Here is a 143158-nt window from a genome sequence, read left to right as displayed (position 1 = left end):
AAACTGTCTCCAGTACTTAGGAAGCAGCATCAAAACAGCCTTTCCTGTAACATTCTACCATCTTGAAGTGGCGGTGCTACCTTTGTGACCTGATATAAGTCTTAGCAACAATACTGAAATATTTGTTTTGTGTTCTGTAGGTGTTTCACAACGCTTTATTTGAGTAATCCTCAAGGTCATTCAGATCCTGTCCCCTTTTCAACTAAGGCTATGTGGGACAATACACAGAGCCCTGGTCTGGAGGTTCAGCCCTCTTCTATGTAGTCGCTAGCAATTTCTGGGATTCTTTGTAACCTTTGTCCTGCACACTGACCTGGGCAGGCTTAGTCCTCTCAACAAGAAGGGGACTGTGAATCCAGCCACCACTGAAATTTGGAAGTCCCTCCACATTCCCAAGTACATACAACATCCACGCCAGTCAGTTGCTAGGGTGCTCTCCAAACAGTCACAGGAGCAACTATCCTCAGCTGACCACTGCTGATCATGTGGCCACCACCCTCTTAACATTCAGGACTGTGCAAGCCACATCTATGGGTCGAGACACATGGTTCTTTTGTTTTCTGAAGATGTGTTTCAGCAGGGTGCAAATGTGACAGACATGTCTGTTCAGAAATAGCTGTAAAAAGTACCTCAATATGTTTGAGAAGCAAAAGTCAAAAGACCCCAGAGCTCACTTAGAAAGCCTCCCTTGGGTCCCAGTGGTGGTGCACTGGGTTAAATGTACACATCACCATGTACAAGGATCCTGGTTCGAGCCCCACTCACCACCTGAAGGAAAAACACTTCATGAGTGTGCAAGTCAGTCTTCAGGTGTCTATCTTTCTCTCTCCCTCTCTATTTCCCCTTCCCTGTAAATTTTTCTCTGTCCTATCAGGAAAGAAAAAAAAAGTTGCCAGGTGCTATGGATTCACAGGGCCTTCACAGAGCCCCAGTGATAACTCTGGTGACATAAAAAGAAAGAGAGAGGGGGGGGGAAGGAAGGAAAAGAGGAAGAAAGGAATAAAAAAATTATTCTGGGGCTGGGTGGTATGCCTGGTTAAGTATACATGTTACCATGCACAAGGAACAGGATTCTAAGCCATGGTTCCCATCTGAAGGGGGAAAGCTTTGTGAGTGGTGAAGCAGTATCATTCTCTCTTCCTCACTCATTTTTTTTTTTCCCTTCAGGGTTATCACTAGGGTTTGGTGCCTGCACTACAATTCCAATGAGCTCCTGGAGGCTATTTTTTTCCCTTTTGTTGCCTTTGTTGTTTATTGTTGCTGTTATTACTGTCAATGTTGTTGTATAGGATAGGAAGAAATTAAGACAGGAGGGGAAGACAGAGAGGGAGAGAGAAAGATAGATACCTGCAGACCTGCTTCACTGAGAAGCGACCCTGCTGTAGGTGGGGAGCTGGGGGCTCGAACCAGAATCCTCATTATGGTCCATGAGCTTCTCTCCATGTGCATTTAACCTGCTGTATTACCACCCAGCCCCCCTCTCTTCCCTTCTTACACTCCCTTTCCTCTACATTTCTAGATGTCTCTATCCAATAAATAAATAAACATAATAATAATTAAAAAGTATAATTAATGAATATTAAAAAGGGGGTGGGGGAGATAGCATAATGATTATGCAAAGAGACTTTCATGCCTGAGGATCTGAAGTCTACATGACCAGAAGAGGCTGTGATTAGAGGTCAGAGAGTATTACTCAAACCAACTTCCTGGCCCTTCAGAGTGTCAGCTTTTATACAGGTAGGTGTGGAGAGTGTTAGAAAGTCAGGGCCTAAATGTGAGACAGCCATAAACCAGAGATGAGCAGTGCTCTGGTAAAAAAAAATAAAAAATTATGTGTATATATATATATATATGTGTGTGTGTTTGTGTGTGTGTGTGTGTGTGTGTGTGTGTGTGTGTGTGTGTATGTGTGTGTGTGTGTGTGTGATCTTTTTCTTTGTTATGAATTATTGTCTTTTAGTGATTGTTTGCTTATAATCCCTGAAATAGCTTCTGGTCCCATGTTTCTTTATGCTCATATTTTTATTAACTATTAAAGTAAAACTTAAAAAGAAAGAAAGCCTCCCTCCATGGGGTAACAGAACTTGGGTGGTGAAAATGATATAGAATTGTTCCCTTGTTAACTTGTAATTTTGTAAAGCAATATTAAATCACTAGTAAAAAAAATAAAAGAAGAGAAAAGAAAAGAAAGCCCCTTCCACATGCGCCCTCATTGTTCATGTAAGAGAACACTACAGCAGGGAAATCTGAATGAGCCTAATGCTGCAGAAAGCAAGGCTGTTGTAAAAGTCCTTTTATTATTATTATTATTATTTGTTTTTCCTTTTCTTTTTTTCAGGTTTTTATTTATAAAAAGGAAACATTTACAAAACCATAGGATAAGAGGGGTACAGCTTTGCACAGTTCCCACCACCACAGTTCCGCCACCTCTGTATACCAACCCCTCCCCTGATAGCTTTCCTAGCCTTTATCCCTCTGGGAGTATGGACCCAAGGTCATTGTGGGATGCAGAAGGTGGAAGGTCTGGCTTCTGTAATTGCTTCCCTGCTGAACATGGGCGTTGACAGGTCGAACCATACTTCCGTCCTGTCTCTCTCTTTCCCTAGTGGGAAGGGCTCTGGGGAAGTGAAGCTCCAAGTCACATTGGTGGCACATTGTCTGTCCCGGGAAGTCTGGTCGCATCCTGTTAGCAGCAATTCGACATGGCCAGGAAAGGCTGTGATTCAGGGTCAGAGAGTATTACTCAGACAGTGTCAGCTTTTACACAGGTAGGTGTGGAGAGAGCTGGAAAGCCAGGACCTAAATGTGAGACATTCAGGGAGAGATTGAAGGCCTTCCAACCTTCCAGCCTCCTAGACCATGGATCTTCACATTTCTTTCTAGAGAAAAACCTATAACCAGTCTTAACTATTCTTTACTGTTGCAAAGGGGAAAGGACAGCAGGAAAGAATGAATATGTGAGTCCCTGATGCTACCGTTTTATTTCCAAGTTTAGTCTTTGCATACTAACTGCTAGCAGAGTAGTGACAGTTGATTTATCAATCTTGGGATCAAAACATCAAGAAAAATCAATTCTCACTAACATATATAAAACAAGGAAGGAGCACCAAAATATATAAAGCAGTTTTAACTAACCAAAAGAGAGATGCTGACAATAACACAATGATAGTGAGAAGACTTTAACATCCCACTCTCACTAATAGTTCAACCAGAAAGAAAATCAACAAGATCACCACCGTTTTAAATGAATAATCAGCCCAGCTGAGCTCATGGGCATTGACAGGGCATTCAACCCCACAAAAATGCAAAACTGTATCTCTCAATGTACGTGTGGTGTGTGTGTGTGTGTGTGTGTATACTAATTATATATAATTTTATATAATTTAAATGAGCTAAAAAATAAAAATAAATAAAATATTTAGAAAAATCTTATTTGGGAATTGGTGATGTGTTGCATAGAGGTCCCCGGTTTGATCTCCAGCATCACATGTGACAAAGCAGTGCTCTAGTCTCACTCTTTCAATAAATAAATTATTTTAAGAGATAAAAAAAAGGAAGGCACCCTGCATATTTCCATGACAACCCTGAAAAAGCCTATTGTGCTACTCAGCACGCACTAGCATTGCTATAAAACAAGAGTCAAGCTTCTTGCCAAAAGAATATTCAGGAAATAAATAAACCCAATGAATTCACAACAAATAAATTCTAGGGGGGGGGGGAGAAGTAAAGGGACAGGGAGACAGTTCAGCAGTACAGCACAGGACTTCACAGGCCTGAGTCCCAGAGATGCCAGGTGCAATGGCCATCTCACCACACATATACTACAGCTGAATGGAACTCTCTGATCTTTTTCTTTCTTTCACATTCTCTTTCATAAAAAATAAGTTTTAAACAATCAGAAATTCCACGTTGGCATTAGGTTAGGAAGTCTTCTAGGGGCTGAGCGATTCCTAAACATGTGAAGGAAGATTATCCGAGCTGAAAAGGAAGTCAAAGAGAGGGTGTTTCCATATAACCATAGTGCCAGCCTGCCCCATTCAGAGAAGCACAGCAGTGGAAAGAAGACATAGCCTCAGGCTCCCACTCCCTGTGAACTCATTACAGGACTGGTCTACAGAAAAATAAGTGGGGGGGGGGGGTGTTTGTCATCTCAGCATTAGAGCAGAAGACTTAGATTTGTGAAACCCCAGAGATCCCAGGTTTAATTCCTGGCCTGAGCTGAGCATAGATCTTGTGCATGTCCCTTCTCCCTCTCCCCCTACATCTCTTTAATAAAATTAGATCAAAAACCTCTGGATTATAAAGTAGAAAAGAGTGAGTACCTCTGTCCTGATCCTAGTGAGACACACTTAGGGATCCTCCCTTGGCTAAAGATTCTACTCATGACCCCTCTTCTGCAATAAACTCTCTCATCATACAACCTGGCTATCTTGCAAATGGAAGCTTTTGATCAGCCCAAAGAATTTTACCCAGGCCATAGAAGAGCTCTCCCTGGACCCTCAGGTCTTAGGCATTTCCTAGACTTTGTTTTTCCTTCCACCAAACAGCCTGAGCCTATTTGGTGGACAGGCATTCATCTGTTCAGATGTCTCAATCTCTCCCTCTCCCTCTGTGTGTGTCTCTCTGTCTCTGTCTCTGTCTTTCTCTTACACCAGAACAGAGCACTGTTCTTATGCTCATAAGCTCTTATGTTCATAAGCTCTGGCTTATGGTAGTGTCAGGAATTGAACCTGGTACCACCAAGCCTCAGACCTGAAAATCTAATGCGTAAATCTTCAGATCTTGCCATCAACTCTGGGTTGTTGAGGAATCCAATCCATATTGTACTCCAAACTATTTATGTGTCCTAACTGACTAAGATCATTGGCTCTATTATTAAGTTTACTTTGACAATTCTTTTTTTTTTAACATTTTAAAATTTTATTTCACTTTTTAATTATTTTATTTTTCCCCTTGTTAATTAGTGATTTAATAATGACCAACAAGATTGTGGGATAAGTTGGACACAATTCCATATAATTCCTACCACCTGAATTCCATATACCCTCCCTTCCACTGGAAGGATCCCTTGGAGTATGGACCAAAGATTTTATTGGATGCCGAAGGTGGGAGGTCTGGCTTCTAAAATTGCTTCTCCACTATGAAATGTCTCACAACTTAACACTGAATCAAGATAATTTACAATGATCTGAAGACGTGGTTCACATAGACTGAATCCAGGAGGTAGCATACTTGGTAAGTAGAGTGTGCACATTACAGTGCTCAAAGACCTGGGTTCAAGTCCTCATCCCCCACCTGTAGGGGAGAAGCTTCACGAGCCGTGAAATAGTACTACAGATGTCTATCTTCCCTGCCCCTGTCAATTTCTCTCTGTCTCTATCCTAAATAAATATATAAATAAAAGTATATTTTAAATTATCATTTAAGGAAGGGGGTTGGAAGTGGAACTCAGTACATCAAAGCATGTGTTCTACGACTGAGTTGCAGCCCAGTGCTCTGCCTTCTTTTCTTTTCTTTTTTTTTCTTTATCTTTCTTTACCCAGAGCACTTCACAACTCTAGCTTATGGTGATTCTATGTACTGAACCTGAGACCTTTGAGCCTCAGACAAGACTGTCCTTCTGCATAACCGTCATGCTATCTTCCTGGCACTCTAAACCTTACTAAAGATAAGCTATGCAGCTGGGAGGCAGGTCAGTGGTGCACCTGACTTGCATGCATGGGAGCTTGAGCCCTGGCATCACATGTAGTGGACTGCTCTGCTTCTCTCTCTTAATGAATATGGAAATAAATCTCTTTATGAAGAAAAGAAACATATATATTATATATAAATTATATATATATATATAATTTTTAAAGATTTATTTATTTATTTATGAGAAAGATAGGAGGAGAGAGAGAAGGAACCAGACATGACTCTGCTACATGTGCTGCAGGGGACTGAACTCAGGACCTCATGCTTGAGAATCCAGTGCCTTATCCACTGCACCACCTCCCGGACCACAGTAAACATATATTTTTAAAGATGAACAGTCATCAACCTGAGGCCAAAAGCAGAAAGAGGGGAGGAAGAAGAGGAATACGAGCTAACTGATACGTTTATGGAGGGGGACTTCACTGAGCAGCCACATGAGAGAGCTGAGAAGCACTCCACACTTTTTTCCATTTTTACTGATGGTGACTAGTGAGAGCCAATCTGCTGCCCTCAAGTGGCTTGACTGTCCCTGAAAGCATGCCAAACACAGAAGAATCAGAATGAACAGACAGATACATTCTAGGTTCTTATTAAGACAGTGACTAAGCAGAGAGGCTTTGTGTCTAGGCTGTGACAGGAGGACATTATAAAGTTGTTCAAACTCGACAGCATCTCCATCCCATGCACACAGTCTCTTAAAAGAAATACTGTAAATCCAGAATACTCAAAGCTGAACGTGAGAAGAAACACACCGCAATTATGTGTGGCACTGTTGCCATTTCTAACACTTTTTTCCCCTACTGTTGCCCTTTTTAAAAAATGTTTATTGTTATTATTATTGTTGTCATTGTTTTTGGATAGAACAGAGAGATTTTGAGAGAGGAGAGTCCAGACAGAAGGGGAGAGAAAGATAGACACCTGCAGACCTGCTTCACTGTTTATGAAGTGACACTCCTGCAGATGGAGAGCCCTGGCTCCAACCAGGATCGTCACACCAGTCCTTGCGCTTCGTGCCATGTGCACTTAACCCGCTGCACTACCTCCCGGTTCCCACACTTACTTTTATTTAATGCTACACACAGAATACCAAGAATCAGGAATACTGAAAATGTTTCTGACACTTTTTCAATAATGTTCCTCTAAAACAGACAAAATAAATAGTTTTGCTCAAGTTGATCTGCTGAATATACAGCCACAAGAAAACCTGAGTGGAATCCCAAGCAAGCTTAGAACTTCTGAATAGGGACCTCACTAAAAGGACAAGTTAGTGAATTGGCAGGATCAGATTCAAGTTTTCAGTATCAAGCCCTTGAAGATCAGTGTGATTGTGATCTGAGTTTTCAATTATTTTATTTTATTTTTTATAAGAGTACTGCTCAGCTCTGATTTATGGTGGTAGATGGGATTGAATCTGGGACTTGTGAACCTCAGGCATGAGAGTCTCTTTGAATAACCATTGTGCTATCTCCCCCTCCTTCAGCTGCTTAAAGGAAACTGAAATCACATTTTATTTCCAACAAAAAACCACCTAAAAGAGAGTTAGATTGGTTTTTGTTGTTTTGTTTCCTTTTTTCTTTTCTTTTTAATTTTTTTTTATTATCTTTATTTGTTTATTGGATAGAGACAGTCAGAAATCGAGAGGGAAGGGAGGGATAGACAGGGTGAGAGACAGAGAGACACCTGCAGCATTGTTTCACCACTTGTGAAGCTTTCCCCCTGCAGGTGGGGACAGGGGCTTGAACCCAGGTCCTTGCACTTTGTAACATGTGCGCTCAACCTGGTGTGCCACCACCCAGCCCCCCTTTCTTTCTTTCTTTCTTTCTTTCTTTCTTTCTTTCTTTCTTTCTTTCTTTCTTTCTTCCTTTCTTTCTTTCTACCGGAGTACTGCTCAACTCTGGCTTATTGTGGTGCAAGGATTGAACCTGGGACTATGGAACCTCAGGCATGCATAATCTTTGTGTCTTTGCATAATCATTATGCTATCTACCCCGCCCACTCTTTTTTATTGTTGTTGCCTTATGGAAGCATCATTTCACTATAGTATCTAATGGCTTATAGGTGTGCCTTGCTGCAAACAAATAGGTCCCATTGTCCTGATTTACAAAACATACCTTTCTAATGGAAGCATACTTTCTACTATATGTATTTTAATTTTCAATGTTTTTATTATTATTGATTTAACATTGGTTTACAAAACTGTAAGATTTCTGAGGTATAGGTTCACGTCTATATTGCACCCAACATCAGTTTTCCTCCCCACCCCACCCCTCATTTTTTCAGTCTAAGAGATAGTTTGGTTACTTTAATTTTTTAAGTTAATTTGTTCTATTTATTTATTTACGTCCCAGAGCACTGCTCAGTTCTAGCTTATGGTGGTGCTGGGAGTTGAACCTGAGACATCTAGTACCTCAGGCAATGGGAGCTTTTTGCATAACTAGTATGCTAGCTCCTCAGCCCATATCTCACATATGCGTGAAAACAATCAGTGGTTGTTGTTCTCTTCTTCCAAAGAGCTTTCATATTTCCAGCAGAGAGTACTATTTCAATTAAAGGGAGGGAAAACACCCCCACTAGACAGAACCTAGCCTTCTGGGTGGAGTCTGGACTCCCTAGTGTGTGGATTGGAGGCAGGTCTTCTGCCTATCCCTGAGGTTATGTTTCTTCACACTTGAGTGCAAACCTGATGTCCAGGTTGCTCCACCTGTCTTGCCTTGGGCATTCTCTTCTGTTCTGGCCTCAGTTGATGCTTCTGGCTTGCTCCATCAGTCTCTCCACTTTGAGTCTCCCTTGCACTGGCTTTTGGGATTCAAAAATTCTTCAGTCACCTATCCAACAGTCTCCCTTTGGGAGTTGGGAGATGGGGAAGGGAAAGAAGGAGAGAAAGAAAGAACTCAGAAAGAGAGAGAATCCAAATGCTATCTAAAAGGAAACAGAGACACGGCATTCTTTGTGTCTTGTTTTTTAAACAGAGCTGCCCGTGCCCCTCCCCCACCCTTTTTATCCTATAATTAGAATGTGTGTTGTTTCGAGGGTGTTATGATCACTCTCACAAAATCTTGTTTTTGTAAGACTGGATTTACCATATGATATTAATTTGGAGAAAGAAAAACACAGGAAAGCAGCTACAGCACAAAGTGTCCTGCTGTGTAGCACTATGAAGTTTCAGAGGCAAGAGGAATTGCTAAAGATTTTAAATAATAGGAGTATAATAACGTTTATTCATGTTTTCAGGCATGAAAACGATGCAATTATCCAGTACGAGTCCACACTGACTCTTACCTAGATTATCACAATGATCCTAACTCTGAGTTTTGCTCTCTTCAAATTTCAGTACTCAGAAATCATTGTCCCGAATCCCAAGTCTGGCTCTTAGGGAAAACAATTGAGTAAAATCTCATCACCAGCAGAGCAAAATCATGCCTCCAAATCTGATGTTTAAGACCCCCTCCTGCATTTTCTGCTGAGATGATACTGCCTCTTCAAGGGGAGTTTGAAAATGACAGGCATCAGGAGTGGTGGAAGAACTCCCTCCAGTAGTTAAAATGCAGGGGGAACACTGCTTATTTGGAAAAGCTGGGACCAGGGAGACATACTCCGTGAAATAACAAAGTAACCCCAGCATACCATGGAGAAACTCTGAGCCTAGCTTTTCCTACTACTATTTGTCTTACTTGTCACTCTATTTAAAAAATAAATTTAATGATTTTATCATTAGTATTTTAATTGAGAGGGCAAGTGAAGATAGAGAGAGTAAGAGACAGAGAGATAACTACAGCACTGCTTCACCACTTGTGAAGCTTCTTGCCTGCATGTGGGGACTGTGGCCTTGAACCAGGATCCTTGCACATGGTATTGTGTGCACTCAACTGAGTGTTCTGTCACATGGCCTCTGTTTACTACTACCCTTTCCCTCTAACATCTTCAATACTCCAACCACCTTGATGAATCATCTCCTTAAGTTCAGTCTCTACTCTGAAATTCTTTTCCAACTCACTGATCTTTGTCAAATTTTTCTTTTTTCTTTATTTCTATTCCTTTTTTCTTTCTTTCCTTTTTTTTTTTTGTTGTTTGTTTATTTTACTGAGCACTACTCCACTCTGGCTTATGTGGTGTGGGGGGTTGAACCTGGGACTTCAGAGCCTCAGGCATGAGAATCCATTTGCATATCCATTATGCTATCTCCTCCACCCAATTTTTGTCATTCTCAAGCCTTCAATACCCAGAAAGAGCTGTCCTTCAGTCAACATTCACCTTGCCAACCTGCTGGGCCCTCATCACTTAGTTTATACTCTGCTTTAGCACCTAATTTCTTCTTCATTATATTGTTGTTATATCAACTTCTTTTATTCGCATTACTCAATAACACATCCTTTGAAGATAAGAACCACATTATTCAGCTTTAACACCCAAGATACTAAGATCTCTCTCTCCCTGGTACTCAATAGATTTATCCAATTTAATTGCATTAAACTTCTTACTGTTAAATATTTTTTCCATCAAATATGTGTTTGGATACTCAAAAAAATTTAAGTGGATTTAAAGTAGACAGTCTGATTTTATTAGGTCTTTGTGGCAGAAATCTGCTTGTATAAATTGAAATTAAAAAAAAAAAGGTTGGTTTCCTGCTCCTGTAACTCAGAGTTAAATTCTTTCAAAAGAAACAGCCCAAAAGACTTCATCTTCCAAAAGTTACAAGCAAAAGGAAAATACAATTTTTGTTGTTGTTCAGTGAGATCTTTGTGTACACAGAACTAACAAAGTGACTAATGTTTACAAATTTTATTTGACTTCATTTCAACCTTCCTCCCCCACCCCACTTTTTTTTTTCTTTTTTATTCACCTTTGGACGGGGATGAAACATGGAAAATTTCAAAAGTAAGATTTTTTTTTCTAGGAAACTATGAGCAAACAAGGTTTGGCAGAAATTTTTGACCAACTCTGCCATAGGATGAGCCCAGCCAGAGTCATCCTTGTGGATGGGATATTTGGCAAAAGTCTGCTGCAGAAACACAGGCTATGCCTTTAGTTTGCTGGAGATTTCATCTGTAATGATTTTCTTTTCCACTTGCAAAGTTCTCCCAAGAAAGATGTAGCTTCTTTTTGGAAACCAGGGAAGTGCTGGCAAGTCTTATTGTGTTTACTATGGAAACTTGTACTTGGATCAAATCACAGAGTATGACCTGGTACAAGCCAAGATGGGTGGTTGATAGCTGCTATTTTCTTTCTGTGTTGCTTTGAAAATTATAAAATTTGGGATCAGATTGTAGTGAACATGTAACCCTAGTAACTATAGTAACCATAGTGCTTCTGCATAGTGTGATAAAGACAGAAACATATGTATACATAGGATAAGACTCAACCTGAACCTGATTGGCCAATGGAAATATAACTTTGAAACCAGAGGCAAGCTAAGTATAAGTAAAGGTTCAGAAACCAGCTGGATGAAGCACTTTCACCATTACTTTTCACCAGGATGCTGCCTGTGCTGCTAAAAACTTAAAGCACAGGCAGCTAGGCTAAATAACTGCTTCCCCAGCCTCCAAAGGCCCTCACTCATCTGGTCATGCCAGCAGACAAAGGACCTCCTCCCTGGCAACACAGCGGGTGGTGACTATGTAGTGATCCTTACCTGCAAACAGCTATTAAGTAAGGAGAGGTGTTGACTGTGTGTTGTGTGAATTGTGTGAGACCTTTCTCTGGCATCTAAGATAAGTAAAGAAATATTGCTTAACCCAGACATGCTCTCCCAGTAAATCCTGGCTCTAATTTCCTTGCTCAGGACACCAGGCATAGTCTGCAGGATTTCCTGTGAATGCAGGGGATCCCATTTGCATTTCTTAGAACTGCTAGTGCAATCACTGCTAGTATAAGATTTCTGATAAAACCTCTAGAAGCTGGAATTCAATTAAAAAAAAAATACATTTATTTATTTATTTTTATTCCCTTTTGTTGTTTTATTGTTGTAGTTGTTGTTGTTATTGATGTTATCATTGTTGGATAGACAGAAAGAAATGGAGAGAGGAGGGGAAGACAGAGAGGGGGAAAGAAAGATAAACACCTGCAGACCTGCTTCACAGCCTGTGTAGTGACTTCCATGCAGGTGGGGAGCCCAGGAACTCGAACCAATATCCTTATGCTGGTCCTTGCACTTTACAGGTAGGGATACCTAACTGGTCCCCATTTAGCTTCCTTAATTGAAGTCTTTGCAGTTGTTTTATATGTATATTTTGTTTATTCCACATATTTATGAATACTGTTTCATATTTTTCAGAAATACTAGATTATTGTTTACATGTTTGTACTATTGTGTTTTGTGGGATGGGACATTTCACCACCCTAGGCCACTTTATGCTCAGATAGAGCAACAGAAAAAGGGAGAAAAAACACAGCACTAGCACTTCCTCTGCCTTCATAGCACCTCCTTTGTGGTGCTGGGGTTCAAACTGATGCCTATCACATGGAAAGGCAGCCACCCTGCCAGGTAAACTATCGCTCCAAACCTAACAGAAGGTATTATGGTGATATCTTAATTTGTGTTATGCATTTCTTCTTTAGTATGGGTGCCTAGACCTATAGTGTTTGGATCAAAAATTGTATAAAATTATATCAGACTTCTGAAAGAATTGCTTTCTAGAAAGTGTACAACACTCATTTATGATACAAGCTCATGCAATGAGATTTATAAAAAAATAATAAAATAAAGTGGTTCTTGGAGGGGGTAGTAAGTAAAAAAGTTTTAGAGTTTACATGACTCATCCTCCAAGGAGCTCTAGTGCCACTGTTATTACAATTTTAGGTGGGGGGTGGGGGGGAGCTTGAGAAACTCTGTTTAAACTGTGAACAACCATGTAACTGCACTCTTAGAGGCTTTTAAAGTTTCGCTTTTGATATTTTTGAAGGACTTTTATTTATTTATTTTTAATTTCTTGTTTATAAAAAGGAAACATTGACAAAACCATAGGATAAGAGGGTTACAGCTTCACACAATTCCCACCACCAGAACTCTGCATCCCATCTGGTCTCCTGATGGCTTTCCTATTCCTTAACACTCTGGGAATATGCACCCAAGGGCACTGTGGGATGCAGAAGGTAGAAGGTCTGGCTTCTGTAATTGCTTCCCTGCTAAACATAGGCATTGATAGGTTGATCTGTACTCCCAGCCTGTCTCTCTCTTTCCCTAGTGAGGAAGGCTCTGGGGAAGCTGAGCTCTAGGACACATTGGTGGGGTTGTCTATCCAGGGAAGTCTGATTGGCATCATGCTAGCATCTGGAACCTTCTGGTTGAAAAAAGAGTTAACATACAAAGCCAAACAAATTGTTGACCAATCATGGACCTAAGGGCTGGAATAGTGCAGATGATGTGTTGGGGGCTCCTCCATTTTGTAGATAGCTAATAGGCACATTTTAGTTAAATTCCAAAGGGCCTGTGGCTGTACTAGTTGGGTTTTTTTGTTTGTTTCTTTCTTTCCTTTTGCCCCAGAGCCTAAAATCTGACATGCAGGTGGGTCCAAGTTATTGTCTGGGTAAATGATGTCATGGCTAGAAAAAGGACCAGAAAGCTGGATCAGGGAAGAGAGTAGCTCCTTAATATGGGAAAGGTGTATAAATATTGTTGACTTTAAGCCCCAACGATTTGATGTGATCTGGGCCCCATAATTAGCTTAGGAGCCTGTGTGACCTCTGCATCCCTCTAGATCTGAGCTCACATTTTGTGGTCATGAGTAGGAACATTTCATGCTGCCCCAGTATTGACCCATCTTCCTCAGTGGTAGCATAGAGTATGTTGTCCATCCTCCCTTCTGGGAATGGAACATTTTCTACCATTGTTGATTCAAGTTGAGGGCAAGATCCTGTGGGGTCCCACAAAGGGTTCTATTGTGTTGTTCCTGATAGAAATTACCAGTAACAATAGAGAGGTATTTATTCGAGGTCTAGGCCCATCAAGTCTGTTTGGGAATCTCAGGATTCCCTGATTGCTGGGAAATTGTGCAGATGCAGTCACATCTGCCATGTTGTCCCTTCAGGCTACTGCTAGTTCCGGGAGAGTTGGGGCATTCTCAGAGTGCCTGTTCCACCATGTTGTGCCCTCAGGGCATTGTCTATATCCCCGTGATATTTGGAGTGCTTTGGTTACTCCTCCCCCTTCCCATTCTCACGAAAGCTACTCCTAGAAAAGCCCTTATCCTTCTGCACTTCTCTCTCTTGCCGGAGCTTCACTTCAGTGTTTAGACGCAGGAAAGGTTGCTGTGTGAGGTGACCATTTTGGCTACCTCCACGTGGCCCAACCTGCTTCTCTCGCACCCAACTCTGAGGTGCCAGCGCAAATAAAGATTTGTGTTCCCTCTTCACTCTGGACCTCCTCTCTCTCTTCTCCACGGTGCAGAACGACACCTGATTAGTGCTCCAGCTGATGGGGTGGCCTGACAGTGACTAAAAAGTCATCTTTAAATTATACAGTCTCTTGCCCTTATTCAACTGCAGTCCTTGCTTTGATAAGGTTAGTTTTGGAGTGAGTGAGAAAACTATAATAGGAAGTAGGTGAGGAGGGTATCTAAGTCTAAGTAGACATTATTTCATTATGAACTTTATACTCACTCTCTACAGACTATTGTGTATTTTTGCTTTCAGGTATATATTTTGCCCTAATTTATGGATATATATGAACATATGTATCCATATGCTCTAACTTATGGGACCTGGTATATATCTAGGTTTTGGGACTTTGTTAGGAAGTGAACATGCTGGAATGAAATTAGAGAATACCATGAAAGGAAAGGTCTCACTCGAGTAATGGAAGTGAAGGGTTGGCATTCCATGCCTGACTTCTCTGGACACAGTCTGAAGTGAAGCATGCTGAGATGGTACTCACTGCATTGATTAGGTTGGGATCGGAGAATGCAATATCCTTTGGTATGACTTGAGAGAAGCAAGCAGGAAAGTGAGCCCCACCCCAGAGGCCCAGGACTGGGGGAAATACAGGCTTTATCGTGGAAGCAGAGATTCCTGCTGTCTTAGGGTTTAAGAAGACAATAGATAGTTATTGCTACAATCACATTGTTTGGCAATTGGGTTAACTGTGAAAAATCCCTTTGTCAGGATTTGCTGTATTGTATACACCATCACCAAATTTTATGTCCTTTGATATTATTTTTGTATAGCTATGCCATGGGTTGCTTCTTTTCTCCCTGGACTAAGCTTTTAAGAGAGTCAACATATCAAAGACTCAGACTATGTATTAAAATGAATCAGTCTGTTCTTTAAAAAGTGTGAGACAGTCAGTCAGTTTTTCCCCTCTCATATTACTTGAATAGTGATTTATATGACTACAAATTAATAGGAGTGTACATAAATACCATTCCCACCACCAAAAGACTGTGTCCCATCCCATCCCCCCACCTACCCCATAAAGCTGAACATCCACCCTCACCCTCAACCCAGGGTTTTTACTTTGGTGCCCTACTACAATATAGTCAGATCCTGCTTTGAGTTTACCTTTCAGATCTTCTTTCTCAGCTTCTGTTGATGAGTGGGATCACCCCATACTAGTATTTATCTTTCTGACTTAGCTCACTTAACATAATTCCTTCTAGGTCCATTCAAGAGGGGTCAGAGAAGGTTCATTGTTCTTAATAGCTGTGTAGTATTCCACTGTGTATATATACCACAGCTTTCTCAGCCACTCATCTGTTGTTGGGCACATGGGTTGCTTCCAGGTTTTAGCTATTATGAATTGTGCTGCTATGAACATAGGTGTACACATATCTTTATGGTTGGGTGTTATGGAGTCCTTGGGGTATATCCCTAGGAGAGGAATTACTGGGTCATATGGAAGGTCCATGTCTAGCCTTGTGAGAGTTCTCCAGACTGCTCTCCACAGAGATTGGACCAATTTACATTCCCACCAGCAGTGCAAAAGGGTTCCTCTGTCCCCACAGCCTCTCCAGTATTTGTTGCTGCTGTCCTTTTTGATGTATGCCATTCTCTCAGTGGTGAGATGATACCTTAATGTTGTCTATATTTACATTTCTCTGACAATCAGTGACCTGGATCAATTTTTCTTATGTTTGTTAGTTTTTTGGATCTCCTCTGAAGTGAAAGTCTTATTCATATCCTCTGCCCAATTTTGGATGGGGTCATTTGCTTTTTTGTTACTAAGTTTGCTGAGTTCTTTGTATATTCTGGTTATTAGTCTCTTGTCTGATGTATGGCATGTGAAGATCTTCTCCCATTCTGTGAGGGGTCTCTTTGTTTGTGTTATAGTTTCTTTGGCTGTGCAGAAGCTTTTCAGTTTGATTTAGTCCCATTGGTTTGTCTCTGTTTTAGTCTTCCTTGCAACTGGATTTGTTTCATCAAAGATGTTCTTGAGGTTTAGGTGAGAAAGTGGTCCACCAATGTTTTCCTCTAAGTTTTTGATAGTTTCTAGTTTAAGACTGGGCACTCAGCATGGGAACCTAGGACTAGATAAAAAAAAATAGGCTGATTACCCACCACTTGGGACAAAATAAACAAATCAAATAAAGTCCAACGTGAGGGGAAAGGCTGATGATGATGAGAGAATTGTTTGGCTAGAAACACTTGAGTCACCACACCTTTGCCACTAAGACTCTAAAATCTGGATCAACCACCTGTCTGAAGGTTTGAGCAGAGGGGAAACCCTTTGTTCCAAGATTGGGTGAAATAGGTTGGAAGTCACAGATGGCTCAGCCACCACTAAGAATAATGTGGTACACTGGAAAGCTGCAGCCTTCTGTCCGGAGGATGCTAGGGTCCTAATAGACCAAGGCACTGCCAAATCAGCACAAAATGCTGAGATTATTGCAGCACTACTCACAGCTAAACAAACACTGGCTGACAAAAAACCCTGCATTTATTTACAGACTCATCGTATGTTGCCAATGGAATCACAGTGTGGTCAGATAAATGGAAATTAGCTGACTGGAAAATTAATGGCAAAACCTATGGTCCAGAGAGGCTTGGAAGGAACTTGATTTCATATGTAAAACTATCAAAATCTATGTTTATCATATAGATGCTCACAACAAGGATGGGAAATTGGTATCTGAATACAACAGTAAGGTAGACAGACTAGATGCATTAGCCATAAATCTGAAAACTAAGTGGCATGTAGACAATTTAGGCCCAACCAAATTTAAAATAATAATAATAAAAAAAGTAGGCAATTGAGGACCCCGATACACAGCAACATGATATCACCACCGAAGAAATATTATACATACATAAATTTTTAGGACACAAAGGTACACATGGAACATATGGCTGGTTTCAAAGAAGGAACATTAAAGTGACAGGGTAAAGAATAAAATCTGCTATTAACCACTGTAAAGAATGCCCCAGAGATACTAAAATATTCAACCACAATTATTATGGCAGCATTTCCCATAGGTTATGGTTCAATAAAATACTACAAATGGATTTAATTGGACCACTGAATGCATATAAAGGCAGTTATGCATGCACTATTGTGGATATGTGCCGGACTAGCTTTGCGGGTGGGAGAAAGATGACCAGGGACTCATGACTGAGCTGGGAATGCAGTTCAATCTTTATTGATGATTGGGGATGCAGTTCAACAATCTAATCTCTCATCACAATCCTGTTCTATATATATCTCCTGAGGCGGAAGTGTCAGGAAGAGGAAGTACATAGGATAGGGGGTGGGGAGAAGCAAAAAGCACACTAACCAATGGGGATTAAACCAATGATTATGTAAATAGACCACAATGTCTAGGGGTCTTAGAAGCAGAATTTAGAAGCAGACCAACAGATATGTGCACTGGTCTAGGACTAGCTAGAGCAGGCCCAACACTTAATCAGAAATTTGCTATCTTAACTATCTGGAACTGGATTCCAAATTTTGGTACAGCAGACATTATTCAAACAGGTTAGGGAACTCACTTTACAGGCAAACACATTCAGGACTTTAGCAAACTAGTGCAAATGCAATGGGATTTTCATATAGCCTATAGCCCTACAGCTGCAGGCTTCATTGAATGATGGAATGGTTTGATAAATGCTAAATTACATAGTAATCCCAACAAAAACCTGAACAAAGACTTACTTACTGCCTGCTATGAGCTAAATAACAGACCCAGACTAAATAGGGATAGCTCCATCCAAGAAGTTCTTAGATACGATATCAACATAGATTACCCAAATTTACCAGAAAGACAGATACTTAGACCATATTCCTGTATCCACAGTAACAAGAAAGATCAGTCCCTATCAAGAGCTGAGATCATCACCTTGAGACAAAGAAACATGGTGTGGATTACTCAGGGAAAAACTGACTTAAAATTATCCAAGTTGGAAGATCTTACATGAACTATGTTCCACTAAGGATGTGTAGGACCATATTCTGCACTGCGTTCTTCATTCTTGTAGCCATTTACATCATCTCACCATTCATTCACTGGGCAACTAATTTTTGTGACTCTGTCCGTAAAACCAATGCTGGCACAACTCTGAGAGTTGCTGGGAGTAACTATTTCAAGTTGGACTGTTTGTTGGGCTAAACACTTTATCAACATCATATAAGAATGGTGAGCTCTCCAGCTTCCCCAGAGACACACCTTACTAGGGAAAGAGAGAGGCAGACTGGGAGTATGGACCGACCAGTCAACGCCCATGTTCAGCGGGGAAGCAATTACAGAAGCCAGACCCTCTACCTTCTGCAACCCTCAACGACCCTGGGTCCATGCTCCCAGAGGGCTAGAGAATGGGAAGGTTATCATGGGAGAGGGTGGGTTATGGGGATTGGGTGGTGGGAATTGTGTGGAGTTGTACCCCTCCTACCTTATGCTTTTGTTCACTAATCCTTTCTTAAATAAAAAATTAAAAAAAAAAAAAAAAAAAAAAAAGAATGGTGAGCTCTCACCCACATCATTGGTTTTGATTATCTTGCTAATAACATGTGCTCTCTCTTCAGCGGATGGCACAACTTCCCCTACAACTCTCGGTACCATTAAGCTGCCAGAGCTTAAATTCCCAACTCTAAAACTGCCAGGAAAGTTACCCCTATATTGGGCTTATTAAAATAAGTATACTTCCTACATCACTAAACTAAGATCTTTTTGGCAAAAATATGCCTATTGCCTAACTTACCACTGGTTTAAAGGTTGTGAGCAATTTAGACATGCAATAGCCCCCTACCATCCCAACAAAATATACATGTTCCTTACAAATGATTCAGTTAACACCAATAGATATGACCAAAATGTATTAAAATGCCACCATTTAGAGGTTTGGACCAATGCAACTGACATCTCTGCTATTTATAACACACATTGGAAAACACCATACTTAATATAATATAACAACCTCAAAATAGGAGGTAAATACTATACAACCTTGCCCCATGTAAGATCTGACGCTGGCTCTACCTTTGACTCTGACATGTCTATAAATACTACCTTATTAAGATCAATGTTTGCAGTGCTCACAAAAGATGCATGGGATTTTGAAATGAACTATGCATATAATGAGTCATCACAAACCATGGAGGAAATAGATATCCCCTTTTCTGATTTTTCTAACTTTTCTGACTACAAGGAAAGCACTTCACCTTCAGCCACCACTGCAGAGGCCACTACTGTGGACCCATGCAACCCAGTGAATTGGACAGCATGTGACTTAAACGATTTTTATAAACCCAAACCCATTTTGAGTGGCATGCCTAGTTTACCACAACCTTGGGGTGCTGTCTAGCTTTGTGGGTGGGAGACAGATGACCAGGGACTCGTGGCTGAGCTGGGAATGCAGTTCAATTTTTATTGATGAGTGGGGATGCAGTTCAACAATCTAATCTCTTCTAATCTCTCTTCATTAGAAAGCCCTGTCTTTTATATCTCCTGAGGAGGAAGTGTCAGGAAGAGGAAGTGCTTAGGATAAGGGGTGGGGAGAAGGAAAATAGCCTGTGAACCAGTGGGGATTAAATCAATGAAAACAATGATTATGTAAATAGACTACAAAGTCAAGCAATGCAACAAAAGGGGTCTTAGAAGCATACAACATTGGGGTAATAAATGTCCTAGTTCATTATGTTCATACTTTGATGAACACCTAAATAGTTATTTCTGAACTTCTTTTTTTAAATTTTTTTATCTGTAAAAAGGAAACATTGACAAAACCATAGACTAAGAGGGGTAATGCTTCACACAATTCTCATCACCAGACCTCTGTATACCAACCCCTCCTCTGATAGCTTTCCTACTTTTTAACCCTCTGGGAGGGTTAAAAGATCATTGTGGGAGAGACAAGACCAGCTTAACATGCTCATTCCTAGATAGACACTCCTTTATAGAAAATAAAACTCTATATGAACTTGATACTTGTTGTTATGTTGTATCTAACTGCTCCATTATTTCAGTGTGTAACACCTCAAAGATAACCACCATCAGACCTGAACAAAAACATTACTTTGGTGAGGAGCCAAGATGGTGACTAGAAGGTAGCTGCACCAGTATGAGCTCTGACAACAACTGCTAGAAAGCCTTAGATATCCTGGCCTTCAGCGGGAGAAATGAGGCATCCTAAACGTGAGTCCAAGGAGGTGATTGTAATTCAATTGGGGTTAAAAATTAGAGCAAAAAGAAAGGAAATTTCTTGATTATTTCTCTCAGTCCCCCATTCCCCATAACCAGACCTGGGATTTGGGAGCTGCTGCTAGCAGGCTCCCTGCTGAGCTCCTTTCTTTACAAAGATTCCTGACCCACCAGGGTGCCATTCCAACCACTCTTCCAAATTTCTAGGCTATTTTTGTTTTTCCTCTGAGTAAGGGACTTAGACCCATTTGGAGTGACAATTAGCTAATCAAGCAAGCCTTACCCAGCCTGGAAAGACTACTTGAAAGTTTTGTTTTTTTTCTTTTGTTTGGTTTTGTGTTTTCTTTCTCAATCAGTTGTCTAGACTCAATGTGCATATGCTAACTGGGAGCTGTCCAAGCTGTAAACCCACTGCTTGGGCTTTTTACTCTGTTGTATTTTACTAATACTATTATATATACACGCATATCCCTTTGCCCCCCCCCCCCCTCAGGATGATCAAAATTAACTCTTAGTAGTATACCTTCCATTGCTAGGCTACAAGAACTATCACTCACTGTGAGAGAAACTTGTGTCACTTTTCTTTTTTAAAAAATTTATTTATTTATTGGGGAATTAAATGTTTTACATTCAACAGTATTGTCTCACTTTTCATACCTCCTCTATCCACTCTCGCCCTTCCCCCACCTCCAAGCCAATTTAAAAAAAAAAAAAACTCTCCTTTCACTGCTTTGTTTTTTTAACTGTTTTCTTCTTTTCTTTTTTCTCTTCTCTCTTTTTTCCTCCTGTCTTCCTTTCTCTCTTCTCCTCCCTCTGCCTTTGGAATTCACTGATACTCATTTGTGAACTATTTCAGGGAAGAAATCGGACTCAGAGCAGACTCTATTTGTGTTTGTGCCCGCTCTAATTCCCTTTCTCCTCTTGCTACCCCTAGAATTTACAGTGGACAGTAGATTTGCATATTTGTCTATTCCTGCTATCCCCTTTTTCCCTTTCTCTTTCTTTCTCATTTGGATTTGGTTGCTATTTTTTCATGAACTGGAGACATTGTGGGACTAACTGGTATTGGTTAAACTGCTTTAGTCATTGCTTTAGTTACTATTGTAATTTCCAAGTGTGGTGATTGCATTTGTCATAAAGGCATTTAGTATAGTGTAGCTTGTATACAAAACACAATAACTGAGGAACAACAGAATATAAAAATAAAAAAACACATTAAAAATGGTTAGATCAAGAGCAAGTAAAACTGCTACTACAATGAATGAAGACAAGAGCCCTGAAGAAACTATAAATCTGCCAGATGTAACCATAGATAAGAAAAGCATGCAAGCAATAATAAATTTATTAATCACAGAAATGAAAACAACTTTGGAGGAAAGGAATAGCAGTATTAGGGAAATAGCAGATGAGACCCACAAGGAAAATACCAACTACCTTGAGGCAATTAGAGAATCGAAAGCTGAAATAGCTGAAATGAAGAAAGCAGCTGAGGGAAGGGAAAGCAGACTAGCAGACCACAATGGAGTAAAGCTAACATTTAACAACAAACAGAAAACTATTAAAAGTCACAGAATTTAGAAACTAAACAACATATTGCTTAAGAACCACTGGGTCAGAGAGACTCTCAAGCAGGAAATTCAAATGTTCCTGGAAACAAATGAAAATGAAGACACAACCTATCAAAATATTTGGGACACAGCTAAAGCAGTACTGAGAGGGAAACTCATAGCCATACAATCACATATTAAACAACAAGAAAAAACCCAAATAAACAACCTTACTGCACACCTCAAAGACTTAGAGGAAGAGGAACAAAGGAACCCTAAAGCAACCAGAAGGACAGAAATCACTAAAATTAGAGCAGAAATAAACAACATCGAAAATAAGAGAACCATACAGAATATCAATGAAGCCAAGTATTGGTTTTTTAAAAAATTAAACAAGATTAAAAAACCCCTAGCCAGACTCACTAAACAAAAAAAGGAGAAGACTCAAATTCATAAAATTGTAAATGATAGAGGAGATATTACAACTGACACCACAGAAATCCAGAAAATCATGCGAAACTTCTATGAAGAACTATATGCCACCAAGCTAGAGAATCTGGAAGAAATGGAAGAATTCCTAGAAGCATATGCCCTTCCAAAACTGAACCAAGAAGAACTACAAAACCTAAATGCACCAATCACAGACAAAGAAATAGAAACTGCTATTAAGAATCTCCCCAACAACAAAAGTCCTGGACGAGATGGCTTCACAAATAAATTCTACAAAACCTTCAGGAAACAGTTAGTACCCATACTCCTAAAAGTTTTCCATAAGATCAAAGAAACAGGAACACTCCCTTCCAACTTTTATGAAGCCAGTATCATCTTGATACCAAAAGCTGATAGGGACACATCAAAAAAGGAAAACTACAGACCAATATCTCTGATGAACATAGATGCCAAAATATTAAACAGGATCTTGGCCAACCGGATACAACAGCATATCAAAAAGATTGTTCATCACGACCAAGTGGGATTCATCCCAGGAATGCAAGGCTGGTTCAACATACATAAGCCTATCAATATCATTCAATAAAAAGCAAATCAATAAAAGCAAATCCAAAAACCACGTGATTATCTCAATAGATACAGAGAAAGCCTTTGACAAAATCCAACACGCATTCATGCTCAAAACTCTACAAAAAACGGGAATAGATTGCAAGTTCCTCAAGATAGTGGAATCCATATACAGCAAACCTACAGCCAACATCATACTCAATGGACAGAAACTGAAAGTGTTTCCCCTCAGATCAGAGACTAGACAGGGCTGTCTACTATCACCATTACTCTTCAACATAGTATTGGAAGTTCTTGCCATAGCAATCAGGCAAGAGAAAGAAATCAAAGGAATACAGATTTGAAGGGAAGAAGTCAAGCTCTCACTATTTGCAGATGAGATGATAGTGTACATAGAAAAACATAAAGAATCCAGTAGAAAACTACTGGAAGTTATTAGGCAATATACCAAGGTGACAGACTACAAAATCAATGTACAAAAATCAGTAGCATTTCTCTATGCAAACACTAAATCTGAAGAAAAAGACATCCAGAAATCACTCCTATTCACTGTTGCAACAAAATCAATAAAATACCTAGGAGTAAAGTTGACCAAAGAAGTGAAAGACTTGTATACTGAAAACTATGAGTCACTCTTCAGAGAAATAGAAACTGATACCAAGAAATGGAAAGACATCCCATGCTCATGGATTGGAAGAATAAATATCATCAAAATGAATATTCTCCCCAGAGCCATATACAAATTTAATGCAATACCCATCAAAGTTCCACCAAGCTTTTTAAGAAAATAGAACAAGGGAGTCGGGCGTAGCTCAGCGGGTTAAGCGCAGGTGGCCCAAAGCACAACAATCAGCATAAGGATCCGGATTCGAGCCCCCAGCTCCCCACCTGCAGGGGAGTCGCTTCACAGGTGGTGAAGCATGTCCACAGGTGTCTATCTTTCTCTCCCCCTCTGTCTTCCCCTCCTCTCTCCATTTCTCTCTGTCCTATCCAAGAACGATGACAGCAATAACAACAATGATAAACAACAAGGACAACAAAAGGGAAAATAAATAAATAAATGTAAAAAACAATTAAAAAAAAAGAAAATAGAACAAAAACTACAATCATTTATATGGAACCAGAAATCACCTATAATTGCCAAAACCATCTGGAGAAAAAGAAACAGAAACGGAGGCATCACACTCCCAGATCTCAAACTATACTATAAGGCCATCATCATCAAAACAGCATGGTACTGGAACAAAAATAGGCACACAGACCAGTGGAATAAAACTGAAAGCCCAAATCTAAACCCCCACACCTATGGACATGTAATCTTTGATAAGGGGGCCCAAAGTATTAAATGGAAGAAGGAGGCTCTCTTCAATAAATGGTGCTGGGAAAACTGGGTTGTAACATGCAGAAGAATGAAATTGAACCACCTTATCTCACCAGAGACAAAAATCAACTCCAAATGAATCAAAGACATGAATGTCAGACCGGAAACTATCAAATACTTAGAGGAAAATATTGGTGAAATACTTTCCCACATAAACCTCAAGGACATCTTTGATGAAACAAACCCAACTGCAAGAAAGAGTAAAGCAGAAACAAACCAATGGGACTATATAAAATTGAAAAGCTTCTGCACAGCCGAAGAAACTATCACACAGAATGGGAGAAGATCTTCACATGGGAAACATCAGACAAGAGACAAAATATACAAAATATACAAAGAACTCAGCAAACTTAGCACCAAAAAAGCAAATGACCCCATCCAAAAATGTGCAGAGTATATGAACAAGACATTCACTTCAGAGGAGATCCAAAAGGTTAACAAACACATGAAAAACTGCTCCAGGTCGCTGATTGTCAGAGAAATGCAAATAAAGACAACATTGAGATGCCACCTCACTCCTGTGAGAATGGCATACATCAAAAAGGACAGCAGCAGCAAATGTTGGAGAGGCTGTGGGGACAGAGGAACCCTTTTGTACTGCTGGTGGGAATGAAAATTGGTCCAGTCTCTGTGGACAGCAGTCTGGAGAACTCTCACAAGGCTAGACTTAGACCTTCCATATGACCCAGTAATTCTTCTCCTGGAGAAGGATTCCATTAACGCCCCACCAAAAAGATATGTGTACATCTATGTTCATAGCAGCACAATTCATAATAGCTAAAACCTGGAAGGAACCCAAATGCCCAACAGCAAATGAGTTGCTGAGAAAGCTGTGGTACATATACACAATGGAATACTATGCAGCTATTAAGAACAATGAGCCCACCTTATCTGACCCATCTTGGACAGAGCTAGAAGGAATTATGTTAAGTCAGCTAAGTCAGAAAGATAAAGATGAGTATGGGATGTCCCCATTCATCAACAGAAGTTGAGAAAGAAGAACAGAAAGGGAAACTAATAGCAGGATCTGATCAAATTGACAGCAGGGCACCAATGTAAAAACCCTGTGGTGAAGGGGAGGATGGCCATTGGGCTTCCTGGTGCGACGGGGGGGTGGGGGTGGGGGTGGGGGAGTGGGGGGCGGGGGTGGGGGAGTGGGGGGCAGGGGTGGGTGGAGATGGGACACAGCCTTTTGGTGGTAGGAATGGTGTTTATGTTCATTCCTATTAAAGTGTAAACCTATAAACCACTGTTTAATTAATATGAGGGGGAAATTGATCATATGTCTAGAACTTCTTAAAACACAGGCTTGTTGGTATGCTTCTGGATTCTGCTTGTGGGCTTGTGTTGCTTGCTATGTGTTCTGTTTGCACGTCTGCAGTCCCTGTTCAGGGCGCCATTATGTTGTTTTTGCCGGGCTGGCTTCACGGGCGGGAGACAGAGACAACCAGGGACTCATGGCTGAGCGGAGAAGCAATATTTCTTTATTGAGGAGCGGGGACTGGTACAACAAAATAATCTCTTCTTATTACAACACAGTTTTCTCCTCCATCTCTCCTCCGCCAGAAGAGTCAGGAACAAAGGAAATATGTATGATAGGGGGCCGGGATAAGGAAGAAGCGCTAACCAGCGATGACTAAACCAAATGTCCCAGAGGCAGGGGTAGGGGAAAACCAAACCAATATCCCAGAGGCGGGGGGAGGGGGGGGAGGTGCCCAGCCAACAGTGGACGTGCAAACAGAACACATAGCTAGCAACACAAGCGCACAAGCAGAATCCAGAAGCATACCAACACAGAGTCTTTTTAATACATAGGCTGCGTCTTTGATATGTGGACTTTCTCAAAAGCCTAGACCAGGGAGAACAGAAGCAACCGGTAGCACAGCTATATACAAGATGCTGGGTATTATACCCCAAACCCTAACAAAGGGACTTTCCAAAGTTAACCCAATCACCAAATAATGTGATAACAATAACTATCCATTGTCTTCTTGAACCCTAAGACGACAGGAACCTCACATTTCCACTATAGAGCCTATATTTCCCCCAGTCCTGGAACCTTAGGGTGGGGCCCACTTTCCTACATGCTGCTCTCAATTCAAATCAAATAATACTGCATCCACGGATCACAACCTAATCAATGCAATGAGTGCCACCACAACATGCTTCACTTCAGACTGTGTCCAGAGACTTCAGGTGTGGAATGACAACCCTTCAGCTTCATCACTTGGGTGAGACTTTCCTTTCATAGTATTCTCTAATTCCATTCCAAGTGGTCCACTGCCCAATAAAGTCCCCAAACCTAGATATAGTCCAGGTCCCCTGAGATAGAGCATAGGTTCACACGTGCCCATAAACCAGGGGAAAATATATATACCTGAAAGCAAAAGTACACAAGAGCATGCAGAGAATAACCCCCAACACCTCATCTGCACTATTCCAGTCTTTAGGTCCATGATTGTTCAACAGTTTGTTTGGCTTTGTATGTTAACTCTCTTTTCAGCCACCAGGTTCCGGATGCCAACAAGATGCTGACCAGACTTCCCTGGACAGACAAGCCCATCAATGTGTACTGGAGCTCTGCTTCCCCAGAGCCCCACCCTACTAAGGAAAGAGGCAGACTGGGAGTATGAATCAACCAGTCAACGCCCATGTTCAGTGGGGAAGCAATTACAGAAGCCAGACCGTTCACCCTCTGCAACCCACAACAACCCTGGATCCATACTCCCTGAGAGACAGAGAATGGGAAGGCTATCAGGGGAGGGGATGGGATAATTGTGGAACTGTACCCCTCTTATTCTATGGTTTTGTTAATGTCTCCTTTCTTAAAACAAAACAAAACAAAACAAACATTGCTTTGACTCTACTGGTATGTTTGACTTTAACCTTGAAAGGGATAACTACCAAAATTATTTAAAGATAGCTCAAGACATAATGAACATTGCTACACACACACAATGAAAAAAAGCTTGACGGTATACTCAAAAAGATAGTACAGCATGAATCCATCCTCAGTGCACACCTACAGGATGTAGGCAAATTTATAGGAATACTACAGACCAATACATTCATACACAAAGATTGGGCCAAAGGTATACAGAAATGCTCCCTTTGGGATACCCTTGTGAGAGCTGTACAACTTGATTTTGTTTGAATTCCCATATTTAATTGGTGGCATTAGATAAAGAAAATATTTTGGTTTATGTGCTTGCTTATTGTACTTATAATGCTGGCAAAGGTTTTTGTTATCTTCTTTAGACTGTGCTTCCACCATGCCTCCAAAACACCACAGAAGAAACAGGATCTCATATCACTGGAACTCTGGCCATGAATGTGACCTAGGCTATCCCAGGAAGAGACCTTGGTTCTTCTATAGCTGCTACAAGATACACTGCAAAAGCATTGAAGATGTCTTCCACATCATCCATATCAGCAACAGCAGAAACCCAATGGAGTGCCCATACTGTGAAAATAAATTTGCAATCATTCGTCTCCTGGGCAACCCACCACATCTGTGAACATCCTACCAATGTCCATTGTTACCCCCTTACTGTGTCATTCAATGGACACTGAACCCTCCACTTAGGAGACTTCAGTGTCCAGGGGATGGAATGTAGTGAACATGTAACCCTAGTAACTATAGTAACCATAGTGCTCCTGCATAGTGTGATAAAGACAGAAACATATGTATACATAGGATAAGACTCATCCCGAACCTGATTGGCCAATGAAGATATAACTTTGAAACCAGAGGCAAGCTAAGTATAAGTAAAGGTTCAGAAACCAGCTGGATGAAGCACTTTCACCATTACTTTTCACCAGGATGCTGCCTGTGCTGCTAAAAACTTAAAGCACAGGCAGCTAGGCTAAGTAACTGCTTCCCCAGCCTCCAAGGGCCCTCACTCATCTGGTCATGCCAGCAGACAAAGGACCTCCTCCCTGGCAACACAGCGGGTGGTGACTATGTAGTGATCCTTACCTGCAAACAGCTATTAAGTAAGGAGAGGTGTTGACTGTGTGTTGTGTGAATTGTGTGAGACCTTTCTCTGGCATCTAAGATAAGTAAAGAAATATTGCTTAACCCCAACATGCTCTCTGAGTTAAGTCCTTGCTCTAAGTCCCTTGCTCACAACAAGATCAAATCCCTTTCATCTTTCCCATTTATTTGTTCATTGGTGCATTCATACCTGTAATGGCTTAAAAACACATTGGCAATGTCAGAGCATACATTGTAATTAAAGTTAGCAGTTTTGGTTCTGAAGAGTTTATACAGAGTTGCTTAAAAAAGAGAGTAGAGACTACTTGTAAGCCTGGACAACTTGAAGTTTGCATACCTGTTGTTATTTCTTAGGGACTTGTAAAATATCACATGGCTTTGGAACTACATTTACAGATTATTTGTTTCAATGAGAATGAATTTAACTAGCCCTGCCTGAAAGCATGTACTATCAACTTTCCTCTCAATAGCTGTTTAAAGCATCTGGTCCAGGATTGTGTAAGAGATTTCTTCTTAATGTCTTTGGGAAATAATCTATTTCCAGTCTTGTTTCATCTTGTCTGAATTATTATAATGTTTCTAACTTGATCCCAAAGCACAGATTCTCAAACTTAACCTTCATTCTAGTTGCCATATTTCTGTTGGTACAGTGATTCAAACATCAAATCTGATCACTCCAGCCCAATGGTAAAAACCCATCAAAGGTTCTAAGGGAGCTTTTAAGAAAGTACCAAGGTGATGTGGCAGGTGGAATTGATCCTAGTCAAGTCCACTTAAAAACAGACAACCAGGACTGCTCTGGTTCAGATAGACTATATTATATACCCTGTAAGTATGGTCGGTCATGACTTCTAGATCTGTTATGGACACTTTTTGGTTGATTCACAAAATTATAAGATATTAAAGGTATGATTCAGCACCATTCCCACCACAAGAGTTCTGTATCCCCATTCCCTCCATTAGAAGTTATAGCAGTTCTCTCAAGGTCACTTATATGGGATGGCTATTGTTTCTATAACTATCTGTCTATATTTGTATATATTTGCCCATTTTTTCTTTTTTAAAAATTTATTGTTTTACAATGGAATACTACTCAGCTGTAAAAAATGGTGACTTCACTGTTTTCAGCCGATCTTGGATGGACCTTGAAAAAATCATGTTGCGTGAAATAAGTCAGAAACTGAAGGATGAATATGGGATGATCTCACTCTCAGGCTGAAGTTGAAAAACAAGATTAGAAAAGAAAACACAAGTCGAACCTGAAATGGAATTGGAGTATTACACCAAAGTAAAAGACTCTGGGGTGGGTGGGTGGGTGGGGAGAATACAGGTCCATGAAAGATGATGAATGACATAGTGGGGGTTGTATTGTTAAATGGGAATCTGGGGAATGTTATGCATGTACAAACTATTGTATTTACTGTTGAATGTAAAACATTAATTCCCCAATAAAGAAATAAATTATTTTAAATAAATAAATAAATAAATAAAAATTTATTGTTTTTATTTTATTTATTGGACAGAGACAATCAGAAATTGAGAGGGAAGGGGGTGATAGAGAGGGAGAGACAGACACCTGCAACAGTGCTTCACCACTCATAAAGCTTTCCCTTTGCAGGGAGGGAACCAGAGGCTCGAACCTGGGTTCTTGAGCATTGTAACATGTGTGCTCAACAAAGTGTGCCACCACTCGGTCCCTTTTCCCATTTTTTTCTTTTCCCATGGTCCTGTCTTCTTTCTGTCTAAGTCACACCTATACCTATTACTACTTTTAAATGTTCTTCTTTTCCCCCCTCTCTCTTTGGTTCCTGATGGAGTTCAGAGCCCTCTGTTCATCTTCCCCCTATCATTTCTCCCCTGCTGGGAGTATGAACCAAAATTCTTTTTGGAGTACAAAAGGTGGGAGTTCTGGCTTCTGTAATTTCTTCCCCACTTGACATGGATATGGGCATGTCAGTCCATACTCCCAGTCTGTTTCCATCTTTTCCTAGTTGGTTAGGGCTCTAGGGATGAGATCCCCGTATACATAGGTGAGAATATATGCCCAGGAAAGTCAAGATGGAATCATGATAGCATCTGCAACTTGGTGGTGGAAAGGCAGGAAGATATAAAGCAGGAGGGAGTTAGGCAGTAGCACATTGGGTAAAAGTGCTGGAGACTCAAAACCCAAGGACCGGCGTAAGGATCCTGGTTTGAGCCCCCGGCTCCCCACCTGCAGGGGAGTTGATTCACAAGCAGTGAAGCAAGTCTGCAGGTGTCAATTTTTCTCTCCCCTTCTCTGTCTTCACCTCCTCTCTCCATTTCTCTCTGTCCTATCTAACAACAAGGGCATCAATAACAATAATAACTACAACAATAAAACAACAAGAACAATAAAAAGAGAAACTAAATAAATATTTAATAAAAAAAGATATAAAGCAGGACAAAATTATTAATGAACAGGAGCCAAGAAGTAGGATTAGAATAGATGAGAAGGGGCTGGGTGGTGGCACACCTGGTTGAGTGCACATGTTACAATGTGCAAGGACCCAGGTTTGAGCCCCCAGTCCCCACCTGTAGAAGGAACACTTTGCGAGTGATGAGACAGTGCTGTTACAGGTGTCTCTCTGTTTCCCTATCTCTCCACCCCTCTTGATTTCTGTCTCTTTCTATCCAATAAATAAAGATAACAAAACAATCAGAATAGATGACTATAGGGATCTAAGGATACATTTCTTAGAACTGGTCCCCAATCTTAAGTGACCAGAGACTTTTTTTACCACTGCATGAAGTTTCATTCTCATATATATGTGTGTGTGTGTTATATATATACATGTGTATATATATATATATAAGTATATATATATATTTATTTATTTATTTGCTTAATAGAGACAGATCAACCAGGGGTGGAGGAGGGCAACTAGATACGGAGAGAGAGAGAAACCTGCAGCACTGTTTCATGGCTTGCGAAGCTTCCCCGCTGCAAGGACTATAGGTTTGAACCAGAGTCCCTGTGCATGTGTGATCAATCAGGGGTATCACCCCCAGCCCCTTTTCAAGTTTCATTCTCTAGGTTCTCATTACCTTGTGCGTTTTTGCTTTTGAGCCAGTTATTCCTAGGCATATGATGTCACCTCCAGAACCCCTGTACCTTGCATGACAGAAAGTCACCAGCTCAGGTGCCACTTGTCCAGAAGTCAACCCAAACCACCTCATCCAGAAAAGGTGACTTCCACCAGTGTCCCAATAACATGTGTACACATCTCTAGGGTGGTAGCTGTCAAACAGTATTGCATTTTAATTACATGGGCATTCTAAGAAACTGAATTTTATCCAAAACCTAACAAACATGCTACTATGTAGAAGTCAAGAAAAATAAGCAAAAGGAGGAATGAAGGATTTGAGTGTATTTACACGATACTTACCTTTTCTAGTTATTAGTCAAGGATATTCAAGAATCTGTCATTTGAAAAGATCTCAATGATCAGGAATTAGCTGTTTCCCTTTCTTCCATATTAAGAAAACAAAGTAGATTTAAGAACCATGTTGATTTCATGTGTGTTTTTTGTTTTCCTTATGTTGACATGGCATATCACATTAATTGATCCAGTTATGTTGAGTCACCCGTGAATCTGAGATAAATCCTACTTGGTCATACTCTGGTCCCTTCAATTAGTTGTTGAATTTGTTTTACTAAGTTTTTGTTGAGTATTTTTACATCTATGTCTGTCTTTACTGGTCTGCAATGCTCTTTTTCACGATATCCTTGTTTGCTTTTGATATCTGATAATGTTGGCCTTGTAAAATATGTCTGGAAACATCTCCTTTTGAATTTTTGGAAGGACTTGAGAGAAATGGATATTAGGATTATTGGATTCTTACTGAAAACTTGGATTTCTTCAAGGGGTTGGATGGGAGCAAAGGCAAAAGAGGACCACTGGACTACAGTGAAGGGTTATTGGTATTTTGGTGATTAGTATGTTCGAGTTTTCATATTTAAGCTTCCTTCCAAGAGTGGAAGATAATTAAGGGGTTAGCCTTTTGATGGTTTCTTTTCATACTGACATGCACATCACCATACCATAAATATTTATGACTTTAGTGAATGAAACTAATACACAATTTTTTTTTTTTTTTTTTTTTTTAGCAGAGCACTGCTCAACTATGGCTTATGGTGGTGTGGGGGATTGAAAATCAGATTTTGGGGAGTCGGGAGGTAGCGCAGCAGGTTAAGTACAGGTGGCCCAAAGCACAAGAACCAGTGTAAGGATACTGGTTCAAGCCCTGGCTCCTCACCTGCAGGAAAGTCACTTCACAGGTGATGAAGCAGGTCTGCAGGTGTCTATCTTTCTCTCCCCCCCTGTCTTCCCCTCCTGTCTCCATTTCTCTCTGTTCTATCCAACAATGACAACATCAATAACAACAATAATAACTACAGAAGTAAAACAAGTGCAACAAAAGGGAATGAGTAAAAATTTTTAAAAAATTGAGTCTCAGGCACTAGATCCTCTTTGTATAACCATTATGCTATCTACCCCCACCCCAAAATTCAGTTCTCTAATATGATTCCACTTTAGCTAAACATTTAGCAAGAAAAGGAGACCATCATTTGGTCTGCAATGTGGAATGGCAGGCAAAATATATTAATTACATGTGTGCAATCCACACAGAACCAGAGTTGCAAAATTCTTGTGTATATTCATATAAGCTAATAAACCTAATGATTTATTAGCTGACTTGAATTTGTCACATTAAACTTAGCTGTCCCCTGCTGACTCCTAAAGCATATCCAGGACTCTGTACAACATTCCAAAGGCAGTTTAGAAAAAAGAGAAGCAAACAGAAAGACCAGTATGGTGTCAACCCTACATAAATCTGCAGGGACTGCCTGTCCGTGGGCTCATGTCATGCTGACCTCTACTCTGGTTAAAGAATCAGACTTGAATGGGTCAGATGGGATTTATGGAGACAAGAGAATGGTCTGCAAATATTGCTTATGCCAAGCAATTCTCTTGCAGTTTGTTTGTCTTTAGACCCCTGAATCAAGTTGCCTGTCATGCATATAAAATACAAAGTGAGGCCAGGGAGTTGCCAAGAGGTGACATAGCAGGTAACACGTTGGTATTGTATGTGTGAGGTCCAGAGTTCAAACTCTGGCACTGCATATACCAGAGGAATTTTCTAATGTTCATAAATAAGATCTCTAAAAAATATTGGGGATATGATAGAATGATAGAACACAAGAGGGCTAACCCCTCAGCACCATCATATGTTAGATCTGAGGTGCAGTGATCTCTTAATCTCTCACCCATAAAAGGTAACTCTTGAGAGTTGGGCGGTGGGTAAAAGCACAGTGGGTAAAAGCACTGGTGGCACAAAGCCCAAGGACCAGCATAAGGAGCCCGGTTCAAGCCCCCAGCTCCCCACCTGCAGGGGAGTCACTTCACAGGCGGTGAAGCAGGTCTGCAGGTGTCTTTCTCTCCCCAGTCTTCCCCTCCTCTTTCCATTTCTCTCTGTTCTATCCAACAACAACAATAATAACTACAGCAATAAAAACAACACAGGCAACAAAAAGGACTACAAAATAATAAAAGCCCAGGGGAAAAAAATCTCAGCTGGTAGAGTACAGGACTTGCATACTCAATGTTCCTGGTTCGACCCCTAGTGCCCTACATACTGGATGGTGCTTTAACCTCTTTTTCCCATATGAAACTATCTCACATGAAATAAGTTGCAGCCTAGGAAGTGAATAGAAGGTTGGCTTCTCAAGCATAATGTTATGACTCAATCCCCACCACTGCATGTGAGTGATGCTTTTTTATTGTCTCACCCTCTCCCACTCCAACTTTCTTGTTCATAGCAAAATTGTGAAAGTAAAGCCACTTTAAAAAGTCATTTATAAAAGAAGACTGCACCATATTCTTTTTCTTTTTCTTTATAGAGATTCATTGTACTTATTATACATGAGAGATTGACATGGTGGAGAGAAGAGAGACAAGTCAGAGCCACTCCCATGAATAATACCACTCCCATGAATGCAGTGCTAGGGAATCTAACTGGGAACTTAAGGTAGAAAAGTCTGATGCTGTACCAGCTGAACCATTTCCCCCAGATGCTATTGCACAACATTGCACACAGTCCCCTCTCTTGAGGATATTGGCATTCCTCACACCTGTATGCAGGCCTGTGTCTGATCACGAGGTCCTAAAGCAGATGAAAGGTCTCAAAGGAGTGGAGAATGTGCAGGAGAGTAAACTGCAAATGAGAGAGCTTTTGGCCATGTTAACAAAGCTTACTGATCCGCGTGCACAATCCAGAAACACACCCACAGTACCCAGAGAGCTTTCCACATACTGTGGCTGGAGTGGGAAGGAGGTGAAGAGCCTACACTCGCCACCCTGCTTGACACAGAGAAGCAGATATATCCCCTCTGAGCCCAGCTTCATGTCATTCTTTCCTGTCCAAGAATTGCTGCAAAAGCCCATGGCCCAGCTACTGTAGTCTCCCATGTTCATCTGCCAGCAGTGTTGCCCGGAAGTGAAGCACTCAGAGTCCCATGCAAGAAAGTATTTCCTGCTGGTCGAGGAATTGACATCTGGATCATCAGAGCCAAGGATTAGTTGTCTCAGTTCTTCCAACAAGGGGCTTTCATAATTGTTGAGTGATGCATAGAACGTGAAAGAATGCACTGCAGGAATACAGAAACTAAAAGTTAGCAGATAGTGATACAAGATACTCATGAACTGGGCTCTAAATAGGGCCTCAGGGTCCCAGTTGATCACTGGAGACAGGAAAGCCACAGAAATCTGCTAGAGCCCAAGGTCCGTCTTCATGAAAAACTATTTAAGCAAAATCAAGTTTTCTCAAACTGTAGAGCTAAGATGCTGCTAAACTCTGCCTAGTATCATTCTGTAACATCTGAAATTGGTAAAAAAAAAAAAAATCATATTCAGTAGCCTGTCTCATGGTCTGGGAGATGGTACAGTGCATAAAGCATTGGTCTCTCAAGCATGAGGTCCTGAGTTCAATCCCAGGCAACACATGTACCAGAGTGATGTCTGGTTCTTTCTCCCTCTCCTTCTATCTTTCTCATTAATAAATTAGAAAAGAGAAAAAAGTAGCCTGTCTCCTTAGAAAATGCAAAATATTAATCATTATGATCATAAATAAAATACCAACACTTGAAGAATGGACTGATTAATAGGTATTCACTGTTATTCCTTTCATAGGCAGAGCACCATGCCTTCCATTCAAGATCTATCCATTAACACATACTAAGATAAAATGGAGAGAAATTCATAGATGTGTTTTGGAAGTGATTTCTTTGTGAGAATTATTTTTGGTTGTCATGTTTTTGTTTATTTTCAGCCAGCCTATCTATTGAGAAGAAAATGGCTAACTCCAGCAAAGTAAGTTACCACCTAAATTTGTGAATGTTGCATGTAAACACTCTTTTTATGTTTTCAATGAAATTCATTATATCAAAACCCACTGGATTACAACCAACAAGAACCACAGCACTGCCCAAAGCTTGGATGATGCTGCATGGTCACATGGGTAGATGTGCACCCTATATGAACAGCTGACATTTTCTTTACCCTGTTTCAGTCCAGTGAGTCCCTTTGCTACTGCCTAGCCATTTTTATTACAATCAATTATCCTTGCCTTTTCTCCAGATTAGTTTGTTTTTTCCCCCTAAGACAAATTTGGTTATAAAAGCTTCCCAAGAAATGAATCTATACATTGAGCAAAGGAAACAGCACAGGGCAGAGAGAATTTACAGCTATAATGCACAGGCTAGTGTTACCATGGCAACTGGAGAACCTGTTCATGAGACCAGTGATGGAGCAGGAGCTGAGACAGGTATCCACAGGCTGGGGCACGAGCTGCTGCACTGACTCGCTCCTGCAGAGAACATGGAGTTAGTTTTGCTGAGCTCAGACTCTGATCACAGCCATTCTCTGTCCTCATAAAGATGCTGTATGAAAACCTTTGTCCTTACATGCAGGGTTATCCTTATAATTTGACAAACTAGGGTCCACCAACTGTAACAAAGTAAACGAAACCCCATTCCAATGCTAACACTTTCATCCTGTCATACAACCTGAGTCCTGGTTGTCAGCCAATTACAGGGCTGTGCCGAATGGACAGAAATTGGAGCTCCAGTGGCACTTTGGTTTTAATACACACTAGTTACCCACAGAAACACTCAGAGAGTCTCTATGACCAGTTAGTTAGGTGAGGGGCTTAGCAGGTGGGGACCTGGCCACAGAATCGCAGCCTGCACATCTCTTTTTACTCTGATCCCACTCAGTACTGCTCTGAAATTCCTCCCATATAAGCCTGTCCTCCATGTATTTTTTACGTTTCTTCTTAATTAAAAAGTTACAGTAGTTGTCTTCATGCAACTTTTGTAAACAACACTTCAAATCAGCAAAAATAAACAACCTCCCTTTAAAAATCCTGGCAGATTTGCAAAACAAAAAAATGAATAAATGAGAAGAGAAATAGAAAGATACTTTTTACCAGAGCATTGCTCAGCTCTAGTTTACGGTGGTGCAAGGGACTGAATCTGGAACTTGGGAGCCTCAGACACTCAGAGTCTCTTTGCATAACCATTACGTTATCTACTCCTGCCCAAGATAACCTCTTTCTGTCTGCCTTGAGAAAACAAACAATGAATGCTATGAAATCCTAGTAAATTTCCCACCTCAGCATCAACAACCTGATAGTAAAATATAAGGGACAACATTACCTTGTCGACAGGCTTCCAAATTGCTGTAAAAACAAAAAGAAAGTCTTGGTTTATTTATGCATTACAAGATTCATAATGAACTTTCTTAGCCCTAAGACTTGATGAACTCAAAATCTCAGCAATTTAGGTCATCTCCATGGAAACAGAAAGAAAAAAAGGCACTGTTTGGACTGTGCACTTTTTCATCATTACTAGGACCATGTATGGATTAATATGCACTTGTCACAAGCTTTGTTGTTGCAGTCATGCATACTGAATTATTCTAACAGTACATCACAAATTCAGGTAGTGGCCAGGTGGCGGCAAATCTGATTAAGCGCACACACTATAGTGTTCAATTACCCAAGTTCAAGACCTTGGTCCCCACCTGAGGGGGGGGAGCTTTATGAGTGGTGAAGCAGGGCTGCAGGTGTCTTTCTGTGTTTTTCCCTCTTATACCCCCCTCAACTTCACTCTGTCTCTATCCAGTAACAAATTAAAATTTTTTTTTCAAGTGTAACAGAATGTATATTAGGAGACTGCTGACCCTGAGTTATCACATCCTCTAGCCTGGCAACACTGTTCAGACATCAGAAAGCATCATCCTTGTTATGCTGGAAGAAGGCAAAGAGAAAAGGACATTGGATGGATGGCTGGGTGACTGCTTTTCTGTTCTCACCTGGATCAGCTCCAAGTCTGGTATTCTGCACATCTTCTCCAGTTCCCCATACATTCCTCGGAGAACTCTCCCTGCTGGGCCCTTGGAATATTCACTTTCACTCAGTTGTTGGTAAATTGTGTTGCTTTCCCTTTCTATTGTCTCTAAATAGCGTTTCTCTTCATTGTAAAGAAAATTATGTATATTCCGGTATTCTTCTTGGATCATCTTCTTCCGCAAGTCAACGTAACTCTAAAGTGACAAGACAGATTACACCATATATTTAGGCATATTTTACCAATCTCCTTACTGGTTCTGTCTTATGAAATTTTGTAATATGCATTCATTTCTGGCAATACCATAAACCAGAGCTGAGGAGTGCTCTGGAGATTATATAATCTGCTCAGCTCTGGCACGTGCAGAGCTGAGGATTGAACTCAGGACTTCTTCACCTGTTTACACTTGCCTTTGGTGCTATTTGTTAACCTCCAACAAAAACAAATTTCTTAATTACAGGTATACATATAACCATGTTTATTGTTTATTTTAACCACAGCACTGCACACACTCTAGTATATAGTGGTTCTGTTGTGTATGTGCGTGTGTGGGGGGTTTGAAGCTGGAACTCCAGAACCTTAGGTATCAAAGTATTTTGCATAAGCATTGTGCAGTCTCCCCATCCACACCAATGCTTTAATGAAACCACTTTGTCTCACCAAGAAGCTCCTATGATAAACCCACATATTTCATATACATACAATTACAAAGTATTTCATCAATTCTTTTAATAGTCCACCTCAGACATGCCTGATTTTATGACACTTCTCTACTGATAAGGAAATAAATAATGTAATCAGGTTTTTTGTTCTCAGCCTGTAGCCCCCTATAGAAAGCTATGCCTTCTTTTAGTCCTGTGCCTAGAACATTAGAAAACTAGCTATCTATGGCCTGTTAGTGTTAATAAAGGGTATTCTCACATTCCCTCTAGTGTTGCTTATCTCTATGCTGAGGCTAACTGCCTCTGTCACGAAACAACCAAAAAACAAGAAACCACTTCCTGTGATAGAAGAATCAGAAGAGGTCTTCCTGAGCATTCAAAGCATTCTTTACTTGTGAGGACTCTTCTGTTTCTCTCATTAACACTTGTATTCCTTGATGACAGAATTGTCTAGACCTACTGGCAGAACTCTTTTCTGCATAAATTTTAAAGACACCTTCAATGAAACGAATTCAATTACAAAGAAGACTAAGGCAACTATAAGCCTATGGGACTACATCAAATTAAAAAGCTTCTTCACAGCAAAAGAAACCACTACCCAAACCAAGAGACCCCTCGTAGAATGGGAGAAGATTTTTACATGCCATACATCAGACAAGAGTTTAATAACCAACATATATAAAGAGCTTGCCAAACTCAACAAGACAATAACCCCATCCAAAAATGGGGGGAGGGCATGGACAGAATATTCACCACAGAAGAGATCCAAAAGGTCGAGAAACACATGAAAAAATGCTCCAAGTCTCTGATTGTCAGAGAAATGCAAATAAAGACAACAACGAGATACCACTTCACTCTTGTGAGAATGGCATACATCAGAAAAGGTAGCAGCAGCAAATGCTGGAGAGGGTGTGGGGTCAAAGGAACCCTCTTACACTGCTGGTGGGAATGTCAATTGGTCCAACCTCTGTGGAGAACAGTCTGGAGAACTCTCAGAAGGCTAGAAATGGACCTACCCTATGATCCTGCAATTCCTCTCCTGGGGATATATCCTAAGGAACCCAACATATCCATCCAAAAAGATCCATGTACACATATGTTCTTGGCAGCACAATTTGTAATAGCCAAAACCTGGAAGCAACCCAGGTGTCCAACAACAGATGAGTGGCTGAGCAAGTTGTGGTATATATACACAATGGAATACTACTCAGCTGTAAAAAAATGGTGACTTCAGCATTTTCAGCCGATCTTGGATGGACCTTGAAAAAATCATATTGAGTGAAATAAGTCAGAAACAGAAGGATGGGGAGTTGGGTGGTAGCGCGGGTTAAGCACACGTGGCGCAAAGTGCAAGGACCGGGGTAAGGATCCTGGTTTGAGCCCCCGGCTCCCCACCTGCAGGGGAGTCGCTTCACAAATGGTGAAACAGGTCTGCAGGTGTCTCTCTTTCTCTCCCCCTGTCTGTCTTCCCCACCTCTCTCCATTTCTCTCTGTCCTATCTAACAACAATGACATCAACAACAACAATAATAACTACAACAATAAAAAAAAAAAGGGCAACAGAAACAGAAGGATGAATCTGAGATGATCTCACTCTCAGGCAGAAGTTGAAAAAACAAGAGCAGAAAAGAAAACAGAAGTAGGACCTGAAATGGAACTGATGTATCGCACCAAAGTAAAAGACCCTGTGGTGGGTGAGTGGGGAGAATTCAGGTCCAAGAAGGATTCGGAGGACCTAGTGGGGGCTGTATTGTTATGTGGGAAACTAGGGAATGTTATGCATGTACAAACTATAGTACTTACTGTTGAATGTAAAACATTAATTCCCCAATAAAAATTAAATAAATAAATAAATATATAAAAGAATTGTCTAGACCTATTGCTATGCTCTGGAGGAACCATTGAGGGACAGGAGGTACCTCCCAGAAAATGGGAGTGGTTACAGGTGTGCCTTGGAAAGGTGGAAGCGGGGTTTTGGTGTCATGTGAGTGAGCTCTACTCTACTCTTTTCCTCTCTCCCTTTCTCTCTCTCTCCCTCTGTGCCTTACTCTCTCCCCTGGCCTAACATGTGAATGTTCTCAATTTTCCCAAATAAAATTTAAAATTCCTGAAAATCATGATCTCACCTAAATTCTTTGAGAGAGCTAGAAAAAAGCCCAAAGATCTAGCTTGTAGCACCCAACCCCCCAACCCCTGCCTTTACCTTTCCAAGCCACACCTGTCACCACTCCCATTTTCTGTCAACAGAAGTAAAAATACTTTCACTAGATTTTTGTTTTAGTAAGGAATCCTGACCAAAAAACAAACTAACAAAAAAACTAATTCTCTGCATATAGTCTGTTAAAGCCTTTAGTATTAGATAGCCACTTAGGAGACCATGAACATTCAGATTTTAGCTTGAAATCTTGTATGGTTGCTATGGATGAAACAGAACCCCATGATTACCTCCCATGTCTGTCTTATTCTGGCTTCTCTATCTATATTTCTCTGATTCTCTTGTGTCTTTTCCCACAGTGAGGTCATCTGGCTCAGGAGTTCTTGCTGCAAAACAAACAAATAAACAAAACACAAATGTGAAAGCATTAGAGAAACTGGTATTGAAATTCTATTTTTTTTTAAATTTATTTATTGGGGGATTAATGTTTTACATTCAACAGTAAACACAATAGTTTGTACATGCATAACATTTCTCAGTTTTTCACATAACAATACAACCCCTACTAGGTCCTCTGTCATCTTTTTTTGGACTTGTACTCCCCCCCCCCCACACACACACACCTACCTTCAGTTCTTGTTTATGGCAGTTCTGAAAGTTAAAGCTGAGAATTTTGGTGCCTCAGGCTCAATGAAAGTCTGCTTAGTGGTCCGGGAGGTGGCGCAGTGGATAAAGCATTGGACTCTCAAGCATGAGGTCCTGAGTTCGATCCCCGGCAGCACATGTACCAGAGTAATATCTGGTTCTTTCTCTCTCCTCCTTTCTCATGAATAAATAAAATATTAAAAAAAAAAAAAAAAAAAAGAAAGTCTGCTTAACTGTCCTATCTCTCCAGCCCCTAACCCATTGTTTTAGTTAAACAATGTTTCTTTTCATTTTTTAATTTTCTATCAGATTAGATAATGATTCTAAAAACACTGTCAGACTAGTTTGTTTTGCCATCAAGGTTATGCTGACTAATCACCATCACTAAAATGACTAGATTCACACACCTTGGTTTTACAACTCTCTACTCCTATTGTAAGATTAGTTTTTTTCAAAGCTGTATTTATTTATTTATCAATAAGAGAAAATCAGCATAGCACTCAACAACATAGGACATATCCCAACACTTTATCCACTGTATTACCTCCTGGGGACCTGTGTAATTATATTAATTGAGTGAGGCAGCAGGGAATGAAATGAGGATCTTGTATATGCAAGGCACTGCCGAGTGCTAAACTTGGATCAACTTCTAGAAAATTATTGTACTATGTATTTTATTTTTAAAAAATAGTTCTACTTATTTATTTTGATGAGAGACATACAGAGAAGCCAGAGTACTACTCAGCTCTCGATTACCATGGTACTGGGGATTGAACCCAGAACCTTTGGTACCTCAAGTTTAAAAATCTTTTTACATAGTCATTATGCAATCTCTCCAGCCCATTTATTTATTTTAATGAGAAGGGTAGACACACACCTCAAAAGCACTAATCAGCTCTGGTTTATGGCGGGACTAGAGATTGAACCTGGGACTGCAGAGCCTCAGGCATGAAAGTCTTTTGCATAACCATCATGCTATTTCTCTAGCCCATCAACTTTGCATTCCATATACTCAGAGGCAGATAGAGGAAAATGAGAGACAAGAAAATGTTATCCAGGACTCCCTCGGTGTTGTCCATGGTGCTCTCATGTGATGCTGAGGATTAAACCCAGGCCCCCGCACGTTAAATCACACACGTGTTAAATCACACAGTAAGCTGTCTCCTGGCCCCTTGAGTTGTAAGATTTGAAATTGTACCCACATAATGTTTTTAAATATATATATATATATATATATATGTATAATATGTATTTATTTTCCCTTTTTGTTGCCCTTGTTGTTTTTCATTGTTGTAGTTATTGTTGTTGTTGTTGATGTAATTGTTAATTGTCCATGGCTCTGGGCTGGGGATGGAAAAGACAGAGAGAAATGGAGAGAGGAGGGGAAGACAGAGAGGGGGAGAGAAAGATAGACACCTGCTTCACTGCCTGTGAATCGACTCCACTACAGGTGGGGAGCCAGGGGCTCGAACAGGGATCCTTACGCCTGTCCTTGCACTTTGCGCCATGAGCTTAACCCACTGTGCTACCGCCCAACTCCCAAAATAAAGTTTTAATTTTTTATTATTATCTTTTATTTATTCATTGGAGACAGCCAGAAATCGAGAGGGGAGGGGCTGCTAGAGAGACACCTGCAATACTGTTTCACCACTTGTAAAGCTTTTCCCCTGCAGGTGGGGAACTGGGGCTTGAACCTGGTTGCCTGAGCATTGTAATATGTACACTCAACCAGATGATCCACCACCACGCCCACCCATGTAAGTATTTTAGGACAGGTTTTCTTTAGTAATTTATCCAAATGAGTGGCATCCAGCACTAATAAATACCTGTTTTGCACATGATATGAATGGTTATGATGTTCAGGTTATTTCTCATACTGTCTAAAGCACCTCCCCCCTCCCCCATGCCATGCTTACCCGGTACCTCTCGGCCATCCAGTCCACGGAGCAGTGCTGGTGGTCCTCGTGACCCTCACACTTGCAGCACAGCACACACAATTGGTCCTTCACAACTTCACAGAAAAAGCTCTTGCTTTTCTGGTGCTTCTCACATATCGGCTCTACAAAGTTCAGTACATCTTCTGACCGTGCCCGTCGGGCTATGAAGCTCCGTGTATTCAAAACAAGGTTGGATTTCCAGGTCTTAGGTGGGCAGGGTTCCCCACAGGCAGGACAGCCAGAGGTAGCCTGGGTGCTCTCCCAACGGAAGCAGAGGCATGGCTTACAGAAGCTGTGCTTGCAGGGCAGGGTGACCGGGTCTAAGAAGTCTTTCTTACAGATAGAGCACACATATTCACTATGGGAACCCAAATGCATGGCTCTGGGCTGGGGATGGAAAAGACAATGTCATTCATTCTCACAATACTTGCAAGAAGTGAATTTTAAGACTTCCAAAAACAGGAACAGAGAAGAGAGGTGAGAGAGAAAACTCTAGATTGCTTTGTGGCAGAGCATAGGAAATACATGCAGAGAGGTCCCAGGTTAAACTCTCAGCTGTGTGGTGCTCTTTGGTCTCTTTATCTTTCTCTCAATTACTACTGAGTATATTAGTAGTGGTAGAAGTACTAGATATACATTGCTGTAGCAGAGACTTCACTGCTCTACAGTGTTTATATAGAGAGACATACTGTGAAAGAGACCAAGCTTCCTTCAAAGCACTGGGGGCCAGGCTCATGTCTGGGCCCTGCACATGCCAAAGTAACATACAATTTTGCTGAATCAAAGCTGTCCTTTTCAGGTAGGGATATAACAGCACTGTGCTTCTATCTTCCCCTCCTCTCTCAATTTTTCTCTGTTCTAGCCAATAAAATGGAGGGAAAAAGAAACAAAGGCCGCCAGGAGTGGTAGATTCCTAGTGCTGGTACTGAGTCCCAACAATAACCCAGGAGGCAAAGAACAAACAAAAAAAAATCTCCATTGGCTCTTTAACCTTTTGTCTGTTCATTGGCCTCACATTGTGCTCTACCAGGGGAGCTACCTACAACAGCCCCCAGAAATTACTCACATGCATATGGAGCACTCACCTGTGAGAACTGGTCTTGGATGTCTAACTGATGAATAATAAGTCTGTTAAATTCAGTTCAGAGTCTGTCACTCTCCAAACAGGATAGTCCCAGTGAAGTTCAAACTTGGCTTTTAGCAACTCCTACTTAAATTATCTGAAGACCACACCCTATACTAACTACCTGCACTCACCAATCTATGGAAAGGGCCTAGAGTGTACAATTGTTGATTGGAAAACACAGCCTGTGGACAACAAAGAAGTCCTGACTGTCATCCTATGTCATCCATGGATTTTTTTTTTCCAGCACGTGAAACCCCCAAAAGATGTTTATACTTAACTTATAAGGAACTATAGATTGGGGATCTATGTCTATATGTTAGATCAGATGATGGTTTGGTGGAGGGTGAAATGTACTGACTCCTATATTGTGAAAATGCACCCTCAGGTCCTGTAAATCAACATTACATCCAGGGGCTGGGTGGTGAAACACCCAGTTAAGTGCACATAGTACTAAGCACAAGGATTCAAATCCCCACTCCTCATCTGCAGGGAGGATATTTCACAAGTGGTAGAACAGGTGTCTATCCTTTCTCCCTCTCTATCTCCCCCTTCTCTCTCAATTTCTCTCTATTATATCAAGAAAAAAAATAACCACCAAGAACAGTGGATTTGTAGTGCCAGCGCCAAGCACCATGGACAACCCTGAAATAATAATAATAATAATAATAATAATAATATTCTAGACTGGTGAGACAGTTTACTTGGATTGTGGGCTGTTTTACCATGTATGCAGCCCAGATTTAAGCCCAAACCCTACACACATCATTAAAGGGAGTTTCAGTGCTATGGTCTCCTCTTTTCCTGCCTCCCTGTCTCTATTAAAATATAAGAATAATACATTTAAAAATCTATATTGAGATCCTAATTGCCTCAACACATTACTATCCACTCTATGTGCATATTTTTCCTGATATTCAGAAAAAAAAAAAAAGGCATTCATAGACCAGCCTCAGAGCCTCTTATTTCTTTATTTTTATAGAGCACTGTTTGGACTCTCAGGCCAGAGTCTTTTTACATAATCATTATGCTATCTCCCCCACCCCTGGGCCTCTTTATGTTATTAATTTTGTCAACCTCAGGCAAGCTAAAATTCTCAGAATTATATATTTTATTCTTTTTTACATAAAAAAATAGTATATTTTATTTGTTCTATTTTTAAATGAGAGAGAAAAATAAGGTAGAACAAAATCCCAGAGCACTGCTCAGCTCTAGTTTATGGTGGTGCAGGGGATTAACCCTGGGACTTTGGAGCCTCAGGCATGAAAGTCTTTTTGCATAACCATTATGCTATCTCCACCCCCCTGTGGTATTTTATTTTAAATTTTAATACAAATTTACTTAGAACTACATTTTCATTGAACATGCTATCAAATTCTTCTTGGTTTTTCATTTTCACAACAGACTAGTGCTTTTATTTTCTCTCTCTCTCTCTTTCTTTCAATCTATATCTGTACACATAAGCTTTTGCCAATCTTCTCACACTTGGTCCCTTTTCTTATTACCCCATGTTAAATGGCCCATGAGTTGTCAGAGAAATCAGGTTAAAACCACCATCTTTCTTGAGCATTTGTATGAGCCAAAAGCCAGAAGTTAGCAGTTCTGGCTCTGTGAAGAGGTCACACTCCCCAAGTTCTAAACTCTGAAAGAGCAGAGCAGAGCAGAGTGACCTAAGTTATGATCTTCATCAACTATCAAGATCAAACAAGGATCAGCTGGTCCCTAATACTTGCCCCCTCAGTCTCAGAAGAATAGGTTAAGAGGGCAGAGCGCTGGGGCTTGAAGGTGGAAAAGGACCTAGTTTGGGGGACAGAGTGTCTTACATCTACATGATTGGGGAGATAAGAGTTGTATTTACGTGTCAACAACTATACTGTAAACCATTAACTCATCCTCCACTCCAATAAAGTAAGAAAAAAGTACTTTGTAACTTGCTGATTGTTAAAAAAAAAAAATAGAGATAACACCAAGATAGAAGATATGCTGTTATCTGACTTTACTTTGTAGAATTCCTTAAAAAAAATGTACTATGACTTCCTTTCATCAAGGTACAATATATAAAATTTCTACACTAGGGCCCAATGTAAGGGCCCTTTCTCTCAAACCAATCAGAGGGCTACTCCTGGGCCCAAGTCCTGCTAGACTTGGGTCCCTGGTCTGATTCATTAATAAGGTCACTGAAATCTGTACCCACATATTCTCTTACAATCTTACATTGTGTTATTGAATACATGTTCATAATTGACAGTTTTTTTCCTTTATTGGAGGATTAATGGATTACAATCAACAGTAAAATACAGTTGTTGGTACACATGTAAAATTTATCAGTTTTCCATATAACTCTAACCTCCCCAACCTAGGTCCTCCTCCACCATTACGTTCCAGGATCTGAACAGTCCCTTCTCCCAATAGTTGACAGTTTTATGATATTTTATAGCTAGGATCTTTCATTATAGGTATATAGACACAATGGGCTTCTATAAGGATTTGCTGATGTTTTTGTGAGAAGTTTATTTTTGCTACTGGAGAGGTGGCTTAGTAGTGGCTAGAATTCTGGATCTGCATGCATTAGGACATGGTTTTTGATCACTGACACCACTTAGATCCAAGAAAAGCTGTATTCTGATATATCTCTCTCTTTCTCTCTGCCACAAGAAATGTCAAAGGGGAAGGAAGAGGGAGGAAGAGAGATGGAGAAAAACATTTTTACTAAGTTCAGGTAATCATTTCCTTTTTTCTTTTTGTTTTTTTTTCAAATATGGAACGCTCCTGACTTTATGTGTCATCCTTGTGTGGGGTCTTGTCAATCTTCTCTGTGTTGTTCCCATTTTAGTATATGTGCTGCTGAGGTGAACAAGGTAACTGGCCCTTAAAATGTTTTCACCTGGGTGGGCATACACAGTATAATGGCTATGCAAAGAGACTCTCACACCTGAGGCTCCAAAGTCCCAGGTTTGATTCCCCCACACCACCATAAACCCATAAACCAGAACTGAGCAGTGCTCTGGTTAAAAAAATAAATAAATAAAAGTTTTCATCTTATTCAAACCCAGAACCAGCCCTCACACTGCTAAGTAAACTGACCCAAAGATTGGATCCTGGGTGGAGGTTGCATTCAGTAGGGGAGATAAAGATGAATAGTCAAGGAATTCTATAGCATAGGAACAAACAATATTGTTTGTGGATCAGTGCTATCTCTGTACTGAGATGGCCAAATAAGTCTATTTCATTTTACTGACAATTTATTTGTCTTATTTATTTATTTGAGTGTAAATCAGAGCACCACTCTGGCATGTGCATTGCTGTGAATCAAATTTGGGGCCTCATGTGTAAGGACCCAATACTTCATCTCTCTGACCACTTAGTATTCTTTTTTAATTTTTTTTTTTTTTTTTTTTAACCAGAGCACTGCTCAACACTGGTGGTGTGGAGTATTGAACTTGGGACTTTGGAGCCTCAGGCTTGAGAGTTCCTTTGCGTAAACATTATGCCATCTACCCCTGCCAAATTTACTTACTTTTCTATCTACCCTGCTAATTCCTACTGAGGGCTGATGGTTGGGCATCATGGACTGGCTCCTCTTGTGTCCTTGATAGCTGATGAAAACTGAGTCTCAGATCGTGGTGCCCCTGCTGCTTCCCAGGGCTAGCAGGCTTGGGGTACAACCTTTTCATAGAGCAAGAACCCTTGACTTGTTCCTTTTGAATCACACAGATGTTCAGGAATGATGGTGCTTTCAAGGCTGACTTCTTTAACAATTTATGTTTCCTGGTTTAAAAAGAAAAACCCACAAGAGGAGAACAGGAAATCTACCCACTTGGGACTTTGTCAGTGAGGAACTGGCACAGAAATGACCTGTAGAAACTGCTGAGTCTGAATATCTGTCAGTCTTCCCTTGTGGGGCTTGTGGGACAGACTCTTCCTCTTCCCCTTCTCCTCAGGCTAATGACAGTGGGAACCAGACTCTAAGCAAGCAAGCTAGGAGAAATCATGGTTGGTCACTAAAGGCATTGAGGGAGAAAGGTGTTCTTTTTTATTTTTTTTTTGGGGGGGGGGTTGGGCAGGGGAAATGAGGATGTTGTTCCAAAGCTCTTGGTTTAAAGCGGCTTCACAATCTCTTTGTATCTTCTACATGCTGAAAGGAGGTGAATTAAAACTTGGTGATTGCCAATGAACTGTGTGCAATTTTCAGAGAAAGTGCATTGAACTGCCTCCAAGACCTAGAGAGGCACTTGGGGATCAGGGTAGGGTGGGTTATCTCCCTGGGGGAACTGCCTAGAAAACCAGTTCTCATACCCTCCCCTCCCTTAGGCACAGGGTGGGGCAGGACCCAGTTAGATGGATCAGCATACTAAGCAGAGTGACAGGAAGTGTGGCAAGGCCTTAGGGGAAAGGATGGAAAGATAATCTTTTTTTTCTTATTGGAGAGAGAGAAATTTGAGAGGGGAGAAGGGGGAGATTGAAAGGGGGAAAGGTAGAAAGATACCTGCAGCTCTACTTCACCACTCCAGAAGCTTTCTTCTAGCAGGTGGGGACCAGGAGCTTGAACCCAGGGGATAGATTTTCAAAACAAGACTAGCAGAAAGTGAAGAAGTTTGAGGGACTGTGTCCAGATCATACAGGACTTAAGAAGTCCCCCACACACATACACACTCAGATACTCCCAAGCAAGAAGATAGAGGATTTGAGGGAGGAACCTAGGCTGAGGAAGTGTCTTCAGGGCCTACATGGGGTGATTTTATGATGTGAGGGCACCAGCTAAAGGAACCCACTCCCAGGGTAGACCCTAACATTGCTGAAGGTAGAAATAATTGAAGAAGCAGAAGATACTAATGAAAATGGCCTTGGAATCCCAGAGCAGCTGGATGCACTAAAATTCTAATTCCAAACCCTTGAGGCTGGGACTTGGGTGGGTATCTATGTAAAACAAACAAACTAAAAGAGACACCCTGGGCCCTAGACCCAACATTCCTGACTACAGGCTGACTCTCCCACTCTTACTGAGAAGCTGGGGTCTCTGAAGGGGCCAGGAGGGCAAGCAGAGGGTGGCTGGCCAAATAGGGTAACCAATGACTGGGAGAGTCCTGCTTCCTCAAAACACCTAGGGGGAAAAGTGTGGGGCCATCGCTAGGCCTACGATTGGTGGAGACCACACAAGAGGTTGGCAAGGAAGGACTGAAATAGCTAGCTGTCTTTTATGTTTGTATCTCTAGTGCACCTTTTTAAAAAAAATATTTATTCTCTTTTGTTGCCCTTGTTTTATTGTGTAGTTATTATTGTTGTCATCGATGTCCTCTTTGTTGGATAAGACAGAGTGAAATGGAGAGAGGAGAGGAAAACAGAGAGAGGGAGAGAAAGACACCTGCAGACTTGCTTCACCACCTGTGATGCGACCCCCACTGCAGGTGGGGCAGGGGGTTCAAACTGGGATCCTTACACCGGTCCTTGTGCTTTGCTTTGTGCCATGTGCGCTTAACCAGCTGTGCTACTACCCGACTCCCTGCTTTTTTTTTTTTTTAGGGGTTTTATTTTATTGAGAGAAAGATAGACTAGGTGCCCCTTGGCAATGATACATGCAGGGCAGGGATCTAATCATCTGATGGGGGCCACAAGCTCAAGTGTTAAGGGTTGATTATTTCCTGCCTCCACTTCCATCCCTGCTTTTTCTTTTCTTTTCTTTTTTTTTTTTTTTAACCCTTCTTCTGTATTCTGGCTCCTCTTTCAAGATGAAATGCCTACTTAATGGCATGTCTGCTTAATTCTCAAAAACCTCTAAAAGGGTGTTCCCAGCTTAATGGTATACTTTCCTTACCTCAAATCACATAAGCACTAAAATTTGAATTAGAGACATTGTACCTGTTTCAAGAAGCAGAAATAAGAACCTTAAAAGGAAAAAAAAAAAGAGTTTACAAATGAATTCTACAAGATCTTCAAAGAAGAGTTAATACCTTGTTGTCCAGGAGATGGTGCAGTGGATGAAGCATTGGGTTCTCAAGCATGAAGTCCTGAGTTCAATCCCTGGCAGCACATGTACTGGAGTGATTTCTGGTTCTTTCTCTTTCTCCTCCTATCTTTCACATTAATGAATAAATACTCTTTAAAAAAAAAAAGAAGGAGAAGAGTTAATACCTCTACTTTTAAAGCTCTTTCAAATAACTGAAGACACAAGAATACTCCCTTCCAGCTTCTATGAAGCCAACATCACCCTGATACCAAATGCAGACAGGGACACAACAAAATATCAAACTAGAGACTAATTTCTCTGATGAACATTGATGCTAAAAAAAGTTCCTTTCCAGGGCCAAGGGGTGGTACACCTAGCTGAGTGCACATATCAACAATGTGCAAGGACCTATTTTCAAGCTCCTGGTCTCCACTTGTAGAGTGGGCAGGATTTACAAGTGCTAAACCAGTGCTGTAGGTCTTTTTTTCATTAACTATCACTCCCTCCCCTCTTGATTTCTCTCTGTCTATCCAGTACAAAATAAAATAAATAAAATATTTTTAAAGTTCCTTTCCTTGTTGACTTTATTTTTTCTTACAATATGACACCTTAAAATAAAGAAAACTGTACTTCTTTATGTTTACTAACACATTTGTCTGTGCTAGAACCTTTTTATTCACTTATAAGTTAAAATGAAATGCCTATAAGAGAAAATTTTACATGAGACAGAGACAGAGAGAAAGGAACAGAAATAAATAGCAACACTTTGGTACATGCCACACCAGCAATTAAACCAGGAACTTCAGGAGATTAAGTCTGGTGTTCTATCACTTGAGCTATTGAGTCTAAAAGAAAAAAAAACTTTTTTTTTGCTCTGATGTCACTGCTCCCAATAAATTATTTATATATATATACAAAACATTGCAACTAAAATTGGTGTGAACGCTACAGAACACAACTCATTAAACGTGACCTTCTTTGATTAAAAAAAGAGGGAGCTGATGAGATGATAAGTTCTGCCACCAGCATCTTTGAGAAAATCAGACAATGTCCTTGTGAAATTCAGTTAAAGAACACTAAAGGAAAAATAACACCAGAGCCTACAATTTAAAATTCCTCATAAAACCCTTCCCTGTGTGTCATGTTGCTAAAACAGATTAGGGAAGTATTTGTTTCCCTTTGAGTCACTTTGAAATGAGTTCCTTCTACAGAAATAGGCCATAACTCAGACAATGGGAGTTAGAACTTGGGTTCAAAGCAAGGGGAACATCCCCTTTGTCACCTTGATTTTTAAGCTCTTATTCCCATTAAGTGTTCTTGGTTTCTCTGATTAATTGTATTTGATCAGGTGTCCTGTTCAGGAGTTCCTCTTGCCATTTAGTCAAACTCCTCCTCTTGATACAAGAGATGTTCTAGGCCTGGCACCACACAGGAAGTTCAATAGGACCAAGGGAAGATCTGGTGTTATGAGTGTCTCCCTAACTCTCTATGTGAATTAAAAAGTGGACCCTGGAGAAGTAAAATCATGACTACACAGGTCCTGGATCTGAAGAGGAAGAGTAAGAGTGAAAAGGAGAAGGAGAGGGAAGGGGGGGGGGAGTTGTGGTTCAGGAGGTGGTGCAATGGTTAAAACATTAGACTCTCAAGCATGAGGTCCTGAGTTCAATTCTCAGCAGCACATGTACCAGAGTTATGTCTGCTTTATATTTCTTCTCTCCTATCTTCTTCACGAATAAATAAATAAATAAATAATAAATACATAAATAAAATCTTAGAGAAGAAAAGAGAAGAGGAAAAGGAAGGGTAAAAGGAGTGGTTTTTCCTTTATTGGTGAGATAACACCATCCAGATTTTCCAAGAACTGCTGAGATCCACAAAGGAAAGAAACAAACAGAAAACCTTGAAGCTTTCTGACTTAGCTCACTTAACATACTTCCTTCTAGCTCCATCCAAAAATGGGTCAGAGAAGGTGGGTTCATTGTTCTTAACAGCTGTGTAATGTTCCATTGTGTATATATACCACAGCTTTCTCAGCCATTCATCTGTTGTTGGGCACCTGGGTTGATTCCAGGTTTTAGCTATTATGAATTGTGCTGTTATGAACATAGGTGTACACATAGCTTTTTGGTTGGGTGTTATGGAGTCTATGGGGTATGTCCGTAGGAGAGGAATAGTAATCATACGGAAGGTCAATGCAAGAGTATTCCTTGTAAGAGTTCTCCATACTGCTCTTCACAGAGATTGGACCAATTTACATTCCCACTAGTAGTGCAGAAGGGTTCCTCTGTCCCCACAGCCTCTCCAGAATTTGTTGCTGCTGTCCTTTTTGATGTATGCCATTCTCACAAGGGTGAGGTGGTATCTCAGTGTTGTCTTTATTTGCATTTCTCTGATGATCAGCAACCTGGAGCAATTTTTCATGTGTTTGTTAACCTTTTGGATTTCTTCTGTAGTGAATGTTCTGTTCATATCCTCCTCCCATTTTTGGATGGGGTCATTTGCTTTTTTGTTGCTAAGTTTACTGAGCTCTTTGTATTTTGGTTATTAGTCTCTTGTCTGATATATTGCATGTGAAGATCTTCTCCCATTCTGTGAGGGGCCTCCTTGTTTGGGTGATGGATTCTTTGGCTATGCAGAAGATTTTCAATTTGATGTAGTCCCATTGATTTGTTTTAGTCTTCCTTGGAATTGAGTTTATATCATCAAAGGTGTCCTTGAGGTTTAGGTGGGAAAGTGTTCCACAATGTTTTCCTTTAAGTATTTGATAGTTTCTGGTCTAACATCCATGTCTTTGATCCATTTGGAGTTGACTTTTATTCCTAGTGAGATAAATTGGTTCAGTTTCATTCTTCTGCACATTTCAACCCAGTTTTCCCAGCACCATTTATTGAAGAGAGCCTCCTTCCTCCATTTAATACTAAAACAAACAAACAAACAAACAAACAAAAAACCTTTGAAACAGAGTGGGCAAGAAAGTGAAGAGCTCAGTTAAAGGCATTGGTGGTAGAGACTATGGATTTATCTGACAGAGAAGCTGAGTTTTCTATTTGGGGAGAAGGGAAATCCAGGTGTGGTGGGGATGGGAGTGGAGGTGTCCCCACTGGGTTCTGAGGCCATCTTTACACAGGAGAAAGAAATTTGAGAGCTGGGATGGGATAAAGGGGCAGGAGGTAACACCAACTGGGAGCTGCTAGGAAAAGTACAAGCATGTTTATGGTCTGAACTCCTAGGAATCAGGAAGAGAGAACCCAAAGAAGTCTGATAATGCAAGAAAGGATACTGAAGTATAGCCCAGTGGAGCTCTAACCAGGAATCACATGCACACTCCAATTTTCTGCTGGTATTTCCAGTGTCTAGACAGCAAACAATTATCAGTGGTCTCTTGTTTTCTGAGTATTATATCTTTTTATTTCTTAGCTACTCCATCCTTCTGCTCTTATTTTATTTTATAAAAATGTATTTATTTATTTTTATCTCAATGGAGGGAGAAGGTTAAAAGAGACCATAGGCTTGAACCTGGGTCACAAATTGTAAGTAGCATGCTATCCAATGGAGCTATTTCTCTTTCTCTCTCCCTCTCTCTGTTTGTGTATGTTTATTTTTTCCTCCAGGGTTATCACTGGGGCTTAGTGCCTGCACTATGAATCTGCTGCTCCTGGTGGCCATTTTTTCCATTTTACTGGATAGAATAGAGAGCAACTGAAAGAGGAGGAGGAAATAGAGTGGGAGAGAGAAAAATAGGCACTCCCAGACCTGATTCACTGCTTGTGAAGTGAGCACTCTGCAGGTGAGGAGTCGGAGACTTGAACCAGGATCCCTTCATGGGTCCTTGCTTTTTGTACTCTTTGTGTTTAACCCAGTGTGCCACCATCAGCCATTCGGGAGCTATTTCTCTAACTCATTTTCTTTATTAATGATAGAGAACCGGTTCAAACTTGGAACCTTTCATAGGGTCCCAATTTTTGCCTCCTCTTGAGCATTTTGAAGTCCTAGAAATATCTACAATGTCTCTGTACACACTAGTTTATATAATTATAACTTATGCTTTAGTCATCACCTATCAAATATTATTAGTACATAATTAGCACCTACAAATTTCTATAATTTTGGCTACAACACTTATTCTTTTCTTTTTTTATTTTTAATATTTTTTTCTTCTTTTTTTAAATTGTGGAATGAATGTTTTACATTCAACAGTAAGTACATTGGTTTGTACATGCATAACATTCCCCAGTTTTCCATATAACAATACAACCCCCACTAGGTCCTCTGAATCCTTCAACACTGATTATTTTCTTTCTCTGATCAACATGTCACTTTAGGGGCAGGGGAAATGACATCATAATTATAACAAGAGATTCTTATGTCTGAGGCACCAAAGGTTCCAGGTTCAATCCCCTATACCACCATAAGCCAGAGCTGAGCAGGACTCTGGTGAAAATAAACAAATAATAATTCAAACAAACAACAACACAAAATCATGTCAACTTTACTACTACAGCAGTGGTAACAATTTTCTAGGAAAAGGAGAGAAAGTTTTTCACCTATACTCTCCAAACCCAAACTACCTTCTCCCTACTCCCTCTGCTCTACACTCTAAGGACTGGACTCTGGTGGCCATTTTACTTTGGAGTGGCTGGTCAAAATACTTGAAAGACAGGCAAAAATGCTTGTAGAGGTTCTAAAAATGAAAACTTTTTTTTTTTTTTTTTTACTTTCTCTTAAGCTCCATTTCTCAACCTGTCATGGTGTTTTCTTCTTGTTTGTTGTTGCTGTTTGTACAACCAGCTGATGCCTACCTTCCCCATTCCAGAACAGACACAAGATCAGGGATTTTGGAAAAGCAGTCAGTAAGAAGTCATTCTCTCTCTCTCTCTCTGCCCTTGTTGTGTATCATTGTTGTTATTGTTGTCATTATTGTTGAATGGGGCAGAGAGAAATGGAGAAAGGAGGGGAAGACAGAGAAGGAAAGAGAAATAGACACCTGCAGACCTTCTTCACCTCTTGTGAGGTGACCCCCCTACAGGTGGGGAGCCAGAGGCTCAAAGCAGGATCCTTACACTGGTCCTTGCACTTTGTGCCATGTGCGCTTAACCCGCTATGCTACTGCCCGGCCCCTTCATTATGTGTTCTTATTGTGTGAATGAGAAAAATGAGTGTCCTCAAAGAGAAAGTGATTTCTCAATGCCACATGAGACTTGTCTTCAAACAAGGGCTTGAGGGGGAGGTGAATTATGGGATGGGAGCTGGTGAGATGTGGGGAAGCAGTTAGGAGGGGAAATGAGAGAATGAGTAGGTAGTGCAGGGTGTGGAAAAGGAACAGATTTTATTTGTTGCAAACAGCGTCTGAAGGGCAATCTGTTGGTCAGAAGAGGAAGTCAGAGGAGAGTTATTGTGGAGGAGGCTTGTTTGGAACAGAGATCAAAGATAGACTTTCTGAGAGAAAGGCATGACACCTGCAAAGGAAATGCTGTTTCTGCAACTTCCATTGTTACTGGTTCTCCTCCCAGGTGGTAACAATGAAGATGGTGGGAATTCTGGAAATTACCCAGGTGAGTACATGAGGGTGTGTGTGTGTGTCTCTCAGGTGGTTCTCCCAACACAGACTTGGAGAGAGAATGTCCACCTAGGCCTATTTTGAAGGCTTTTGAAGGCTGCGTATGTACAACTGAGGCTTGAGGCAAGCAAATGTGTGCTTAGATACCTATGGCTTCCCCTTCCTCCAGATCTCTGAGTTCATTTCTCTGGCACCCTTCTTTCTGTACTTTGTCTAGTGACCAGTGCCCCTTTACTTCTTGTTTTACTGTTCTTTTCCACAGCCTTGAATGAGTCGAACTGCCTCCTTATTATCAAGACCTTTTCCTTTTACAACCATTCCAAGGTACAACATCTGAGCTCAGGCTGGTTGGATGGATTTGAGGTATATGGCTGGGACAGAAGCTCAAAAAATTTCACTTTCCTGCTCCCTTGGTCCAAAGGCAACCTCACCAACAAGGAATGGGAAGAACTGAGAAGCTATTTCAGTGTGTTCTCCTCTGTATTTCCTCTAGTATTACACAGCAAAGTCAAGGAATGGCAGCTTGAATGTGAGTTTGTTTCATTCAGAGGAAAATGTGTGTGCGTGTGTGTGTGTGTGTGTGTGTGTGTGTGTGTGTATTTCTTATTACTCTAAAGTATAGCCTTCACTTGGTTCTTAATCATAATTTTCCCTGTCATTGATCTGCAATTATCTACTTTGGTATAAGCCAGATCCTTGTTTTTCAGCACCTTCAAGTCTTCTGCTCCTCCCAATAACTTCCAGTCAGATGCCCTAGGATTCCTCCTACTTTGACTGACCCCTTCAATATGACCCCCCCCCCCATTAATTCTCTTCAGCACTCTGTACATTCATTATAACTTACTGCATTTCTTTCAACTTTGGTTATTATAAACTCGGCTTTTTCACATTAAATCCTTCCTAATTCTCTTTTCTATTTTTTTTAGATCATCTTCTTTGAAAAAATCTTCCCTTCCCCTTTGCCACCTACCACCAATTCCCTTTTCTTTGAGTTCTGATCAAGCCAAACTTTGTTCCATTTTATCAACTTCTCTAAACTTCTCCATTTTGCTCCATAGTCTTTTGATTCTACTTGTTTTAATTTATTTTTTAACTATTATTTTATTTATTTATTGAATAGAGACAGCCATAAATTGAGAGGGAAGGGGGTGATAAAGAGGGAGAGAGACAGAGAGACATCTGCAACACTGCTTCACCACTAGTAAAGCTTTCTCCCTGCAGATGGAAACTGGAGCTCAAACCTGGGTCCTTGCCCATTGTAACATGATTTCAACCAGAGGTGCCACCATCTGGTCCCTCTTTATTTTATTTAATCTCCCTTCCTTCCTTCCTTCCTTTTTCCTTCCTTCCTTCTTTTTTCTTTCCTTTATTTGTTCCTTCCTTCCTTTCTCCTTCCTTCCTTCCTTCCTTCCTTCCTTTCTTCCTTCCTTCCTTCCTTCCACTCTTTCTCCTACTCCTCTTCAACAAGAGACTGAGAAAAATTGAGAGCATATGAGGGAAATAAAGAGGGAAAGATAAGGAGACACCTGCAGCACCACTTCCCACTTCACCATTTATGATGTGTCCTTCTTGCAAGTGGGGACAAAGAATTGACCCTGGGATCTTGAACATGATAATGCACATGCTCTATCAGGTACATCACCCCCCAGTACTAGATTTAATCTTTTTTTTTTTTCCTTTCTGATGCCTTAGGCAGGAGAGTCTTTTTGCATAACCATTATGCTATCTACTTCCTTAATCTTCTTTTAATACTTCTTTTCTTTTATCCACAGACCCCTTTGAGATACAGATTGCTGCAGGTTGTGAGTGGCACTTTGGAGAAGACTTAGTAAACTTCATTCGGATTGCTTATGATGGATCAGACCTCCTGAGCTACCAGAACAACTCATGGGTGCCATCTCCAAAGGGTGGAAGTAGGGCTCAGCAGGTCTGGGAACTACTTGAAAAATCAAAAATCAGCCAGGAAATAACAGATGGGATCCTTCCTGACATCTGCCCCCGCTTACTCTTAAGTCTTCTTGATGCAGGAAAAGCAGATCTGCAACGACAAGGTCAATGTCACATCTGGCCTCTGAGAATTTTCTATTCTAAAATCACACCTTCCCATCATCCCTTTTAGACAGAAAACTAGCAGGACTAGTGAGTGATAGAGTCATAAATGGAACAGGCAGATGTGTTTGTCTAGATTTTTTAAAAAAATATTTATCTATTTACTCCTTTTTATTGCCCTTGTTTTATTGTTGTAATTATTGTTGTTGTTATCGATGTTGTTGTTGTTGGATAGGACAGAGAGAAATGGAGAGAGGAGGGGAAGACAGAGAGGGGGAGAGAAAGATAGACACCTGCAGATCTGCTTCACCGCTTGCGAAGTGACTCCCCTGCAGGTGGGGAGCTGCGGGCTGGAACTGGGATCCTTTAGCCAGTCCTTATGCTTTGCGCCACATAGGCTTAACTTGCTGCACTACTGCCCAGCTCCCTTATGTTTATCTAGACTGAAATAAGGACATCCTGTCCTCTGAACTCCTCATCTTCCTTTCCTCTGCAGTCAAGCCCAAAGCCTGGCTGTCTAGTGGCCGCACTCCGGGGCCTGGCCGGTTACTCCTGGTGTGTCACATCTCTGGTTTCCACCCAAAGCCTGTGTGGGCTGTGTGGACACGAGGCAAGCAGGAGCAGCCCAGCATGCAGCGAAGTGATGTCCTGCCCCATGTGGACCACACATGGTATCTGCGGGTCACCTTGGAAGTGGCGGCCGGGGAGGCTGTGGGCCTGGCTTGCCGGGTGAGGCACAGCAGCCTAGGAGGCCAAGACCTCCTCCTGTACTGGGGTGAGGAAGAACTGTGGCCTGGACTGGTATGGTAAGGGTGGTCTTCAAGGGGCAGGTGAGCCAGAGGCAGCAGTGGGGACTCCAGTGGCTCTAGTCTCAGAAGGGAAAAATAAATAACCATGAATGAAAACAATCATCTAAGAGATAGAAGAAGGATTTAAGAAGAGGAACCTTCAGATGTAGGAGGATGCTAAGAGTGGCTGGAGGCTTTATCTCTGAAAGGGTATGATGAAAGAAAATACAGGAAGAAAGGGGAAAGAAATGGGTTGGCACCAAAGTGTAGCAGAGGATTTTCATATATGAGGTCCTGAGATCCTGGGTTTAATCCCTGGCATCATATGTACCAGAGTGATGTGATGCACTGAAGTATGTCTCATATATATAAACATTCTCTCTTATATATCTTTAACAAAGAGGTAGATACTGGCATCAGTGAAATAACACACTTGTACTGCTTTGACTGGTGCATAATCTAGGTTCAAGTCTGGCTTCCACCACATTGAAGCAAGCTTCGGTGTTATGGTCTCTGTCTATGTCTCTCTGTCTCTACCTAAAAAGTATGGGGAGGAGAAGGGGGTAATAAAAAGAGGGACAGAGGCTAGTGTGCAAAGGAAGATAGACAAAATATCTTAAAAATGAAAAACTGTCCCTCTGTTTACCCAAACAGAACAGAACCACTCAAAGGACCTGACCATTTTGGCAGTGATGGTGCCCCTGGTGCTTCTGAAAGTGGGACTCCTGTTCTGGTCTAGAAAATACTGGTGAGTTTCTCTTTCCTTCCATGCTCTTTCCCATTCCCTATTTGTTGTTTATCTGAGAAGGTTTTTATCCCTCAGTCTAGTCTGAATGACAGTCTAGCAGGACACACTATCCTTGGTTGAAACCCCTTTTCACTGAGCTCTATAGATATCTTGCCATTCTCTTTTGGATTTAAAAGTTTGAGTGGAGAAGTCTACTGATAGTCTTCCCCTGTATGTGGCATTCAGGTTTTTTTTTTTTTCCAGCCTTCAGGATCCATTCTTTATCTTTACTTTTTTCCATTGTAACTATGATGTGTCTTGGTGTCTTCAGGTCTGAGTTGAATCTGTTTGGGACTCTTAGCTCCTTCCTTGTTCTACCCTCTTTCTCTTCCATTCTCACTTTGACCTTCTGCAAATTGACTTTGATCTCTGTTCTTTCAGGAAATGCTGTGGGCTTCAGCCTAGTTCTTCTTTCCCTTTGGAATGAGACCCTAGTCCTCAGTGGAAAATTACATTTCTCAACAGACTAGGTGGCTACCTTTCAGCAAGTGCCTTGAAGACCCTCTTGTGCTTGATTTCTGCTGAAATATCAACTAAACGCAGTTTTACAGGATTTTTTGTTCTGGCCTGTGTCCTGGGACAATGAAACTCAAACATCATATGGAATAAAGTACTACTCACTTCCACTTATTCAAATATAGATAGACCTATTACATATGTCACTTCCTCCAAGGAGTCTTCTGTAATTTACAAGGGAACTGGTCTTTGCCTCAGTAGAAATCCCTTCAGTATTAATTATCTACCCGTTGTTGAAACTATATTGAACTCTTCCCCATATAATTTTAAGCCTTGTGAGACTAAAGGCCATGCCATTTTAATATTTATATCCTTGGCATTCAACTTATACCACCTTTGTAGTACTTTTTCCTCCTCCTCCTTTTTTTTTTGTTTTGCCATTAATAACATTATTATGTGGTTGAGACATCTGATTTTTTTCAGTAGCTGTTATTCCTACAAAATTTAATTAAATGACTTTATTTATGAATGTGTTTTGTTTGTTGGCTAATTAAATCTGATCTGGAGTGGCTGATTAAGTTGTGGTATATATACACAATGGAATACTACTCAGCTATTAAAAATGGTGATTTCACAGTTTTCTGCCCATATTGGATGGAACTTGAAGAAATCATGTTAAGTGAAATAAGTCAGAAACAGAAGAATGAATATGAGATGATCTTACTCTCAGGCAGAAGTTGAAAAACAAGATTAGAAGAGAAAACATAAGTAGAACCTGAACTGGAGTTGGCGTATTGCACCAAAGTAAAAGACTCTGGGGTGGGTGGGTGAGGGGGGGAAAGTACAGGTCCAAAAAGGATGACAAAGGACCTAGTGGGGGACCTATGTGGAAAACTGAGAAATGTTATGCGTGTACAAACTATTGTATTTACTGTCGAATATAAAACATTAATTCCAATAAAAAAAGTAAAAGAAATAAAATCTGATCTGTTACCCTCTTATACCTATGAGAATCACTTGCATCAAAAAGACTGGAAATAAGCGTTTCTAAGGATGTGAGGCGAAAGGAGCTCTGGTACACTTCTGGGGGGATGCAAACTGGGAAAACCACTGAGGAAAGTAGTATGGAGAGGAGAATCCCTTACAAAATTAAAGTATCTCGTGATCCTATATTCCTAAGAATTTATGCAAAATACACAAAAGTGCTTTGGGGCTGGGCGGTGGTGTCCACAGTAAAGTGTACACATTACCATGCACAAGGATCTGAGTTCAAGTTCCTGGCTCCTACCTACCTATAGGAAGACTTTTCACAAGTGGTAGAGCAGTGCTTCAAGTCTCTGTCTCTCTCGCTCCCCTCCATTCTTTCTGTCTCTATCAGAAAAGAAAGGAAGCAGAGGAGGAAGCCAAGAGCATAGTGCAGGTACTAAGCTTTAGCTATAATCCCAGTGGCAAAAAAAAAAAAAAAAAAAAACACCCAGAAAACCAGCAAGACTTTAAAAGGGTAGACACACACCCATTTTCATTGCAGCATTATTCACCTGTTTTCATTGCAGCATATTCACTATAGCCAAAATGTGGAATCAGTCTAAGTGCCCATCAACAAATGACTTGATAAAGACAAATGTGGGATATATACTCAGTGGAATACAACACAGCCTTTAAAAAAGATAGAAAGCCATTTGGGACCAAATATATAGAACTGGAAGTGAATGTTCTAAGTGAAATAAGCCAGGAGGTGAAAGACAAACTACCAGATGGTTTCACTCACGTGTGGAATATAAACTAAAAGACATTACTTTCAAAACAAATAATAACTAAGCTGACTCAGGCTCTGTGAGATCTATGATGTTTATGGGAGGGAGCTAGGAGGGAAGACACGGGGTGTTCCAGAGAGAACTTTTAGGTGCAATGGTGTGTGTGTGTGTGTGTGTGTGTGTGTGTGTGTGTGTGTGTGTGTGTGTGTGTGTTGCACATTTACCTGAATAAAACAATAGTACTAAAGTTGTATACCGTTGTAAGCCCATGTTCAATTAACTCTTAAAAGCAAACAACCAAGAGCTCCCCGCATGAATGTAATCTACTTGCAAGATACCAAAGTGAGTTTGCCTTCTGTTCTTAAAGTGTGGGTTAAGACAACGGTCCCAACAGACAGCTGTTGCTGCAGGTGACACAGTCTATATCAGACAGTGGGGCCCTCTTGAAGAACAAAGAAAAACTGAGCAGCATAACTTGACTCCCTATGATGTGAAGGTCTGAAGTTTCACCACTGGGTGGCACTGAGAGTTAAGCAATTACTGACTGTGGCATAGAGACATCTTCCTACAAAACACAAAAACCCAAAAAGTGATTTTGTGTCTATATTGCATTTTGCTTGTCTGCTGGTAAACCTGATAGTGTAAGACACCTGAGAACTCTCTCATATCTTTTCAGTCCTCTTGTTCCACCAGCCATTTCTGCAATCAATCAGTCAATCAACCAACCAACCTATATAGAGAACAGAGCTTAGCTCTCATATTATCTTCAGCCACCTCCTTAGTTTAAAGAGCAATACATAATTAGACTAACAAATGCCGCCTCAAAAAATGAAGAAGTGAGAGCCAGAGATTAATGCAATATCCTTTTTAGCATGCTATAACAAACAAAAAACTCATTAGCTAGAACTCTGTACTCAGTGGACACATTATTAAAACAGAAGGTTATCACTTCACTCCTGTGAGAATGTCATACATCAGAAAAGGTAACAGCAGCAAATGCTGGAGAGGGTGTGGGGTCAAAGGAACCCTCCTGCAATGCTGGTGGGAATGTCAATTGGCCCAACCTCTCTGGAGAACAGTCTGGAGAACTCTCAGAAGCCTAGAAATGGACCTACCATATGACCCTGCAATTCCCCTCCTGGGGATATATCCTAAGGAACCCAACACATCCATCCAAAAAGATCTGTGTACACATATGTTCTTGGCAGCACAATTTGTAATAGCCAAAACCTGGAAGCAACCCAGGTGTCCAACAACAGATGAGTGGCTGAGCAAGTTGTGGTCTATATACACAATGGAATACTACTCAGCTGTAAAAAATGGTGACTTCACCGTTTTCAGCCGATCTTGGATGGACCTTGAAAAAATCATGTTGAGTGAAATAAGTCAGAAACAGAAGGATGAATACGGGATGATCTCACTCTCAGGCCGAAGTTGAAAAACAAGATTAGAAAAGAAAACACAAGTCGAACCTGAAATGGAATTGGAGTATTACACCAAAGTAAAAGACTCTGGGGTGGGTGGGTGGGTGGGGAGAATACAGGTCCATGAAAGATGATGAATGACATAGTGGGGGTTGTATTGTTCAATGGGAATCTGGGGAATGTTATGCATGTAAAATAAATAAATAAATAAATAAAAAGAGAAAAAAAAAAAGAAGGTAAACTTGCACGTTTTTTAACAAGAAAAATCTGAGTTGTATATCACCATACAAAGAAAAATGGAAGGGCATTCTTTCTCTTTTTAAAAAATAAATCTTTTTAAAACTTATTTTATCTGATAAAACAGAGAAGTTGAGAGGGGAAGAGAGAAACAGAGAGACACCTGCAGCACTGCTTTACCACTGATGAAGCTTTCCCCCTGCAGGTGGGGGATGGGGGCTTGAACCTGGGTCCTTGTGCAGTCAACCAGGTGAGGCCCTGAGGAAAGGTATTCTTTATGGAGATCATAATCTATTACCAAGAAAAGAAAAACTTACTATGGTGTTAGAAGTTGAGATAGTGGTTCTACTGAGGAGCAAGTCAGTGCCACTTTTGGGAATGGCATCAGGAGTCTTCTAAGGTGCTAGTGTTGTTAGTGCTTGACCTGAGTTGCAGCACAGAGATGCGATCTCTTTGTGATAATGCAGTGAACTTTTTGGTTTTGTTCATTTTCAAATGCTCATTAAGCCACAGTAAAACTTTAAGAAAATATAGAATGTTTTTAAACATTTACTTCAGACTAATTATTTCAAATGATAAACAACAACAACAAAAACAAAAACTTAGGTCTGATTGCTTTTTTCAAAACCTCCTATGAATTGTCAATATTATTTTTGTTACTTAATCTATACTGAAAAATCATCATTTCATCTTGTGAATGAGAATGAGTAAGAGACACCATTAAAGTTGTCATGTGCTAGCAAGAAGTGAGAACTCTTTAAAAATATTTGACAAGTGTTTGGAAATGAAATGTAATTAAATGATAGAACCACGAAGGCTGTGGGACCATGACTATATGAAAATACTGACATGTTGTCAATGAATACATAATATGGGTGATTCTGGCTTTAGCTAAACAAAGTCAAGTATTTAGAATACCAGCCAAGGAAATGTTTTGGTATTTTCATCACTTATTAAATACCACAGCAAACTCTTCCAGTATTATGACAGACTTTACGAATTAGGCATTCACTATAAATAACACTATTTATTTTTTGAAGTTTTTTTTTTATTTATAAAATGGAAATATTGTCAAGATCATAGAATAAGAGAGGTACAATTCCATACAGTTCCCACCACCAGAACTCCATATCCCATCCCCTCCCTTGAAAGCTTTCCTATTCTTTATCCCTTTGGAAGTATGGACCCAGGGTCATTATGGGTTGCAGAAGGTGGAAGGTATGGCTTCTGTAATTGCTTCTCCATTGAATATGTGCATTGGCAGGTTGATCCACACTCCCAGCCTCTCTCTCTCTCTCTATTTTTCCCTGGTGGGGCAGGGCTCTGGGGAAGTGGGGCTATAGGACACATTGGTGAGGTTGTCTGACAAGGGAAGTCAGGTTGGCGTCATGGTATCATCTGGGACCAGGTTGTTGAAAAAGAGTTAAAATAAAAAGAAGAACAAATTGTTGACTAATCATGAACCTATTTTTTTCTTTTTTAATCATCATCTCTGGGGTTTAATTCTCTGGAGTGACTTCTTCAGACAGAGAAAGAGAGACAGGCCATCAGAAAGGAGAAAGGGGAGGTGGGGGGAGAAGAGAGATAAATGAGGTTTTTTTTTTTTTTTAACTTTGGTAAAGAGGGAACAGGCATGAACCTGGGTCACAAACACAGCAATGCAGCACATTATCCATATGAGCTATTCTGGTAGCCTTAACATCTAACATATATTTTGAGGATGAAACACAAATTTAAGCACTTAAGGTTATTGTACATGTAATAATATAAAACATTTACTTTTAATTTTAATGATACAGTCTCAGATATAACTCACAGATATAACCCAAGTGAAACAGATAAAATTAATTATTAGGCTTATGTAATTCCATTTTTTAAAGTTTATATTAAAGAATTTTGCCAGTACAGGGAGTGACTGGAAAATAATTCTGAAATCATTTACAGACAAGATACAAAGCTGAACATAAACAAACATAATTAGAAGATGTGACATTGTCACCTTGCTTGAAAATATCTTGGCAGCAAAATAATAATAATAATCATGCAAATTGAAACCATGCAAAAGAACTTAATAATAAATGGGGGAAATTATCATTCTACAGCTTGATTTTTTTTTTGTCAAAACCTCTTACTGTCAGTTAAAAATACAAAGGGATGTGAAAAAAATAATAAATATACTGAGCAAACAGTCACATTTCAAAGGGGAGACACATCTAGAGTTGGAATATCTAATTTCCTTGTAAAAGCTTAACAGGAGGGATTGGAACAACGGAGTCTTTCTTCTCAGAGTGTGACTTACAGATAGAGAATGTCTGCCCTGACAAATTTTCACAATCCATTGCCACCAAGGTTACTGCAGGAGTTCAGTGTCTGCTGGATGAATACAATGCTCTCAACAGCAATCATTCCCCCCCACCCATAAAACAAACTTTATTTTATTTATTTATTGGATAGAGACAGACTGGAGAAACCAATATGGAAGGGGGAGAGAACTAGAGAGGGAGAGAGAAAGAGAGAGAGGAAGAGAGAGAGAGGAAGAAGAGAGAGGGAAAGAAGAGAGAGAAAGAGAGAGAGAGAGAGAGAGAGAGAGGGACGAACCCTGCTTCATTGCGCGTGAAGATTCTCCCCTGCAGGTGGGGACCAGGGGCTTGAACCCAGGCACACGGTGACATATGCTCTCAACCAGGTGTGCCACCTCCTACTCCCCACTTTTTAAAAAGGTGATTTAATTTTTTTTTAAATTTTTTATTTAAGAAAGGATTAGTGAACAAAAATATAAGGTAAGAGGGGTACAACTCCACACAATTCCCACCACCCAGTCCCCATAACCCACCCCCTCCCATGATAGCTTTCCCATTCTCTAGCCCTCTGGGAGCATGGACCCAGGGTCGTTGAGGGTTGCAGAAGGTAGAAGGTCTGGCTTCTGCAATTGCTTCCCCGCTGAACATGGGCGTTGACTGGTCGGTCCATACTCCCAGTCTGCCTCTCTCTTTCCCTAGTAAGGTGTGTCTCTGGGGAAGCTGAGCTCCAGGACACATTGGTGGGGTCTTCAATCCAGGGAAGCCTAGCCAGCATCCTGGTGGCATCTGGAACCTGGTGATTGAAAAGAGAGTTAACATATGAAGCCAAACAATTTGTTGAGCAATCATGGATCCCAAGCTTGGAATAGTGGAGAGGAAGTGTTAGGGAGGTACTCACTGCAAACTCTAGTGTACTTCTGCTTTCAGGTATATATTTTGCAGTAGTTTATGGATACGTGTGTACATAAGCTCTCTCTCACAGAAACTGGTGTATATCTAGATTATGGGACTTTGTTAGAAAGTGAACCACCTGAGATGAAATTAGAGTGTACTATAAAAGGAAAGGTCTCACCCGAGTAATGAAGTGGTATATATACGCAATGAAATACTATGCAGCTATCAAGAACAATGAACCCACCTTCTCTGACCCATCTTGGACAGAGCTAGAAGGAATTATGTTAAGTGATTTAATTTTTTAAGTTATCTTTATTCATTGGAAAGAGACAGCCAGAAATTGAGAGGATAGGGGGATAAAAAGGGAGAGATAGAGAGTCCTGCAGCCCTAATTCACCATTTGCAAAGCTTTCCCCCTGCAGGTAGGAACCAAGGGACTTGAACCCAGGTCTCTGAGCACTGTAACATGTGCACTCAACCTGGTGTACCATCACCCAGCCCCAAGATGATTTTTAAGATGAACACTACTCAGCTCTGGTTTATAGGATGATAGGAATTAAACCTGGGGCCTTGGAGTCTCAGGCATGAAAATCTTTTGCATAATTACTAATTACTATGCTGTCTCTTCAGCCCTTACACTCCTTCTAAGCTTGCGTCAGTGGTCAATATTATCCACTTTATGTTTGCCATGTTGGGGGACCAACTCAGAGAGGGCTGAGTTTTTGTGTTTTGAGTTTAAGTGATGGTTTTTGCCAGCTTTACTTTCCTGGCACACCTTCCCCCTTTTGGTCACATTTATGTGCTTCCTTTGGTCACATTTATGTGTCACATTTATGTGGCCACATTTATTTATTTAGGTGCTGTTCTTCACCTTCACTAAGTTTCTCTAGGTTTGGTGTGAGAGTTCAGTACAATTGGTCTGTTCCCTCATATTATCTTACTATGGGAATACCAGGAGACAATGCAACTCACTATTTCGCCTTCTATGTATGGGGCAGTAGCAGTTACTGTCAGACTTGGAAAGACGTAGTAAATACTGGTCCCTGATGACACACATGTGACTCTACAGTGATTCACAGGCTGAAAAGCTAGCACCTAACTTAGTCACTAACACTTAACTCACCATACTGACTAGATTTAAGTCATGCTGTTGGGGAGGATTGTCATCATGGAATCACGATCACTGATAGAAGATAGTAAATCTAGACACTTACCTGAGCTCCCAGGGGGGTTCTCTGGCCCCCTCACTTCTGTAGAAAATGCAGAGAGGGGAAACCCCCAACAAGGCAGAGACAGTTTTTGGAAGCCAGAAAAAGGAGAGAAGAAGTTGAAGAAGAGTCCGCAGGGAAACGAAAGGTCTTCAAAGAGGCAGGTGGGTGTGAGAGGTTATAGAGTTTCTCAAATGGGGAAGTGGGCAGAGGTTGAGGTTTCTGCTGGCAAAAGGGGTGACTGTGTGGGTGGGGGCAGAGTTCCTAACAGAGTACACAAGCCACCACACCAGGGGTGTACTTAACACAGAACCAGGAAGAGCCCAAGCAAAGATGAACATGGGCACCTGGGAACTAGGGAGCTGGGCAGGCTAGTGACAAAAGAACTCTGAGGAGCCCCAGTTGACAGGCCCCTCTATTCTGACTGGGTTTTTATTCCAGTCACAGGATGATTAGCTCACCTACTCAGAGTTATTCTTTTGGAGATAATGAATCTAAAGGGTCAATACAACACCCCTTCCCTTCTCATCACATTTCATATCAGTTCTAGATTCTTAGATCCTAGTCATAATTGTCCACCAAATCATCCCTCAGTTTCCCTTCTCACTACCTAGTCCTCCTTTTGTTGAGGTGTTGATATACCTCCCACTCCTTTGATTGTAAACCACATTCTAGTAGCAGGCTTGGGAGTTTGGATATCATGATGGGGCAGGGTGGGGGGCGGGGGTGGGGGGATGACAATGACAAGAGGGGTGACTTTTCTAATAATACAGTTTCTGGGTTTCTGTTTGGATGGCTGCTGTGTCACAGTGTCACCAACACTTCCAGCTCTTGTGAAGGAGAATTGCTCCTAGAATATTTTTTCTCTTTTAATTATTTAATTACTATTAATTTTAATCATGAACTCATCTCCTTTGCTTCATCTTTATTATTATATTTTTTGTTTAGTTGATAGAGAATAGCTAGAAATTGAGATGGCAGGGGGAGATAGAGAGGGAGAGAAACAGAGAGACACTGCAGCAGTGCTTCACTCACAAAACTTTCCCCCTGCAGATGGGGACCAGGGAGTCAAACTTGGGTCCTTGCATATCATAACATATGCACTCAACCAGGTATGCCACCAAGCAGCCATTGTTATTGTTTTTTTATTATTATTATTTTAATTGTAGGGTTAATGCTTTAAAGTCTTTAACACATAGGCATAGCCTCTCATCTTCCCTTGACTGTTGTCTAGGAGACATATCCGAATCCCAATATGTTTGCATCCTGTCCCTTTCATTCCTGAGTCCTTTGTTTTGGTGCAATATGCCATCCCCAGACCAATTTTCATGTTATGTTTTCCCTTTCTTTTCTTTGTTCAGAGCACTACACAACTCTGGCTTATGATGGTGCAAGGGATTGAACCTGGTACTTCAGATCCTCAGGCATGAAAGTATTTGTCATAACCATTATGCTGTCTCCCCCCACTATTATTACTGGTTTTTTAGCCAGAAATCGAGAGGGCATGGGAAGATGGAGAGGGAGAGAGACAGAGAGATACCTACAACCCTGCTTCACCACTTGCAAAGCTTCCTCGATGCAGGTGGGGACCGGGGGCTCGAACCTAGGTCCTTGCACATTGTAACATGTGTGCTCAACCCAGTGCACCACCACCTGGACCCCTTTTTCCAACTATTATTATTATGAACATCTATTTATTGGGCAGGAAAAATAGCTCATTTGAATAGTGTACTGCTTTGCTATGTACATGACCCAGGTTGGAGTCAAGACCCCACAGTCTTGAATGACCCTTTTATCTTATAATCTCTTTCACTTGCTCTATGCCATCTCTGTCTCTAACCATAAAAGAATGTGTGTGTGTGTGTGTGTGTGTGTGTGTGTGTGTAGAGAGAGAGAGAGAGAGAGAGAGAGAGAGGGAGGTGAAGAAGAGAGAATCAAAGTATCACCCTGTCATGTTCTTTGCCAGGGATCAAACTCAGGACCTCATACTTGAGGGTTTAATGCTTTATCCACTGAACCACCTGAGCCACAAGTAAATCAATTTATTTTTTACTACAGTACAAGGGAATAAACTCAAGGCCTGATGTATTCTTGATACTACTGAATAATCACCTGGGCTTAATTTCTTCAGGTTTCATTATAGAATGAGAAAGCATGGAAAGGGAGAGAGGAGAGACAGAGTTCCACTCCACTATCTAGAGATCTTCTCCAGTATCATTCATGGCTCATGTATGTGGTGCTACAGCTCAAATTCAGGACTTTGTGTTTGGTAAGGTATGTATCTACCAATCTCTACTTTTGGGGTTTCTTCCCTACTCCTTTCTTTCCCTTAAAAATTAGTTAAATTACCCCAGCTCCCCACCTGCAGGAAAGTCGCTTCACAGGCGGTGAAGCAGGTCTGCACGTGTCTATCTTTCTCTCACCCCCTGTGTCTTCCCCTCTTCTCTGAATTTCTCTCTGTCCTATCCAACAACGAATGCATCAGCAATAAACAATAATAACCACAACAAGGCTACAAAAACAAAAGCAACAAAAAGGGAACAAAAATGGCCTCCCGGAGCAGTGGATTCATGATGCAGACACTGAGCCCCAGCAATAACCCTGGACGCAAAAAAAAAAAAAAAAAAATAGGTGAATTATCTCATGAATGGGACTAGGAAGGAAATGGATAACAAGTGCCTCACATCTTCTTCCTGTCCCTTACTTCCAGTCAGATTGCTATCAGCAGTGTCAGTTCTGGTTTTCTGGAGCCCTGACACTCAGGAACATATGGGCTGGCTGAGGTGTCTCCTAGCTGTGCTGAACTGAGCATGTCTATTCATTTGCTCAGGCTGTTTTAACAAAATGCCACAGGTCAGGGGTCCAACCCATAGGCGCTTCTTTACTCACTGTTCTTCAGTTGAGAAGCCCAAGACAACTCAGCTTCTGTGAAGACTCTCTTCTTGCCTGGCATATACTCAGCTTCCTGATGCATGCTGACAGGTACTCTTTCTCCATGGTATATGTTCACTCTCTGGTTCCTCTTTTCACAACATGCTCTTGAGGTCTCCTTTCACCTTGTATTTTCCTAAAGGCCCTATCTCCAAATAGTGGCTAAAGGGAAGCCAACTACAAGATTTAGAGCTTTGCAATTGGAGCAGTGGCTTAATTGGTAGAGAGCCGGGCTTGTATGCATGAGGTTATTGGTTCAATCTCCAGTACCACATGTACTAGAGGGAGCTCTGATTTCTCCCTCTGTATCATGGGGAGCTCTCTCATATGTGTGTGTGTATTCAATAAAATAAATATTTTCACAATTTTTGGGCTTCAACATGTGATGTGAGCCACAAATAATCAACTTACAACAGTAAGGCCACTTCATTTAGTGCTAACAAGTTTGTTTGTATTACGCAGTGATGACAAATTCTCCACAAACTGGATAGAAGCCAAGCTGACAGTCTGTTTCATCACTCTGAACCTTTCTCTTTTTATTCCACTTGGTTTTGAATTTGAGAGGGTGGAAGGCCAGTCCCATTATGCAGTCATCTATGAACTTGAGAATCTTAGAGCCTAAACATGAGACAGCTGATTTCTCTGGCAGGCGAATTGCTTGTAGGTCATGCAGCACTTCTCAGTCTTGTTCTTGTCATTTTACCATCTGGGACAGGTGACCTCCAAGCTGGCTCTGCAGGACAAAAAAGTCTCAGAAACAAGCTTTTACTTGGTGGCTGACATCCCCAGCATCACCCTTCCTGTAACCTAGAGCTTATGTAGCCCTAACCCAATTACAAGAAAGTAAGAAGGCTATACCTCACCTGCAGATCCTCTAAAAAAACAAACAAAAAAACAAAGTAGTGTACTATCTGTGCTGTAGCTTCCTAAGACCATAAATGGAGAATCAGCCACCAGCAAGAAGATTCAGATACAATGACCCTGGGTCCATGCTCCCAGAGGGATAGAGAATGGGAAAGCTATCGGGGGAGGGGGTGGGATATGGAGATTGGGCGGTGGGAATTGTGTGGAGTTGTACCCCTCCTACCCTATGGTTTTGTTAATTAATCCTTTCTTAAATAAAAAAAAAAATAGTTAAAAAAAAAAAAAAGAAGATTCAGATAAAGACCAGGTCTGGTTTGTGATCTGAATGAAGTTTAAATGGTGTGCACTTCACCAAGGAGTCTATAATATCTAATGGAAAAAAACTCAGAGGGTATAACTTCTAGCATCTTATCAATATTTAAAAATAAAGTGGGGAAACATAATTTTCAGCAACTGGAGAAATTGCTCCACTTGTAGAGCACAGGAATGTGGTTTTTGGTTCTATACTAGTGAGCGTATATCTGAGTGATAGTCTGTTTTTTTTTTCTCTCTTCCTCTCTCACATGTGAAATAAATAAAACGTCCTTTTTTTTTTTTTTTAAGAACAAATAACTTACAAACTGGGTCTTTGGGACTGCTTCCTGGTTCTGTAATTACTAAGTTATTCAAGAGATATTGAAATACTGAACTAGAGGCCCTGATCTATAGACAAACATGTGTTCATGTATCCATAGAGTTCCACATGCCAAGGCTTCTCAAAGGGATGACTTTAAATGAAGGCAAATATTGACAAATGCCCTTTTGTAGCACTGGGCTTCTACTAGATCACAAACTCTAACTTTGCTATGGGTTTTCAGTGTCTCCCCATGATTATATTCTCATGACAGCCGCCTTTCTGACTACTGCTGTCCAACAAACTCGCACGTAAGTTCAACTCCAGGTTCAAAAGCAAGACACTACCTCAGGACTTTTTTATGATACCTCATGGAGAAGAAAGAATTTCTGCCAGTTCCAGTAAAAATAAATAAACAGAATTAATAATTTTTATGGATTTATGGATGGTTTATAGTACTAGAAAAATTTAGGAGCAGGGGGCTGAGTGGTAGCACACATGGTGCAAAGCATAGGACCAGTGTAAGGATCCTGGTTCAAATCCCTGGCTTCCCACCTGCAGGGGGGTCGCTTCATAAGCAGTGAAGCAGATCTGCAGGTTTTTTTTCTTACATTTTAAAAATTAATTAATTAATTCCCTTTTGTTGCCATTATTGGTCTGCAGGGATTTTATCTTTCTCTCCTCCTCCTCTCTATACTCCCCTTCTCTCTTGATTCCTCTCTGTCCTATCCAACAGTTATAATAACAACAACAATAACAACCACAACAACGGCAACAAAATGGGGAAAATAATCTCTAGGATAGCGATAACCCTGGAGGCAAAAAAAAAATAGGAGTGTGGTCCATTAAAAAGAGTGAATACATTGTCAACTGTGGTACAGTCACTTACTTTCTAATATATATCAGGAACTAGAAGGGTTGACATCTACTGAAACAACCAGGACCCAATGAAACTATGTTGCTGAATTTTATTTTAATTTAAACATAAATATGTAAATATATACTTTTCCCCCCTTCTTCACCAGAGTACAGCTCAGCTGGGGACTGTACCTGGGACTTTTGGTGCCTCAGCATGAAAAGCTCCATAATTACTGTTTTTAGAGATGAAAGCTAAGGTCCAGAGAGCTGACATGAACTTTAAATGTGTCACACAGTTTTGCTAGATGCAGTCAAGGAGGGGGAAGTAGACAGAACGCAGACTAGCAAGAGAGGACAGCAGACATGCACAAGCTGAGGTCAGAGGTGGGGGAGGCAGGCTGAGAGATGAAGAGGGAGGCCCTGGGATTGAGACATGTGGCTGCTTTTCTTTGCTGCAGTTGGTGGCTGGTGGGCTGGGAGGATTGCCTGCCTGCGGAAGAAGGAAGTCAGGCTGGAGATACTGACAGGCAGACTAGCCCAGAGCACAAGGGAAGAACAAAACACCTGCAAATGACATGCTACTTCTGCCACTTGCATTTCTATCTGCTCTCCGGGGAGGTGACAGTGTAGAAGGTAAAGATACCTGCTTGCCACAGTGTTGGGTAAATTTGGAGATAGTGTGGTGATCTGGATTCTAAGTCCCCTGGAATGCTTACATAGAGAGATTCCCATTTTCTGCTCCAGTTACCCCAGTTCCAACTTGCAAAGGATGAGGACAACATGATGTTACCATTAAACCCATCATAGTACTCTCACCCATGGGAATGACTTGCTTATCTGCCCCTTTCACCTTTTTTTTTTTCTCCTCCCTGAATTGTCTGGCCTTCTATCACCCAGTCCAGGAACATGTCCTGTTTCATGTCATCCAGATCTCATCCTTTGCCAACCGGTCCTGGGTGCAGAATCTGGGTTCAGGGTGGCTGGGTGAGCTGCAGACCCACGGCTGGGATAGTGCCCAGGGCACCATCATCTTCCTGCACTCCTGGTCCAGGGGCAACTTCAGCAACCAGCAGCTGACAAACCTGGAGCTGCTGTTCCGGTTCTACTTCTCAGGCATAACACAGGAAATCCAAGAGTATTCCAGCCAGCTACAGTTTGAATGTAAGTTGAGTCCCTTTGATTAAGCAAATCTCCAGAAAGCTCCTCTGCTTCTGGAAATCACTTTCACATCTCTCTTTATTATTTCCCATCAGACATTCATGCAAGAGTCAGGTAGATGGCTCAGTCTTAGGATACAGGACTTTCATGCTTGAGTATCCAGAGGTACCAAGTTCACTCTGCACTGCCGTCAACCAGATCTGATCAGTGCTCTTGTCCTCTCTCTCTCTCTCTCTCTCTCTCTCTCATGCTCTCTCTTTCCCACCCTCCCTCCTTTCTTTTTTCCTCCAGGGCTATGGCTGGGGTTAAATGCTACATGATGAATTCACTGCTCCTAATGTTCCATCTTTCCTTCCTTCTTTCTTTCTTTCTTTCTTTCTTTCTTTCTTTCTTTCTTTCTTTCTTTCTTTCTCCCTTTCTTTCTCTCTCTCTTTCTTTCTTCCCTCCCTTCCTTCTATCCTTCCTTACTTCCTTTCTTCTTTGTTATTAGTGATTCAGTATTGATTTACAAAATTATGTGTCAACAGGGATATAATTCCACACTGTCCTCACCACCTTTAAGAGTTCTGAATCCTTGATCCCTCCATTGCAGTCCACTGTGGTTCTCCCAAGGTTGCAGACATGGATTAACTATCACCTCTACAACTGTCTTTCTACATTTGTGCATAATTGTCCCCTTTTTCTTCTAGGCCCAGTCTTCTTTTCCCCTCCAAGACACACATAACTCTGTTACTACATACAAATATCTCTCCCCTTTTCATCTTGTCTCTCTGGGACCTGATGGAGCTGGAGCTGGAGTTCAGAGCCCTCTTATCTTCTTCCTCCTATCACTTCTTTCTCACTGGGAGTATGGATCAAAATTGTTATTTGAGGTGCAGAAGGTAGGAGTTCTGGCTTCTGTAATTTCTTCTCCACTGGACTTGGGTATTGGGAGGTTGATTCATATCCCCAGACTGTCTCTATCTTTCCCTAGTAGGGTGGAGCTCTGGAGAGGTGAGGTTCTAGGACACATTGGTAAGATTATCTGCTCAGAGAAGTCAGGATGGAATCTTGATAGCATCAGCAATTTGGTGTCTGGAAGGTGGCAGAACATAAAGGGAGACAAAATGGTTAATGAATAGGGACCAAGACTTAGGAACAGAGCAGATGAGATTAGGGATTTTAGGGTGGAAGACAGCTCCGAAGTCCATTTTAGGCATGTTTATAGGGGCCAACATCTATGGCAGTTTTTGCTTGAGTTTGATAGCTAGCATGAAGCTGTATGAAAATATTGTCTGGGTGGTCCATGAGGTAGCACAGTGGATAAGGCTTTGGACTTTCAAGCATGAGGTCCCGAGTTCAGTTTCCGGCATCACTTGTACCAGAGTGATGTCTGGTTCTCTCTCTCTCCTGTCATTTCTCATGAATAAATAAATAAAATCTTCAAAAAGAGAAAGAAAGAAAAAGAAAGCATTGTCTGAGAAAATGGTTTCAGAGTAAAGAGCTAGTAAGTGACATTAGGGCAGAGAGTAGCTTCCATTCTTGAAAATATTCTGCAGATAGAATTAACTATTTACCGGGGAGTCGGGCTGTAGTGCAGCGGCTAAGCGCAGGTGGCACAAAGCACAAGGACCGGCATAAGGATCCCTGTTCGAACCCCGGCTCCCCACCTGCAGGGGAGTCGCTTCACAGGCGGTGAAGCAGGTCTGCAGGTGTCTATCTTTCTCTCCTCCTCTCTGTCTTCCCCTCCTCTCTCCATTTCTCTCTGTCCTATCCAACAACGACAACAACAATAATAACTACAACAATAAAACAATAAGGGCAACAAAAGGGAATCAATAAATAAAATAAATATTTAAAAAAAATTTTTTTAAAAAGAATTAACTATTTACCATCATCCACCTGATGCAGGGCATATCTATCTATCTCTATATCATCTATATCTACATCTACATCTACATCTATATATATCATCAGAGCCTGTGTAGCCTTTGTGTCCCTCTTGGTCTGAACTCGCAGCTCATGGTCTCATCTGGGTACACTGTAGGCTGTACTCATTTCAGGACCAGTCTTCCTTGAGTGGCAGGGCATAATACTCCCAGCCTCCTTTCGGGAACTGGGGCAGACCCTAATGTAACTGCTCTATGAGAACAAGGTCCTGGGAAAACGCTCAAGAGTGCTTGTGATGATGTTCCTGAAGGAAAAGGCCACTGGTGGTGGAGAAAGGGATCCATTAGAAGTTTAGGCCCATCATATTTGTGTGGGAATCCAAGGATTCCCTAACTAGGGCCCCCAGATGATAAGGTGGTGTGATATTGACAGAAGCCCTTATCGAGCTTTTGTAGTCCTCTTTTTTTATCTGAGATTAGACTTTCTCCCAGTTCTTTGAGCATTGAGTGTGATTTGTTGAACCCAGTCAGAATTGGTTTTTTGGGGGCCTTTCTGTTAGAAAGCTAAGCTAAATTGGTCTAAGTCTAATCGATTCCTTTTTTTTTTTTTTAACTCTATCATGGTCTGCTTTTTATTAGCATGTAGAATGGAAACAAGGTTAGAAGAATATATAACATCCGTGTTACAGAGTCACTGAGTTCTAGAGGGTAGGAGACACACTGAGGCATTCTGATTCCAACAAGTACTTCTGCTGACTACCCTCAAGTCCTGGAGATGGTTATTCCTCTCCAGCTTGGAGATTGTCCTAAATTTTCCTGATGAAAACTCATCTAGATTTTGTCACACCATCACCTTTTAGGGTATCCTGGGCCTCCACAGTCATCTGGACCATCCCCAAGGCTCCCCACAATACCCCACACAAGAGATTGGAATAATAAGAGATGAGTGGTTATCAGGAAGTTCCACAAAGTCCACCAAGCAGTTATTTTCTAAAATGAGGGAGAATTTGTCACCAGCTGAGCTCCAATTTGTGATGCTTTGAGTGATGCCCAAGTACAACTTGAATGCCACCTTGGTGATGACATCTACAGTTTCCTGAAAGTCATGTCACCTCCCAACATTTGATCTTGCCAAAAAATCTTCAATCAGTTGGACTCCAATGTTATAGTCCATCTTATCCAGTTGTTTATTCAGATCTTTATAATTTTCATAGTCTTTGCACAGCTGGGTGACCAGAGCCCCATAGGTCAAGGTAAAAAGCTCAGAGCTCATTTTCTTGCTTTCGGTGCTATGGCTCACTTGCCTTGACATGGTGTGGGTCGCCCCAGACCAACTCGCCACAGGCCCACTTTGTTACCCTTTTTAACACCTCTGGTAGCAGCAGCGACCCCCTCCCCCTTCAAGATTGACTGGCACCAACTCACTGTGCCTGCGTGGTCTGCTGAAAGGTACCTCAGACCTTTTTTCTATTCTCTTTCTCTCTCTCTCCTTTTTTGTTTTATTTTTTATTTGGGAATTAATGTTTTAAATTACAGTAAATACAATAGTTTGTATATGCATAACATCCCCCAGTTTCCCATATAACAATAGAACCCCCACTAGGTCCTCTGTCATACTTCTTGGATCTGTATTCTCCCACCCACCCCCACACCAGAGTCTTTTACTTTGGTGCAATATGCCAATTAAAGTTCAGGTTCTACTTGTGTTTTCTTTTCTGATCTTGTTTTTCAACTTCTGACTGAGAGTTAGATCATCCCATATTCATTCTTCTGTTTCTGACTTATTTCACTTAACATGAATTTTTCAAGGTCCATCCAAGATTGGCTGAAAATGGTGAAATCACCATTTTTTACAGCTGAGTAGTATTCCATTGTGTATATAAACCACAACTTGCTCAGCCACTCATCTGTTGTTGGACACCTGGGTTGCTTCCAGGTTTTGGCTATTACAAATTGTGCCGCTAAGAACATATGTGTACACAGATCTTTTTGGATGGATGTGTTGGGTTCCTTAAGATATATCCCCAGGAGAGGAATTGCTGGATTGTTGGTATGCTTCTAAATTCTGCTTCTAAGACCTTCTGTTTCATTGGTTTAATCCCCCGGATTAACACTGTATTCTATTTACATAACCACTGTTAACTAAGCACCACCCTGCCTCCAGGGCATTGGTTCAATCCGCACTGTTTTGCATGCTTTTTCTTTCTCCCCACCCCCTATCCTACATACATCCTCTTCGGACCTGTCTCTTCTGCCTCAGGATATATAAGGACAAGATTGTGATTAGAGATATCTTAGATTGCGCTGCTGTGCTCCACATGAATAAAGACAACTGCGTAACACTCAGCCATGAGTCTCTGGTCCTTTCTCCTGCCCACAAACCTAGGCAGATACAGGATCATAGGGTAGGCCCATTTCTAGCCTTCTGAGAGTACTCCAGACTGTTCTCCACAGAGGTGGGACCAATTTACATTCCCACCAGCAGTGTAGGAGTGTTCCTTTGACCCCATATCCTCTCCAGCATTTGCTGCTGTTACCTTTTCTGATGTATGACATTCTCACAGGAGTGAAGTGGTATCTCGTTGTTGTCTTTATTTGCATTTCTCTGACAATCAGAGACTTGGATCATTTTTTCATGTGTTTCTTGGCCTTTTGGATCTCTTCTGTGGTGAATATTCTGTCCATGTCCTCCCCCCCATTTTTAGATGGGGTTATTTGTTTTCTTGTTGTTGAGTTTGGCGAGCTCTTTATATATGTGGGTTATTAAACTCTTGTCTGATGTATGGCATGTAAAGATCTTCTCCCATTCTGTGAGGGGTCTCTTGGTTTGGGTAGTGGTTTCTTTTGCTGTGAAGAAGCTTTTTAATTTGATGTAGTCCCATACTTGCCTTAGTCTTCTTTGTAATTGGATTTGTTTCATTGAAGATGTCTTTAAAATTTATGTGGAAAAGAGTTCTGCCAATATTTTCCTCTAAGTATCTGATAGTTTGTGGTCTAATATCCAAGTGCTTGGTACACTTGGAATTTACTTTTGTATTTGGTGAAATACAGTTCGCCAACTACAAATACAGTGGTTTAGTTTCATTCTTCTGCATGTTTCAACCCATTGTTTCCAACACCATTTGTTGAAGAGACTCTGCTTTCCCTATTTAATAGTCTGGGCCCCTTTCTCAAAGATTAGATGTCCATAGGTATGGGGGTCTCTCTCCTTTTTTCTTCCATAATAGCAAAGAACAAGAGAGGGAGGGGTAGAGGGAGAAAGAGAGAGACAACTACACCACTGTTCCACCACTCATAAAGCCCACCTCCCACAGACACACACAGGGAGAGGCTTGAACCTATGTTCTAGCAATGGTCTTTATCATTCTCATTCTCTCTCACTCATTAGGTAATTAAATAAATAAGTAGATATACAGATAGAAATATAAATAAAAATATCCCTACACAAACTGCTTAGAGATTAGTTGAGACATTGATTCCTCAATATTGTTGCAACTTTTTTCAGACTAAATTACTTTTCCATTTCTGAATTCCTTTCCCATATCCCCCTATTTTTCAGTCTCTACCAGAGTTTTCCCTTTGGTGACCACATATTTGTTCCATCCTGTGCTCAACTCTCTGTAAATGATTTCTCTTTCCTTTCAGTGTGTTCAGAGGCCTATGTTCATGAGAACCATTCCATGTGCCCATGCACCCTGGAAAACTGTCTTCCCACCTTCCTCATGCAAGTCTCTTCTCTCCTAGACCTTGTGACTCCCCTGACATTTCTCTGATATCTCTCTCTGTATTCTTGGCACTTATCTCTGATGGTCCAGACCCTACACACTACTTCTTTTGTCTTCCCTTTTTTCTGATCAAATGCATCATTGATTCATGTTCACATTGGTGGTAAACCTTCATTAATGGTTCCTTCTCTCATTTTCTCATTCAACTCTCTTTTCCCTCCATGTTCCCAGATCCTTTTATATTGCAGGCAGACGTTGGCTGTGAGTTATATTCTGGAGCCACCTTAAAAAGCTTCTTCCAGGTAGCTTATCAAGGGTCAGATTTCCTGAGTTTGCAAAACATGTCATGGGTACCAGCTCCAGAAGGTGAGAACAAGGCTCGACGGATATGCGACACTATCAACCAGTATGATGGTATCAAGGAGACAGTGCACAAGCTCATCCGAAGCATCTGTCCCCAATTTACCTGGGGTCTCCTTGATGCAGGAAAGAAGTATTTCCAAAGGCAAGGTTAGTTCACTCCCCTGCTACTAAGATTTTTTTATTAGTGGTTCACAAAATTACAAAATAATATGGGTGCAAGTCCATACTGTTTCCACCATCAGAATTCTGTGTCAATTTCCTCAACTGGAAACTGCAGTAGTTTTTCCAAAGTTAAAGATACAGTTTGACTATTATTCCTATAACTATATATCTATATACTTGCCCATTTTTTCTGTGGTCCTATTTTCTCTTCCTTTCTAAGTCACAGCTACACCTATTACTATTTCTGAATGTCTGTCTTTCCTTTTTTCTCCTTCTCTCCCTAGATTCTGATGGGGTTGGGTTTCAGATTCCTCTGTTCATCCTCCCCTAACATTTCTCCCTCTCTAGACCAAAATTCTTTTTGGGGTATAGAAGGCATGAGTTCCAGCCTCTATAATGCTTCTCTGCTGGACATGGGTGTTGGCAGGTCACCCTAAACCCCCAGCCTGTTTGTATCTTTTCCTAGTGGGGTAGGGCTCTGGAGAGGTGAGGTTCCAGGACATATTGGGGAGGTTGTCTGCTCAAAAAAGTCAAAATGGAATCATAGTAGCATCTGCAACTTGGTATGTATGGCAGTAAGTTATGAGGCTAGATAAAAGGTTTAATAAATAGGAACCAGAAAGTAAGACTAGAAAAGGTGAGAATAGGGACCTTAGGATGGAAAGAAACTAGAAGTCTTATTTTAGGTCTAGTCCCAGGAGCCCATGACTTTAGTAATTTTTGCTTGAGCTTGATGGTTAACATGAAGGCAGACTAAAATTATTATGTAGGAAGATGTAGGCAGAGTTGAGAACAGAACCAGAAAGCTGGATTAGGACAGAGAGTAGCTCCCAAACTTGAAGAAAATATATAAATACAATTCACTGTTTACCACATCAATCTGACCTAGAGCCCATGTATATTCATATTTATCATAGGTGCCTGTATAACCTTCAAGTTCCTGTAAGTCTGAGTTCACAGTCCATGGTCACTACTAGGGACATTCTAGGCTGCACTTGTTTCAGGACCAGTCTTCCTTGTGTGGCAGAGTAGACTGACCCAGCCTCCCTTTGGATAGTGGGGCAGTCCCTACCATTGCTTCTTTATAGTGAAAGCAAGATCCTGGATAGGCCCTCAAAAAGGCTTATGCTGATGTTGTTGATGGAAGTGACCAGTGACAGCAGATAGAGGGGGATCTATTCCTATCTACAGGGGGATCCTGGGATTCCCTTACTTGGGCCCCAGATGATGGGGTGACCTGGTAATGGGTGAAAGGGCCACCATTAAATAAACTAATCTCTTGTCCTTTTCGTGGTTTTGGAGTCCCTTCTTTATTTGATGAACTTAGATTTTCTTAAAACTGTTAAAGTATTGAAGTGTCATTGTTGTATCCAAATCAGTCTATGAGATCTGGCCTAAATTGGGAAGGAAACACACCTAGGAATTTAGTGGGGTCTAAGAGTTTTACTGCATTTACTTCTTTGATGATCCTAATAAATTTTGTCATGGGATACTAATCATCCTTTAGTTGATATATATATATTTTTTTGCTAGTATATCTCTTGGACAATTGTATACATTTTTTTAATGAAGATCATCAAAGTGTGACAGTAATACTGATGTCAGAAGAGGCTAAGAGATAGATCTTAACTTTCTTTTGTGTAGTTTGTTGAGAAGACAGAGTGATCAAAGGATGATTAGAAAATGTACGTTCCTTCTTTGACCATTCTACTAGATTGCAGAGCTTATAATGTCTAAATCTAATCATAGAGGACCACCAAACACTTTGGCTTTGAAGTATATAGTTGTCCCTAACTTATGGATGTGTGTATAAATGTACCCAGTCCACTAGGCCCTAGCTTATATCTAAGATCTGTAACTTTGGAGAGTGCACCATCTGAAATGGAACTGCATAGCCCCAAGTGTTAGGACAGGTCACATCAGATTATTGGAATTGGAAGGTAGATATAACCCAAAGCAAAAAGGAAGTGGCAGCATAACGTAACATGGTGACATTGGTTGTGTTGATTTAGCTAAGATTTTATTATTGTTGTTATTATTCAATTCTTTATTATTATTATTATTATTATTTTGCAAGTTCATGTGTTTCAACAGTAAATACAATAGTTTGTACATGCATAACATTCCTCAGTTTCCCATTTAACAATACAACCCCCACTATGTCATTTATCGTCCTTCATGGACCTGTATTCTCCCCACCCACCCACTCCAGAGTCTTTTACTTGGGGGCAATATGCCAATTCCATTTCAGGTTCTACTTGTGTTTTCTTTTTTTTTTTCTACTTGTGTTTTCTTTTCTGATCTTGTTTTTAAACTTCTGCCTGAGAGTGAGATCATCCCATATTCATCCTTCTTTTTCTGATTTATTTCACTCAACATGATTTTGTTAAGGTCCATCCAAGATCAGCTGAAAACGGTGAAGTCACCATTTTTTACAGCTGAGTAGTATTCCATTGTGTATATAAACCACAACTTGCTCAGCCACTCATCTGTTGTCAATTCTTGCAACTTCCTTCCATCCTTTTTGGAGTCTGATTAAAAGTTTGAGAGTAAGAGGACTTCTTAAAGGAGGATCACGCACACATTTTGGCGTGGTTTGTGTGTCCCCAGGAGATGCTAGAATTTTCATCTTGTTTTCGAGGTCAGAAATATTCAGTTGTTTTGTTTTATTTTTAAAAATTTCTTTATTGGGGGATTAATAGTTTACAGTCAACAGTAAAATACAATAGTTTGTACATGCATAACATTTCTACATAACAATACAACCTCCACTAGTCCTCCTCTGCCATCATGTTCCAGGACCTGAACCCTCCCCCAATCCCAGAGTCTTTTACTTTAGTGCAATACACCAACTCTAGTCCAAGTTCTGTTAATGTTTTCCCTTTTGATCTTGTTTTTCAACTTCTGTCTGAGTGAGACCATCCCATATACGTCCTTTTGTTTCTGTTCTGACTTATCTCACTTAACATGGATATTCAGAGTTTTGTCTGTCTTTGACTGTGCTAAACTCTCTTAAATGGAGATACCAAGTCGTTAGTTCAGGTGCTCATTAGCACTTACAAGGATATTTGGATTGCTTTTTCCTACATGGTTTAATTTTCTTTTCATAATTTTTGCAGAGAGACCAGAGGCCTGGCTTTCCAGTCGCTCCATCTATGGGTCTAGCCTGCTGCTTCTGGTGTGTCATGTCTCTGGCTTCTACCCAAAGTCTATCTGGGTGATGTGGATGCGGGGTGAGCAGGAACAGCTCAACACACAGCAAGGTGACATCCTGCCTAATGCAGATGGGACCTGGTATCTCCATGTGACACTGGATGTGGAGGCTCGGGATGCAGTGGGCCTTGCTTGCTGGGTGAGGCACAGCAGCTTGGGAGGCCAAGACCTCATCCTTCCCTGGGGTGAGTAAGGCTGAATCCCCATAAGATGCAACAGAGTTTCACAAAGTTAGAGACAGATGAGAGGGATGCTGGGGAGGAAGTCCATACAGATGATTTCAAGATTGTAAACCTGGAAGATGAGCAGGGGAAAGAAAATAATGGTTAGGCAGAAGACTTTCATGCCTGAGACACTGACGTCCCAGGTTCAATCCCTAGTGCCACCGTAAGCCAGACCTGAGCAGTGCTCTGGTCTTTCTCTCTGTCTGTATCTACTCTTCCTCTCATTAACATAAAAAATAGACTATTAAAGGAAGGAACTGGAGCATAAATGGTGCACAGACACAAGAAATTTGTGGATTGTTTGAGGGAAATTTTCTTGAGCAGGGTGGGTGTAGATAACTAAGTAGGATCAGGTAGGCATATTAGTGGGTGGAGTAGAAGTAGCTGTGTGGTTAAACTTGCATCTTCATGTTTCTGGTATCCACAGGGCATCATCCTTCCATGAAACTGATCTTGTTGGCAGTGTTATTGGCCCTAATGCTTCCAATAGCCCTTGCTTTATGGTTTAAGAAACACTGGTGAGTGTTTCATATTTCCTCTTCTCTTCCCAATTTCTTTTTTCTTTCTTTTCTTCATTTTTATTTTTTCAAGTTTATAGACTATTAGAGGGAGGGATGGAGAAACAGACCATCACTTTGGTCAGAGATCAAACTATGGATCCCAGCAAGTTCATGCACTCCCTCTGCACCACCTTCTGGGCCACACTTTCCTCACACTTCCTTCTTTACTTCCTTCCTTCCAATCTTCCTTCCTTAAAATATTTATTTATTATTGGCTAGAGACAGAAAGAAATTGAGAGGGGAGGGGGAAATAGAGAGACACCTGATACACTGCTTCACCACTCATGAAGCTTTCTCCCTGAAGGTGGGGACCAGGGGCTTGAACCTAGGTCCATGAACATTTTAATGTGAGCACTTAACCAGGTGCACTCACCTGGCCTCCACAAATTTCTTTTTCATATTCAATTTTTTTTACCTCTTTAGTCTCCTCCTTGATCATCACCTGTAAAGTATCTAAGATTTATACCCACTTCTTTTCTTTCACAGCTCCTCCAAGAAATCTCATGAGAGTCCCATCAGACCTCCCCATTGTAATGTGACCCCAATGGTCATGGCATTCATGAAAACATCATGGTGTCAACTTTTCTACTCTCCATCTGACTTTGTCTGTTTCTGCTTTATGAAAATGTATTAGCATATATTAACCTAATTTCCACAAGTATGCTTGAGATGTCTTCCTTTTAATCTTCATTTGCTCAATAATAATTAAACTTTGGCCTGGGGAGGCTGCATAATGGTTATGCAAAGTATTCTCATGCCTGAAGCCCTGAGGTCCCAAGCTCAATTCCCAGCACCATTGTAAACCAGACCTGAGCAATGTTCTGGTTTTGGTCTCTCTTTCTCCTCTATTTATCTCTTTCTAATTAATATATAAAACATAAAAAAAAATAGTAGTTAAACTTCTAAGTCCATTTCTGCTCCTGATCAATACTTGGGGAGCAGTTTCATCTTCTCCTGGCTCTACAACCCTTGGCTACCTGAACACAACTCCTCTCCCTTCCAAGGCACTCTCAGGTCTTCTTTCCCACTACTTATATTCCTTTAAAACTATGACCAAGCAAAGATGCCTTTCCTGCATGCAATAGGTCCTCAGTGAGAACTATGCTGAATATAACACCCTAGCACAACTTGGATGAACTCTCATGTCTGTAGTCTTTTTTAAAATATTTATTTATTGGATAGAGACAGCCAAAAAATGAGATGGGAGGGGGAGATAGAGAGACACCTGCAGCCTTGCTTTACCACTCACAAAGCTTTCCCCCCCTTGCAGGTGGAGACCAGGGGCTCAAACCTAGGTCCTTGCACACTGTAACATGTGCTCTCAACCAGGTGTGCCACCACCTGGCCTGGCTCCTCTGTAGCATTTTTTCACTATGTTCATTCCTGACATCCTTGCTGTCTTTGAAATATCGGTGTTTTATTTCTTATTTAGATGGCTTTCTCCCTCTCTCTCTATTTTATTTTATTTTATTTTATTGCCAAAATGTTCCACACTCTCTCTCTGTGACATCACTCTCACCTCAAATCTTAAAGAAAAATGTGGTTTTACCTCCTTGGTACCTACTTCCTAAACATAGTTAGCCAAGATTCCTCCCACATACTCCAGACACAAAAAGAGAGAGTACACAGCTCACTATTGGGCAAATATGTCCTCAGAATCAGGGTGGGATCAAGGCATGTAGGATAGGTCCCCCAAAAGATAGGCCTCTCTCCATGGTACCTCTCCTAGATTTGGGTCACTTCAGACTTCATTCAGTATTTCAACTAGTATTTGCTAGGCACTGACTATGTGATGGGTATTAAGTGACTCAGAGAAAATTCACTATCTTTTCTTCGTGGACTTAACAGAAAATTTAGTGTTAGAGAGGTGAACAAAGTGGGGGAAAGCCAAGGTTTACTAATAGCAATCATGGAGAATGTATAGTAAGTGGTCCGGGAGGTGGCCCAGTGGATAAAGTATTGGAAAAAGTGGATAAAGCATCAGTTCCTGAGTTCAGTTCCCGGCAGCACATGTACCAGAGAGATATCTTGTTCCTTTTCTCTCTCTCTTCCTGTCTTTCTCAGTAATAAATAAATACAATATTTTTTAAAATAAATTAAAAATAAAAATAAAGGAGAATATACAGTAAAATGGAGGAACCTCATTGTTGGGGGTGGGAGTATTCATACTTAAAATTATACCATCAGAGAGTTTGGAGAGTTGGGAGGGAACCTGAGAGTGATAGACAAAAAAAGAAAAAGGAATTAACAATCTCTTATTTTTGGAAGAAACGGGTGACTTATTAAAGTGATGCTCATTTTGACCAGGAGGAGACAATGGCTCAGCCTGGAGAATCCAGCACTTTCACTATGAGTATAAAATAATAAGCCTACCAGAGAGGTACTTCTGAAAAACACCAGCTTCGTGAAGCCTCCTGAGATCTGAAACCAGCACCTTCCCAGGCACACAGAACTTATAAAGAGATAGGAGAGCAAATGATGGAGATGAGGCTCATCTACTGGGAGTTGCCATGAAGACTCCTTCACTCTGCCCATATCCTCTCAACTGGTCACAGTATTTATTTTTTAAAAAAGATAAATTTACGGAAAATTAGTGTACATTAAGAATAAGACACCTATTCCAAGTGTAAGACATCTACTCACTGTTGCATTCACATCAACAAATATGCACACCCCAAAAGTCAAGACGGGAGACCTTTCCACCAGCCCTCAAGAAAAGTCAAGGAAAGGGGTAGGAGTAACCCTTGCTGAAACTGCTCCAAGCTCTGAATTAAGCACTTGTCAATCTGTTTAATGTCTCTGGTTATGTGTTTGAAGTTGGCAGCTGTTTGTTGTCCACTCCTGTGGCAAATATTTTTCTAAAACGTCACCATTTCCTTCAATTATCTATCTTCTGCCACATTCAAACACCTTAAAATATAATGCCTTTTATTTAAAAATTGTGTGTACATTCTCCTTTTTAAATGAGAGCATTTGATGTATGGAAATGCACAGAAATGTGCCTATAATGATCTTAAATCTGAGGAGATTTTAAAAACTTTCTTATAATATTTTGTATTGTTTGAATTCTTCATAAATGCTCATATATTTTTATGAAACCAATAAAATCATTATCCTAGAAATACTATTTCATATAAAAATGTAAATATGTTTAACACTACAGATTTTTAAATGGCTGAGATGTAAATTTTATTATTGGTTTACCACAATTAAAAATAAGAATTTTTAAAAGTTAAAAGATGCTCCCAGAGGGATAGAGAATGGGAAAGCTATGATGGGAGGGGGTGGGTTATAGAGATTGGGTGGTGGGAATTGTGTGGAGTTGTACCCCTCCTACCTTATGTTTTTGTTCATTAATCCTTTCTTAAATAAAAAATTTTTTAAAAAAAGTTAAAAGAAAAAAAAAAAAGCCCAGTATTTGTTATTTGGTCTTTTAGGAAAAAGGGTTGCTGAGCTCCTCACTCTGTCTTTGTGAATATCCTTCCCCATGTAGACATTATCTAACAATAGAAGTCAAACAGACAAGCAAGTTTCACTTCCTAAAAATCGAGAGCCAAAAGCAACAAGGAGCAGAATCACTATGAAGTCAGTGACCTATCAAAAGTCAGGGACTATTTCAGAAGATTTTAAAGCAAAACAGTTTGTTTATCCCCAGGGGACAAACCCTGGCTAGGGGTCAGTTAAAAAGCTGAACTTGTTTCCAAGCTTCATATTGTTGACTGTACTGTTGTGTAAGACTAACCCCTGTCTAGCCCAGGGGGGAAAGTGTCCTGTGAAGTGAGGTGACCACACAGTCTGAGGCTTCAGAGGGAAGTAGGACTTCCTTGTGGGAGAAGAAAAATGGTAGCAGGATTCTTTAGTCAAGCTCCTTAACTCTTTTTTTGAATTAGAATCATAGACTACCGATGAAATGAGAAATCTATAGGCTCTTGGTACATGCCCACTTCTACATTCCAGAATCCCAGTGGCGGGCTTTGACGGTAGCCCCCCTCTTCTCACCTTTATTGTCAGCACCGTGATGGACATTGTTTCTAACCAATCATTTTGTGCCGCCCAGTTTGAAACTGCTAAAAGCTGTGTGCTGTGGGACAAGCATGTGCAGGTCTGATAGGAATTGCCCTGTAACTCATTAATGTAATAAAGTATCTCCCTGCTCTTCACAAGGTCTTGGCCTCAGTCTCCTCCTTTGGATCTGCTGCACCCTGGAGCTGTAACACTCGGAGCTGTTCCGCGGATATTTCTATTACATCACAACCTCTAGACTTGAAATAAGAGATTCTGATTTGTTATATTTGTTAGTACTGTTTAGAGACAGAGAAAGCAGAGAGAGGGAGAGATGCTACAGCATTCTTTCAATGTGGTGGGACCAGGCTTATACTTGGTTCACACACATAGCAAAGAAGCTCTCTATCCAAGTGAGCTATTTCCCTAGAACCTGATTATGATATATATATATAATTTTCTATGGTATCCTTAATTTTTTGAGTCTTTCATACTTTTCTTTATTTTTTATTTAATATATATTTTTATTTATGGAAAAGGAAACATTGACTAAACTATAGGATAAGAGGGGTACAACTTCACACAGTTCACACTACCTTAAGTCTGTATCCCATCTTCTCCCCTGATAGCTTTTCTATTCTTTAACCCTCTGGGAGTATAGACCTAAGGTCATTGTGGGATATAAAAGGTGGAAGGTCTGGCTTCTATAATTGCTTCCCTGCTGAACATGAACATTGACAGGTCCATCTATACTCCCAGGAAAGTCTGGTCGGCATCATGCTAGCATCTGGAACCTGGTGGTTGAAAATAGAGTTAACATACAAAGCCAAATTGTTGACCAATCATGGACCTAAAGGCTGGAACAATGCAGATAAAGAGTTGGGTGTCCCTGCATTTTGTAGATAGCTATTAGGCATATTTTAGTTATATTCCAAAGGGCCTGTGGCTATCCTAGTGTTTTTGTTTTTTTGGTTTTTTTTTTGCCTGAGCCTGAAATCTGATATGCAGGTGGATCCAAGTTATTGTTTGGGGAGATGATGCCATGGCTGGCAGAAGGACCCGAAAGCTGGATCAGTGAAGAGAGTAATTCCCAAATATGGGAAAGTTGTATAAATATTGTTGACTGTAAACCCCATCAATTTGATGTGGCCTGGGGCCCATATTCAGCTTAGGAGCCTATGTAACCTCTGCATCCCTGTAGATCCCAAAACCTAGATCAGGTCCCGTAAGAGAGCACATGTTCACATGTATCCATAAATTAGGGCAAAATCTATACCTGAAAGCAAAAATACACAATAGTCTATAATGAGTCAGTATAAAGTTCATAATGAAATAGTGTCTACTTAGACTTAGATACCCTCCTCACCTACTTCCTATTACAGTTCTCTCACTCACTCTAAAGCTAACTTCATCAAAGCAAGGACTGCAAAAGCTGAATAAGGACAAGAGACTGGCATACTTTAACGATGACTCTTTAGTCACTATCAGGCCACCCCATCTGCCGGGGCCCTAGTCAGTAAGTCCTGAGATTACCAAACAGACATGATGGGCCTAGACCTCTCTCCATTGTTATCAGTCACTCCTACCAGGAACAACACAATAGACCCCTTTGTGGGCATCCATAGGACCTTGCCCTCAACTTGGATCAACAATGGTAGAGAATGTTCCATCCTCCAAAGGGAGGCTGGATAGTATACTCTATGCTACACCTGAGGAAGATGTGTCCTGATATTGGGGCAGCTTGGAATGTTCCTACTGGTGACCACAGAATGTGATTCTGATAATTTTTAAATATTTATTTGTTCATTTTCCTTTTTTGTTGCTCTTGTTTTATTGTTGTAGTTATTATTGATGTCTTTGTTGTTGGATAGGACAGAGAGAAATGGAGAGAGGAGAGGGAGACAGAGAGGGGGAGAGAAAGATAGATACCTGCAGACCTGCTTCACCACCTGTGAAACAACTCCCCTACAGTTGGGGAGCCACGGACTTGAACTGGGATCCTTATGCTGTTCCTTGTGCTTTGTGCCACCTGTGCTTAACCGCCGTGCTACCACCTGACTCCCAATTCTGATAATTTTTAAAATTTCAGAAACCAACTCTGATTTAGAACTCATATAATAATTTCAACATAATATTTTCTCACTGAAAGGAACCATATTCTTATTTTAAAGAAATACCTAATGTCTAGTTTGCAGGACATATTTTAAACATATTTTTAAGGGCAGGGGTAGGTAGCATAATGGTTATATAAAGAGAATCTCATGTCTGAGGCTCCAAAGTCCCAGGTTCAATTCCCTGCACCACCGTAAACCAGAGCTCTGGTAAATAAATAAATAAATAAATAAATAAATTTATTTAGTATAAAGATAGAAAGAAATGGGAGATAGAGAGGCAGAGATAATCATCTGCAGCATTGCTTGACCACTCATGAAGTTTCTCCCCTGCAGGTGGGGACTAAGGTTTTAAACTCAGGTCCTTGCACACTAACGTGTGTGTGCCCAAGTAGGTATACCACCCCTCTTTTTTTCCCCCCAGATAGACAGAGATGTAGAGAAAAACACCAAAGCACCAAAGTGCTTTGAGGGCCAGGATCCAACCTGAGTAATGCTGCATGACAAGAAGCAGTTAAGGTTCTACAAGAGTTTGGAGTAACTTTGGCATCTTAGTAAGTAATAGGGAACTCAGTGATGGAAGAAATGAAAGGACTGCAAGTCATATATGGGACATTTTAAGCTTCAACTAAAACCAGTAACTAGAAAAAATTCCAATATCTAAACTACATTAAAATGCATATATATACAAAAACATTGCCTTAGCGTGGTGGAGATAGCATAATGGTTATGCAGAGAGACTTTCATGCCTAAGGCTCCTAAATTCCAGGTTTAATCCCCTGCACAAGCCAAAGCTGAGCAATGCTCTGGAAAAATAGAAGATAAAAAAAAATACTTTGGGGGCTGAGCAGTAGTTCACCAGGTTAAGTGCACATAGTGCTAAGTGTAAGGACCAGTGTAAGGATCCTGGTTCAAGCCCCCGGCTCCCCACCTGCAGTATGTGTGTGTGGGGGTCGCTTCACAGGCAGTGAAGCAGGTCTGAAGGTGTCTATCTTTCTCTTCCCCTCTCTGTCTTCCCCTCCTCTCTTGATTTTGGGGCAGCTTGGAATGTTCCTACTGGTGACCACAGAATGTGATTCTGATAATTTTTTAATATTTATTTGTTCATTTTCCTTTTTTTATTTTCCGATTTTTAATTTCTCTATTGGGGGATTAATATTTTACATTTGGCAGTAAATACAATAATTTGTACATGCATAACATTTCTCAGTTTTCCACATAACAAAATAACCCCTACTAGGTCTTCTGTCATCTTTTTTGGTGTCTTGATTTCTCTCTGTCCTATCCAACAACAACAGAAATAATGAAAACAACAATAATAATAACAAGAAAGGGAGTCGGGCGGTAGCACAGTGGGTTAAGCTCAGGTGGCACAAAGCACATGGACCCCAGTAATGATCCAGGTTCGAGCCCCTGGCTCCCCACCTGCAGAGGAGTTGCTTCACAGGTGGTGAAGCAGATCTGCAGGTGTCTATCTTTCTCTCCTCCTCTCTATCTTTTCCTACTCTCTCCATTTCTTTCCGTCCTGTCCAACAACGACATCAATAACAACAACAATAAAATTACAACAAAACAACAAAGGCAACAAAAGGGAATAAATAATTAAAATAATAATAATAATAGTAACAAGAAAAACCACAAAAATGGAGAAAATAACCTCCAGTAACAGTGGATTCATAGTGTAGGCACCGAGCCCCAGTGATAACCTTGGAGGGAAAAAAAGCCTTAGCTACCTAGGAAATTATATGAATCTCATCTGGATAGAAGAAAATAATCAGGCAGTTGTCTTTGGTTACTTTAGGATAAAATAATAGTTATTTAGGTAAATGTGTGTTTTGAAAAAAATATTTTTAAGATTTATTATTCATTTTATTTTAATGAGTGAAAGTTACAGAGAAAAGGAGAGGATAGATGATAGATAGATAGATAGATAGATAGATAGATAGATAGATAGATAGACAGACTGATAGATGATAGATGAGAGAGAGAGAGAGAGAGAGAGAGGAGGGCTACTCAGTTCTGGCTTATGGTAATGCCAAAGATTGAATCTGAGACTTTAGAGCCTCAAGCATGAAAGCCTTTTGCATAACCATTTTGTTGTTTCACCAGCCTTGAAAAATGTTCTAACTTGAACCTAGAAAGTGGCTCATTGATAGAATGCATGCCTTCCATGAGTAAGGCCCTGAAAGCAGCAAATACAAAAATAAATGGAGCTTCACAGACAGTGGATCTGTGCTTTGATTTGTTTCTCTTAAAAGTAAATAGATGCATCCTTTGAGTACCCATTCATTGGGGAAACTGACGATCCTTCCTAGCCGACTGAATCCACATGGATCCCAGTCACTTTCAAAGCCATTTAACTGGCTATGGAAGAAGGGCAAACGCTAGAAGAAGAAAAGTAAATAGATGCTACTATGATGCCAACCTGACTTCTCTGGGCAGATGACCCCACCAGTGTGTCCTGGAGCCCCCATCCCCCCAGAGCTCTGCCCCACTAGAGAGCCATAGGGACTGGCTGGGAGTACGGATTAACCTGCCAATGCCCATGTTCAGCAGGGAAGAAATTACAGTAGCCAGACCTCCGAACCTTCTGTACTCCATAGTGATCCTGGGTTCATATTCCCAGAGGGATAAAGAATAGGAAAGTTTTCAACGGAGGGGATGGGATACACAGTTCTAGTCATGGAAAATGTGTAGAATTGAACCCCTCTTATCCTATGGTTTCATCAATATTTCCATTTTATAAATAATTAAAAAAAAAGAATAAAGTACTCAAACGTAAAAAAAAAGTAAATAGAAAATAAAAAAGAATAAAAATTGTGTCTGGGAGGCAATATAATGACTTTTTTTCCCTTTTTTCCTTTTTATTTATTTATTTATTTTTACCTGCTTCACCACTTGTAAAGTGAACTCCCTACAGGTGGGGTGCCAGGGGCTCAAACCGGTATCTTTGAGCTTGTGCGCCATGTGTGCTTAGCCCGCTGCACTACCGCCTGGCCCCCATGACTTTATTACATGCATGACTCTCTTTGTTTGTCTCCAGTACCATATTAAAAAAAAAACAGTATAACTAATTAGGTTTAATACTTTGGTTGTTTTCCCTAGAGAAACACCAGTTCTAGGACAGCTGTTATCAAGGTGTGGTATACTTAGTTGCTCCTCCTTATCCCCCTTCTGAGAGTCTCTGAGTTCATCAATACTGATATGATGTTTTATTATTTTTTCCTGAGTCTGTGCCAAGAAATTTATTTATTTATTTATTTACTGATTTATTTTTTAAATGTTTGTTTATTCCATTTTGTTGCCCTTGCTTTTATTGTTGTAGTTATTATTGCTGTTGTTTTTATTGGATAGGACAGAAAGAAATGGAGAGAGGAGGGGAAGACAGAGAGGGGGAGAGAAAGATAGACACCTGCAGACCTGCTTCACTGCTTGTGAAGCGATTCTTCTGCAGGTGGGGAGCCAGGGGCTCCAACCCAGATCCTTGCACCACCTGTGCTTAACCCACTGCACTACCGCCCAACTCCCTTATTTATTTATTTTAAGAAGCAGTGTTTATTAGTGTTGAGCCCTAGCTCAGCAGATTCCCATCCAAAAGCTGAGCCCTGATCCTAATGGGACTTTTTCTTTTATACAGTTTGCAACTCTTCCTTCCTTCCTTTCTTCTTTCTTTCTTTCTTTCTTTCTTTCTTTCTTTCTTTCTCATTTTCTTTTAGTGTTTTAATAAATTACGATATAAAGAGTATAATTCCACACTGTTCCTAACACCAGAGTTCTATTCCCCCATTCTCTCTTGGAAACTGCAGTGGTTCTCCCAATGTCACAGATACGGGTTGACTCTTATTTCTATAACTATCTAAATTAATATATATTTGCCCATTTTTTAATAGTTCTGTTTTATCCTCCTTTCTAAATCATACCTATTGCTACTTCTGAATCTCTTTCTTTTTTTCCCTTCTTCTATCTCCAGGTCTTGAAGGAACTGGAGTCTAGAGTCCTCTGTTTATCTTGTTCATCTTCCCATAACATTTCTCCCCTTCTGGGAATATGGATCAGAATTCTAATTCTCCTTCTCCTTCTCCTCCTCCTTCTTCATTTTCTTTTTCTTATTCTTCTTCTTCAACCAGAGCACCATTGTTCAGCTCTGGCTTATGGTGGTGCAGGGGATTGAACTTGGGATCTTGGAGCCTCAGGCAGGAGGGTCTCTTTGCATAACCATTATGCTATCTATCCCCACCCTGGATCAGAATTCTTTATGGGGTGCAGAACATGGGAGTTTTAGCTTCTGTAGTTGCTTCTCTGTGGACATGGGTGTTGGAAGGTTGATTCATACTCTCACCTTGTTTCTATCTTTCTCTAGTGAGGTAGAGCTCTGGAAAGGTGAAGGTTTGGGACACACTGATGAAGTTGTCTGCCCAGGGAAGTCATGATGGAATCATTACAGTAGAATCTGCAACTCTGTGACTGAAAGGTGGCAAGATATAAAGCAGGACAAAATGTTTTATAGACAGAACCAAAAAGTAGGAATAGAGCAGATGAGAATAAGGACCTATGCTGGACATGGGCAGTGGCAGATCAATCCATAAGCCCAGTCTGTTTTTATCTTTCCCTAGTGGGGTAGGCATTTTTTTAAATTTTATTTTACTTTATTTATTATTGGATAGATACAGAGATAAATTGATAGGGGAGGGAGAATAGAGAGGAATAGAGGCAGAGAGACACCTGCAGCTCTACCTCACCACTTGGGAAGCTTTCCTACTACAGGTGGGGACCAGAGGCTTGAACTCAGGTCCATTAGCAGGAGCTCCAGGTGTGCCACCTCATGGCCCTGGCATTTTTTTTTTTAAGAACAATGAAGACATTTATTACATGAGCCAGGTGAAGATAATTTATCTGCCTTCTAAAATCTTTATTTTTATTACATACACTTGCTACAAAATGTATAGATATATTTATATTCTTACTACAGTTTTCTTTTTAATTCCTTACCTCCCTTTTGCTGACCTTGTTGTTTGTTTATTGTTGTTGTAGTTATTATTGTTGTTGTTATTATTGTTGTCATTGTTGTATAGGACAGAGAGAAATTGAAAGAGGAGGGGAAGACAGAGAAGGGGAGAGAAAGATAGACACCTGCAGACCTGCTTCACCGCTTATGAAGTGACCACCAGGCAGATGGGGAGTAGGGGCTGGAACCGGGATCCTTATGCTGGTCCTCGCACTTTGCACCACATGCGCTTAACCCACTACCGCCGGACCCCCATTGTAGTTTATAGATGTAAGTATCTAACAATTTTACTTTATATTCTTACTATATGCTTATTATAACAGTGTGAGGAGTCCAACTGTTTGACTTTGCCATGGAGCTGGAGGTCTAGTAATTCCCTTTTCTTTAGTCCTTTCTGGTTTCCAGGGCATGTCCCTATTTGAGGCCACACCAGGACATGGTGGGACTCTCACTGAAGCAGTTGGCACCTTCTCCTATCCTCCTTAATCTGGCTGCTACCTTTCCAGTGTGTACTTGTGTGGAGCAGTGATTGTACCCACCTCCTGTCCTGAAACTTGGGTATTTAACCCACAATGAATGACTTATAGAGAAACGTGCTAAGTCTCTGCTATTGTCTCTGAGTGCTGGTCCCAAAGTAGATTCCATTATGTCATGAACTAGAGCCAAGAAAGTTCATTTGGACTCACATACCTTGAAATTTGGAGAATTTTTCTGTATTTTGCAGTGAGGCAGTGCTAATTTTGGAGGAAGGATACTCTGATTAATATTGTGACTTTTTTATTTCTGGGAGTAGAGCATGCTATCTTACTCATTTTGCACATTCTTATTTATGCAGATGGTATTCATTGATAAAAAGCCATTCATTCTCTGTGGAATGGCTTGTTGACACATTTCCAGAAAACGATATGTAAATGAATGCACATTTGTTTTTTTACCTTGGAATTTTTTTTTTTGGAGAAAAATCAAGAATTTTCCTGAAGGTTGTCCTATCTACTAGTGTTCAAATACTTCACTCAGAGGATGCTCAATATTGTGTATGAGAAAAGTCGTGTCACATGTTTGCATAGCAAAACACATCATGACTTTTCCTACAACCCAACATATTGTTACAACTCTCCAAAGAGATGAGAAAGTGAATGATGACAACATAGGGTGTTCCATGAAAACATGACAGCCTCCATTCCCTTCACATGCTACTTCGTATGGCAAGAAAGACCAAAAACAGACCTGCATTGTGGCCAGCAATGTGATGCAGAAAGACAAGGAGATGTTCCTATTTAAACTTCTCTTTGATTGAGATTGAAGCTCCACAGAAGAAGATAACTGCTAAAGTTCTACTTGTCGATTGAATATCTATTTCTCAAGACTCCAGAGCAAGAGTTATGGAAAAGAAGATCATACGCCAGTATAAAAAAGTGTTTTTTTTTTTTTATTCTCAAAATATTGTTAAGGTATACAATAAATTTGTTTCATTTACAGCCTGTAACAGTTGGGGCTGGAGAGAGAAAGTGGAGCAATTATATAACATACTTTAAATTCCTGAGACACCAAAGGTCCCAGGTTCAATCCATAGCACCACAGTAAGCCAGAGCTCAGAAGTGGTCTGGCAGATACACACAAACGTCAGTAGTTATCATGTTTGATTTGGGGGTTTGTGTCTGTAGTGCATAAAGCTGGAAGAGTTTTCAATGCCTTGCCTTCATAGAAATAACTGTCAACACACACACACACACACACACATACACACACACGCATGCATATACATACATGGACCATAGAATGCACATGTGGAAATAAGAATTTGTGAGTGTGTGTGTGTGGTGGGGATAGGGTAAGGCTGGGGACAGAAAGAGAACCTGGGAGAACTAAGGCAAGTAGTAAAGTTTAAGTGCCAGGGAAGAAAGGGTTCTGTGGGGAAGAATGTCAAACTGGGATAAACCAAAAAGATCCTTCTAGACTAAAGAGGCTGCAAGCAGAGCCAACACCTGGCATCGACCTTTTATTTAGCAGATGTGAAAATAAAGGACTGGGAGTATGCTGAGGTCAGGGAGAAAAGCTGGAGAGTAGGGAAGTAGGAGGAAAAAAAAAAAAAACTTCTAGAAGAGGATGGAGTGGAAATGAGAAACTGAGTGGGAGGCCCTGGGTGGTGGGAGGCATGCTTTGCTCCTCTGTGCTGTGTGGATGAGGAAGAGACTTGACAGTTGGAAAGGAGAGGAAGTCACCAGACAGCAATATGAAAACGGTTTACTGACATCAGAGATCAAAGACCAGCTGAGAGTCAGAAGTCCCAGCTGCCAGTGAGATGCTCTCCCTGCCTCTCCTATTGCTGGCAGCTCTCTTCCTGGGGGCAGACAGCAAGGACCAGGGAGGTAAGAGTGGCTCTGACAGATCCCTAAGTGCAGGGGCCTGGAAGCATGAAACACCCCCAGTGACCTCCATAGGATGGTCCTCCTGTCTCCTACCTTTCTCTTCTCCCTAGTGGCTGAGAATGGAACCCCTGGGCAGAAAATGGTCTCAGGCCCTGCTATTCTACAGAGGGCTCCATTCTCTCTGTAGCTTTTCCATGTTTAATTCTCTCCTTCCCTTCTGAGAATGTATTCCATGTGTACCTCTCTATCCCTTTTTCTTCTTTCTTCTACAGTTACCCAGGATCCAATCTCTTTCCATCTCATTCAGATCTCAATCTTCGCCAACAGTTCCTGGGCCCAAAATCAGGGCTCTGGCTGGCTGGATGAGCTGCAGATTCATGGCTGGGACACTAAATCAGAGACTGCCATCTTCTTGAAGCCCTGGTCCAAGGGCAACTTCAGTGAAGCTGAGATAACGGAGCTAGAGGAGCTCTTCCGAGTCTACCTCTTGGGATTTATCAGGGAAGTGCAGGATCATGCCCATAAGTTCCACCTGGAGTGTGAGTCCAGTCATCTGATCTGGGGGCTTTTCTGTCTCTCTGGGTGCAGGCCAGATCTTCTGGGAACTCTCTTCTGCCTGCTTGTGTATCTGTACAGACTTGCTTCTCTGGAACTTTTCTCCCATTCCCACTCTATTCCTTCAGAGCTCTCCTGCCTCCTGCTGCTCCTGGCACTCTTCTCTGGTAGGCAAAGCCCTGCCTGGTTTGGGGGCAACTTGTTTATCTTGAATCCTAAGCAAGAAGCCCCCTTTCCACATTTGAATTCCTGTTCTCAGTGCTACTACCATTTCCCAGCAGGTCTTCAGCCTCCTCTCTCAAGTGGACAGTGGGAAGGAGACAGACATAGGAAAGATATGGTTCAAACAAGCCTTTTTTTCCCTCTCTCTATCTCTCTCTCTCTTTATGTTTAAAGATAAAGGGGCAACAGCCTTGGGAGAGGTCTTGAGAAGCTTTCCCTCACCCCACCCCTTGCCCCAGTTGGGATGGTAATATTATAGAGGTCAGAAGTGGGGGGTAGGAGTTTGGGAAAGGGGTACTAAAATGGTGATGGTGAAGGCACCCAGTCACCAGGTTATCTCTCTGGCACTAATGTGTTCAGTCTGATCTGTTATATTGTTAAAAAGAAGATATCACTATGGGTTGTGGAGATATTATAATGTTTATGTGAAACAACTTTCATGCCCAACGCTCTTAGATTCCAGGTTCAACCTCCAGCACTAGTGTAATGCAGAGCTGAGCAGTAAAAGAAAATTCAAAAAATAGAAGATAATATTTTTGTGCAAGACAAGAAGTCTTGATTCTGGGCATCAGTGAGGTTGCCCTAATTTTAATTATTTTATTAGTGATTTTGTCATTGTTCATTTGTGATAGTTTTTAACATTTCTCAGTTTTCCACATAGCAATTCAACCCCTCTAGGTTCTCCTCTACCATTATGTTCCAGAACTTGGACCGCCACCCACCCACCCCAATACATCAAACTCAGTCCAAGTTATGCTTTTTTTTTATTTTTTATTTGTAATTAATAGTAAGTTACAAGTGTATATAGTTCCATACTGTACCCACCATCAAAACTGTGTATTCCCACTTTCCAACCTCCCAAAAATAATCACCACAGTTCTCACAAGTTTTAGAAATAGTTTGCTTGCTTGTGTTTTTTTTTTCAAGCTCATATGTATTAGCTCTCCAGATTCCACATATAACTGAAACCATCTAGTAGTTTTTCATCTCTTTGCTTCTCTTGATAAGCATAATCACTCCCAGCTTCATTCATTTTTTTTCCCAAAGGACACTATCATTTTGGGTTGCAGAGTAGTAGTCCACGGAGTAGATACCCCATAACTTCTTTAATCAGTCATCTGTTGAGCATTTAGGCTGCTTCTACTCTGGCTACTGTGAATAATGCAGCTATGAACATAGGGGTTCCTATGTCCCTTCAAATTAGTATTAAGGGACTCTTTGGATAAATGCCCAAGAATTCTACCTCCTGAACTATTATGCAGTTCTTCAAACTGCCTAACTTCCTTATTTCCAAAGGACATGATTAGTAGGATTGGGGTGGGGATGTGAGTTGCTGTTCTTTTCTTTTCCACACAGACTTTGAGCATACTAACCACAGGCAGGCTACTGATAATTAGGTTTCACCCACTGTGTCAATTTCAGAGCACCTGTCCCTGCACCCTGGACTTTACCTACTAGTTCTGTCCCTTGAGGGCTTCACCTTAACCAACCCCTGCTCCTCTCTCAGTCTCTCGCCTCAGCAGAGCTTCTTCCAGATGTCCTCTCCTATTGTGTTCTCTCTCTCTCTCTCAGCAGAGCTTCCAGATGTCCTCTCCTATTGTCCTATTGTTCTCTCTCTCACTCTCTCTCTCTTTCTTTCTCTCTCTCTCAATGTGTGTGTGTGTGTGTGTGTGTGTGTGTGTGTGTGTGTGCGCGCGCGTGCGCGCACATGTCTTCTCTCTCAGACTCTACTTTCTCTACTTTCGAAGAAATCACTTTATACTGCCACTGGGTTTGCCTTCACCATCTCCTAAGCCCTTTCTCTTTCCCTCCTTTCCAGACCCGTTTGAGATTCAAGGCATAGCAGGCTGTGAGCTTCATTATGGGGGTGCCATCCACAGCTTTTTGAGAGGAGGTATAGGAGGGCTGGATTTCTTGAGCTTCCAGAACGGGTCCTGCCAACCCGCCCCAGAGGGCGGCACTTCGGCACAGCAGGTATGCGAGGTGATTGAGAAGTATCATGGCATCTGTGACACCACCCGGAAGCTGCTGCTGGAGACTTGCCCCCGATTCCTCCTGGGCATCCTGATGGCGGGCAAGGCAGAGCTACAAAGGCAAGGTCAGTCCTGCTCCTCCTCACCTGCCACTGCCATCCCCCCACTCGCCAGCAGGAGGTGCCTGAGAGTGGCTGATTCCAAACCAAGTGAGAAAGCTCCCTGTCCAATGGGATGGCTTTTAGAGGTGCTGTACACTGAAGTCCTCATGTCACACTTGTCTTTCCTCCTCCAGTGAAGCCAGAGGCCTGGTTGTCTCCTGGGCCCCCGCCTGGGCCAGGCCGGCTGCTGCTGGTGTGTCACATCTCAGGTTTCCACCCCAAACCCGTGTGGGCCATGTGGATGCAGGGTGAACAGGAGCAAATGGGCACTCAGCGAGAGGACCTCCTGCCCCAAGCGGATGGGACTTGGTATCTGCGGGTCACCCTGGACGTGGCGGCCTGGGAGGCTTCAGGCCTGGCTTGCCGGGTGAGGCACAGCAGCCTAGGAGGCCAGGACCTGCTCCTGCACTGGGGTGAGAGAGAAAGGGCCTTGGGCTGGACTAAGTGGGTGGGATTCTATAAAAGAAAGAGAGAGGAGGTAGAGAAAGAAAGAGGTCTCTGGGACTTCACTCACAACCAGAATAAAACTGATCCGTCTGCAGAAGGAGCTCAGAGGTAGAGTGCAGGGCTTTGAGGTCCCAAGTTCAGCTCCAATCCCCAGCACTGCATATGCCAATGTGGCCATCTGGCATATCTTCTCTCTCTCTCATGATCTTTCAAGAAAAGGGGATTAAATGGGAAGATCTAAGGTATAGGCATCCGAGGTGAGAAGAAAGGGCTTACAGGTTGAGTGAGGGGACAGAAGGCAGGTGTGGTCTCTGGTGAGCAAAGTGGCAGGAGCAGAGGATGGCGAAGCTGTTCTCCATGCTGGTGCCCAGTAGACACTATGGCTGGGAGGAAGAGAACAGGGGCTGGGTTCTGAAGTGAAGGCCTTTTCTTATGTTGCCAGGACACTCCTCCTCTGTCAGTTGGGTGATCTGGACAGTCCTGCTACCCTCCCTGCTCTGTCTGATGGGCTTCGCCTTCTGGGTTTTCAGACGATGGTGAGTCTTGTAACCTCTTCTGTCCACCTTCTCATACTGTCTCTCTCTTTCTTTCTCTCTCTCTCTCTCTTTTTCTTTCTATTTATTTATTGGATAGAGACAGCCAGAAACTGAGAGGAAGGGGGAGATAGAGAGAGAGAGAGACATACAGACGCCTACAGCGGTGCTTCACCACTTGTGAAGCTTTTCCCCTGCGTGTGGGGACCAGAGGTTTGAACCCATGTCCTTGCTCATTGTAACATGTGCATTCAACTAGGGGCACCACTACCTGGTGCCCACCATTTTCTCTCTTTACAACACTGTGGCTTCAGTCTTTCTACCAGGTTATTTCTTCTTTCTTCACATTTCCAGCTTCTTGATGTCAATTTATTTTTTAATTTTTTTTTTTTTTATTAAGTCACCAGCACCATGGGCCCGGAGGGGCTGGGCCAGCTGGCAGACACCCTTCTCCTTCCCCTTCCCCTTCAGCAGGGGGTTAGGGGGGTCCTCAATCCATTCTTTAAACTCTTTGTAAAATTCAATTGATGTAAAACTTATCACCTGGGCTCTTCCTTTCTTTTTCTCTTTCTTTCTCTCTTTCTTTCTTTCTTTCTTTCTTTCTTTCTTTCTTTCTTTCTTTCTTCTTCATTTTTCTTACCAGAGCACTGCTCAGCTCTAGGTTATGGTGATGTGGGGAACTGAACCTAGGACTTTGAAGCCTCAGGCATGAGAGCCTCTTTATAACTATTATGCTATCTACCCCCTGCCTGGCTAGGCATAACTTTATAGTATCAAGCACATAGTGTGTGTGTGTGTGTGTGTGTGTGTGTGTGTGTCTGCATGTGTCTCTTGTGTGTTTCATCTCAAGAATTCTTTCCCTCTTGAAAAGTAAATGTTGGCAACCTAATGGGAGATACAGTGACTACAGCACTGTGTACTGGCATGAAGTCCTATATTCAACCTCCTGAGTTGCTTATGCCGAAGTAATGCTTTGCTGTGCCCCTCCCACCCACCCCCACACCATTAATGAACATAAAGTATGAGATAATTGAAAGCAAAGCTGAATGTCTGGACCCATTAAGCAGAATCTCCCCCTACATTTCCTACCCCAACTTCCAGGCCTCAGAAACACCTTAGGCTTTCTGTTTGCATGAATTTGTCAACCCTGATGGTAACAAGTGAAATCATCTGTATCTGTCCTTCTGAGTCTGATTTACTTTCCTCAGCATCCTATCCTCAAGGTTTATGTGTGCTATAGCAGATGACAGCAAATCTTTCCTTGTTTTTTTAAATTTCTTTATTAGAGGATTAATGATTTTACAGTAGACAGTAAATACAATAGTTTGTATATGCATAACATATCTCAGTTTTCCACATAACAATACTACCACCACTAGATCCTCTGTCGTCCTTTTCCAGGACTTGCCTTCCCCCCACCCCCAATACACAAGGCTTTCCTTTTTAAGGCTGAGTAACATCCTATTGTATGAATAGATCACACTGGGTTGACCCATTCATTCATTGGTCAATGGTCACTATCCTTGCAGCTATAGGGAATAACAGTTGTATGGACATAAGTAGAGTGATTTTCTTTGTGTGTTCTTAACAGGGCATATCAGAAAATCCCGTGAATACTCCACTCTTCTTCATTTCAAATAATCACCGCCAAGCTCAAGCCTTCATCCTAAGTGTCAGCATCATCATGTTTCATCAAATAATTATCCTCTTGTAAGATAAATCATATTGTATGCACTTACACAAAAAGACTGTAAATGTGATTTTATTACAAGATGTCACCTACTGTGGGACCCCCTGAGTCTTACAATCAAGAGAACAAAAGTGTCATAGAGCAAATAAAAGTGGTGACACCCCTTTGAGTTCCTATTTTAAAACTTTTCTCTGCATCTGTTGAAGCCACACTTGTAAAAATCAAGCTAGCTGTAATTGTCTCAGAATCATTATGTTTGCAGAGGTGTGGCACACTTTTCACATAATTTCTCAGTTTCTGCTTGGATGGTTTTCTTATCTCCAGGCCCCTGCTGGGCTGCCTCTTCTTTCAGGAAGTCTTCCCTCCTGCTCCAGTGAATGGAACTTCCCTTGTCTGTGTTCTGTAACTGTGACTTTAGAGTTACTTTTTGTTTCACACCCTCCTGCTTGTTAAGAATTTCACTTTTTTCTTTGTTTGACAGTTTAGGGTGTGGGTTGGCAATGTCAGTTGACCTTAATGAAAACAAATTACTATTTGTTAGATGTGGATTTTAATCACTTTGAAGACTTCCCTATTTTTCTTGTTTCTGATTCAATTTTACTTTTAAGTCATAGGGTTTTTTAAATTTACTTAATAATTATTGACAAGATTGTAGGATTTTACAGTTCTATACAATTCCAACCACCAAAGTTCCATATCCCATCCCTTTCACTGGAAGCTTTCACAACTCACAGAATTGTGCATTTTGTTTATATTACACAAATGACATTCTAATATTTCTGTTTCAATTCATCTTTTACTGATTTTTAAGTAAAAAATACCATAGGAACATCTTAATGATTTTAGGTAGAGATGACTTTAGAGCTTACTGGTTGGCCTCAGCTTGGAAAGCAAATTTATAAAGAACAGTTCAGAAAAATGGTTTTGGTGATGATGGTGGTGATGATGATTACAATAAAATATTTCATGGTTTTTTTTTTGCTATTATGACCCTGAAATTATATAATATATATATATATATATATATATATATATATATATATATAGTTTATATATATTCATTGATATGTTAGGAGAAGCGACAAGTTCTAAAGATTTTAATGAATCCCAAAGTGTAATATAAATATGCACAAACCTACACAAATCTAAATATGTGACTAGTGCAATGTGCACCTGTTCAAGTGTGCATAGTACTATGTGCAAGTACCCACACAAGGACCTGAGTCTGAGCCCCCATTCCCCACTTGCTGCAGAGACACCTTACAAGTCATGAAGAAAGTCTGCAGGTGTCTAATTTTTTCTCTCCCTTTGTATCTACCCCCCCCCAATTTCCATCTGACCTATCAAATAAAATGGGATAACAAGCAAACAACCCCCACTACCACCACCACAAAAAATGGCCACCAGGAGCGGTGGATTTGTAGTGCCAGCACCAAGCCTGGGGCTAGTTGGTGGTGTATGTAGTTAAGCACACACATTCTAGACCCCAGTTCCCACCAACAGGGAAGAAGCTTCCACTAGCAGTGAACACTGCTGTGGTTATCTCTCTTTCTCTATTCCTATCTCCCCTCCCTTTTTAATTCCTCTCTGTTCTGTTCAATACATACATAATGAGACCTTAGAGAGAGAATATCTTTGAGCTTTAGAATTAGAAAGAGAAGGAAAGTATCAATATCAGCCTCTTGGAAATTAATGTCAATCAAGTATCAACCTCTTGGAAATGGCACAGGAAGGAGGTGTTGGTGTTGGCAGAGCTGCTGAGGAAACACACGGGTGTAGAGAGGTCAGTTGTGTGATGACATGAAGCTATGTAGATGCTCACAGTCTGGCTTTGTCCTGCACTTAAGAAAGATGGCTAGAGGGAGTCGGGCTGTAGCGCAGCGGGTTAAGCGCAGGTGGCACAAAGCACAAGGACCAGCATAAGGATCCCGGTTTGAACCCCGGCTCCCCACCTGCAGGGGAGTCGCTTCACAGGCGGTGAAGCAGGTCTGCAGGTGTCTATCTTTCTCTCCTCCTCTCTGTCTTCCCCTCCTCTCTCCATTTCTCTCTGTCCTATCCAACAACGACGACAACAACAATAATAACTACAACAATAAAACAACAAGGGCAACAAAAGGGAATAAATAAATAAATAAATAAATGGGAAAAAAAAAAAGAAAGATGGCTAGATTGTGCCAGTGTAACAGGAGTTGTTATTTTGTTTACATTGTATGAAGTTAGTATTGCTAGTCCTAGTATCATGAAAGCTATACATCAGTTTTCTTTAAAGGTGAACTTTTTTGGGGGGGAGTCAGGGGAGTGGTACTCACAGGTAGTATCAAAAGGTCAAAAGCAGCAGATAGAATTCTTCTCCCACGCAGGCAATTGTATGCAATGATACTCTGAAATGCACTTCTAGGTGTTTTCCCTTTCTTCATTTTCTCACACAGGAAGATGAATCTATCTGAAACCACTTGTAATCTACTTCCAGTGAATTTTCCAGTTTGGGCAAGAAAGTCAAGAAAAGGGGATCTGCAAGCTTGACTGTGGGGCAGCCCCAGAAAAAAAAGAAACAAAAAAAACAGAGGTGGTGTTTTCTTTTTAAAAAAGATCTTTAAGAAGGGCATTAACCAAATATGTTGGCTAGGCACCAGTAAACTTTTGGCAAGCAAAAGGTAATAAATGTAGTATATAGCAAATAATTTTAAAAAATGTAAGTTTTTTCCCCTTTGTAATTCATCTTCTGGGTGATTTAATCTAAAGTTGTTTCTTTAATGATTCTTTTAATTATTATTGGATTACTCTTGTTATGTTGCTACGAAGATTTATTTCTGCTTTGTTCAGTTTGTTCAGGCTTTAAAAGGTGGGTGTATATGGGAAAGAAAAAGCTCCCAAACTCTCAAGATGCCAGAAGTAGACCTACCCTAAAACCCTGCAATTTCTTTACTGGGGATATATCTTAAGGAATTAACCATATACACCCCCTATAATTTGTGTATACCTATGTTTATAGCAGCACAATTTGTGGTAACCAAATCCTGGAAGCAACCCAGGTGACTAACAACAGATGAGTGACTGAGTGAGTTGTGGTATATATGCACAATAGAATACTACTCAGCTATTAAAAATGGTGAATTTGTCTTCTTCACCTCATCTTGGATGGAGCTTGAAGGAATCATGTTAAGTGAGAAAGCAAGAAAGAGAAGGGTGTATATGGGATGATCCCACTTATAGAAGTTGAAAAATAAGAACAGAAGGGAAAACACTAAGTAGAAGTTCGACTGGAGTTAGTGTATTGCAAAGTAAAGGACTCTGGGTTGTGTGTGTGTAGCTATACGGGTGTTCAGGTCCTGGAACATGATGGTGGAGGAAGACTGAGGACCAAGGTGGGGAGCTACCATGTTATGTGGAAAACTGAGAAACATAACACACATAAAAACTGTTGACTATAAATCAGTAATCTCCCCAATAAATTTAAAAAATAAGAAAAATAAAAATGTCCCAAGTCATTAATTGTCAGATAAATGCAAATAAAGACAACAATTAGATACCATTTTCCTTTTGTGAGAATGTCATACATCAGGAATGATAGTAACTACAAATGCTGGAGAGGTTGTGGGGACAAAGGAACCTTCTTGCATTATATGGGAATGTAAATTAGTCAAACCCCTGTAGAGAACAGTCTGGAGAGAACTCTCAAAATGCTAGAAATGGACCTACCTACCCTATGTCCCTGTAATTCCTCTCCTGGGAATATATCTTAAGGAGTCAAATACACCCAGCCACAAAGGTCTATATATCCCTATGTTCATAGCAGCACAGTTTGTTATGGCCAAAACCTGGCAACAGCTCAGGTGTCCAACAACACATGAGTGGCTGAGAAGAAAGTTGAGATCTATACTCAGCTATTAAAAATGGTGAGTTGACCTTCTTTACCTCATCTTGGATGGAGGTTGAAGAAATCATGTTAAGTGAAATAAGCCAGAAATAGAAGAATGAATATGGGATGATCTCATTCATCGAAAGAAGTTGAGTAATAAGAACAGAAAGGGAAACACAAAGCAGAACATGGACTTTGTAAAAGACATTGTGGGGAGAGGTTTCAGTTCCTGGTGCAAGATGATTAGAGAGAACGTAGGGTGAGGTTGAAAGCAGCTTGCAGAAGGGTGGGGGCATAGCATAATGGTCATACAAAAAGATTCTCATGCCTGAGGCTCCAAAGTTCCAGATTCAATTCCCCTTAACCAGTATAAGCCAGTGCTGACCTGTGCTCTGTTTAAAACAAGAAAAAAAAAGTACTTTGCAGAAAACTGAGAAATTTTACACAGGTACCAACAACTGTATTTATTATGAACCATTAATCTACCTGAAAAAAAAAAAATAAAAAGGACTATGTACAACTTTACTTGCAATGATTTGAAGTCATATTGGCATGAACATTTTTATTTAACATCATAATTGTCTAAAGTAAGACTCTTGGGGTTGTATTATTACATGAAAAACTGAGACATGTTATGCATGTACAAATTATTGTATTCACTGTCAAATGTAAAACATTAATCCACCAATAAAGGGAAAAACAATGAAAAAAATAAGTTAAATAAAAATAAAATAAGACCCTAAAGAAGCTCAGTTATCCCCAGTTAACATAAAAATTGAACTTGATATCAAGGTTATAAGTAACCCAAAATTTCAAACTCTTAAATGGCAGTTACACTGTAATATAAAATTGTAAACTTGGGGGCTGGGCGGTAGCATGGTGAGTTAAGAATACATGGCCCAAAGCACAAAGACAGGCATAAGGATCCTGGTACTAGCCCCCAGTTCCCCACCTGCAGGGGGGTCTCTTTGAAAGTAGTGAAGCAGTCCTGCAGGTGTCTATCTCTCTCTCTTCCTCTCTGTCTTCCTCTCTTCTCTTGATTTCTCTCTGTCCTATACAACAGCTATAACAACAATAACAACCACCAGGGCAATAAAATGGGAAAAGTAGCCTCCAGGAGCAGTGGATTCATAGTGCTGGCACCAAGCCCCAGTGATAACCCTGGAGGCAAATAAATAAATAAGTATAAAATAAGAAATAAAATTGTAAACTTCAGGACATACAAGAAAGGGAAAATAAAGTCATTTTAAGAGGTTAGAATACCACAACACAAACATTCAGCAACCTAACTAGAATACTTTCAAATTCACACATTAAAGAAGTAAAAATAAATAAACCAAACATAGAGTAAATACTGTCCAATTCTACTGAAGAACTAATACAAAATTATATACACTATGCACTACGGAGTGTTTCCACCTAGAATATGAGACTCACTGAACATTTGAAAATGCATTAACGCAAGTTATCTGTAGTAACAGATTAAAGAGGAAACAAAAAAACCCTATCAGGCCATTTCATTACATGCTTGATAAAACCCTCAATAAAACTGAATCAACATTGTGAATATATATACTTTTTAATTTTAGATAACAAAAGGTTTGCCTAGTATAGTTTATTTTCGCTACAACTTACTAACAAAAAATTTATAAGATTTAACATTAAAAGTAGGAACTGGACAACAATGTCTGCAGTTGCCATTGTAATTCAAAGTGGACTAAATGGTACTTTCTAACAGACAAAAAAAGGTGAAGTTTTCACATTGCGTTGTTTTTATTATGGAACAAATTTACTTACAACAATTCAGCCACTCAGTTGGATTTAAAAAAAAAAAGACTTGCAAAATGCTTAAAATAACATTAAAGCCCAAGGTCTTAGTGAGTACCATTTATCCAAAATGATATTCTATAGAAATAAGTGAAGCAAACACAACAACAATCTATTGGCAGCAAAACAAGATGCATTGTTTTTGACGTAAGTAGATGTGATGTAAATACATACTGCACTTTTGCTTATTTTATTACTTTACTTATTACTAGCTTTTAATTTTTTTGTTTTGCTTTTTAAAATTTTATTTACACAGGGATTATTGCTGTGTTCTGGTGCTCCTAAATGAATACACTGTTACTGGTAACCTTTTTTTTTCCTCTCTCTTCCTTCCCACCCCCTTTCTCTTTACTTTTTAAAATACGTTTATTTACTTATTTTTTTAATATAAGCTTTCTTTATTTAAAAAAATATATATATATTTTAATCTAGTGGACAGAGATAGCCAGAAATTGACAGGGAAGGGGAAGATTTTAAAAAAGGGAGAAAGACAGAGGCACACTTGCTGTACTGCTTCACAACTCTCGAAATTTTCCCCCTGCAGGTGGGGACCCAGGGCTTGAACCTGGGTCTTTGAGCATTGTAACATGTGCGCTCAACCAGGCAGGCCACTACCCGGCCTTTATTTATTTTTATTTAATTATTATTATTTTATTTTATTTTTTGCCTTCAAGGTTTATCACTGGGGCTCGATGTCTGCACTATAAATCCACTTCTCCTAGAGGCCATTTTTGTTATTATTATTATTTTGTCATTGCTATTGTTGTTGTTGGATAAGACAGAGAGAATCAAGAGAGGAGATAAGGACAGAGAGGGGGAGAAAAAGATAGACACCTGCAGACTTACTTCACTGCTTGTGAAGAGGCTCCCCACCTGTAGGATCAAACCTGGATCCTTATACCTGTCCTTGCACATCACTCACCATGTGTGCTTAATCCCCCTACCACCCACCACCCCTTGCCACCATTTACTTATTTGTTGGATAGAAACAGAGAAATTGAGAGGGGAGGAAGAATGAAGGAGAGAGAAATAGAGAGGGAGAGAGAGAGAGGAATTCTTACTTCAACTGTCTTGACGCTTCCCACACCTGCAATTGCCATATTCTTGAGCAAGACAACATGTGCACCGGGTCCATCTCTCTTTCTTTCTTATCTTTCTTCCTTCCTATCTTCTTTCTTTCTCTTTTATTGATAAAGGCAGAGAGAAATTCAAAGAGAAGGGAGGATAGAGAAAAGAAAAAGAGAGACAACTACAACATTGCTTCACCTCTTATGAAGTGTCCCTTTTGCATATGGAGACCATGGGCTTGAACCCAAAACCTTGTGTATATTAACATACATATTTTACCAGATGTGCCACCACCTGACCCTTTATTATTACTTTTTGTGTTATTTCATGGGCAGATTAAACATCTTCCCACTTATTTAGAGTTCTATTTTCTTTCAGTAATCTTAGGTCTTTACTATATCTTGTGTTTCTTAAATTTGTTCAGATGTAATTTATTCTTTTTCTGAGCATTTTGTGGATAAAAGTGCTCTCCTGCTTCATGTTGGGGTGTTTATGGCTAGTATACAGAAATATAAATGGTTACAGGCTGCATTTTTTAGCATGCTAAAAGAAAAGAGTAAATATAGTTGATCAACGTATCGTTAGCTTGCATCCTACTCACACATGATGTGTTTTTCAGCTCCAGAACTTCCACTTAGTTTAAAAAATATTTTCTGCATTCTGAAAAGTGGCACATTTAATATCTGTGCTGGATATTTTCTTTTTTAAAATAATAAATATTTTTTAAGTTTTTTATTTTTATTTATTTATTGGATAGAGACAGAAATTGAGAGGGAAGGGGCTGATAGAGAGGGAGAGAGACAGAGAGACATCTGTGGACCTGCTTCACACTTGTGAAGCTTCCCTCCTGCAGGTGGGGACTGGGGGGCTCAAACCCTGGTCCTTGAGCACTGTAACATGTGCACTCAACTGGGTGCACCACTACCCAGCCCTCTCTGGATATTTTCTGTTTGTTGTTTCATTGCTCTCATACTTTCCTCTAATTGTTAAGTATGGATTTCTTATTTTGTATATTTACTTTTATTTATTTTCACTTTTCTTGCCCTTGCTGTTTTTTTTTCATTGTTGTTATAATTATTATTGTTGTTACTGATGTTGTCATTGTTAGATAGGACAGAGAGAAATGGAGAGAGGAGGGGAAAAAAGAGAGGGGGAGAGAAAGAGAGACACCTGTAGACCTGCTTCACTGCCTGTGAAGCAACTGCCCTGCGGGTGGGGAGCTGGAGGCTGGAACCAGGATCCTTACTGGTCCTTGCTCTTTGAGCCACCTGCACTTAACCCACTGCACTACCACCCAACTCCCAGATTTCCTATTTTGTATCTAATACTATTTTCCAGTAAGTTTTTCTGCTAACATCCAAGTCATATAAAAAAGCCTCTGTAACTTTTCCCCCCTTCATTCTCACTTTCCTTGATGTCACTGTCAGGTGAACAATCTTCAGGACAGACAGATGTCCTAGCTAGATTCAAATACCACCACATACCTTTTTCTTTCCTCCCTCCACACACCTTTTTCCTTCCTTCCTTCCTTCCTTCCTTCCTTCCTTCCTTCCTTCCTTCCTTCCTTCCTTCCTTCCTTGCCTCCTTCCTCTAGCTCTTTTCTCCTTTTATTTATTTTATTTTTTTACTAGAGCACTTCCTAGCTCTGACTTATCATGGTGCTGAATATTGATCTTGGGACCTCAGAGCCTCAGGAGTGAAATTATTTGCATAGACATTATTCTGCCTCCCCAGCCTACCACACAGCTTTTTAACCTGAGTGTGGTATGGAGTTCAGTGGGCAGCCATGTCCAAAGCTATCTTTCACTGGCTTTCTCAAGAAGAAGTATACTTATGACAGAGAAGTATTGCAGAATTTGAGAAGTGTTGAGTTATGAAACACATGCTAATTGTGTCTTTCTTTTCAGTTCCTCACACAGCTCCTTTTCCCCGGGCACCATGTTCCCCTTTCCAGATTAACTCTTCATCTGTTCTCAGAACTGCTGTTCTCTTTCTTGAATTATTTTAGGGTCCACACCTCTTATCTTCTTTCCTTTTTTAAAATTAATTTAATTTATTTACTTTGGATAGAAACAGAAAGACACTGATAGGGAGGGAATGATAGAGAGAGTGAGAAACTGCAGCATTATTTTACAGTTCTGGAAGCTTCCCCCTTGCAGGTGGGAACCAGGGCCTTGAACCCAGATCATTGACCACTGTGACATGTGTAAAATTATCCCCCATATCTCTTATCATGTGATATCAAAGCACTGTTAACTTGGAGATTTAGTGCTTATGTACTCACTTGAATGATTTTTTATAATTATTTCATTTATTACATATGATCAAGTGTCACATGAGATAGTAAGAAAGACTGAGAAGCTGTAGCACCACTTTGGTACATGTGACGCTAGGGCTTGAACTAGGGATTTCAAGCATTCATACAGATCTCATGCTCTACCAATTGAGCTACTTCCCCCAGTCACTGTATGAATTTTTTTATCCAAGCTTAACTCCACCAAAGGAGGGCTACAGAAATTCCTTTTTATTAGTGATTTAATATTGATTTATAAAACTATAACATAACAGGTGTATAATTCCATATCTTTCCTACCACCAAGGTTCTGTGTCCCCATTCCCTCAATTGGAAACTGCTTTAGTTCTCCCAAGTTCACTGAGATGAGTTGGCTATTATTTCTATAACTATATAACAATATATATATATATAAATATATACTTATAAATAAATATATGTATATATATATATATTTGTCTTTTCTTTCTATGATCTTACCTTCTCTTCCTTTTTTTTCCTTTCTAATATTTATTCCCTTTTGTTGCCCTTGTTGTTTTATTGTTGTTGTTACTGATGTCATTGTTGTTGGATAGGACAGAGAGAAATGGAGAGAGGAGGGGAAGACAGAGAGGGGGAGAGAAAGAGAGACACCTGCAGACCTGCTTCACCATTTGTGAAACAACTCCACTGGTGGTGGGAGCTGGGGGCTGGAACCGGGATCCTTACGCCAGTCCTTGCCCCACCTGCACCTAACCCACTGCGTTCCCATGGACTTCCTACTTCTCTTCCTTTCTAAGCCACACCTACTACTTCCAATTTCTTGTTATTATTGTTCTCCTCCCCCTTTTCCTCCTCTTCCTCCTCCTCCTCTTCTCTCTCTGGTTTCTGATGGAATTGGAATTCAGAGCCCTTTGGTCTTCTTCCACTAACATTTACCTCTCTGATAGTATGGACCAAAATTATTTTTTTCTTTAAGATTTTATTTATTTATTAATGAGAAAGATAGGAGGAGAAAGAACCAGACATCGTTCTGGCACATGTGCTACCGGGGATTGAACTCAGACCTCATGCTTGAGAGTCCAATGCTTTACCCACTGCACCACCTCTGAACCACCCAAGATTCTTTATATAGTGCAGGAAGTGGAAGATCTGGCTTCTATATTTGCTTCTTCACTGGACATGGGCATTGAAAGGTTGATCCATACTCCCAGCCTGTTTCTATCTTTCCTTAGTGGGGTAGGGCCCTGGAGAACTGAAGTTCCAGGATACATTGATGAGGGCATCTGCCCAAGGATGTCAGTATGAAATCATAATAGCATCTACAACTTGGCAGCTGAAAGGAAGTAAGATATAAAGCAGGACAAAATGTTTAATAAACAGGAACCAAAAAGTAGGAATAAAGCAGATGAAATTAGGGATTTTATGGTGAAAAAGATTTGTCTTCTTTTAAAACCTTTTGTGTACAAACACAAACACACACACACATATACACATTGAGGAAATTGTTGGTAAGACTGTAGTTGTCTCAGGAGTACAATTGTCACACCTAATTTGCTCTAACATTAGATCTGTAGCTTTTAATAGACTGGCATATGTAAGTGATCAATTAATATTTCACAAATGAACAAAAAATGGAACGAGTAGACTTCTAGAGGTTTGTGTATTTGCTAAAACAGATATAATAATAGCTATTGATCTAATTTAAGAATGTAATTTGAAAGAATGGTTATATTTGCAGGTGGTGATACTCAGAGTGTGGCTTCAGGTTCTGAGAAGTCCAGATCACCCCTAATACTTTTCCATTAAAGCCTCACTCTCACCAGGTTCCAGAATGAAGTAGACAGCTCAGCCCCACCGGTCTCCAATGTGGGCTCTTTGCCTTTGTGGGAGATGCCACTTCATCCCTCCTGCTCATGGCTCTTCATTTGGTTGGCCCTGAAAACTACCATGATCTCTCCATGCTTTCTGCTAGCTCTGCTCTCACAATTCCTGCTTTTGCTGAGGTCTTGAAGCCAACTGTGTCCTGCCTTCATCTCATAAATTCTCAAATATGCCATTGTAACCATATTAATCTCATGTATAAAAATCCTTCACTGACTTGGAGAGGGGGAAGGCATATACGTAGGACTTAGTAACCCCCTCCTCTTCCTTCTCTCCTCCTTCTGCCTGTTCCTAAGCTCTTAGACCTATTTTTCTCACACAGGGTTGCTACATATCTCCAATATGTGCTGCTACTAACCTAGTGTATTTCATTAAACTGGATGTTTTCTTCATCTTTGCAAAAATAAATACAGTTTATACTTTGACTTCTTCAGATAAAGTTTGTTTGGTTGTTTTTGCTGCCTGGACCCTTATATCTGTGTGAATACACCATTTCCAAGTTTACTTTTACTTTATTTCTTTTCTTTTTCTCTTCCTCCTCCTCCTCTTTACCAGAGCACTGCTCAGCTCTGGTTAATTATGGTGTGTGGAACTGTGTTGTATGCTTTACATTGGGTAGTTCTCCCCCGCCAAGAGAATTGGATCAGTCCAGTTAGTTTCGTGGGCCTGCTTGGCCCCGCCCCTAGGAACCCCGCCTGAGTTAGAGAGTTCCACAGTTGGAGAGTTGGAGAGGGTTCGAGAGTTGGAGAGTTGCAGAGAAAGAGAGAGTGCTTGCGCCGCCGCAAAGAGACAGCAGAGTTCTGTTTGGTGATTAGTTTGGTTTAGTTTATGAATCGTTGTTCCTGAATAAAGAAATACAGCTTCCCTGCCCAGCCATTGTCTCCGCGTCTCTGTTACCCGCCCATGAAGCTAGCCTGGTCAGCTAGAGCCTACGAATTTTAACAACAGAACTGAACCTGGGACTTTGAAGCCTCAGGCATGAGAGTCTCTTTGCATAAGCATTCTGCTCTCTATTCCCACCCTTATTTATTTTCTTTCCCCCCCTGAATTTGTTGTATACAAAAATCTTCATATAATGTGAACTATTATAGAGAGCATGAACTAAGGGAAAACAATAAAGCTGAAAGTAGGTTCAATTACAATTAAAATTTATTTATTTTTTGCTTCATTTATTATTAATCTCACTCATTTCAGATAGAGGGAGAGGGAGACTTACATCACATCACCCATCACTCCACTATCTCTAGAGCTTCCTCTGTTGCCATGGTGCACCCATTTGGTACCAGGGTTGGAAGCCAGGATCTCCTGTGTGGTAATGCTACAGTAGCTGATAGTAGAAACAACGTTCAGAAAAGGAAGGGCCCATCTGGCATAGTGGAGCTGAGATGGAGAGCACCTAGCTGATGGGAAAAATCTCCCGAGATCATGGAGATTGCAAACAGCTGAAGGTGCCTAGTCAAGGTCACCTGAACCAAATCATGACCCAGTCTGCACATATCTCTAGCAGCTGCTCACAAACAAGGGAGAAGGAGGGGCCAGCGAGAGGAAACCCCACACAAAGCAGAGGCTCTCTTTTCCAACCTACCCACTCCTAGCCGTTCAGACATGTACTCTGCCTGCTTCACTGTTAAGGAGTTGATTGGACCCTGAAATTATTTTCTTTCATTCTTTCTCTCTTTCTTTATTTTTAAACCAGAGCACTAGTCAGCTCTGATTACTTTTCTTTTCTTTTTTTTTTTTCCTTTCTTTCTTCCAGGGTTATTGCTGGGTGGGGATTGATGCCAGCACTATGAATCCACTGCTCCTGGCAGTCATTATTTTCCATTTTATTGGATAGGACAGAGAGAAATTGGGAGAGGAGAGGGAGATAGAGAGGAAGATAGAAAGATAGACACCTGCTGACCTACTTTATCACTTTTATAATAACACCTTTTTTTTTTTTTTTTTTTAAATTAACCAGAGCACTGCTCAGCTCTGGCTTATGGTGGTGTGGGGGATTGAACTACTTTATCACTTTTGAAGTGTCTCCCCCCACCCCCCAGGTGGGTCTTTTAAAAGATGTATTTATTGGGGGTTGGGCGGTGGCGCAGTGGGTTAAGCGCACGTGACGCAAAGCGCAGGGACCGGTGTAAGGATCCCGGTTCGAGCCCCCGGCTCCCCACCTGCAGGGGAGTCACTTCACAGGCGGTGAAGCAGGTCTGCAGGTGTCTATCTTTCTCTCCCCCTCTCTCTCTGTCTTCCCCTCCTCTCTCCATTTCTCTCTGTCCTATCCAACAACAAAGCAATGTCAACAATGGCAATAATAACCACAACAAGGATGCAACAACTAGGGCAACAAAAAGGGGGAAAAATGGCCTCCAGGAGCGGTGGATTCATGGTGCAGGCACCGAGCCCAGCAATAACCCTGGAGGAGAAAAAAAAAAAAAAGATGTATTTATTTACTTTAATTTCAGGGGAGGAGCTGGGGGCTTGAACCCAGATCCTTGAATTTCATACTATGTGTGCTCAACTGGGTGTGCCCAGTCCCCCCTCTCCCATGAAATTATTTTCTGACATGCAAACAAGGAGAACAGTGTCCTTTCAGAATCAGAGTCCTTGGAAACATTAAGGCAGGGGCTTTACTAGTTAAATTGTCTGCTAGCCCTCTAGATAAAGATTAAAATAAATATACCATATCTACCAGAACTTTCTGAAGAACTAGGAGACTGCTTCTCCAAGAGTACACCCCACCCCACGCCTATATGCACCTGTCATGAAATGGTCGTTTTGGCTTCTGGCAAGAACAAGGAGGTGAAGGATGAGGTAGGGGTGTTTGGAGATCTCCTTGTCTAGACCCTAATGGTTTCTCATGAGCACAGTGCCTGATCTCATGCTGTGGTGTTTCCCCAGGAAAATACATGGAGATAGGAATTATTTTATTTTATTAGTGGTCTAATATTTATTTACAAAATTACAAGATAACAGGGGTACAACTCCACACTATTCCCACCACCAGAGTTCTGTGTCCCCATTCCCTCCATTGGAAACTGCAGTGGTTCTCTCAAGATCACAGATAGGGGTTGACTATTATTTCTATCTATCTATCTATTTTTTTCTATGGTAGTACCTTTATTCCTATCTAAGTCATATCTATACCTATTACTACTTTCAAGTGTCTTTCCTTTTTTCCTCTGGGGAGAGCAATTCTTTTTTTTTAATTTTTCTTTCTTTTTTTTAAATAATTTATTTCTTTATTGGGGAATTAATGTTTTACATTCAACAGTAAATACAATAGTTTGTACATGCATAACATTACCCAGATTCCCATTTAACAATACAACCCCCACTATGTCATTCATCATTTTTCATGGACCTGTATTCTCCCCACCCACCCACCCACCCCAGAGTCTTTTACTTTGGTGTAATACTCCAATTCCATTTCAGGTTCGACTTGTGTTTTCTTTTCTAATCTTGTTTTTCAACTTCGGCCTAAGAGTGAGATCATCCCATATTCATCCTTCTGTTTCTGACTTATTTCACTCAACATGATTTTTTCAAGGTCCATCCAAGATTGGCTGAAAACGGTGAAGTTACTATTTTTTACAGCTGAGTAGTATTCCATTGTGTATATATACCACAACTTGCTCAGCCACTCATCTGTTGTTGGACACCTGGGTTGCTTCCAGGTTTTGGCTATTACAAATTGTGCTGCCAAGAACATATGTGTACACAGATCTTTTTGGATGGATATGTTGGGTTCCTTAGGATATATCCCCAGGAGGGGAATTGCAGGGTCATAGGGTAGGTCCATTTCTAGCCTTCTGAGAGTTGGGAGAGGAATTCTTAACTAATGAATAAACAATCAATGCAGTGCTTGCATGATTTTCTTTTATTTAAATTATTGATGCACTACCTACAATGATCACCATTAATAAATATTACTCATATTCACTCTCAAACAAAACCAAGAAAAAAAAAAGTTATTCCAAGAACAGAGTCTACACTGATGCAAAAAGACAGAAGAGGGGGGAACTGTGTACCCCTTCTAAAGATCCCAGTTTGACAGCCCCTATTAGCTCTGAAGGGACACCAGGCTCTGGAGAAGTAGGGGCAGCACCCATGGCTTACACTTTAGCCTCCTACCCTCATGTTTTGGGGTTCTGACTTGTGTGCTGGTCACCAATCACAGCTCCCACTTCCAGGGATGGAGCATTACAGGGACAGTGGAACATTTTCTCCAGGTTCTCTAGAAGCCTTGCATACAGGCCAGGGGAAAATCCAGGAGAATCCAGGGACTGAGGAAGGAAATGAGACACCAAAGGTGGGGGCAATCTGCAGAGAAGTGGCAGAGGGAGAGGCTTGCCTGCCTCTGAGGAAGGGAAGTCAGAAAATAAGCAGGAGGCTGAGAGCACAGTTTAAGTCTGAGCTCTGAGCCTTCTGCATGTCATCCCTGCTGGGCTCCTTGTGCCTGCTTCTGCTGGGATTCCTCTACCATGGAGTCCGCCCAGTGGGTAAGCTGAGTGGGGGGTGGGGTGGGGGGTGGGGGGTGGGGGGGTGGCTGGCAATGCAGGGGGAGGTCATGGGAAGCCCTTGGGGTCTAGGGAGCGTCATCCCTGTAGCAAACCTGAGATTGCAAGCAGGCCAGCTGTAGGGGAAGGTGGATTGGAATCTATAAGCCTGTGTGATTCACTCTCCCTTTTTCCTCTTCCCCCACAGGTTCCTCTGCTTCTCTGCCACATCCTGGGCTTGCTCTCAGCTCCCCATGTTCTGGGACACCTTCTTTCCACAGAGGAGTCCCCTTCTTCCTTCCAGGTGCTTCAGACTTCTTCCTTTGCCAACCGCAGCCAGGTTTGCAGTGAGGGCTCAGCCTGGCTGGACTCACTGCAGACACATGCCTGGGACCCAGCCCTGAGAAGCATTCACTTCCTGAGGCCCTGGTCCCAGGGCAACTTCAGCAAGGAGGAGCTGAGCCACTTCCAGGCACTACTGCAGCTGTACTTCCACACCTTCCCCCAGGCTGTGCAGACCTTCGCCAGTCAGTTCCAGTTCCAGTGTGAGTCCCTGCATCCCAATCAGGGACCTGCGATCTGGTCCCATGGTCCTGGGGGAGGAGGGCATTGGACTCTGATCTGGGTCACTGTTCCTGCTCACCGGTAGGACCCCTCTTTGCTCTGTTCCATCCCAGCACCTCTACAGAAAGTCCTGCTTCCCCTCTCCCAGCCCTGGTGCTCATAAGGAAGCCTGCGACCAGTTCTGCCCCAGAGAGCTCTTCCAGACCCGTCTTTGTTCTACCTACAGCCTTTCCACATTAATCATTGCAAAATGCTTTTATTTACATTGGATTTATATTTCTATGTATTTATTATTAAAATTTTTAAAATTGCAACTAGGGTTATCACCATTATGAGTCCATTGCTCCTGGTGGCCCTTCCTTCCTTCCTCATATTTATTTATTTATTTATTTACTTATTTATTTACTTATTCCCTTCTGTTGCCCTTGTTGTTTTATTGTTGTGGTTATTATTGTTGTTGTTATTGATGTCATTGTTGTTGGATAGGACAGAGAGAAATGGAGAGAGGAGGGGAAGACAGAGAGGGGCAGAGAAAGAGAGACACCTGCACACCTGCTTGTGAAATGACTGCCCCGCAGGTGGGGAGCCCGGGGCTCAAATTGGAATCCTTAAGATGGTCTTTGCACTTTGTGCCACCTGCGCTTAATCTGCTGTGCTACTGCCCGAATCCCTCTGCCTCTCTTTCTTTTTCTTTGTTTCTTTTTTCTTCTTTTCTTTGATAGCAATAAAGAAGCATTAAAAGGCAAGAGGTAGATATAGAGGGAAGAGAAAGAATGACACCTGTAGCATTACTTTGCCATACATAAAGCTTCTTTCCAGAGGAGGGAATGGAGGGTTTAAACCTGGGTCCTTAAACATAGTAACATATGTGTTCTACTAGATGTGGCATAACTCAAACCAACACCTGTATTTTTATGAGAGATCAGAAAACTGCTTAGCATATGGTGATTCCAGGGATAGAAATTAGGATCTGGCAGGTGGCTCACCTAGTTGAGTGTACATTACCAGGTGTAAATCTGGGTTTGAACCCTGGGAAACCACAAAGGAGCACCTGCAAAGAAACTTCATGAGTGGTGAAGTGGTGCTATGGTGTGTATTTCTCTCTGCTTCTTCCCTTCTCTGTCTTTCACTTTCCAGCTAAAAGGGGGAAAAAAATATCTGCCAGGGGAAGTGAAACATTAAATCCCAGTGATAATCCAGGTGGCAAACAAACAAACAAAACAAAACCTTTGGACCACAGGCATTGAAGTTATGTCCTCTAATGCTGAACCATCTCTCCAGCCCTCAAAATACCTATACTCACTTCATCTTTTCTTCCCACAAGCTTCCTGCCCCAACTTGATTCCCTGTAACTCCCTAGCACAGTTTTGATCCTTTGAGTCTCTGCTTTTTCAAAGTTGCTGATGTGCCCTCCCAGTACCTCTTTCCCTATTATAGCTCCCCCTTCTTCCCCCCTGCAGACCCTTTTGAGCTCCAGGTCTTGGCAGGCTGTCAACTAGGTGCTGAGGGGAAGGCAGAAAGCTTCCTGAAGGGGGCCTATCAAGGATCAGACCTCCTGAGCTTCCAGGGACATTCCTGGGTGCCATCCCCTGAGGCAGGGCGCCGGGCTCAGGATATCTGCAAGGTGCTAAGTTACTACATGATCATTGGAGAAACACTGCAGAGGTTTCTGGAAGACACCTGCCCTCGCTTTCTGGCGGGTCTCCTGAAAACAGGAAAATCCGAGCTGGAACAACAAGGTAAACTAGTTTTCCCACCCTCCTGGTCCTCTGTGTTTGGTTTCTGCACTCCTGATTATCCCCAGAAGCCCACAGAGGATGGAGGGTGAGTCATGTGAGGTGAGGGCTGTTGCCCAGACCAGAGATAGTTGTCACTTCTTAAATTGTGGCTGAGTGCTGGCCTGGAAGTGTCCTCTTCCAGTTTCACTGTCCTTATCTTCTTGTCCCCAGTGAAGCCAGAGGCCTGGTTGTCTCCTGGGCCCCCGCCTGGGCCAGGCCGTCTGCTGCTGGTGTGTCACATCTCAGGTTTCCACCCCAAACCTATGTGGGCCATGTGGATGCGGGGTGAGCAAGAGCAGCCAGGAACTCGACGAGAGGACTTCCTGCCTCAAGCAGATGGCACATGGTATCTGCGGGTCACCCTGGACGTGGCGGCCTGGGAGGCTGCAGGTCTGGCTTGCCGGGTGAGGCACAGCAGCCTAGGAGGCCAGGACCTGCTCCTGCACTGGGGTGAGAGAGAAAGGACCCTGGCTGGAGATGAGAACCCTCCGCTCCGCTCCTCACTTCCTCCTCCACTGACCCACCTACCTACCTATTCACCTACCCACCCCCTAATCCCACACCAGGGGCCTCAAAATCTGGGTAGCACTGCTGTGTATATCTTTAGGAGTATAAAGGAAGACTCAGTTTTAGGAAGGATGGAGTGGGGGAGCTAGCATAACAGTTATGCAAAAAAAGACATTCAGATCTGAGGTTCTCAAGTCCCAGGTTCAGTCACTCTATCACCATAAGCCAGAGCTGAGAAGTACACTGGTAAAAATAAATGAATTAATTAAAAATTTAGGAAGGAAGGAAGGAAGACTGTGGAGCTAGCATAAGGGTTATGCAGCGACTTTCATGCCCATTCCTGAGGGCATCAAAGGTCCCAGTTTGAGTCCCTAGTACCACAATAAGACAGAGCTGAACAATGCTCTGGTGATATAAATATAAATAAGTATAATAATATAAATATATTAGGAAGGATGGGGAACAGAAGATTAGAGGTTCTAAAGAACAAAGAAGGAAGAAAAACAAAGAAAGAAGGACCTAATGCTTCTGGGGGAGAGAGTGAAAGGGTGGGAATCAGGGACCTAGACTCTGGAAGAATTGAAATGAGGGCTCTAGAAAATGCAGAAATTTAGATGGGAAAGATGAGAAGAAGTCCCTACTCTTGCATAATGAGGATCATGGACTGCCGTCAGAGGAGCTGGTTTATAGACTGAGGCCCCATTGTGTTCACTACCAGATGGGTACTCCGTCGTCCTCCAGATCCTGAGCTGTCTGACCATAATAGCTGCCCTGGTCATGGCCGTGGGAGTGGTCTTGTGGTTTAAAAGGCACAGGTGAGCCTTTTCTTCTGTCTTCAACTCTGCCTAATTTATTCTTCTTTCTCCAATTGTGTTTTCCTCCTCTTAGATCCCCCTTCTTGAATTATCAAGATCTCCTTCTCCCACAGCTCAAATCGGAGGGTCTTCACTGTCCCTGTACCCCATCCTGCCTTTCCTCAAGAAGTCCACACCCAGGGTCCCAGAAGATCAGGACAACCCCCCTACTGGCCTCAGGAATCATCACTCAGAAATGGTCTCTTCAAGAAGATGAAAATAATCCTAGACCGATTTTGGTGACATTCACTAGCCTTGCACATATGTCTTTTTTCCGGGCTGGCTTCACGGGCAGGAGACAAAGATGACCAGAGACTCATGGCTGAGCTGAGAATGCAGTTCAATCTTTATTCACGAGTGGGGATGTGGTTCAACAAACTAATCTAATCTAATCTAATCACAACCCAATTTTTTCCTGCCTCTCCTCCGGTGGAGTATGATAGGGGGCGGGGCAGGGAGAAGAAAGAAGCGCAAGCGCGAACAAATGATGACTAAACCAAATGTCCCAGCGCAAGCGCGAACAAATGACGACTAAACCAAATGTCCCAGAGGCGCGGGGGGGGGGGGGGGGGGGGGGGGGGAATGACACACACACCCACACACACCAAACCAATATCCCAGAGGCAGGGGGGTGCCCAGCCAACAGTGGACATGCAAATAGAACACATAGCAAGCAACACAACCCAATGTGATGATAAAAACAGAAGTCTTCACAAGCAGAATCCAGAAGCATACCAACATACATACAGTCTCCGACGGCTTCTCCTGATACAGGTGGGGTCAACACATAAAGGATGATCTGATGAAACTGCTTCTTCTGGCAGACATTTGGACCCCTTTGGAGCTCTTGTTCTTTTCCCCTCATTATCTAATTTTTTTTTTTTTCTGCACTAGGATCATGCTCATCACTTTAGATCTTTCAAATTTTCATTCATAGGTCTCTCTAGCATGAGACTATCCCTGGATTGTTCTACAGGTATTGGGACATGAACATATTAGCAAATGGCTGATGTCAGCCTGATGATCATTATTGATTTAAGCATGTGTCTGCCAGAAATGTTCTCTCTATTCCTGCAAACTCAGTTTGAGCTCGCTGTTCCTACACGCCCTAGGTGCCTGCTTTCCTCTCCAGAAATCCACCATGCTGCTTGTCCAGGGACCTGAACATGTATAGCCAAGCTCTGGTAAACTTAGCTCAAAAGACTCATGGCTCTCTGGCCATCATGACAAGCTGGCATTTGCCCCTTTGCTTATTTTGCTGTACTGAAATAACCACAATGCAATAAAACTCTTGTTTGCTTAAACCCTGACCAAAGTCTCGGAAAAGTTTTTATTTTGGAATTATTATAAACAGAGCTGTGCTGTACTCCCAGATTGGACTGATCTTCCCAGATGTTTGATTATTATTTTTTTTTGGCTCTGCTTAATTTCTTTATTCTTCTTTCTTCTTCTTCTTCTTTTTTTTTTTTTGGAACCAGATTTCACTTATAGTAATTTTAGCAAACAGGAGTGTTAACATATACTGATACATTATATTACATACAGTCTCATTTTTATGCTTATCTTTGTATATCCAAGTAAGACAAAAACAGGTAATAATAAGGCAAGTGATAAGAAATAGTGTACATTGATTCATAGAGAAAAATGCTTACCTGAAATGAAAAGTCCACAGGCTGCTGGTGGACTCCCACTTCTGCATTCCAGTATCCTGAGTGGCAGCTCTGATTGTAACTAACCTGCTCCAACCTTTATTTTCAGCACCTTGATGGAACAGAGCTAATGGGACCTGATTGTTCAGTTCTCTCAAGGGTGTTGGAATCTGCATTTTTTTTTTCCCAAAAGATAAAATTCCAAACAAGCTGAATTAAGGCTAGGGTGGAGCAGATTTGGAAGACAGAATGATTTTTGTTTTAGTAGATGTCTCTTAGGACTTAACACGAAGAGTCACTGGGCCACTGTGTTTGAATCTAGAATTGAATGTAGCCATGTGAAGACACTTATTTGAGAGAAGTGCTTTCAACAGTGGCCACCTGAACACATCACAGTCTTATGCTGCTGAGATTGCTGGTCAGGAGCAAGGCTGGTATAGTAGCTTACGTTGAGAATGAAGGGACTCAAATCACACTATCCTGAGATTCTCAGGGCTGGTCTCCTCCAGAAGACACTTGCTATAGTGTACAGTCTTCCTTCAAATCTTAGAGGAAGAAATTGCTAATCCTTAAGCCCCCTTTTCCAAACATTTCCCTCTCCTCCTCACCCTCATGTCTTTTTTTGTTTGTTTTGTTGTTGTTGTTCTTCATTTTATTATATTTTATTACTTATTTAATAAAAAAAGACTATAGGATAAGAGGAGTACAATTTCCCACCAGAGTTCTGCATCTCATCCCCTTCATTGGAAGCTTTCCTATTCTTTATCCCTCTGGGAGTATGGACCCAGGATCATTATGGAATACAGAATGTGGGAGGTCTGGGTTCTCTAATTGCTTCTCTATTGGACATGGGTATTGGCAGGTTGATCCATACTCCCAGCCTGTTTCTGTCTTTCCCTAGTGGGGCTAGGCTCTGGAGCAGATGACCTCACCAATGTGTCCTGGAACACCATCTGAGGTCTTTTAAATGTAAAATCCTACTACCAGGATGGACACACACACACACAAACTGAAGGGTCCTGCATAAATCCTGTAGCCTCAATCAACTTATTAAATTGACTTTTCCTTTGCTAACCTGATACCATTTAGATGACTTGTCCGGATGGGAGAAGTTGCAACCACTTCTTCCATTTGAATTACAAGAAGGCTCCAGAAGTTCCACTTAAACTGGGTGTTGATCTATATGCCAGACCCATGCCTGGGAGGAGTCCAAATTGCAGTGGAATAGGCCCAGAAATAGATAATGGTTCAGTTATGAAGGCTGATGAGAATCTAGGTAGTTGGAAATACCTACGTAGTCAGGTATAGACCAGCCCCATTCAAAGTGTGGTCCAAAAAGCAGGAGCAGTGACAAGGAATGCTGCCTAATGGACTGAGCATAGGAATTGCTAATGTGACATCCCAGGTTCTATTCCTGGCACCATATATGGTGGATCAGAGTCTCTCTCTGTCTCAATCTCTCTCTCTCTCTCTATCTATTCTAGGGAATAAATCTACTAAGTAAATGAATCAATATTTTTTTTTAAGTTAAAACAAGTGTTAGGGTAATGGTACTACAACAGGAACAAAAGGACAGCATATCTTAGGTCCCCATAGGCCTCAGATTCAGTCTCTGCTACCACCATATGCCAGAGAGCTGAGCAGTTACTCTGGCATCTCTCTGAAAATAATTCTTTATTTTTTTAAACCAGAGCATTGCTCAGCTCTGGCATATGATGGTGTGGGAGATTGAACCTGGGACTTTGAAGTCTCAAGCACGAGAGTCTCTTTGCATTATTACCATTATGCTATCTACCCTCCACACTAAAAATAATTATTTTTATTTCTTATTTTTAATTTTTTATTACATTTATTTATTTATTGGATAGAAACAGTCAGAAATTGAGAGGGAAGGGAGGGATAGAGAGAGTGAGAGACAGAGAGACACCTGCAGCACTGCTTTACCACATGTGTAGCTTTCCCCCTGCAAGTGGGGCCTGAGGGCTTGAACCTGGGTCCTTGAGCATTGTAATATGTGCACACGACCAGGTGCACCACCACCCGGCCTCTAAAAAATAATTCTTTTAAAACAAAGCAAATAGCAAAAATAAATAAATAAATAAATAAATAAGTCTATACAGTGAATCAAGCTTCACAATAAGGCAAGAATTTGTGATGCATTCCTGACAAAATCCACATAGAAAATGAAAGTGCTGGAAAATATTTATAGCAACTCAGCTGAGTAATCATAGATCAACTCTCATAGTTAAAAAACAAGACAAGGGCTTGTGTAGACAGTCTCAGTGGTGGAGCACAGAGTTTGCATGTTTGCAGTCCAAGTTTACATCCCTGGCACATGTGCCAGGCTGATGCTCTGACTCTTCCTCTGCTCTTCTCACTCATCTAATGAATAAATATAAATAAACCTTTTTTTTAAAAAAAAAAAAAAAAAGGAAAACAATCTTATGTACCCTTTTAGTTTTCAAAATTAGTGTTGAAAGTTTTAAACTAATTTGTATATAAAGACCTGAAGGTGTATTGTTGGACATTATGCCAGCTCCCCCCTGCTCTATTGCTTAATGCTGTGGTCTATTTACATAATCATTGTTTTGTCTGAGACCTACCCTGCCTGCAGGGCATTGGTTTAATCCTCACTAGTTATATGGAAGCTTGCTATCTTTGAGCTCTTTTCCTTCTCTCAACTCACTCTCCTACCCATTTCCTTTTCCCTGACCTGCCACTTCCATCTCAGAAGATATAAAGGGCAGGTTTTTCTGATCAATACATCAAAACATTGCATTGTGTTCCTTCTCAGCCACGAGAGTTCCTGGTTCCTCTCCCGCATCACTGAGTAAGCAGCAGCCTCGGTTGGCTCTAGTCGAATTCAACCCGGAGAGCAAGTGCCCGGGAAGAAAGATCCTCAGGCTAGGCCAGCAGTGTATGAATCCTCCATCATCAATAGATTCATATGCACAAACAGATGATGAGGTTTATGTTCATAAATGAGACTAGAGATAAGGAATAGGGCTTGCAGCGCTTTGTATGCCATGTTTTTTCTTTAGATTTAGTCTCATATGAAATGGAGAACCATGTGTTCAAACAGATATATATATATATATGTGTGTGTGTGTGTGTATATGTGTATATATATATATATATATATATATATAGAGAGAGAGAGAGAGAGAGAGAGAGAGAGAGAGAGAGAGAGAAAGAATTAACCTAGAATCTCCCAAAGGTGTAGAAACATCATTAATTGAGCAGGCTCCTTGCCCTGATTTTTCATTCTTTATTTGAGACAAGGAAGACACACAAAGAGAGGGAAGGAGAGAGAGAGAGAGGAGAAACAGAACAGCACAACTATACCATCTATGGTTTTCACATTCAGTGATAGATTAGAGTCAGGGCCTCATGCACAGAAACTGGTGTGCTTTACTAGGGCATATATCTCTTAGACCTAAACAACAACAACAATAAAAATTAAATGTTATATTTTTAGAGAGAGCGAGAGAGAGACCACAGTTCAGCACATTATCCATGTGAGCTATTGTGCTGGCCCCAGAAAAAAAATTTTCAAGACCTCTTAGAGGAATTTATCTCAAGTGTTAGACAACAGAAGAAAACAAAATTTGAAGTGCAAGTGTTGGGAATGTTATGGAATTAGAACAGTAATGACTTTGAGAAGCAGGACACTTGCAGAGTCAGAGTGCTGAAGTCAGGAACAGGGAGGGAGAGCCTGGAAAAACAGACAATTTGCTGCACCATGTCTGGACACATGGGCAGTGGAAACTAGAACAGAAATTATGCCTTTGCACACTGTGGAAGGAGTCTTATTTTATTTATTTATTTATTTATTAATTATTTTTAATATCTTTATTGGAAAATTAATGTTATACATTCAACAGTAAATGCAATAGTTTCTACATGCATAAAATTTCCTAGTTTCCCATATAACAATACAAACCCCACTAGGTTCTCTGTCATTCTCTTTGGACCTATATTGCACCCCCACACACACACCCCAGCGTCATTTACTTTGGTGCAAGATGTCAATTCCAGTTCAAATTCTAATTGTGTTTTCACATCTGATCTAGTTTTTCAACTTCTGCATCAGAGTGAGATATTCAGAGTGCCATATTCATCCTTCTGTTTATGACTTATTTCACTTAACATGAATTTTTCAAGGACAATTCAAGATCGGCTGAAAACAGTGAAGTCAATTTTTTTTTATATCTGAGTAGCATTCCATTGTGTCTATAGACCACAACTTGCTCAGCCACTCATCGGTTGATGGACACCTGGGTTGCTTCCAGGTTTTGGCTATTACAAATTGTGCTTCTAAGAAAATATGTGTACACAGATCTTTTTGGATGGGTGTGTTGGGTTCCTTAAGATATATCTCCAGAAGAGGAATTGCAGGATCATAAGGTAGGTCCATTTCTAGCCTTCTGAGAGTTCTCCAGACTGTTCTCTACAGAGGTTGAAACCATTTACATTCCCACCAGCAGTGCAGGGGGTTCCTTTGTCCTCACAACCTCTCCAGCATTTGCTGCTGTTACCTTTTCTGATGTATGACATTCTCACAGGAGTGAAGTGGTATCTCATTGTTGTTTTTATTTGCATGTCTCTGACAATCAAAGACTTGGAGCATTTTTTCTTGTAGTTCTCAGCCTTTTGTATCTCTTCTGTGGTGAATATTCTGTCTATGTCCTCTCCCCATTTTTGGATGGTTTTTTTTTTGTTTGTTTGTTTTTTTGTGGTTGAGTTTGGCAAGCTCTTTATATATTTTGGTTATTAGTCCTTTGTCTTATGTATGGCATGTAAAAATCTTCTCCCATTCTGTGAGGGGTCTCTTGGTTTGCATAGTGGTTTCTTCTGCTGTGCAGAAACATTTTAATTTGATGTATTCCCATAGGTTTATGCTTGCCTTAGTCTTCTTCATGCTGGGCTAGCATGGGGGTGCCTCTTCCTGGGCACAAGCTCTCTGGGTTGGAGAGTACTCGACTGGGGTCAGCCTGGGCTGCTTCTCTCTCAGCGACACAGAGAAAGAGTCTTGAACCTGTGGCTGAGTGGTAATGCAATTGTTTTTACTGATCAGAGAGACAACGCTTTTATAGGGTAGAACTGGAAGTAGCAAGTTGGAAACAGAAATGGCTAAGAAAAGGGGTAGAGAAAGGCAAAAGCAGGCTGGGAAGGTAGAAACTTCCTTAGCAACTGTTTCAAGAGTTAACTGGTGGGATGAATGTTACGCTGCAGGCAGGGTTGGTATCAAAGAAGATAGATCAAAGGAATGGAATGGGTGAGGAACTTTCAGGCAAAACAATTATTATGTAAATAGGCCATAGTATCAGCAATGTAGGGTGGAGCATGGGGAGCTAGCTTAGTGCCTGATACTTTGTAATTGGATTCGTTTCATTGAAGATGTCTTTAAAATTTATACAGAAAAGAGTTTTGCTAATATTTTCCTCTAAGTATCTGACAGTTTTTGGTCTAATATCCAAGTCCTTGATCCACTTGGAATTTACTTTTGTATTTGGTGAAATACTGTGGTTCAGTTTCATTCTTCTGCATGTTTAAACCCATTTTTTCCCAATGCCATTTGTTAAAGAGACTCTTGTTTTCCCCATTTAATAGTCTGGGCACCTATGTCAAACATTAGATGTCCATAGGTGTGGGGGCTTACTTCTGGGCTCTCAATTCTATTCCACTGGTCAGTGTGTCTATTCATGTTCCAGTACCAAGCAGTTTTGAAGACAATGGCCCTATAATATAACTTGAGATCTGGGAGTGTGATGCCTCCAGTTCCATTCTTTCTTCTCAAGATTATTTTGGTAATTCTAGGTCTTTTTATGGTTCCAGATAAACATTTGTAGCATTTGTTCTATTCTCAAAAAAAATGTGGTTGGGATCTTGATGGAGATAGCATTAAATTGTATATGGCTCTGGGCAGTATATTGCTTTTGATGATGTTAATTCTTCCAACCCGTGAACATGGACTATCTTTCCACTTCTTTGTGTCTTCTTCAATTTCCTTGAGTAGTGACTCATAATTTTCACTATACAAGTCTTCCATTTCTTTGGTTAGGTTTGTTACTAGATATTTTATTGTTTTTCTGCCATGTGCTCCTAACCAGCTGTGCTGCCACCCAGCCCCCTATATTTTTTTGGTTTTGTTGCTATAGTAAAAGGAATTGATTTCTAAATTTAATCTACTTGTAACTTAGTGTTTGCATAGAGGATTGCCATGACTTTTGAATGTTAATTTTGTAGCCTGACACCTCACTGTATTACCTGATGATTTCCAAAATTTTCTTTCTGGATTCCTTATGTTTTTCTATGTATACTATCATGTCATCTGCAAATAGGGAGAGTTTGACTTCTTCTCTTCTAATCTGTATCCCATTAATTCCTTGCTCCTGCCTGAGTGCCATGGCAAGACTTCCAACACTATGTTGAATAGTAATGCTAATAGTGGGCAGCCCTGTCTAGTACCTGATCTGAGGGTAAGAGCTTCCAGTTTTTCACCATTGAATATGATGTGGGCTGCAGGTTTGCTATATACAGACTCCACTATCTTCAGGAATCTTCCATCTATTCCCATTTTTTGTAGTGTTTTGATCATAAAGGGATGTTTTATTTTGTCAAATCTTTCGCTGCATCTATTGATATTACCCAGTGGTTTTTGGTCTTGCTTTTATTGATGTGGTGGGTCATGTTGATTGATTTATGTATATTAAAGCAAACTTGCATCCCTGGGATAAACCCCACTTGGTCATGATAAACAATCTTTTTAATATCTGGATGGCTAGAATTGTGTTCAATATTTTAGCATCTATGTTCATCAGAGATATCATTTGTAGTTTCCTTTTGTGGTTGTGTCCCTGTCGGCTTTTGGTATCAAAGTGATATTGACTTCACAGAGGCTGGAAGGGAGTATTCCAGTGTCTTCAACCTTCTGGAAGACTTTTAAAAGTAGAGGTACTACAGATCCATGAAGGATGATATATGATATAGTGGGGGTTGTATTGTTAAATGGGAAAGTGGGGAATGTTATGCATGTACAAACTATTGTATTTACTGTTGAATGTAAAACATTAATTCCTCAATAAAGAAATTTAAAAAAAAGTAGAGGTACTAGTTCTTCTTTGAAGGCTTTGTAGAATTCACTTGTAAAATCATCTGGTCCAGGACTTTTATTTTTGGGGAGGTTTTAGATAACTGTTTCAACTTCATTATCTATGATGTGTCTGTTCATGTTATCTAGTTCCACTTTACTTAATTTTGGAAGTTGGTAGGTATCCAGGATATCATCCATTTCTTCCAGGTTCTCTAGCTTGGTGGCATATAGTTGTTCATCAAAGTTTCGCAATATATGTTGAATTTCTGTTGTGTCTGTTCTGATATCTCCTCTTTCATTTACAATATGATTTATTTGGGTTTCTCTCTTTTTTGTTTTGTAAGTCTGGCTAAAGGTTTGTCGATTTTGTTCACTCTTTCAAAGAACCAACATTTACTTTTGTTGATCTTTTGTATGTTTTTCTTATTTTCAATGTTATTGATTTCTGCCCTAACTTTAGTGACCTCAGTCCTTCTGGTTGCTTTAGGGTTTCTTTTTCCTTCTTCTTTCAGGTCTTTAAGATGTGCAATCAGGCTGTTTATTTGTGCTTTTGCTTGTTTCCTAATGTCTATGAACTTCCCTCTCAGTATTGCCTTTGCTGTGTCCCAAATAATTTGATAGCTTAGGTCTTCATTTTTATTGAACTCGAAACATTTGGATTTCTTCCTTTATTTTCTCTTTGACCAAGTAATTGTTAAGTAGTGTACTGTTGAGCTTCCATATTTTGGGAGTATTATTAATCTTTTGTTGATTGTTAAGTGTTAGTTTAATTCCACTGTGGTCTGAGAAGATGCTTGGGATTATTTCAATGCTCTTGAATTTGCTGATGCTGTCTTTGTTGCCTAACATATGGTCTATCCTTGAGAATAACCCATGCAGACTTGAGTAAAATGTGTATTCCAGTTCCTTGGGATGAATGACTCTGAAAGTGTCCAATAGTTCTAGTTTATCTATCTCCTCATTTAGCTCCCTCATGTCTTTATTGATTTTCTGCCTGGATGATCTGTCATTTTGAGAGAGTGGGGTGTTGAAGTCCCCTGCTATGACTGTGTTACTGTTAATATATTGCTGTAGCTCTTTCAGTAGAAGTTTGATATATTTAGATGGCTTCTCATTGGGTGCACTGATGTTAATAATTGTTAAGTCCTCTTGATTGACTAACCCTCTGAGCATTATATAGTGTCCATCCTTAACTTTTTTAATTTTCTTGATTTGAAAGTCTATCACGTCAGATGTGAATAGCTTTCCCTGCACTTTTTTTGTGGGCTATTGGCTTATATGATAGTTTTCCATTCTTTCACTTTGAGTCTGTGTTTGTCTGGTTGAGTTAAGTGGGCTTCCTGTAGACATCATATTGTTGGGATGTATTTTCTTATCCATCTTCTTACTCTGCGTCTTTTAATAGGTGAATTCAGGCCATTGATATCAAAGACTGAAGATATTTAATGCTATGCTTGTAGATTTTTAGAGTGTTCTTATAGATGACATATTTATGGTGGTCTGACTGTTATAGAAGACCTTTCAGAATTTCTTTCAGGGCAAGCTTGGTGATAGTTGACTCTTCCAACTGTTGCTTGTCTGAGAAGGTTTTTATGCCTCCATCTAGTCTGAATGACAGTCTAGCAGGATACAGTAGTCTTGGTTGAAAACCTTTCTCACTGAGCACTCAATAGATATCTTGCCATTCTCTTCTGGCCTGTAGTGTTTTTGTGGAGATGTCTGATGCTAATCTTTTGGGTTTTTCTCTGTAGGAGACTCTTAATTTTTCTCTTGCAGCCTTTAGTATCCTTTCTTTATCCTTATGCCTTTCCATTCTAAATATGATGTGTCTTAGTGTCTTTAAGTCTGGGTTAATTCTGTCTGGGACCCTCTGGGCTTCTTGAACCTTATGTCTTTGATGCTGTCTAGACTAGAGAAGTTGTTAGCTATTATAGCCTGAAGAATGCTTTCTCCCCTTCCCTCTCTTTCTTCCTCTGGTAAACCAATAATGCATATATTATTTCTTTTGAAGTCATCCCATAGGTCTCTGTTGTTGTTTTCAGTATTTCTTAATCTCTTTTTGAGACCTCTTACTTATTTTTTAGTTGTCTCTAATTTGTCCTCAATCTTGCTAATTCTGTCTTCAACCTCATTCTGTTCTCTCTCCCCTCTACTGTTTTCTGTAGTTCATCTATCCTGTTACCCTGTTCTGATACTGTTTTAGCTTCTTCAGCTAGTTGTGTTCTTAGTTCAGCTATTTTATCTTTCAGCTCTCTGATAACCTCGAGATAATTAGTGTTTTCTTTCAGAGTCTCATTTGTTGTTTCTGCATTTCTGATGACAATTATTCCAAACTCTATTTTGTTTTTCAACCTTTGGGGGGATTTTTTTAAAATATTTATTTTATTTATTTATTTCCTTTTTTTGCCCTTGTTGTTTTATTGTTGTAGTTATTATTGTTGTTGTTGTTGGATAGGACAGAGAGAAATGGAGAGAGGAGGGGAAGACAGAGAGGAGGAAAGAAAGATAGACACCTGCAGACCTGCTTCACCACCTGTGAAGCGACTCCCCTGCAGGTGGGGAGCCGGGGTTTGCACCGGGATCCTTATGCCGGTCCTTGTGCTTTGCACCACCTGTGCTTAACCCGCTGCGCTACAGCCCAACTCCCCCTTTGGGGGGATTTTAGCTGTTCTCTTGTCCAGGTTCATTTCTACAATATTTCTTCTTGTTGATTTAACCATTTTGTATAGTATGTTATGAGGTCCCTCTCTCAGTACTTTTCAAATTACTGATTACTCTTGCCTGGACTGACTTGTGCCTAAGTAAAGTAGTTAAAGGGTTTATAGTTGTGGAAACTGACAGTTGTTTCAATATTATTTTAATCCCTGAGTTGGAGCTCAGTGGCTTAAAAGTCTCTTTTGTTCTTTTTATTCTCTGTAGGCTATGAGAGCCTGAGGGCTTTTAAACTATAAGTAGTCTTCTTAGCTTAATCACTGACTCCTGACTACAAGATAAAGTAGGGTGGGGCAGACATAATCCAGTGGTTATGCAAAGAGACTCTCACAGCCCCACCACTAGGCTACCAAAGTATACATTGTCTCTTGAATTTCCTCCTTAGTTGTCTGTCCCCTGGTGTCATCACAGGGCCTCCCTGCTGCTTTTCCAGATTATGAGAGAAGTATCAATGGAGACTCACAGTTGCATTTGGTGAGTCTTAGGGGAGTCCTCTCCTCCCTTCAGCTGTCTTTTTGTTAGTGAAACAGACTGGAGGTGGTGTCTCAACTGGTAAAGTGCTAGACTGTTACCAGCCACTTAATCTTTCATTAGGCTCCTCTCTGTCCACCCACTACATGTGTTTGCACTCACCAGTGATTTGGTGGGTTCCTGAAGTCGTTCTTGTCCTGTATTGTTGTGGTCCCATGTGGTCTGCTGTGGGCGGAGTTTTAGTAAGGTAACCACATCTGATTTCAGCAGGCTAATGGGAAGTTGGTCCAGGTGGGACATATGTAGGGTTTAAAAGGAGGAGACATTCACATGGAGAGGTCTTTGAAATCTTTTCAGGCCCTTGGGAACTTATTCTCCCTGAGAGTTCTCTTTATTTTAACTTTATGTCTGTGTGGTTTCTACTTTATAACTTAATAAAGAAGTTTGGAACCTACATTTCAATTGTGAAGTCTTTTTTTTTTTTAAACAATTTTTAATTTTTTATATTTATTTATTTATTTTCTCTCTTATTGCCCTTGTTGTTTTTTAATTGTTGTAGTAGTTATTATTGTTGTTATTGATGTCATTATTGTTGGATAGAACAGAGAGAAATGGAGAGAGGATGGGAAGACGGGGGGGAGAGAAAGACACACCTGCAGATTGCTTTACCACCTGTGAAGCAACCCCCCTGCATGTGGGTAACTGGGGGCTCAAACCAGGACCCTTATGCTGGATCCATGCCATGTCACTGCTTAGCCATCCCTCTACACACCCTCCCCCTCCCTAGAACATAGGCTGGTAAGCAGAATGTAACAGCACAGGGAAATCTCACTTCCAACACAGGATCTAAGCAGGGACAGCAGGAGGCAGCCCTGGGGAGTGCCTCTCCCTGGTCTTCAGTGCAGAAGGTGTCTGTCCAGCAATTCTGCATTTAGACTGAGTCAGTCCTTGGGGAGTGTACAATAGGAAGAATGAATCCCCCTTGTGACCTGATGGTCTCTCCTTGGCGAGAGCCTTGAGGTCCATTCCCCCTTGGACCACAGTTACTAATTGAGAGAGGGCAGGTCCTGTCCCAGAAGAAATGTGTTAATGGTTCCCTTGGGTGCAGATAACTAGACTCATCAGGCAGGGCATTTGCTCTGGTGCTGACAACCAGAAAAGTGACTATTAATATCACCCATTGGGGGTGAAGCTAGTCCAGGCCACATGGAAGAGGCAGAATAAGCTCTGTTCTCAATTGTGAGATGGTGAGTCTTTCATTACTAGTTTGGAAACATTTTGAGAGCGTGGAAGAAAGATGTATCAGACCAAGAATGGCACAATTCATGACAAGTCACCCAAATATTTCCTTAAAGGCCCTGGGCCATGTTGGGAGAAAGGATGACTGCATTCCACTAACCTAGAACTTACATTTTGGGGACCATGAGACACTTTGACTTTGGTAATTAGGCCTTAATTCATAGAATATGTGTATGTGAGGGTTGATGAGTACAGGCCTCTGGGGTCTCCTAGTTTGTTTGTTTGTTTGTTTGTTTGTTTTATTGCCACAAGCATTATTGCTAGGGCTTTGTGCCAGCACCATGAATCCACTGCTACTGGAGGGTTTTATTTTATTCCTCCCTATTTTATTTGATAGAATAGAGAGAGGTTGAGAGGGGAGAGGCAAGAGAGAGAGAGAGAGAGAGAGAGAGAGAGCTGCAGACTTGTTTATCACTCATAAAGTTACCCTGCTATAGATGGGGAGTGGGGGGCTCAAACTCGGGTCCTTGTGCAAGTCTTTGTGCATAGAATTATGTGTGCTTAACTGGGTGTACCACTGCCTTGCCCCCTGATTTTTTTTTTTTTTTTGAGTGTGTATGTGATTCGACTTGCTTGTGACAAGGATACAGACAGGGCTCCTAGTTAACATTTTCATGTTTTCCTTTACTTTTGCTTTTTTAAAAAAAAATTCTTTATTGAGGGATTAGTAGTTTATGGTTGACAGTAAATACAATAGTTTGTACATGCATCATATTTCCAAGTTTTCCACATAACAATTCAACCCCCACTAGGTTCTTCTCTGCCATCATATTCCAGGACCTGACCATTTCCCCACCCCTCCCCAGTCTTTTACTTCGGTACAATACACCATTTTATTTTATTTTATTTCTTACAGAGAGAGAGACTACAAATGTGGTGGAGCCCCAGTTTGAATCTGGGTTACAGACATAGCAAAGCAGCACTCTATCCAAGAGAGTTATTTTTCTATCCCTTTCATGTTCTTCTCAAGTGAAGATCTGGATTTTTTTTTAATCTGAATTTATTTTTTTAAATACTTATTTATTCCCTTCTGTTGCCCTTCTTTTATTGTAGTTATTATTGTTTTTTGTTTGTTTGTTTGTTTGTTTTTTGCTGTTGTCGTTGGGATAGGACAGAGAGAAATGGAGAGAGGAGGGGAAGACAGAGAGGGGGAGAGAAAGATAGACACACCTGCAGACCTGCTTCGCTGCCTGTGAATCAACTTCCCTGTAGGTGGGGGCAGGGCTCAAACTGGGTCCTTATGCTGGTCCTTGTGCTTTATCTGAATTTCTTAATGTGATCTCAAATCATTTTCTACATCAAGATCGCAAAAGAGGGAATTAGCACCGAAGTGTCAACTTTTGCTTTGCTGGACACCTGAGGGACTAAGTGATTTGTGGAGTGGGGAAGAAAAAGGGAGGGAGTCAAGGAGGAATAAAGGAAGGCTGTGTTAGCAGCCTGGGAGTGCTTTAGAGAGCAGAGTAGTTACTCTGTGACCATGATGTCCTAAGCTCTATCCCTGGCATTGCATGTACAGAGTGACACTTTGCTTTTTTCTCTCTCTCATTTATAAACAAATAAATAAATTCAAAATAGCTGTAATTTTTTTTATAAAGCCAAACCCACTTCTCTTTAGATTATAGAAAGACAGTGTGAAAAAAAAAAAAAGGTGACTGATAAAAAGAAAAACAAATGGCTTTCCTTATAAACTCTTGCCCCACCCCCCATCTTTAGTTTAAATAATCACTGTATTAAGAAGGAATCTCTATTTGGAAGTCTGTGAAGAGTAGAAACTTTGGGACTGGGTGGGGGTGCACCTGATTGAGTGCATATGTTACAGTGAGCAAGGACCCGGGTTCAAGTCCCCAGTCCCCACCTGTTAGGGGAAAAGCTTTGCAAGTGGTGAAGCAGGGCCACAGGTGTCTCTCTGTCTCTCTATCACCCCCTTCTGTCTCAATTTCTGCCTGTCTCTAGCTAATAAATAAATAGAGAGAGTAGAGACTTCTTGGGTCCTTTTTTGTATCATTTTCACTGTGATATATTAAATCGGTGATGCATGTGTTCATTGTAGATTCTTCCTGCCTGGCTAAATTCTCCTTAGACACAAGCTGTTCTCTGCATTTGCAATTCCATACCATCAGTTTCGGGATACTGCCTCCTTGCTACCCTACTAAATCTGGAAAATCAGCTTCTTCACTTGGCTTTCCCACATCAACTGAAGTTGAAGCCCAAGTACAGATTCCTACCTCCCTGTTTCAAGCCCTAGTATGAACGGGGATGGGAAGTTGTAGTGAAAGCAAAGAGTGCCCTGGATAACAATTTCTCCATGTAGGAAACACAAGTTCTCATCAAATCCCATAGTTTTGCCTCTAAAGAAGAACTAACTATTTCAACAGTATCAAATATGGGAGCCTTGGGGCCTGAAGAGGTAAAGAAAGTTCTTTTCTAACTGCTGTTTCTAAATCCATTGATTTGTTTTTCAGCTGTGGATGCTATATTCACACATCTATCTGCAAGATCGAGTGTATTATAATAGCCACCTAGGTGCATGTGTATTTACACACACACAACAGAAGATTCACTTTTGTCAAGGTGGCTCTTTTTGTGCTTCCCCAGTGTCTTCTCTGCTTCCCTCATCTGCTATCTGTTTATATATTAAAACAATTGGGTGTTGACCACTGACTTTGTTCTGTAACTCCAGTGATGGGATGTTCACTATGCTAATGTCTCTTTTTTCTCTGTTATATTCGTAATAACAAAATTTCTGGGTCCTGGGAGATGTCTCAGCTATAGAACACATGACTTGGATGCATGAAGCCCTTAGGTTTGATCCCTGATACCATCATATATCAGGGTTGAGCACTCTTATTAAAAAAAGAATAATAAAAAATAAATGGATAAATATATAAATATCTGGATTTGCAAAATAGCTCACCCAGGATAGTCTGTCTGCTTTGTCATGTTCACAACTCAGGTTTGAATTCAGTCCCTACCACATTAGAGAAAGTATTGGTTCTGTGGTGTTTTTTAAATTTTTTCATTATTTTTTATTTATTTATTGGATAGAGACAGCCAGAAATACAGATGGAAGGTGGTGACAGAGAGGGAAAAAGATAGACACCTGAAACATTGCTTCTCCACTTGTAAAGCTTTCCCCCTGCAGGTAGGGACTGGGGGCTGAACCCATGTCCTGTGCACTGTAACATGTGCACTCAACCAGTGTACCACCATCTGGCCCCTTTGTGGTGTCTTTCTAGCTCTCCTCCTGCCTCATAGTTTCTCTCTATCTTTCCACCTGAAAAAAAGTCAGCTCAGAGTGGTGAAGCTCCAGTGACCACAATAACAAACTTATAAAAAAGAGTAAAATCACTGTATTTTAATATAAGTTTATTTTTGCCCCATAAAAAAAAATTCTTACAAACTATTTTCCAAGGTGACTCCCTAATTTTACATTTCCACTAGCATTACTGGACAATTTTATCTTTCTTCATCCTTGTCAACAGCCACCATTGTCTCTCTAAGTGATGGCTAGTCTAATGTATGTAAACTCTCATCTCAGTGCTGCTAGAATTTGCATTTCCCTGCTGGTCACATTTTCATTACCATTAACCACTTATAGACTTGGGTGAAAGGTTGAAAGGGCTTGCCCAATTAACTGCCGGATTTCTTTTACTCCTTTTTAAAGTGCTATGTATTCACTTGTATACAAATTCCTTATCAGAGAGCTGGGGTACATAGCATAATGGTTATGCAAAAGTGACTCTAATGCTTGAGGTTCCAAAGTCCCATAAACCAGAGTTAAAAAGTGCTCTGGTAAAAAAAAAAAATTCCTTGTCAGAGATGTGTTTTTTTCTGTGTGTGATCCTGCTGTTGGCTAACTCCTTATGCATTCTTGGCACTGTCATGAGAAGAAATTCAGGCAAACATACACCACAAAACTTAGAAAAGAGTATGTTTTTATTTATTTATTATCAATATTATTTACTTTATTTTTTACCAGAACAGTGTTCAGCTGTGGCTTATCATGGTGTGGTGGACTAAACTTAAGATTTTGGAACCTTGGTCTTTTTGTATAGCTATTAGGCTATTTCCCAACCCTCCCAACTACCCCCACCCCTCCTCCTGCTTTTATTTGGAAAAAAAAAAAGATACACAGACTACAAACAGAATATTGTTTTTAACTCAGATTAAAAGAAACCTGCTCAGAGCTGCATGTATATTTTTGTGGAACTCTTTTAATATTTACATCAATGACCTCCCAGAAACTTCTTCAAGGAAGTTCATCTACGTCGATGACATCTGCTGTGCAACTCAGGCATCCAAGTTCGACATCCTCGAGGAAACACTCACGAAAGACATGTCTCTGATATCTGATTACTGTAAAAAATGATGACTGATCCCTAGCACTGCAAAAACGGTATCATCTGTTTTCCATTTACACCATGCCTCGGCCTCGCGTGAGCTTAATGTGCAACTTGGCGATACGAGAATCCGGCATGAAGCCCAGCCAGTCTATCTTGGCGTTACTCTCGATCGCACTCTGTCATTTCACAAACATCTCATAAAAACTGCAGCAAAGGTGGGCGCGAGGAATAACATCATTGCAAGACTGGCCAGCTCCTCGTGGGGCGCGAACGCTTCCACACTACGATCATCATCCCTGGCATTATGTTATTCCACTGCAGAATACTGTGCCCCAGTATGGTTCCGTAGCCCCCATGTCCACTTGGTCGATTCCAAATTATATTCCTCCATGAGGATAATTTCTGGAACCATCCATTCCACCCTGGTTCCATGGCTGCCAATTCTTAGCAACATCGCCCCGCCAGATATTCGTTGGGATGCGGCATCATCTAAGTTCATTTCCCACGTCTACGCTCGACGGGTCCTGCCAATATATGTGGATATCTTCGCCCACTCTGTCCAACGCTTGACGTCTCGTCATCCAATCTGGTCCCCTATGCCTACACTGAACTTCTCTGTTCCAGACTCTTGGAAACAGAGTTGGCAGTCAGCTGAGGTAAAGAGCAAACACCTCATTACAGACCCCTGCAAGCATCAACCCGGCTTTGACCTAGCACGTTATGATTGGGCCTTCCTCAATCGCTATCGAACAGGCCATGGCTGGTGTGCTGCTATGTTCCACCGCTGGGGAGCCAGAGATGACCCAAACTGCCCCTGCGGCTACAGACAGACTGTGACCCACATAGTCAACGACTGCCACCTCTCCAGATTCAAAGGAGGTCTTGAAACTTTACATCAGGCTCAATGTGACGCTGTTAACTGGCTATGGAAGAAGGGCAAATGCTAGAAGAAGTCGAAGGGATAATCCAGCATATTATTGTAAAACAAAGAAATGAGATAGATTGATCTATAAGAGACACAAATTAACAATTTCAGTTTTTGGTTATTTTGGGGGGTGTAAACACACAAACATTGGGGGGTGAGAGAAATTATGCTAAACCAGAGAGACAATGGGTTATGTGACTGGTACCTGTGGACAAGCGCAGATATTGAAGAAGGGAAAGAGATAAGATTAAGTTTTATTGACTGTGTCTTAAAAAATAGTGGGGATGCAGTAATTTACTTAAGTGCTCTGTGTACCCTAGAGCAATGCATTTCAAGCATTTTGTATTTAACATTGCCTGAAACTGTCAATAGTTACCTGAAAATCAGTTCTGTAAAGGACCCCAACAAAGCCCAACAATAGTAATCAAATTTCCTTTTAGGAATGTTAACCTGAGGTATTCATGGTGTTTGGGCAGAAACTGAAATTTGAAGGGCCTGATAAATTTAGGCAGCTATTTTACTTAGTTTGTTTTTTATCAGAAGAATGACACCCTCAGAGATGTCTTTCTTCTAATTCCCCTAATCTCTGTGTTAGGTTACACAGGAGATGAGAATAAAGGTACCTAATGGATTTAGAAGGTTGTTACTCAGAGAAATTACCCTGCATTATTCAGGTGTGCCCAATGAAATTTCAGAGGTCTTTAAAAGTAAGTGAGAAACTCTGAAAGAAAGAGATGTGTCTCCTTTGGTTTTGATATAGGAGACAAATTAGCGGACAACAAAATGTGAGAGACCAGTAGTAAAGAGATATCTTCCCTGTGACCTGAAGATAGGTCTGTACTCTTCAGACGAATGTCCTTGAACTTGACTTTGTCCCACTTCTTCCTATCTCTACAGGTCTTGGCAGAAAATATCACACTGGTCACTGAGTTCCTGCTGCTGGGTTTTTCAAGCCTTGGGGAAATCCAGCTCGCCCTCTTTGTGGTTTTCCTCTTGCTCTACTTAGTTATTCTTAGTGGCAATGTCACAATTATCAGCGTTATCCACTTGGATCAGAACCTCCACACCCCAATGTACTTCTTTCTAGGCATCCTCTCCACATCAGAGACCTTCTATACCTTTGTCATCCTCCCTAAGATGCTCCTCAATCTCCTTTCTGTGGCCAGGACAATCTCCTTCACTTGCTGTGCACTCCAAATGTTCTTTTTCCTTGGCTTTGCTATTACCAACTGTCTACTCCTGGGTGTGATGGGCTATGACCAGTATGCTGCCATTTGCCAGCCTCTACACTACCCCATCCTCATGAACTGGAGGACATGTGGAAAGTTAGCGGCAGCCTGTGGGATTGGAGGCTTTTTGGCCTCTTTCATAGTCGTGAACCTTGTTTTCAGCCTACCTTTCTGCAGCGCCAATGAGGTGAACCATTATTTCTGTGACATCTCACCAGTTATCCGCCTGGCTTGTACCAGCTCAGACTCACATGAGTTGGTCATATTCATCTGTGGGGTCCTTGTGCTAGTGGTCCCATTTCTGTTCATCTGTGTGTCCTATTTCTGCATTGTGAGGACCATCCTAAAGATCCCCTCTGCAGAAGGCAAGCGCAAAGCCTTCTCCACCTGTGCCTCCCACCTCACTGTGGTCATCATCCACTATGGCTGTGCTTCCTATATCTACCTGAGGCCCACGGCCAACTACGTGTCCAATAGGGATAGACTGGTGACAGTCACGTACACCATTGTCACTCCATTATTAAACCCCATGGTCTACAGTCTCAGAAACAAGGATGTTCAAGTTGCTATCAGGAAAGTATTGGGGAAGAAAGCATCTCTCAAATTATATAATTGAAATACTCTGGGACTGTGGAAAAGCCAGCGTCTCTATCATATGCATCTCATATCTGCAGTTGTTTTTATTGAAATTGGATAATTTTGTAAGATGCAGTGTTTTTCTCTAGACAGTTCATTTAAATCCAGTCTGAAGGGATAGGGGAAATAACACAGTGGTAGCACACAAGACTTGTATACAACTTGACCCTAGTTTAGCTCTTAGCACCACCAATAGACAAATGTGAGTAATGCTCTATTAAAAAAAATAATAAGCACACTATAGTTTTTAGATTTTCAGTGATCTCCTGATGCTAAACATGTGACACCTAAAAATAAAAATTTTATTTAAAGTTCAAAATGTTCTCCTTTCCTTGATATTGATCTTCTTTAATTAGTGAAGACTTTTGGGGGGCCATTGCAGGGTGCCTTGTATATTATCTCTGCCAGCCATCACTTGCATCTCTCTCCAGCTTCAGTAATTGATATTCAAGGATTATTTCTTTTTAATTTCTTTATTGGGGAATTACTGTTTTACATTCAACAGTAAATACAATAGTTTTTACATGCATAACATTTCTAAGTT

At 41.0% G+C, this 143158-nt stretch overlaps 6 protein-coding genes, 1 non-coding gene and 1 pseudogene across 18 annotated transcripts; 5 read left to right on the top strand and 3 right to left on the bottom strand.

The window, feature by feature from the left end:
• Positions 1-34373: 34373 nt before the first annotated feature.
• LOC103120977 (tripartite motif-containing protein 43-like) lies at positions 34374-47714 on the bottom strand. Its single transcript, XM_016191844.2, has 9 exons — positions 47667-47714; positions 45655-45791; positions 44112-44154; positions 43006-43413; positions 40735-40830; positions 37593-37823; positions 36935-36957; positions 35987-36084; positions 34374-34867 (listed from the first exon to the last, which is right to left on the bottom strand). Exons 1-9 carry the CDS (start codon positions 47712-47714, stop codon positions 34374-34376), a joined length of 1578 nt encoding a protein of 525 aa, XP_016047330.2.
• On the bottom strand, positions 46902-47004 carry LOC132540577 (U6 spliceosomal RNA). The gene has a single exon (XR_009551775.1). It is a non-coding gene; the product is annotated as a U6 spliceosomal RNA (small nuclear RNA).
• Positions 47715-55401: 7687 nt separating the features above from the next.
• LOC103120978 (T-cell surface glycoprotein CD1a-like) lies at positions 55402-60603 on the top strand. 2 transcript variants are annotated; one of them, XM_016191845.2, is made up of 6 exons: positions 55403-55645; positions 55913-56179; positions 57423-57701; positions 58196-58474; positions 59142-59235; positions 59656-60603. In XM_016191845.2, the coding sequence occupies exons 1-6, from the start codon at positions 55543-55545 to the stop codon at positions 59699-59701; spliced, it is 1068 nt and encodes a 355-aa protein (XP_016047331.1). In that variant the 5' UTR covers positions 55403-55542; the 3' UTR covers positions 59702-60603. The 2 variants fall into 2 exon arrangements, with proteins under 2 accessions (XP_060053705.1, XP_016047331.1); XM_060197722.1 differs by lacking the exon at positions 55913-56179 and having other exon boundaries at positions 55402-55645.
• Positions 60604-70156: 9553 nt separating this feature from the next.
• LOC103120979 (T-cell surface glycoprotein CD1c) lies at positions 70157-87326 on the top strand. 2 transcript variants are annotated; one of them, XM_060197719.1, is made up of 7 exons: positions 70164-70529; positions 73272-73446; positions 73711-73974; positions 79796-80074; positions 83209-83487; positions 83954-84044; positions 86394-87326. In XM_060197719.1, the coding sequence occupies exons 2-7, from the start codon at positions 73389-73391 to the stop codon at positions 86437-86439; spliced, it is 1017 nt and encodes a 338-aa protein (XP_060053702.1). In that variant the 5' UTR covers positions 70164-70529; positions 73272-73388; the 3' UTR covers positions 86440-87326. The 2 variants fall into 2 exon arrangements, with proteins under 2 accessions (XP_060053703.1, XP_060053702.1); XM_060197720.1 differs by lacking the exon at positions 83954-84044 and having other exon boundaries at positions 70157-70529.
• Positions 76619-77181, bottom strand: LOC103120975 (trafficking protein particle complex subunit 3-like; annotated as a pseudogene).
• Positions 87327-97390: 10064 nt separating the features above from the next.
• LOC103120167 (T-cell surface glycoprotein CD1b-1-like) lies at positions 97391-103323 on the top strand. Of its 5 annotated transcripts, none has more exons than XM_060197716.1 (6): positions 97391-97573; positions 97846-98112; positions 100170-100532; positions 100619-100732; positions 101374-101467; positions 103056-103323. In XM_060197716.1, exons 1-6 carry the CDS (start codon positions 97507-97509, stop codon positions 103075-103077), a joined length of 927 nt encoding a protein of 308 aa, XP_060053699.1. In that variant the 5' UTR covers positions 97391-97506; the 3' UTR covers positions 103078-103323. The 5 variants fall into 5 exon arrangements, with proteins under 5 accessions (XP_060053699.1, XP_060053700.1, XP_060053698.1 ...); XM_060197717.1 differs by having other exon boundaries at positions 97399-97573; positions 100170-100448; XM_060197715.1 differs by having other exon boundaries at positions 97403-97573; positions 100619-100897.
• Positions 103324-118415: 15092 nt separating this feature from the next.
• Positions 118416-122755, top strand: CD1E (CD1e molecule). 6 transcript variants are annotated; one of them, XM_060197710.1, is made up of 6 exons: positions 118416-118554; positions 118760-118855; positions 120576-120854; positions 121065-121343; positions 122119-122215; positions 122329-122755. In XM_060197710.1, the coding sequence occupies exons 1-6, from the start codon at positions 118485-118487 to the stop codon at positions 122495-122497; spliced, it is 990 nt and encodes a 329-aa protein (XP_060053693.1). In that variant the 5' UTR covers positions 118416-118484; the 3' UTR covers positions 122498-122755. The 6 variants fall into 6 exon arrangements, with proteins under 6 accessions (XP_060053693.1, XP_060053691.1, XP_060053692.1 ...); XM_060197708.1 differs by having other exon boundaries at positions 118435-118554; positions 118760-119096; XM_060197709.1 differs by having other exon boundaries at positions 118435-118554; positions 118760-119096; positions 122312-122755.
• A 14757-nt stretch (positions 122756-137512) lies between these two features.
• Positions 137513-142594, top strand: LOC103120197 (olfactory receptor 10R2). Its single transcript, XM_060197093.1, has 4 exons — positions 137513-137692; positions 137793-137888; positions 141345-141446; positions 141647-142594. Exons 1-4 carry the CDS (start codon positions 137513-137515, stop codon positions 142592-142594), a joined length of 1326 nt encoding a protein of 441 aa, XP_060053076.1.
• The last annotated feature ends 564 nt before the right edge of the window (positions 142595-143158 follow it).

Source organism: Erinaceus europaeus, chromosome 9 (assembly GCF_950295315.1).
Source record: "Erinaceus europaeus chromosome 9, mEriEur2.1, whole genome shotgun sequence".
In the NCBI taxonomy this organism is placed as follows: Eukaryota; Metazoa; Chordata; class Mammalia; order Eulipotyphla; family Erinaceidae; genus Erinaceus; species Erinaceus europaeus.
The sequence above is the reverse complement of the archived record's forward strand: the minus strand, read 5'-3'. Positions and strand labels throughout refer to the sequence as shown.

Bases quoted from the DNA above. Each gene is read 5' to 3' on its own strand.
- LOC103120977 (XM_016191844.2), bottom strand. From the start codon at position 47,714: ATGCCCAACCATCAGCCCTCAGTAGGAATTAGCAGGGTAGATAGAAAA. The intron at 43,414-44,111 runs GTGAGTGCTCCA...TTCCATCCCCAG, and splicing joins TCCAAGACCAGTTCTCACAG to CCCAGAGCCATGCATTTGGG. The intron at 36,085-36,934 runs GTAATGTTGTCC...TGTTCTCTGCAG, and splicing joins TTTGGAAGCCTGTCGACAAG to GAGCGAGTCAGTGCAGCAGC.
- LOC103120978 (XM_016191845.2), top strand. From the start codon at position 55,543: ATGACACCTGCAAAGGAAATGCTGTTTCTGCAACTTCCATTGTTACTG. The intron at 56,180-57,422 runs GTGAGTTTGTTT...TTTTATCCACAG, and splicing joins CAAGGAATGGCAGCTTGAAT to ACCCCTTTGAGATACAGATT. The intron at 59,236-59,655 runs GTGAGTTTCTCT...CTGTTCTTTCAG, and splicing joins TTCTGGTCTAGAAAATACTG to GAAATGCTGTGGGCTTCAGC.
- LOC103120979 (XM_060197719.1), top strand. From the start codon at position 73,389: ATGCTACTTCTGCCACTTGCATTTCTATCTGCTCTCCGGGGAGGTGAC. The intron at 73,975-79,795 runs GTAAGTTGAGTC...CCATGTTCCCAG, and splicing joins CAGCCAGCTACAGTTTGAAT to ATCCTTTTATATTGCAGGCA. The intron at 83,488-83,953 runs GTGAGTAAGGCT...TGGTATCCACAG, and splicing joins AGACCTCATCCTTCCCTGGG to GGCATCATCCTTCCATGAAA.
- LOC103120167 (XM_060197715.1), top strand. From the start codon at position 97,507: ATGCTCTCCCTGCCTCTCCTATTGCTGGCAGCTCTCTTCCTGGGGGCA. The intron at 100,898-101,373 runs GTGAGAGAGAAA...TTATGTTGCCAG, and splicing joins GGACCTGCTCCTGCACTGGG to GACACTCCTCCTCTGTCAGT. The intron at 101,468-103,055 runs GTGAGTCTTGTA...TGTTCTTAACAG, and splicing joins TTCTGGGTTTTCAGACGATG to GGCATATCAGAAAATCCCGT.
- CD1E (XM_060197708.1), top strand. The intron at 120,855-121,064 runs GTAAACTAGTTT...TCTTGTCCCCAG, and splicing joins ATCCGAGCTGGAACAACAAG to TGAAGCCAGAGGCCTGGTTG. The intron at 121,344-122,118 runs GTGAGAGAGAAA...GTTCACTACCAG, and splicing joins GGACCTGCTCCTGCACTGGG to ATGGGTACTCCGTCGTCCTC.
- LOC103120197 (XM_060197093.1), top strand. From the start codon at position 137,513: ATGCATGTGTTCATTGTAGATTCTTCCTGCCTGGCTAAATTCTCCTTA. The intron at 137,693-137,792 runs GTACAGATTCCT...TTCTCCATGTAG, and splicing joins CAACTGAAGTTGAAGCCCAA to GAAACACAAGTTCTCATCAA. The intron at 141,447-141,646 runs GTCTTTAAAAGT...CTATCTCTACAG, and splicing joins TGCCCAATGAAATTTCAGAG to GTCTTGGCAGAAAATATCAC.